Genomic DNA, 144,179 nt, shown 5'->3' with positions numbered 1-144,179 from the left:
TATGCCTGACTGCTGGCAGATTGGCTGTGATATATGAATTAATTGAGAGTTAATACTGTAAATGAGGAGATACAATACTTAGTAGTTTCTCCGTTTCCTGTGTCAGAACTGTTTGGATTATTTTGGAAGCTAAATAAGGGAAATTGTTTTATAGTCATATTTTATTGACTGATAAAACATATAATATTTACCTGCAAATACATTTGATATGGCAAAGAGAGCTTTTATGTGTGTGTATATATATATATATATATATATATATATATATATATATATTTATGCAATTTTCAGAATATAACTAATAAAGCCAAATAAATATGTGGAGGCTGCCCAATCAAAGACATTGTTATCTCAATAAGAAATTGATAAATTTCACACAATAGCATAAGCAGCGCCTTGCTGATATTTTCCATTGGAAGCTGTTCTTCTCACAAAATTAGTTTAAAGTTGTGACATACAGGCTTTGCACCTTAATCTGTCTCCACTAGCTGACATTAGTGCCTGGACTCTAGTGAGGCTAGCATTTTGCCACTATTGATCAGACTGAGGCATCGTCTCTGCTCGCTCGTCACAGACAGCTGAATACCCCCAGCTCTTAGCTGGCACACTCAGCTAGTGTTGGCAGCATTGCATTCTGGGAGTTTTGGCTTTCCCCAACAGCTGGGCTGAGTTGATCCGAGTCTGAAAATCAGACCGATAATCCTGTCATGCAGCCGGCTGATGTGAGAATCTCTCCCATCCTCCACAGTGGTCCAGTTCTGCTGTAGAGAACAGCCTTCCTGGCGGCGTCTTTTGTGGTTTCCCTCTCTCCTGAATAATTCAGAACTCATGAATGGAGCGACACTCTGATTGCACAAGCTTTCTTTTTCAGGACGAGGATCGGCGCATGGCTGGTGTACAGGCTCGAAAAGAGGAGGAGAAGAAGAGGGAGAGTCACAAGCAGACGATTCATAAGGTACCACTCTGATCGGATTTGCTCCTGCTGTCTTTGTCTGCCTGGATATAGAGTTTGAATGTAGCAAATACACGGGACGGCCTACATCTCAAAGAGTAGATGAACTAGTGTCCTCTGAACAAGTGGTGCCCTTTTTTATACATTGGGTGTTGTATGGTTAGTTATTCTTGGTAAAAAGACAATAACTACTTGGTTCAAAGTATTGGATGGAATTACATACTTTAGCATTCTAAAGCTACCACATACTGTATTGCTGATGAGATGTGATTAATAGCTGAATGTTACACTGTGTATACTGTAGTCTAAATCCGATGCCTTTTACAGTATTAGCCAGCTTCAGGCCATTATTATTTTTGGGACCATGGTTAAAGTAAGGGTTAAGTGTGTAATTGGAAAATAACAACCTCTTTGGCCTCTTATTGGTACTTTTCTACCCATCAAAACATGTTTTATAAGAAATATTTAGGTCATGCTCAGGACTTTTTTCCCTCTTATGTGACTGATAATTAATGTGTCTTTTGATTGTTGAGGCTGCTTGGCCCATAAAATACACCTTTTGGATGCTGACATGGACTTCAATCAACTTTTCAAACGTTAGGTTTAGTAGCTTGACGGTTAACTGTGAAGTAGGGGATTTGATTCGCGGGGGTATTTTGGCAACGGTAATGTTATTAATGTTGTAAGTTAGCAGTAGACTTAATTAACATGACCCATGAGATTTTTTCGCATTGCACAGCGCTGTGAAGGAATAATCTCAGAGATTACTCTATATTATGCCTCTGTTTAGAAGTGGTGAATGTAAGCTACAGCTCACAGCAACTTAATATTACAGTACAGGCCAAAAGTTTGGGCACACCTTCTCATTCAATGTTTTTCTTTATTTTCATGACTATTTACATTGTTGATTCTCACTGAAGGCATCACAACTATGAATGAACACATATGGAATTATGTACTTAACAAAAAAGTGTGAAATAACTGAAAACATGTCTTATATTTTAGATTCTTCAAAGTAGCCACCCTTTGCATTTTTGATAGCCTGCAAACCCTTGGTGTTCTTTCAATGGCCCTCATTTATCATACTTGCATAGAAACGGGCGTATATGTTGGCGTAAGATTATGCTTACACTCCTCTCACCGCCTGATTTATGAAGCTGTGCGTACCTTTGAAATCCAGGTGTACGCAATAGCTGCCCTTGATAAATGCCGCGGCTGAAAACGATCGTCATTAGAATAACACGCCCCAATATATTCTAGGTTGTGAGGCCTCGCCCATACAATTTACGACATGGCGAGACGGTGGAGATTGAAACCCTGATATCCCCGGTTCATTTGCATTAAAGTGTGTACTATTTGGCAGCCTAAAAACTGTTATTAAAGGCTATAGAAAGAATGCGGAATGGAAGGAGATCACTGATGCAGTCAACAGTGTTGCCGTAGTAAATTTAAAAATAAATTTAATTTATACATCGACACATTTTTCTATAGTCCTAATAGTAATATAAATGCTTCTATTGCAATCTCTTAGGCCTACATATGTAGGTGTACTTATATTTAAATAAACACACGGTAGCGGAGTTTATGCAGTGTCTTTTATTTCACTCTTCTTTTTTTTTTATGAGTCGGAACGAGGCAACAGCTGAGGGAGAGCGCTTGTCCTCCGCCCCCCCGTGCTGGACCCGGTCTCCTGACAGCAGAGGGGCTGGGAAAACAAGCCGAAATAACTTGGTTAATGGCAGAAATAAATCGTTCACTTGAAAGAGAAACAAAAACCTGAAGAATAAATAAAAATGTTGTGCATCGTCATGTTTCCTGTATTGAATGTCATTGCCAAACATAACACTATAGGCTACCTTTTAAAAGTGAGGAATAATATCCTGTCTCCTTCGTATAGCCCCCAGTTGGGGCTGTTCTGGACACTTCTCTCTGGGCATCGGGTCATCTGGCTCCATCGCTACATTTATGGCACCGTGTTTTCCTGCGAGATGTTGTACAGAACCCCACAGGCTAAAACAATGTTGCATACCGGCGCATAGAGGTCTTCTTTTAGTTTGTCAGTGCGTTTTGTGGTGTTAGGAATTGTTTTTCTGCGCATTTCCGCACTAACTCAAAACGTGCGTACATGTACACCACCTCCTGAGCTGGCGTAGGATTTGAGCGTGCCGTACGCCAACGTCCATATTGATAAATCTCAAAGTCACCGTGGTTTTGGGTGTACGCGAGGTGTACGCTGGAAATTTGGGGTACGCACTTTTGATAAATGAGGGCCATTGAGCTTCATGAGGTAGTCACCTGAAATGGTTTTCACTTCACAGGTGTGCTTTGTCAGGGTTAATTAGTGAAATTTATTCCCTTATTAATAAAAAAGCAAAGGGTGGCTACTTTGAAGAATCTAAAATATAAGACATGTTTTCAGTTATTTCACACTTTTGTGTTAAGTACATAATTCCATATGTGTTCATTCATAGTTTTGATGCCTTCAGTGAGAATCTACAGTGTAAATAGTCATGAAAATAAAAACGAAACGCATTGAATGAGAAGGCGTGTCCAAACTTTTGGCCTGTACTGTATATAGTGTCTGGCTTTTAATAATAGACACTGTAAAGCGTAGGGCCTTTTTTTCGCCAATCTCCACACAACAGTCGCGATGTTCCTTTCAGCTATCCGCTCGTGCTCCAGGAAAGTGAAGAAAAGTTAGATTGGTATATCCAGCAATCATGTAGCTAACATTGGAAGCAGGAAAAGAGTCAAAGGCAGCAACCCCCCCCCCGCTGTTGTAAAGCATTTTGCATGTGGCGTCTGCAGGTTACCTTCCCCCCCCAAACACGGACACACATACAGGTATGTCTCGCTTTATTAGATAGATGGGGAGGGGTACACCACAGTATCTGTAAATGGGTCTGTAAATGATACTTTATTTCTTTAAATGGTCTAAGATGTTTTGTCTTGCCCAGGCATCTGTGTGTGTGTGTGTGTGTGTGTGTGTGTGTGTGTGTGTGTGTGTGTAAGTACATATTGATGGTGCTACTGCTGCGTCTGTGCTGCAGTGGGGTCTTTTGCTGAGTGATGGTCTCTGTGCGGAACACATTGACTCTCAGTAAACTAACTCCTGTTAATCCCTGGTGTTAAGAAAATGTTAAATTGAATGTTGCAGGCAAGAGTTCGTAAGGGTGAAGGATTCACTATGAATAATACTGACTCACCCCTGCATCGGGGAGTGGCACATTCCATAACTGAGCCTATCGAAACTACAGCTTGGCCAGAAAGGAACAATTAAAAGACAGCGAAGGAGCAGAAATCTTCTCTCTTGCAGGGTGGGGATGGCACTTTAACTGCTATACTGTAACTGCAGTTAAATCAAAAAGCTGCAGTACCAAGAGCAAATAAATTAGACAAACACATGCATATGCAATTTCTGATTTAACTTTGAGGTGTAATATCTGCCAGTAAGCAGTTTTCATACTTTCTTTAGCAACATACCTAGTATATGCCCTCTGCGTTCTGCTTAAGAGAACTGACACTTGAAACCTTCTGTGTGTGTGTGTGTGTGTGTGTGTGTGTGTGTGTGTGTGTGTGTGTGTGTGTGTGTGTGTGTGTGTGTGTTCATCAAGGAAAAGCGGCGTCTGGCGATCCGTAATGCAGCGCAGCAGTGGGAGGGCGTCAGAGCCTGCCTTGAGCTGCCACCCGCAAATGGTGCTAAAGAAGAAGTCAGTCCAGAGAACAGCCCCGCCCACAGCCCCGCCCAGACCAATGGCCTCGCACAGGAACCATCTCCAGATGAACCCAGGTACACACCACATCAGCACAAGACGTTTAATGAGTGAAAATTCACACCGGATGGTGTTATGTGTGACTTGTTTGTTTCAAAGAGAAATGTAGAGGAATCAGTAAAATTTTGTATTATTATCTGACATTTTACGATCTCTTTACTGTTACATCTACTGTCCGTACTATATGTATGCGGTAAGTCAACATGGCTAACACTATGACAGTCTAATTATTTAGACTTGGTTGGACTGTAGATAATGTAGCTCAGATGGGAATCTGTAAACATAAAGAATGAATGAATGTTGGGTTTAGATTCAAAGGGTTTTGATTTGATACACAGTAGTCATGAGTCTCCTCTCCTGACAGTTGGGAGGAGAAATCTGATCTCGGGCCTTGGTACTGATGTTGGGCATGGAATACCTGTTAAAAGGAGCAGTTGGCGGACTCATCTTAGGCGCCCTGATCATTTGAAACTAGTTTCATATTTGCAAATAGCTGGACAATTATGTCAGTCAGTACTGTATGAATGGACACACAACAGACAAAGTAGGTAGGTCAACAAGGTAGGAAAAGGAAGATTATGTTTAAAATGACAACCATAAAGAAACCTCTAGATATACAGTAGGCGTTTACTTTGATTGACAGCTGAGCTGAAGGGAAGGAAATGTGTCTTTTAACATACAATTCTAAACGATAGAAGTGAGACTAGTATGTGCATTTTTTTGCATGTTCATCTTAATAATGTGTTGAGTATGATTTAATAATAATCCTCTACTATATGTTTGTAATTACAAATTTGATTTCAAAACAACCCTCTAATCTGAGCATTGCTTTACAGGCTTGCTTCTCCCTTATCTGAAAGGGTTCTGAAAAGAATTGCATGCTCTGTTGCTGAATTTGTTTGTTTGTTTTATTTTTTGTTTATCAGACGGGTAAGTCCAGGTTTAGGACCAGAGCGACCATCAGGGGGAACGGAGAGCAGACTTCGCACCAACAGCCGTCCAAACAGCCCACGAGATCCAAAGTAAGACAAAAATGCATGTGTGTGTGTACACCTACCCTGACATATGTGTCCACAGAAAGTAAAAAATAAGCAGCCGCATGGAAAATACAGTAGTCAATAGCGGTCAATAGATCAGTAGAGTTCTCTGTGTTGATCAGTAACTGTATGAGACACAAAAAGATTTCACAATCTGATATTTTCTGTTGGAATATGATGATTTTGAGACAGATGTATTGTAATATTGCATAAAGGATCAGTTCACTCGAATTGCAAAGAAACACATGTTCCCTCGTTGGATCTAGCCCTGCAGAAAGTTTTGGTTTTATTTGCCATGGTTTTTAGATATTTGCTATTGTGACACCTCTATTGTATTAATAGTATAGAAATTTGAAAATGGTGTACAGACAGACAGTCACTAATGAATACATATGTAAGGGTTGATGCCCGACGAGGTGTACATTGTCAGGAATTAATGAATGACTGGGAGGCCAGTAGCGTCCGACACGGAGCTTTGCTGGAGCTTCGCTGGAGCTTCGCTGGAGCTTCGCCGGAGCTCTGTGAGTACATACGTGTCTAAGATGTCTGAAGACAGTTTTCTTCATCCACTGTTTATAACACGATGCTGGAAGCGCTCTAAATCAACAGTCTGTGCTAAGTTTATGTCAGCGTAGGGCTCTGATACACTCTCCTGCACAGAGTGGGATCCAGGTCTGGATGAGTTATGAGGGGGAGGGCTGAGATAAAAGTGGGGGCTGTGTTAAGGACTATTATTACATGTTTAAAAGAAGGCTTTTCCTTCCTGCATAAGGATATGAAAATGGCCCCCGAAGCGCAATCCCTCAATGGCCTTTACAGGGTCCATTATAACTTCAGTCATGTGGATTAGCAGGTTATGGTGACGAGCAGGGCTCACGCAATCCAATCCACCACACTCGTTTCAGATGGGAGTTGTATCACTTTGGCTTGTATTGAATGACAAAATACCAAGGGCCTTTACAAACCCTGGCACTACCAGTAACTTGAAAGATAAGCAAGATCTGTGACTAAAAGTTCAAAGGGTAACATCTTTAAAATACCTGGGAATGTGTACAGTAGCTGGGAAATTTAAAGATAGTTTTGTTCACCAGTGTGTGAATTTATTGAAGGGTTATAATGCCTACACAGTGTAGCCCAGATTACCTCTGACAGCTGTTGAGCTACTAGATGCTGACAAAAATTACATCATCCTCCCCGATAGAGCATGTAGGGGCAAATGATCGATGAACTTGTCTCTGGTTTTTTAGGCCCGTGAATCAACACTTGTGCCTCTAATGCATGACATCGTGGAACAGGTCAGTGGGGGTGTGAATTCCCAGAAATCCCAACAGCAGGAGCTGGTTTATTCATTTGCACCTTGGCATGAGACAGTGTATGGTTTTGTTGCAGGTCATCCATAATCCTGCTACTCCAGAATCTCAACAGATTCTCGGTTTCCCGTTCAGGTCAGGGTCTGGGCCTGGCACATCTCCACTACCTCTTATGTGTGTTTTTTCCTTGAGTAACAAACTGGGGACTGCCCTCTATTTCTTTACCTCCAAGCATGCTGCTGAGGACTATCACCTCAACTAGAGACAATTTAACAGTAAAACAAAACTTTAATTGATTAAGTTTAGAAAAGTCGGAACAATGTATATCATTTGACACACTATGACTTTTTTCTTATGATAAGATCTGTTGCTATGTAAAATGATCATTCATTCAGGATTTCTAAATGGTTTTAGTCTCCACAATTTCTATATGGGCAATGTTTGCATTGTTAGATTTCTGAAAATTATGACTTTAATCAAGTTGTCCATTGTTGCCAATCCCTATGATAAAGAAAATGTGTAATGTGTCACAAAGGGTTAAAAACTGTCAAATATAAAGAAAACAACTACACTGCCGCAGAATGTCATTAAATGACAAATATGGAAAAAAAGATGATGTTATGATGTCATCTCTGGTTTGCATTAGCAGCCCCAGTTTGGTGGCAAATTAGAATGAGGTTGATGTGAATATTGACGGCACATTCAATATGATAGTGTCAGTGTTCCTATAATACTGTAAGTTATGTGACAATAACTTGTGTCACTACCAACTTGTGACAGTGTGAACAATTTAGGATTTATATGATCTCATTTCCCCTGTGAGAAGGGCTCGGGGGTGCATTGGGAGTGGAAGAGTTATTTCTCAGAAATCCAATAGTGGTGTTGATCACCGTGTGGGGAGATGGAAAGGCCTTTGTACTGTTCATTCATTCATTTTAAAAAAGAGTTGTGCTGAGACCCTGAAGAGGTGGTTTTGCAGGCACATACTGTATATGATTTATCCCTGCAATGGTGAGAATGAAGTTTAACAGGCTTCTCAAATGAAACCTTAGATCCAAAACCACCACACACTGTAGGAACAAACTTTACAGTAGTAGTCTGCAGCACTTGGCACCCAGTACATCTGCACTGCACCAGTAACTGCCACTTGAACCATTTGTTTTCACTTTTCAACTGTGAAATGATAAAATGCTCTTTTGAAATAACTGCGCAGAGAGTAATACCCAGTTTCATACCCATCACTCCCACACAGTATTTAGGCAATTGGAGACTATGTGTATGCTACAAGCCATGTCTTTGGGGGGGGATTAAGTTGTTGAGAGACGATGGATGGATGTCCTTTTTAAAAACTTTGTAGTGGATTAAGGGAGATAGCCCTAATTAAATTAGATTCAGAGTCTAATAGGCTGGAGCAGGATCCATGTAATGAAGGACTCTTTATTTGGTCTTCCCCACCTTGTTCGCTTCTTCTCTCAGCGTTAGTTGCTGGATTCATGTCACAAGGGGATTTGGGGCCACCTGGCAGCCTTTCAGCTGCCATTATGTGGGGAACAATACATGACACAGCGCTGAGTGTGTTGATGGCACACTTCCAGGCGCACAGAAGTTACGCTCATTCTTAGCGTGACTTACTGTATCTACATGTTATGCTCCATCTCCTGCACTGCTCTTCCAACTCATGCTGATTTACTGCCTTTGGCAATCTTACATCTTGGAGGCGTGGCGTATCCTGATGATTGAATTGCTTTTTAGTGTCTGGCGCCTCCCCTTCTATTGCTTTGCATAGGCATGTACCTTTGACTTTGCAATTTGAACATGTCTTCACTACTGGTTTTTAATGCTTTAAGTATTACACTTGCTCTCAGTTGATGCTCTTTCTGCTTGAATAACGTTTATCTAAATTACTTATACCTGCTTTTGTAGCTGCACTCATTGCAAGAATCCACTATTTCGAGGCCTTTTCACATCTGTCAATGCCCTTGTCAATTCTAGATGTTAGTAGTGTAACAAGGAACCACAGTAGTACTGTAATTAACCTTATGGGTTGTTAAAGGGGCCATCCAAAAGTTTTGTAATCATGATCATCAGGGGGAAAAGCTTTCTATGCCTTCAGGGGATTTCTTTAGTAGGAGTTTAATGTTTGGCCACTGGGAAACAATTACAGCAAGAATGACTCTGCAACATTATATCCATTCTCCTAAACCCCCATATTTTCCTATGATCAAGAATGGCTTTTATACGGGGTGCATGGAGGGTCACCTTAGGTATCATGTAAGAGTGTCTGGATACATATGACGATTGAGTGGGATATTCCCTGTCAGTCACTGGGTTATTGGTTCAGGCTGTATTACATGATTAATCCTGTTGTTGTATTTACTGGCAAGTGTAATTTGTGGCTTTTTTTTTTTTTTTTTTTTAAGCTGTAGCTCTCCCAAAGGGTATTCAAAACTAACTGAACTAATTAAAACTGACTGAACTCTAAGGCAGACTACAGTCTCAAAGAAGACTTTTCACACTGTATACTTATATAGACACAAGTGGACCACACAGAAAGTTTTCCCAAAAGCCTAACAGCCATGTGGGAAAACTTTGCCCTCTCCTGAGGCACCTGACCATTCACCTGTCTTTTACACAAGAAAGAATCAGTTAAAGTGACTCAAGGCCAAAGTATCACCTCCCAAGAACCTGGTGTGAATGTCGAGTCACGTTCCTCTTTTAGCATTTTACACATGTGAAGTGGACTGGGGCAATATTCCACAATGATTACTGGTTAGCGTCTTTACTTTTCAACACAATCACTTAACACTAGTACTCAATTGTTGTTTCGAAATCAAAAAAATCTTTGGGTTTTGTACTCTTGGTGGGGAAAAAAGCAATTTGGAGATTTTTTTTTTTTTTTTTTTTTTTTTTAAGACCAACAATTAACTATTAAGAAGATAAGAAAAATGATCTACAGATTAATTGATAAGGATAACAATCGCTAGTTGCAGCCCTAATCAACAGCAAATTACTATGGTGCATCAGCCAAATAATTTGTATATGATTGGGTTGACCTTTTATAAACTGTATGTAATAAACCCAAAGCTTTAACTTGATATTTTTATCTTTCAAGGCATTATGTTTAAGGCCTTGTAAAAACAAATGTATTTGCATCTAGGACAAAAAAGAAATTTAAGAGAAAATACTTACGGTCTCATATTGCAAACATCAGTATGTGCAGAGGCGGGGTTTTGTTTACAACTAAAAAGTTGATCTCTGTCTCCATCACTCCTCTCTTCTCGTCTTTACCTGGACCTCCTTATTTTTTTGACCGAGACTCCAACCTACTGTAGTATACCTCTCATTTTGATTTAGGCCTTTAATTATCCATTTTAATTGTTTGTCTGATTCTCCAAATCTTTGATCCTCTTTTTGCTGCTCAGTTATGAGAGGAAACTGTTCCTTTCCTCCGGTACAGAGAGGAGTCACCTCTGGGGGGGGGTCAGTCTTACTGAGCTGCAACAAAGGTGGCTTTTTTTTTTTTTTTTTTTTAAATGCTTCAGTTATAGTACAGCTCAATTTTGTTTCCTTATTTATGTACCCTCTCTGTCTACAGCATGTCTGCTATCCTTTTTGTTTTTCTGTCCTTGATTCTTACTCTTTTCTCTTCAACACACACGAAAAAACGAAATCTAAATCTAAAACTAAATCGGTCTCAACAAGAATCTTGGATTAGAGTTCTGTAATCAAAGGATTAGTCTTCTAACCACTATGGCTTTCTGTTGCGGCGAGATTGGGAGGGTGTGAAATACGAATAGGGGTGATTAGTTTGTTGGCGGGCTGATCAGTGTTGAGTAGCGTGCAGCCAGTAGCCATCTGATGCCCTGCTATGCTGAAAAGTCCTTTGAGTGTCAGCAGACCCAGAGGGCTGAGCACATGGGCTCGGGCAGGGAGATTATGTCTCCTTGAGACTCGCCCAGATTCTCCACTCTCACGACTCTCTTATCAGGGAAGGGCACTTCAACTGTAGTATAGCAGAATAGAAAGCAATTAAACAAGACAAATAGGACATTGACTAGCCTGCTGCGTGTTCTGTAGCGATGTTGCTTTTTCCTTCTTTTAGCACAACGTTTGCATTTTCAAACAAATGTGAGCAAAGCACTTTTGGCACAAAGATATTCTTCAAGTTTCACAAGGCAACAAATTCTGTGCATTCAGCAAATGAAGACTGGTTTACAAAGTGTGTTTTTGTGTGTATATTTTTTGCAGGCTTGTGGAGGCAGGGAGCGGCAGTATTCAGAGCTTGTCCCTCTCTGACAGTCACCTGGCGGAGCTGGATGGAGACACGCTGCGTTTATTCGGAACCGGAGCCCTGGAGGCCCTGGAGAGGGGCTGGGGAGTTCAGACTGCTGGGGCTGTCACTGTAATAACCTTCCGCTACATCAACTTTGACGCCATTGTACCAACACTGCCTCGAATAAGGATCAAGTTCCCCAATCTATCGGTGAGGAGGACACTAGACACATACCATAATGAGCCATGGCATTGTGTTGACTTAAAGAAGAAACAAAAAGAGTGTGCATTTTTCATTTTACCTTCAGATGTGGTTGTAGTACAAGCTCCAGTACAGAGTCATTTAACACCAAACTGCCATAACATGACACAAAGAGGGAGGATTTTGGAGGTGGAGCCTGCCCTCTCACAGCCCAATAGTTCTTGTTTGTCATTATCTTTGGCCTTTATTCACACAAAAAAAATTGTCCCAAACTAATGTAACATCATCTGACAATGGTTTCCACGGGACCTTGAAATCCTTTATTGTTTGTGAAAATAGACATTAATATCATTGTCATTGAAAATTCTTGACTTTTTATATTTTTTTGCAAATATGTTTAACTCAAAGTAATACTCAAAATACTGAAAAAAAGTGGGTTGGTATTGTGTCTACATGGCTCTCACGACTAAAAGCCAGTCCAAGATTTACTCTCGTCTGGCAGCCTCTTGCTCATTACTCTCTCCTTTTGTCTTCTGAGCTTCCTCTATCAACGTCCTCTTCGGTCTCTTCGCCTCTGTCATGAAGTGCGTAGAGGCTGTTGAACCCGGTTGAGTTGCGAGCTGGCCCGGCTACGGCATGACACCAGCAACGCTCTCTGCCAGCATCCCTGTAAATCACAGAGTCGAGGCAGAGCAGCCGGAGGACATCACAGGGAAAAACAGATAACATTTGTCTCCTTTTAAATATGATCCAGTTTCACCCAAATCAGTAGTAGTGCCATGAAGCGTTGCATACTTCTCCCGGGAGAGCCACAGGGCTTACACTTCTTAAGGCATGGTGCAGTTTTACATTTACATAATACTTAATTGAAAACATTGTACACATTTCCTCCACGGCAGCATTTTAGGCTCACAAATGGTATCTTGCTTGAACCCGTGGATCCAACCCGCTCGCCAAAGTTACATAGTGGGACAACAGGTGTTTGGGGCGCGCAGTGGGAATGCAAGAGGTACCATTCTTCATATTTAAAGTCAGTGTAGCATAAAAATGATGTTGAAGTGGAAAATTTAATGTAAAATAGTTAGACGATGTTGCTTTAATTGTCAGTGAGCTTCTGTAAAGCCTCCTAGTTTTCATTATAAAAATTCTCAGTCTTGTAACAGTTATTAACCATGATCGTGTCTTAAACTATACCATGTTGGGTCCTTGAATTTGAGGGAATTGGGTCTGGAAAGTCATTGAAAAGTCCTTGAATTTAAGATGGTGTGGGAACCCTGTCTGACCTTGGCAGATAACTAAAGGTGTACTTACAAACTTTCCAATCCATCGTTTTATGAGTGCATAACCTATATGTACTGGTGTAGACCTTTGGTATCATTTTGGGCATTATTAGTGGGGTCATTTACGAGATACAAACGTGGGTCCATTAGCCCCTGCGCTAAGCTATTCAGCTGCTAACGCTACTCTACGCTAACTCGCCCAATGTAAGACCCAAGTGAAAAAAGCTTCTGGGGGTGTGTTTGGCTCGAGGTCATGGTGCAAAGGACCCTAGGGTAAATTACTCCGAACCATCACTTTAAGTAACTTTTAAGTAGGCTATATTCTTTATATTAAATATTCTGAACAAAACACTTTGTTCATGTAACAAACAATATAATTAGGTGGATATTTTTATCCAAAACACCTTACAGTTTCCTGAAAGCATATTTTTTCAAATCAATTTCTCCAAGAGGAATAAAACTCGCTTACGCTGTCAATCTTTGCCATGATCAACTAAGTGAGGCTTGAACAAATATTCAGTTGCTATATAATTCTACATCTCTGAAACCAACTTGTTACTCTTTCTGCAGCACCTGATCTTCTTGGAAACCAACATCAGCCGTCTGCCCCAGCTGGCTGCCTTGACTCAGGTGAGGCGTCTGGACCAGCTGACCATCCACCCAGAGGGCAACCCAGTGGTCAGTCTGGCTCTGTGGCGCTCCTTCCTCATCTACCGCCTCCACCACTTCAACCTGCAGAAGATCAACGGCCAGGAGGTAAAGGGTTTGATGCATTCCTCCTGCCGCCGTTTTAAAACACAAACATAGTAACCAATTTGAACAAGTTTGAAGGTTAAAGAAATAGTTTGACTTTTTGCGAACTACACTTGGCTTTCTGGTGGAGAGTTAGATTGATACCACTCTCATTTCTTCCCATTAAATGTAAGGCTTCTGACTTCGAGCAGCTGGTTAGCCTAGCTTAGCTCATGGACCTAGCCTGGCTTTGTCCAGCACCTCTAAGGATCACTCATTTACACTTTATATCTTGTTTGTATCACATCTATACAAAATGTCCAACTCATCTCATCTAACTCCTTGCCAGAAAGCAAATAAGCCTATTTCTCAAAATGTCAAACTTTTCCCTTACATTTAAAGGAAGGTTGGTCAGCCTGTGGTTCTCACCACTGCTTTTCTACTCGCATCTCATACCGACACACACACACACACACACACACACACACACACACACACACACACACACACACACACACACACACACACACACACACACACACACACAGGTTAGAGCTATGCATTCACACAAAATGTAGACATCAAAATGTGTTTATTTGTACTTTAGAACGTGACCCCCCTGAAACAATCAGAAAGCAACATTTTATTCCTCTGATTCACTGCTTTGTTCGGCGCACCCTCTCTTCATTCACTCTCAAGTTCGCCTGACCATCGCTGCACTCTTGCTCTCGCTCTCGCTCTCTCTCTCTCTCTCTCTCTCTCTCTCTCTCTCTCTCTCTCTCTCTCTCTCTCTCCCTCCCTATTCCTATTGCTCTCTCTCTCTCCTGCTCTCTCTCTCTCTCTCTCTCTCGAGTTGGGAAGGAGGGGCCAACTTTAAACACTGTCTTTACAAACCGTAAGCGCTATTGACTACATACTATTATACCTTTTAAATTATGGGCCCATGTCTCCTGGATTGATCTACTGTACTTCTAAATTAGAACTCTGTAAAGACTTTGTTTGATTAATGATTTTTATTTTATATTATATCTGCTGTTTCTTTTTTCTTAACTTGTTTTCATTGTGTTAGTTTTAATGTTTCATCCCAAACAGCGTCTGTTAAACGTTCTTAGATATAACACAGTACAGAGTTGTACTTCTGTGCTGGGACTGTAACTTTTGACTCAATGGTATAACCCATGACCAAGCTGTAACTCTTATTTCTGTGTTTTCAAAGTTTACAGATACACATGAAGTTACCAATCAATCAAGTATCTACTGTTGTGTGCTTGTACGTCTACCTTAGGTCACCATGAATGATGTGATCGCTGCAGTGCGTGTGTTTGGGACACTGGGTCATATAGCAGCCACCGAAACTCCACGTTGCCGGCTCCTCCTGCTGCTAGAGGAATCCAGGTGAAAACTTGATATCAGGCAATTAACCACAACATAACAGTAGCTACAGTTAATTGACAGGTGTGTGCTGTGTCCAGGACTGTGTATGTTGTTTGTATAAATATGTCAAGAATGTATGGATTCGTACATGTGCATATGTGTAAGTTACAGCTTGTGAGCGTGCAGGCTAATGTACATGCATGTGCATGCCTGTTCTGTGTGTATTTTGCCTCTATACATTTGTGTGTGTGTGTGTGTGTGTGTGTGTGTGTGTGTGTGTGTGTGTGTGTGTGTGTGTGTGTGTGTGTGTGTGTGTGTGTGTGTGTGTGTGTGTGTGTGTGTGTGTGTGTGTGTGTGTGTGTGTGTGAGTGAGAGAGAGTGAGAGACAGCGAGACAGAGCCTGGCAAAGAGGAGCCAGGGGAATTAGACTATGTGTCTCTGGGTAAGGGTGGGTTCTTGGCACTTCGACACAAACATTCTTCTCTCTCCCCAGCCAAAAGCTCTCGAGGTCTGTCACTCGTGGTTAATGAAAAAACATCTTCGCAAAGCAAAAATCTGCTGAATTTTGTCACGCACAGGAGCATTTTTTGAATGGTTCTCATTATCTGGTTGGTTATGGGCAGCCTAAAAGGTCAAAAGCAAAGCATATAGTACCATAGTATTACTGTTCTCCCAAAGATTGAACTATTGCCTGGTCGAATCATTGACTGGTTAAGGAAACTCTATTACATGTGATCTCTCTAAATAACCTTGATTTTGATGACATGAAGGAAATTAATTTCTTTGAGTTATACAGTTAGAAGTTGAAGACAGTGACAGTAGGTTCAATGAAATATAAACAAAATGTATTGAGTAATGAGCTGCCTCAGTGTCCTCAGTTGCCCTTTCAGAGTCTAAAATGAACTATGCTAGTAAACTTTAGGACAACTGTCTCTCGGCTTCATCTCACCCCGGTGACTGTGGATACATAATATACAAGGGCTGAAGATTATATTCGCATCCGCACTGAAATCTTAATAACTCCATGCAGAGTCATTAGCCCTTAAGTCAACATATATATTTGTTTCACTAAATTAGCTATTAGATTCTGATTACAGTTTGTCTTAGACACATACTTCTGTAAAATGGACTGTTTGGCCAGGTTTTTCCAAGACAAATTGTTTGAAGGGCAAATTGTTCTCTGCTGAACAAGGCTTTTTGCAGTCATCACTAGCAAGGGTATACATTACTTGCTACCAGCATAACACATATTCTACAATTCATCACATCATAAGGTCCCTCTGTTATAGTTTGTGGTTCTTCTGCTTTCATTGGCTGTTTATTTATAATTCTGCACTGTGCACAAGTTCTAGTAAAGTGAAAGATTTTTTTTTATTAGAAAAAGTTTGTAAGGACAACGATTCCATGTATTGCTTGTCAGTGTTGTTTGATTTCAACCTCAGTTGACCCTTGAACTTTGTTGAGAACGAGCAGAGTTCACTTCTTGGAATTCACATTTCATCACTAGGGGTCCCGCTAAATGGAAAATATTAAGGAAAAACTATTTTGACATGGAAGTGAATGCATCCACTATAATACTTAAGGCTGTTGTTGCATACAAAGCCTTTTATTTTACGAAACGCAGCAATATTTCACAATACCTTTAAATAGATTTCAATGGCTGTGTTTGTAAAACTCCAATCAGCAACTAAATGATCATGTTAACTTTTAGCTCAAAAGCCAAAATGGAAAAATGAACTCTACAAGTAGTTACAATGTTTCACACAATTGACTGAGTTGATCTTTGTTACAGTCGTATCATAACAGCTGTTCTCTCAAGAGATGTTTACACTCAATTACACTCTATTAAGAAATACACACACACACACACACACACACACACACACACACACACACACACACACACACACATCGTAAATGGAATATTTGCCTCCAGCATCCACTGAAAAGACTATTTCAGCATCCTGGCACGGCCTGTGGAACATGTTGGTGCAGTTGTGTAACACATGAGATTTCATACTGATAGACAGCAACATTTGATGTAGTTTACATCACTTTTAAAGTGAGTGAAATTAAAACACTGACATTTATGGAAAGGTATTCAAATGTAAAAAATATTACCATTTTTTTTGTGTGACAGTTTGACTCTCACTGAGGTGAGACATTTTATTTGACGGACACCAGAGCACACCTTTATTACCTTGGTGTCACTCACTTTCTGCCACTGTTTCTCCCCAGGTGTCTCTTCGCTCTGTGTCTAACTCATTCTTCTCTCTTCACCCTGAAGGAAGCGTCAGCTGCAATTCCTGTTAGAGGGACGTGGCAGGCGGGCAGGACTGAGTCCGGAGGAGCTGCGAGATAATGGGAAGCTCCTGGGAGAAGGCCTGAGCAGGGCGCTGTTCAACTACCCAAGCAGAGACTGCAGTGCAGAGAGCCCTGAGGTCAGCTTTTAACATATATTTTTTTGGCCAAGTGGTCTGAGATACTGCAACAATGCTTGAATGTGACTGAAAAGTTAGTAAAAGCTAGTTTGAGTACCACATTAATCCATTTGTCTACCAACAGCCAACTGGGTTTTGGAGTCCCAAAATGTATTGAAAAATACATCAGAGTACAACTTTTAATTCAATCAATGGATTGATGTTAAAGTGCTCATATTATGCTCATTTTTAGGTTCATAATTGTGTTTAGAGGTTGTATCAGAATAGGTTTACATGGTGAGGCATCGCACATCGGTTCCATCTTTGTTGGGAGTCGCACATGCGCAGTAGCTAGGTAAGGACTACTAGCCAGTCAGAAGCAGAGTATGAGGGCGTGCCATGCTAGCAGCTAGGCGAGCATTATAACGTGTGTTACAAAGCGACGCACGTTCGTCACGAAAGTAAAGGCTGGACTACAATAGAGCTGTTTGGAGCAGTTTGTGAACAGAGTTTTCTGTTGGAGATGGTAAGTTCCTTTGGGATGGACTTTGGGCTTTTTCACTTTGTAAACCGATTAAATGCACAAAAAAGATATATATGGTAACACAATAAAGGAAAGGGAAAAAGCCAAAAAGCATAATATGAGCACTTTAAATTATAATACATCTAATGAGTGAGCTTTTTTAAAACCTAGAACCACATTTTTTTTTTTTTTTTACCTAGTATGCAAGCTTTACCCCTTCCTCTTATGGTTTTCCTGCCACTGCACCTCACCTTAATGTACTCAACAGGACTGATAATTCTCTTCTTTTCCTCACAGGAGGGCACTGTGGAGTCATCGGAACGTGCTGCCATGATAGAGCAGTACCTGCAGGAGTTGGTCCAAAGGGCGTCAGACACCAATCTGAAGGGTGAGGCACTACACAAGCTCTGGCCCTCCATGTTTGCTGAGATGGTGAGGGACTGTGTGTTGGAGATGAGGGACCGAGCAGCCTTCCGCCAAGCCAGCCTTGCGAGGCTCTCTGAGACCAAGTGAAGTCGTTCACTCTTAGACCACACACACACACACACACACACAAACACATGTGGACATAGCTTTACTTGGCGCCCACAGGGCTTCATCTCAAACTCCATTCACATCATCACTCAGTGACTTATCATCACTGACTATCAGTTATTAATGTCGTTGGAAACTAAGATCTGTGATCCCCCAGTGTGTGGGACGCTCTTTAAGATGGCTGTAGACTTTTTTAAAGAAGTTATCATGACAAATCCGCCTTGATTGAATGTAGATTTTTGCTGAAAACACACTGTTAGATTCATTAAAGCTTGGAGCTGTAACATACTTGAAGAAAGTTAAACGGACTTATTGACTCCTAGTGCATTGTGGCCCCTACGGAGCATACTCTGCACTTTTAAAGCTTTCTGAATGACCCCTCTTCACGTTTAATGTTATCAGCTGAAAATGGCCCGGTGTCTCTTTTGTCGAGACTAGAATGATTTTTTCTGTGTCTTAAATAATGTTTCACGCATCACTCTCTCACTTTCTCCTGTCTGACGTAAAAAGAAGAGGCACAAACAAGGACATGGACTTTTCTTTGTTTACCACTGATTTTCTGTATTGTAATTAGTATTAAACAATTCTGTATTAACACTCAGTTTGTGTACGTGGTTTGCATGGTTGTTCTACCTGGAAATCTGTCATGGCATCAAATGGGTTCAGATCAGCTGTTTTGCTTGGTGTAAGTGTTCCCCCCGTTCCTATCACATGAGTCTACCTCTAAAATACATCAATGCTCACGGTCATCTCTTAGACTTGACCGTCACCTTGAAGTCAGCATTATCAACACCTCATGCATGCATGTGTGTGGGTGTGTGTGCGGTAGCAGATCCAGGAATCATGAAGGGTCCTCTGGGTAGTGTGAACTCAGACTGGAATGTCCCTGAAGGCTTAGAGGCTTCACAAGTTTATCACCACCTGTTCCTGCTCCCTTCACTCAAACCATTACGCAAAGAATTTTTTAACCCTTATTTAATCAGGCATGTCGGCGGAAAACACAGCACCAGCCTGAAGGAGCAACTGCAGGGGGAGGGAGTGTCAAACAGCATCACACACAGACCAAGGAGTTGACTGGCACCGCTGTTCAATGTCATCCACTCCGGTGGACATCAAGGCCTTGCTAACGGGTTAAAAAAGAGACTTGAAGAAGAAGTCAGGTTGTACATTACACGAGTTTGTCTCCTTCCGGTGTTGGATTGTTTTCTGGTTTTAAATGGTGACGATCACTCTGAAATAGGGATCGACCGATATGGATCTTTTAGTGCCGATGCCGATAGCAATTTTATTTTTCATCAGCTTTAGCCGATGACCGATACAGGCTGCCGATTTTCTTGAGCCGATGTTTGGAGCCGATACTGCATTTGCTCCCTCAATTTACATCATAAAAATATAAACCCTGCCACACTGGATTTGTTTTCGGAATCTGCTCCGCCATTTCTTTAAAAATAATAAACAAAAACACAGATGAGTGTCACTTCTGCAATCATCTTACATTCATATCACCCAAATTATGTGTGCAATGTGCATCATATGGATGGGTGCAGCGTCTCCAGCAACACAGAGCTACCTGTGGACGCCTGTCTGTAAATAATGCCGGGAAAAAACTGTCGGCGAGCGCAGCAGCAGCATATCGGCCGATGCCGATACACGTAAAAACGCAAATATCGGCCCGATATATCGGCCGGACGATAACATCGGTCTATCACTACTCTGAAATAATCTTTTTCTATCTGTCTGTGAATGTTCTTTTCAATCATCCAGGTGGTACACAGAAAGTAGTTGGTTTTGGGGTTACCTGTCCATAAAGATCTCATATGAACATGGAAAAATAAATGCAATGTTTACTTTTCTTTAACAAGAAACCATTCGGTGCAAGTGCCAGCACAACATTGCTTTGTGCTGACACATTTAGTCATTTCATAGGACTACAGCTGTCAACATCGTGACACTTGCTCCCAAAGGACTGACAGAACAACATGACTAGTGACAGCATGCAGACACAGAGGCAGAGAGCAAGAACAATGTCTCATCGTTGGAAAGCAGTTTAGAATTCTAAACAGTGCAGTACTTCCTGAGGCCCACACAGTTAACAGCTCAACAAATTAACATGAAGTCCATGGGCCCTATTTTAACGATCTGAAACGCAAGTATGAAACGCAAAACGCAAGTATCTTTGTGGGCGGATCTCGGGCGCTGTTGCTATTATACCGGCGGGATAAATGAGTCTTCCGCCCGACGCAAATCTAAAATGGGTTGGTCTGAAGTAGCTAGGTGTGGTTTGGGCGTAACATGAAAATAACCAATCAGAGCGTCATCAAACATTCCCTTTAAGAGCAGGCGCGCTTGTTCCATGGCGGATTGATATTATGACGGCGGATTAGCCTGGCGCACGCCAGTGGGAGCTGTCCGAGATGCGGCAAAGTAATACAGTAAATGCCCGTCTTGACCGGGTGACGATGTTGCTGCGGCCTCTCGGGCGCATCTCCTCAAGTCTGGAGAGGATTGCTGCAGCCATGGAGCGTGGGCCTCCAAACGCACCACCTGCTCCTGTTGTGCCCCTTCCTCCTCCCCCCCCACTCCATTTCCGTCCACCCGCTCCACCAGGAGCACATCGCGCATTACTCCCGGACCAGATTCCGCCGGAGTGTCCAATCCCACCGTAGTTCAACATCACGTCTCCTTAAGTCCTCTGATATTTCCTCACTTATGTCATCAACACATCCATTGATTCATGGAAATGTTGTGTAAAACACAACAAGCCACAAAGAATGCTGCGACTTTTTGAGGACTGCACTGTAAAGTTCCTCCTGATCTATCCAAACACCTGAAGTGCATTTTCAGTAATATTTTCCTTTGTAATTATGTATAGTTTGCAAAAATGGGAACTGCTGCGTCCGTTTAGATGAGAGAAGTGTATGCGCGTTGTGCACACGCTACATTATGGCCAAGCATTCGCCCCTAAAATAGCATCTGAATAACGCGCTACTGACTTTAAACTAGCGCCACTGACTTTAGACCAGGTTTTTCCTGGTCAGCGGCGGAATTGTTTTCTGAAACTGCAAAATAGCACCAATAACGTTAGCGCCGGAACACGCCTCCTCTTTTCGCTGAACCGCCCCCGGGAGCGCAAATACATTCTCTATTTTACCGACGTGCGTCTGTGGAGGGAAAAGTCCGCCGTGCGTCGGGTGCAAAATAGGAATGATACATGCGTCGGTGTACAAAGGCAATTGCGCAAGTGCAAGATAGGGCCCCATATGTCTTGGTGAGTAATAACACACAATCAATCTGTTGCTCAAACTATTTGTATTTGTTCTTTATAGAGGCTTTCCATATTTGGCCGAGAGTGAGGGCAGTGCACCAGGCCTGATGACTGTCAGTGCATGACAACCATTATATATTCAACAAAATTTGTGTTGGTAGTGGTGGGGTTTAAGGGTTATCATTTTTTTGTTTTGTCCAGAGCAAGGGATTGTTATTCCTACCCTCTAATATGACCCATAGGAGCATTTGGAGGCATCTTGTCTCATACTATTAACCATTTATAATAACTGAAACTCAGTGAGGACTGAATGTCTTGTTGGCTGTTGCAGCAACTTAACTGGAAACCTCTTTGTTATAAGACTCCACTCACCACATGATTTGGCAGGAATTTAAACACCAGACAAATTATCTATTTTAATGTATAATTCATTATGTACTTTTAAAGGGAAAGTTAACTGGGGCGGCCTCTTTGCTCACCCAGTGAGAGCGTTTGTTCCATGTTGGCGGAGTCCTGCAACAGCGTTCGAATCCAACCTGCTGCCCTTTGCTGCGTGTCATCCCCCATCTCTCTCCTCCTTTCATGTATATCCACTGTCACTATAATAAAGGGAAAAGCCCCCCCCAAAAATCTTAAAAAAAAAAGGCGTTCCCAGGCCAGGTTGGAGATATAATCCCTCCACCTAGTCCTGGGTCTTCCCAGAGGCTTCCTGTAAAATATATATATATATATATATATATATATATATATATTTATTTTTTCAGTTTTCAGTTAATCAGTTAAAATGGCTTTTATCTAAGTTGTTAACTGAACTCTTGGGCTACAGATGGAAGTGACGTGATAAATCAAAGCACTGTTTTTTTCTGTCACATCTGCATCATTGTAGGCCTTGGCTCTGCCAATGCACAGTGGAGATTGGCCAAGAAGGACTCAGGTATTAAAAGTATATATATATATATATATATATATATATATATATATATATATATATATAAGTAATTTCATGTTTGCTGGTCCCACTTTCTCTCAGTCTGCCTTGTGTACCTCAAGTGTAGTTACCTACATTTCCCAGAACACTTCTTGATAACCCCCAGAGAACATGCCTGAACTTGTTTCATTCAGCTGTACGTTTTATAGCTGTACCTGTTTAAAAGAGTAATGTTGTAATCATTTTTACACATAGAGAAGGAGTGACAGCAGCTTTATTGTACTAATATATGCCCTTCTTATATATATTAGGGTAATGTGATATCTTCATAATTTGTGTTTGGGTGCAGACAAGCAATAAACCTAAGCACTGGTTTAGATGCTGCAGTGTTGATGTGCTCGGTCGTCTGATAGACTTTTGTCTAGTCTGGAGACACGGCTGCCAATTCGTTCCACCTCACAGGACCAACTATTAGTTTCTCCTGGAATGAACCAAGTGCATTGTTTATTGTTAGCCATGCACTGCAAAAAATAACCACCTGAAACTTTAATTTCAATTTATTTGGAGGTTTAAAATCACATTTTTACCTAAAGCAACAAACAATCTGATAACAGAAATGAGCAACATATTTTGCTTATTTCTAAATTAACCATTTTGTCTTTCTTATTTCTTTTTTTTTATATTGTGAATCAGATCACATTATTTTTGTTAACAGGCCAGTATTCTGGCTGGTTTGTTCAAGCTTTATTAACCAATGATTACATTAATAATTCATTTCTTTTAGCAAATAAGTCTACTTAAGTACAATATATTATTCTGTTGAAGTATCAATGATTTTGTGTCCAGTGGCAAGTCGTATTGCATATTTTTGTCCAGTGTCCGACAACAGATAGTCTCCTCTACAGATCTCGTCTGGAGAGGCCTTCGATGGGTCATCCGGAACGGTTCGTTAACAATGCTTTAATTGGAGGCCTGTTTGCCTTTGAAGGGTTTGGAAACATTGGGGTTAAAGGCAAATTCCTGAGCAGTATCAACATCTACGCACCAGTGAGGACAGTCAGTAGGGGCACCAACAGGACCAGCTCGCCTGCAGATACCTAGAGAGATGATGTGCAGTAGCACATGAATGAGCGGATGGATTCACAAACTTACATTTGTACATGCGCTCACACACTCAATTCCACTGTATTTACAGATTGAGTTTGGCTACATAATGAAGCAAATGTCAAGCCAGCATGTTTACAGAAAATGGCTCTAATGAGATGCATGCTGTATGTCACACACAAACAGTATGGTGTAAACCACTGAACCTTGCATAGCTCTGTTTTGTTCTGTCAAATTAAACAAGCTTTTTCACTTTATGAATATGAGAAAGTAAATGTCAGTGATTTTGCCCTGGAAAAAAAGTTTCACCACACTCTGTAAGCTGTAAAAATCCGTAAGTGTGCAACACTTTGGGGTGCACCCTGATAAATTAGGAGGCTTTTGTACAAACGGAGTACCATTGTTCAATGAACTTAAATGTCTTTTAGTTTATACAATTTAGTTTTTTTTGTTTTTGGACACCAAAAGTCATGGCTGGGTCCGGGTGACATGCTTGAATTAATTGTCTTGATGGTGCCCATTAGTAGATTATTAACCACTATATGTCACTCCATCTTGTTGGTCATTTTTCTACCTTTCGAGAAAACAATACAGCTGTTTTCAGTCCTCCACTGTTTTTTTCTGTGCACTCTGGTCCCGTTTTATACCACAGACTAAAGCATCAGTAACCAATCCCATCGGCCAATAGAAGCATCAACTGAAGCGTGAGAAGTGCGGCCAATGTGTCATCACCAAGACAGATTACGTTTTCGTCTGCATAGTATCTTCGTGGCAAGATACCACAGCGATAAATGGGAATATATTCAATTCTGTGATTTGGATAAACTGACCTTTTTATCCTGCTGTAATAACATTTTGTATAATGCTGTTTAGTTGTGTGAGTGCTACCCTACTTCTTTTTAACGATGTAAAATCAAAAGTAACACCATGCATATGTTAAATTAAATGCCAAACAAAAGAAATGACTTGCTTCTTTTCTGTCTTTTGTTAAACCATGACAGGGCATACTCATTTGTAAACATGGCCACAATGGATGCAGTTGACTGATTGTATATCCCTGTTGGTGAGATCATTCACCTTCACCTGTCTGTGGCTCCAGTATGCACATTTAAGTGTCAGAGAGACGCACTGGAGACTCTTTCTTCCACATGCGCGAGTGGGAAAAGTAGGAGACACACCTACATATTTAGCTTACATGGCACACACACACGCACACCGAGAGAGAGAGAGAGAGAGAGAGAGAGAGAGAGAGAGAGAGAGAGAGAGAGAAAGAGAGAGAGAGGTTGTCGCGGCAGAGGGCGCAGCAGAGGTTGTTTTCTTTCTGCCGTGTCGGTTTCCAGCTTTCTGTCATTCTGTGTCTTTGTGCGTAAAAGCAGACCCGCCGGAATCACCATGATGACCAAGGTCTGGGGTTTCTACTGCGCCAGGACTTGATTCACAACTCTGGATACGGATTTGCTGACTTAAATGGCTTAGCACAAAGTCTCTGTAGGGAAATCCTGAATTTCCACCTGGATTAAAGTTTCGAACAGTGAGGATACCTGCGCTTGGGAATGAATCTGTGAACGCTACCGTGGAGGACACACTAATTAGAAAGTACAGTGAAGTAGCAAATATTTCACCGTACCCGCATCATTGACAGGTAAGTCGACATAATGATATGTGGGCTGTTCATGTTGATTATTAATTTATTTGTGAATTAACAAGTGTGCAGTACTTTTTTTGACCATCCTGTCCGGTTCAATGAACTTAATTTAGACAACAGAGCTGAGATAATATGGTCTGGGGTGAGAAGTGAAAGTCCTTCCCTAACTGGACCTCAGACATAGGGTAGCAGTTTTTCCAGCAGGGGGGCTTCCTCATTAGGAGTAAGAGGCCAGAGAGGTCAACTCACATGGTCAAATGGGTAGAGTCGTTTATTTTTTCTCTGAGTCAGTGTCTTGAGGGACAGTTAGACAGATGGATGTAGTGGCAGTTGAAAAAGTGGCAGGATTCTGACATTCGTGGGATATACAGCACACTAAATGATATTGTGTTGATGGATAGTGATTAGACAGAGTTCCTTTTGGATTTTGACCCTCCAGTGCCTCTATGCTGGGGCGCCACAGACAGCATTAGTGTTGAAAATGTCAGTACGACTCAGGTGTGTATGCTAATGTGAACTTCTCAATTTTCACTTAAGTGTCCAACTTTAAGAATCCAGGAGCTATGCAGGCAGCCTGTGTCTGGATTGTCAGGTAATCTCAGATTCTCAGTGATTGTTTCAATCATGGATTACTCATTTAAACGCTTTTGTATTTGAATGATGATGAATGTCTTTGTTTCTATTTTGTCATTCTCTGATTACCCATTAATCTTTCAATTTAGCGATATTTTATTAGCACTACAATGCTATGTATATTCTTGATTCTAAACCAACAATGCCACTTACTGTAATTAAAACCAGTATCACCAGTATCCCTTCTGTCTGTTTCCTGTAGAGCTTCTGTCCTCCTGCTGTTGCTTTGGTCAGACCTCCTGGACTGCCAGCACACAGGTGACCACAGGAAGGTGAGCAGCAATTGTGTGGCAAGTGTCGCTACTGAAAAACTAAAAATCTGTGTTCTAGCATGTGTCATCTATTTGACACCCTCGTGCACGCGATGGTGGACCTCCCACGAATATTTCCAGGAATCAGTCTGATCGCATGGTTGGCAAATGGAACGCTCTTCTTGTGGGACATGGCATGCATGATCGTGTCTTGGCATAGCCAAATGCCGCCCTAAAGTATAGACTTTTATACCTGCTTGTTCTGTCCCAGTATGTGTAGACAGTGAGAAAATTCCCATGGGGAACTTGACCAGGGTGCTAATCTGTTAACTTGTAATGAGAGCATGAGTGAAAAGCACTGTTGATTGTAGTTAAACAGAGAGGCCTTATGTCAGCTGTCAGCAAACCACCCCATGACCTCTGGAGCCACAGGAACCTCATGGAAGAAACTAGTGGATGCACCTCTTGGATGAAGCTGACTGACAGATCAACTATCCAGTCAGGTTAGAGGGGGTCGGCGCAAGTCGGCTTCATGGGTTTCCATTGGGAATCCAGCTGTGTGACCTATGGCTGACCCGGGGGATGACAGTGGCGTTAAGTTACAAAGGCTGAAGCAGGGTAGAGGAGGTTGGGGGCGGGGGGGATGTGTCTGAGATCTCTCTGAATAGCTGCACAGGCTGATTGACAGGAGAAGAACTTCCTGCCAACTCTCTCTAGTGGTTCTGTATTCTCTTTCCATTCGCTAAAAGTCAAAGGCAGCTGAGCTTTTACTACGGCCATGTGTTTGCCCAGAGAGGTTGCTGTGAATGGAGACAAAGTGCTCCTTAAAGAGCAGGATTTCCACACTGTTCCATGGATAAAGCTGACTTGGCACAGGGCTTCTCCTGGCAGGTTCCTCAAACAGAGAGCACAGTGATCACTGCTAATACGTCCCTGGCAAAGTTGCGCAGAGGGATAGAGTCAACAGTGAGAAATGCAGGTAGCCAATATGGGATAGGCCACTAACAGACACCCACTAATCAGCCAAATCAGGGCTTTATAACCATGAACAGAGGTCTGTTTCATGGACAGTAGTAGGAGGTGGAGGGGCAGGATGGTTGGATGAGATGAGGTCACTGACTTGAGTCTTTATACAAGGCCTTGATCTGGGGAGATTAAAGTCTTGTTGATGGAGCCTTTACATAAATCCTTGGGACACACTCTCGCTTTTTTTGCACTCTGGAGTGTCACTAATTTTGGTTGTTTTATCTCCATACAGGTGACTCAGAGGGCAGAGCGCCAACAGGAGTTCAGGGCAGAGCATGGAGAAATTCAGGGCTCCTGGGGCGCCTGGGGGCCCTGGTCAACCTGCTCCCGGACCTGTGGAAGAGGGGTACAAGAGCAGAGCAGGCCTTGCCTGCCTGTTTACACTCCATCCCAATACCCCTCTAGAAGAGCTGGTGTTCACCCCCAGCAACCAGGCCACGTCATTTCAGCCCTGCGGCCAACAGTTCCTCTGCACCACAACGCAGGCAGGTCCTCAAACAGCAGCAGCCGGGGAGATCAGAAGAGGGCGAAGGAGACCCGGCTTAGTGGACGCAGGTACTGTATCATCCTGCACAGGGTGATGATGAGATTGATTTTGTGTTACAAAACCAACTGAGGTGTTGAAATCAATGTTCTTACAACTGGAATTTGTAAATGGAAGGCTGTGATTTTGTGTCTATTTAACGGAAGTGTTTAGATACAGATGACTGACAAAAGGAAACACCCGATTAAATGAATGAAGAAACATAACAACACACGGCACGAGGGGTCAATACCTGGTTTGATTGAATGTGAAAATAATGAATGATAAGAATGATATTCTACTGCCTTCACCATCACCAGATCCTAAACCAGTTGAACACCAATAACACATTGTGGAGCTGGGTTATAGATAGCGCACTCCACCATCACCATTAAATGAGGTGAAATCTTTAAAAAGAATAGTGTTAATCTTTCTAGCTCAGTTCCAGAGACTTGGAGAATATACTGTATGACAAGGCTCAATACGTAAGACATTTTATGCTGGTTTTTCTTTTAACTTGTCACCTATCAGTAGCTTCCGACACAACATGCTCTGCAAATAGCCGCAAAAGAGTAAAACTATAACTATAAAATATTACTATCTATTACCTATTTTATTGTAATTCATAATAATTTATTTAACCTGAGTGTTATTTAGGCATTCAAGAAGTACTGTGAAAAATTGACTATCATGATGGTCCATGAAGAACTTTTTTCAGTATTGCAGCTCTTGTCTTTGTCAAGATCTGCAAGTCCTTAAAGTGTCCGTACGGCTGTGCTGCATGCTGAGCAGTCTGGTCTAAAAGTGACTTTTCCGGAGCCCTCACTGTGGGCCATCTGACTGCCCTTCAGTGGAAAGCTAGTCTTTTATGGATGTAGTCAAAAGCTCGGCTTGTGCTTGGCAGCTTTGTGACCTCCTTCCTGTTGTGCTTGCATTTAAACAAATAGCACTGACAGCTGAGTAATGGGGGGTTGTTTGAGTTGGACTCTAAGGAGCCAAATAACGACAAAAGCTCCCAGAATCATGCTACTGGGACCTGGATGCTTCTCAAAACCTGTGGCAGTTTCCTCAGCAAAAGAAGAAATTTAGCTAAAAGATAAAATAAAAGGTGTGTACCCAAATGTACTGGATGGCCTGTGTTGTACAATCTCTGGTTGGTTTTAAAAGGCAGAGTAGATGACATTTTCTATAGGTTGACAAACGATATGTGATTCAATTGTGTGCTTCTGTGTTAGCGGGGACGTGTGGAGGTTTAGAGATGGCAGTGACAACTAGTACAGTTAAACTAGTAAAAAAACATTGCTTTAGTTCAATCTCCTCATGTTTGTGTCTTCAGGAGGGTCACTCAGATCATCCCGGGGAGGTATGGCTACGGGAGAGCTCCTTATGTTGCTCCTCTTCAGGCGGACACAGGCCAGGGCTCAGGGACGGCTCGCCCTCACAGACGGAGACGCTCTGCTGCAGCTGATGCCCACCACCCTACCACTAGTGGTCGCGGTGGCCAAAGGTCAAACAACCTGGACCCCTCCAACAACCTCCATCACTATGGCAGACCCTACATGCAGCCCCGGGCACAGCAGCCCAAAAATAACCAAGTCTGGGCCCCCCTCTACCAGCCTGGTTTGGCCAACCATGCTCAGGGCCAGCAGGAGCCACATTCGAGCAGCCAGACATCTGGACCACAGCAGCACCCAGAGAGACCCTACAACCCCCTGCCTAGTTCTTTCTGCACAGGGGAACATGCTCACTACAGGATCTGCAACAGTAATGTATGCAAATCTTCACCTTGTTCCTATTATTATTTTTAGCGTGTTGACTAGGTATGGCAAGGCAGCTTTATATGTAACTGTCGTACATAATTATATGTATTAATATAATAATTGTAGCACATTTCAGCAACAGGGCGATTCAAAGTGCTTTACATAAAACACTAAAGAGCAGTTGAAAACAATAGAAAATATAAAAACAAGTAATACAAGATTTTATGATGCTATTGTGGGACAATGTATAAGCCTTTGCTATGTGCGGAATCCACCCGCAATCCTTGCCGTTCCCAGAACGGCCGGTCTCACTGGACTTAATTTTTAATTCTCATTATATGCTTACATAGATTGTCATACAGTTCCAGTGTTCAACAGTGTAACTTCAGTAACAGTTAAAAATATAAAAAGAGATAAAATACGAGAATAAAAGTTACAGTGCAGTATAAGAAGTGAACAATTATTTAAAGAAAGGCAGCATTAAAAAAAAAGGTATTGGCATTTAATGGATAGATAACATGATTGATTTTGCTTATTGTTCTGGTTTTTATTTAGTTTTATTTAATGCTGTCAAACGATTAAAATATTTAATTGCAATTAATCGCATTAATGTCATAGTTAACTCGCAATTAATCGCAATTAATCGCACATTGTTATCTATTCTAAATGTCCCTTGATTTCTTTTTGTCCCATTATTTTTTCTCATTTTAATGCTCAACAAGTCAACAAGTGGTATTTCAGACTGGATGTGCTGCGATGATAGCTCAGTTCACAACGACAAAACACACAGATCACTTTGGTCTTGTCAATGGAACCATTTGGCAACTTTTTAAAAGTAAACTTTCCATTCAGAATCGTATTGGCATCCATTTTGGCGTCTCACGCTCGCCATTCACTCAAAACGTAACGTTAGCCTGCTACTCTTTGGCCGGCTCGCAAGCCCAAACAAGTGTGTGCGGCGTGCTTGTTGTTTTGTTTCCGGTCTAGCTAGATCCGGTGTGGTGTTGTAGTTTTTCTAACGTTACTAGTTGTTGCAACAGCAAGTGAAATGAAAAAAACTAAAAAGTTTGATAGTTAAAATGGGTTTGCGTTAATAACGCGTTTAACTGATAGCACTAGTTTTATTCCATAATGAGGAAAATTCTACAAAATAATAAAAAAATGCGAGAGCAAAAGATAGAAACATAACACTTGTACAGACAGACATCTCACAAGCTCAGTTTTTTCCACAGTGCAACAGTGAATTTAGCTTACTAAAAGGTATTCAAGTATTGTACTGTATGTGTGGCAACAGCCATTGAGGTTTACAGTAAAGACCCACTGCAGGTGGAGCAAGGCTGTGCTTTGCAAGGCATTGTGGGGTTCCAGGTGGTGCGGTACTGACCAGCGATGAAACAAAAGGCATGGGTGGAAAGTTTAGTTGACATTTTTTTTAATCTTTTTGCAAATGAGGGCAAAATGTGCCTGCCGGGTATGCAGTATGTTGCTGAAAAACAGTGATGAGTCAGGACATTTAGTGTTTACCTGCTGTGGAGAAGATCATTATTGTACTTTCTGGGATCCCTCTTTTCTATGTCCCCAGCCTCAAGGATTACAGTTACAAAACTAAATGAAGGGCTGCTTGGCACAACATCATGTAAATTGTGGGAGGAAGTACAGGTTGCTTCACACGCCCACCACGACGAGCAAGGCGGACGAGAACTCCATTTTTGTCCAAAAACTATACAACACAAAATATTTGTTAGAATTTAAAGCTATAAAACCGACACTAAATATTTTCCAATATTGGTAAAGCTATTGGCTTAGCAAACCTAATCAGTTGAACCCCAGCTGTAAAGTGTGTGGATGGGCTTTGCTTATCTGAGCCGAGGTTATGGAATCCATCCTGTATATTAAAATAAATTCAAACAGTGTCTGGTTCTGTATATTGTCTCTGGTGTGCGATGACACAGATATTTAAGCAAAGTAAAGCAGACCAGGGGCTTGTTTAGACAAAGGAGATATGGGGGGGGATGTCAGGGAGGTTGAGTTACACTGGCGAGCCTTTTTAAATACTGGAATCTAACCGCTTTTGGCAAAAAAGACTGAGCTACAAGCACAGAGTTAAAACTGTTAAAACAGAGTGGGTCATCTACCGCAGTCAATCAATAGCTACAGAGCGTGACAATGAGAAATGTGAGCTTGCTCCTGTTACAAAAGGATTTACCTGTTGGACTCTGTCTTTGTGGAAAATGTGTGTGTGTGTGTGTGTGTGTGTGTGTGTGTGTGTGTCATCCTCAGGCCTGTCCTCCATCCAGCAGACATATCAGGGCTGTTCAGTGTTCTTCATACAACAACCAACCTTTCATGGGCAGATTGTACGAGTGGGAACCTTTCAATGAGGGTAAGTTATATGTATACAGCATGTGCATATGTATATGTTATTATGGAATTGCAGTATTATTTTGCAGTATTACTTTACTAGCTAGTTTAGTACTTTTATTACTATAGTACTGTTTTTGTTTATCTCTGTGTACCCTGGGACGAGTAACATTAGCTGGTCAGGGATTCAAAAATTGCATTGTGATAGCATTTATGTTGAAAACTCTAAATTATGGTAAATAGTGATCTGTAATGATCATATAATTATAACACAAACGTAGTAGGCTGATGGGAGTATCATTAGTTTTGCTGGTTATGGTCATAAACTTAAGTAATGGACAAATGAATGTGTTGACCTGATGATGGTTATGTCACCAACATTATTACAATTCATCCTGAATGGGACATACAGTAAATGTGTGTAATCCAATAGACACAAACAGAGAGTTTAAAAGAGGGTAACCCCCAACCCCCGGCCCCCCCCCTCCGAACAAAATAAAAGAACAAACAAGTAAAACAGTGACAGAACATGTGTAACCACATGGGTCCTGCCTAGATGTTTGAGATAACCTAAAAATTACTTCATTTTAAGGTCGCACTCATTTCATAATTAATCACATTTTCACTGTCAGTTACATCTTCAGCTGCCTGACCTATATGAACTAAGGTGTGTAGCGATGTAAGCACTGCAGTATGTCACCTGTCTGTACGCTCCCTGATAAATGTTCACCCATACAAACTCTCTGACTTTACTCCCTTGAAGTATCCAGGCAACAGTCAAAACACCTCCTGAAATGTCATTTCTCTGAGAAGAACACTAATGGAAATAACAGTCTCCAGATTAATATCCTGTCAAACACGTGTGTATTTGAGATCTTGTCTTTGTGCTGCAGACCTTAACTCACGGGTAATGCAGATGTAAAGATTAAATAACCTCAGGTAAATGTAAGAGGTTGAGTTTGGATTATTTGACACCCATCTTGAACAATGCTTAACGTACTCTTGTACATCCGTTTAAGAAATATCTTGCTTTTGGGCTTATAGTATATCTGATTGATAATGCACCTGAACAAATTGTAAAGTACAGGGGTCAGAATCCTTTGTGGCCGCTCACTGCATTTCTTTTGTGTGTATATATATATATATGTATAATTGTAATCCTTTGAATGTGCATTCACTGTGCTCTACAAATTCATCTATTATATTTTACTTATATTTCACATAGTTGCTAAGTATTGAATTTCACCCTCTGAGGTCTAAGGGCATTTTCACATATCTTCTTAAATGTACCTTTTTTAGGGTATTTGCATATATTATTGCATATATTCATATCAAAGTGTTCAGAACAAACTCAGCTTTCCATATATTGACGCCCACAATTTTTCTAGAGCAATGTGTAAAGAGATAATTTGGCGCTAATGCTGAAACATTGATGTTGGCTTTTTCAAATTCCTCAAATCTCTTTTGAAAACAAACTTCAACTCATGATGTGTTGTACGAATTGTTTCGGTGCTTGAAATGAGTTTACAAAAGTCTTATAGGTTGTATATGTATATTTAAATTTTTTTGTAATGTCGCATTTTGAGTAGGAGTTTTTGTCAAACATCGTTTGGACGCGCCAGTGCGTCTTTTGTCCTCAGAGGTTTAATGTTACATGTAACAATGTTGTTAATGTTGACACATGATAAAATTATTGTATTTACACACTAGATGTAACTATGTAGATTGATGTAATATATATGTTGATATGTCTTGATTTGTCACAGCCTTCTAAATCTCCTTTCAGTTCCTGGGGATCAGCATTGTGAACTGAACTGCCGGGCTATAGGGTTCAGGTTCTACGTGCGACAGTCGGAGAAGGTGATCGATGGGACGCCATGTGGGCAGAATGATACTTCTCTCTGCGTGGCGGGAAAGTGTTCGGTAGGCCACTTCATAAACCCTTCTTTATTTGAGCCTTTAAAGTGCCCATATTATGAAAAAAACACTTTTTCTGGGATTTGGGGTGTTGTTGAAAATTAAACCATGTAAACCTACTCTGGTACAACCTTAAAATTACAATTATGAACCTGAAAATGAGCATAATATGGGCGCTTTAAGTCACAAGCCAGCGTCTTTACTTCCTTTACCCTGTGACTCTGTCCATTTCTACCAGGTCCATGGTGTTTTTGAAGATGTATACCAGAAATAATACATTCACGTGTTTTGCAGAAAATGCAAACATGAGCTTCCTGAAGCTTTGTTTTTATAAGTTGACAGTGTTGTTGAATCCTAGCATCCTTTACGTTTGAATATCTTTCGATCAAAGTACAATTAATAAGAGGACATGGAGGATGTATAAAGATTCTGAAAGTTTATTGTACTTATATGCACGTACTGTATATACAACGTTATATTGCATGGACATAAATGTCAAAATCGATAGGGGATCACTTATTTCATCCACATTTGCATCATGAATGAGCAGGTGGTACACATATATTGGTCAACACTTTATTTGGATATTCTGTGCTGCAATCTTGGAATATGGTTCATGTTTGCCAATGAGTTATTTGTCTATTAGATATATTATATCTCTATCTCTATTCAGTAAGTAAACCATGATCATACACTAATAATAACCCAACCTGAATGTTTAATCCTAACCCAAACATTATAAGTAAACCCAGTACATCATTTAAGTGGCACGACATAGTCAGTTGATTATAAAAGATGTAAAAGAACTGGACACTTGATCTCTAGTATGACTAACAGTATGCATGTAGCAATGGCTGTGACCAGCAGAGGGCAGCATGGCATCAGAGTGAGAGCTCTTCATATGTGATGCGGAGGAGTGAAGTGGAGGTCAGAAGGAGGTTTTTACCCCCTTGGGCCTAAGCAGGAGACCTGGGATCTCAATGTAGGACATATTTCTACTTCTGACCCCATATTTAATACACACCATGAAAACATACCTGTGAGCACAGAGTTAGAGAGACATAAATCGCTGTGTGGGCCTGCTTATGGCTGGCTGTTGAGTGTGCTGGATTCACTTTGACGTTCTTTTGATCAGGGTTTAACTAGAAGAAATATGTTGGAGAAGGAGCTCATTTTCAGTTTGGTTGTGCTGACCTCGCTCTGTTAACCCCCGTGTATTTCCCATGCGCTGTAATCCAGCAACAATCTCAACATTAAGATTTAATCAAGATAGAAAGCCCTCTGATCTCTCGTTTTGGCCTTGATAACATTTCCACTGTTAAAACACGACATGATGATCCTTTGCGTGAGAAGGATTGATTTATTTTTAATAACGGAAACTAAATTGTGATTCATGAGTCTGAATGCAAAATTTCTGCAAGTGTTAATTCTTTTTTTTCCCTGCCTCAGACCACTGGCTGATTATTTAAGGATTCAAATTCATCAGCAGTTTTTCGGGGAGATTTTTCAAAACGTTTTCTCATCACTCTCCCAGCTTTCTCAGCTGTTCCAGCCATTTGAACAGGAGACCTCCTCCATGAGGATGGAGTACAATCAAGCACAGTCTGGTATACTGTATGTGTTATTTGTGTGGTGGTTTCTAGTATTGGAAATACAGGAGGAATATTACATCATCAGTATTTTGAACGTTGCGTCTAATGCATCGTGAGTGAGCACATTTGATGAATTCTCTGGTGAGGGTGAAGCTGCATGATTGGATTTTACAACTGGGACACGTTACATACAAGATTGTATTTTACAACATTTTTTACACAATCATGACAAAAGACTGTTTATTGTTGTTTTTCTGTGTTGTAGTGTAAATCGGACTGTTTCATTCTTTTCTGACCTGATGGAGATTAATTTCTGTTTATTTGGTTGTCATAGCAATACGTCCCTTTACAGCTTTTCAAAGTCCACTTTTCACTGACTGGTCTCTTTGTCACATTTCCTACAAAAACTCTATATGTTTTTTTGCCTCAACCTATTTATGTTTGCTATTTTCCAGACCAGTAACAGTGACAAAGTTAAAACCAAAGAGATGTTAAACTAAAGTGCAATAATCTCAACACTTGTCTATTTAAGTCTTAACTAACAGAACTAAAGTAAACTAAAACACTTCTGTACTATAAAGATCAGTAGGTATCTCATACACAGCTACTGCACAAGCTGTCCCCAAGGCACTGAGAAGTGATATACTCCGAAATACCAAGGACTCTACTGTATTACCTCTGATTTAGATCAGAGCCAAACCATACTATAATGTCTTTCTAATTATTCAAACGGAGGGGATACAACGGGTCAGAACCTGTCCTTGCACAGCACAGATACTGAAGTACATATTTCTGGAAGCTCAAAATACATTGATGACATTGTCAAGAAACAACTAGTCTATATCCTTTGCGTTCTACTTCCGGGATTGCTCCATTTATGCATGTATTTTCTGCTTTCTTGGTGTTGGAATCAGGGGCATAGCACAGAATTCTGGGTCCTGTAGAAAGGCATTTTCTATGGGCCCTGTAGGAAAAAAAGCGACCGATTCTAGTCTGTGGCGCCCAAAGTCTTTTAAGAACCACCGGTCACTTCTCAAAGTTTCCCCTTTACTTATTGTGTTCGTTGAAAGGCAGACCAAGAAATGAATACTCAGGATTCGTTCAGTTAAACTATAACAATCTTTAGTAAAATGATATTGCAAACAGATTTTTCATATGCATATGGATCAGCCGCTCCTTCGAGACTTTCTCTCCCTAACCACCAACAAAGTCTCTCCGGGTCTGACACCGGACCTTCCTTTTCCCTATTCTTTTATTCATCTTCAGGTTCCTCCTTCCGCCATTGCGTGTGGGCCGCCAATTGGTTGGATATCACTCAAACTTTCTGTCTCCAAGAAGATAGAGAAGTTGCGCGCTAGAGATTGTCTGTTCCTTTAAGAGATTTTATTAGGTGCATTCTGTTCCAATTGTTTATTAAACAAATGAGGAGCACTTTTGCTCCACTAAATTTGAACCCGTCTTATCTTACACATGCCAGACAGGAGGAGACAGCGAGGCCATCCCAGGCTACAGGACATTCTTATTCTAAACCCAATATATTTCTACAGCCCCTCCCTGCATCCACAGCTGTTCATTCTAGCATCTTTTTGGGCCTGCCCTGGGTACTCAGTCCCCCCCATGTTAGTTCAACTCCTGGGCACCAAACCCCCATCTCTCCACATTTAATGCATGTCTAATGGTCCTGTGGAGCTGCTGCACCCGTGACCCGACCCCGGCTAAGCGGACAAAGATGGATGGATGGTCCTGTGTGTGTTGGTGTGTGTGTGTGTGTGTGTGTGTGTGTGTGTGTGTGTGTGTGTGTGTGTGTGTGTGTGTTAATAAAGTAAATAACAACAGAATGAAAAAAGGGGGGCAAATAAATGACTTATTATTATCATTATTATCATCATGTTTTGGTGTGTGTGTGTGTGTGTGTGTGTGTGTGTGTGTGTGTGTGCGTGTGTGTTAATAAAGTAAATAACAACTGAATGAATAAAGGGGGCAAATAAATGACTTATTATCATTATTATCACCCTTAATATAGACAGGATGTAGTATACCTAATACGATATTGAATGAATCTTAAGTTTTAAATTTAAATTGTCACTCAGTGGTAGAGCGGTTGCCTGCCAATCAGAAGGTTGGTGGTTCGATCCTTGGCCCTGCAGTCCCATGTCGAAGTGTCCTTGGGCAAGACACTGAACCCCGAGTTGCCCCCGATGCTGCGCATCGGAGTGTAAATGTGTGTGAATGATTATCTGATGAGCAGGTGGCACCTTGTACGGCAGCCTCGGCCACAGTGTATGAATGTGTGTGAATGGTGAATGGTTCCTGTACAATGTTAAAGCGCTCTGAGTAGTTGTTGAGACTAGAAAAGCACTATATAAGAACAGTCCATTTACATAGCGTCACATATTGTATATTTTAAGTCCTCATTTTTTTTTCTGTATGCACTGAGATTATATGATTTTGTGTGTGTGTGAGTGTGTGTGTGTGTGTGTCTGCAGGAGTGTGGTCATAAAACAAATGCAACTTGTATTGCATGAATAATTTCATGCAATAATAATAACTTATTATTGTATTATTTAAAAACATGATGTGACGGTGTTTCTAGACCTTTGTGTGCACACTAACACATCACACATGGGTGACACATGTGTTTTAATTAGTGACTTTTGGAAAATGAAAGGTGAATGAATTAGAGAGAAAAGGAACAATGTCATGAGCTGAGGTTGAAGCTACATTATACTCACACAGTATAGCAGCTCACTGTTTCCTTTGTGATTTTTTTTTTTTTTTACATTGCAGTAGTGTCTTGAGGTAATTTTAGTTTTGGCTTTAATATTGGTTCTCGGCTGCAGGTTGGGGCAATAATCTGATTTTTAGATTCTTAATCATGATAATGAAAAATGAATTGAAAGCATTTGGACTGTACTCTTGTTTTAGAGGGAAATGTGGCTCACTTATCTTGTTATTTTAATTTTCCATATAAACCAACCACATAGGTTATGTGCTTGTTGGGTTGACGCACTGCTGTTGGTTACAGTGGAAACATTATCTTCTACTTTACAGCCCACAGTTTGTGTGGTCCCTGATACTTCTCCCTGACACCTTTCAGACTGCATGAATAACAACCCAGCTCTGTCCATTTGACCTTTGGCTCCTGGTGCCACTTCAAATGTACATCTCAGATTTCAAAATCTGACACAGTAACACCCTCATATTGGCCTGTTAGAGAGACTCGCGTCTATCCAACTAATGAGGCAAATCAAGGTCTTTTAAGGTTTGTACCTTATAGTTTTGGACTGTAACAGTGCTACAGCTTTTGTCTGATGGAGGGAGGACTGATGTGATTTCTTCCTCATCTCACACCTGGACTGTTGCCTAGCCTGTTGACGTAGGCTTGGTGACGTGGTTGCTAGCAGTTTGACCCATAACAAAGGTTTCAGTGTGCTTGTCCATCAAAAAGGTCTGGAAAGTTTAGAAAGTGGCAGATTTCAAGGTTGTTTCCATGTTGGTGCACTGTCCAGAGTGCCCACACAGATTTCAGTAGCCTGCTACATTTTGCTTTCCTTCATGATTTGGAAAACAAACTTTTTGTCAATATTGTTTTCTAGAGGGATTGTCTCAACACCTATGACTTGAGTGTTGGGCAGATTTATTAGAGTATCTTCAAAACTTCAACCTCTTTGTGCTGGATGAAGTTAGTTCCTTGCTCACTGTCTGGGGTCTCTGTACAGTAGTTTAATGATCTTTGAGATACTAACAAAATCAAGAATCTATTGCCCTGCTAGCAGCTCTGTGAGGCTGTATTTAGGTGTAGTATTGCTTTGAGCTAAATGCAAACATACTGACAATGACAGTGCTAACATGCTGATGTTAAGCAGGTAAAATATTTTCCATGTTCACCATCTTAGTTTAGTGTGTTAGCATGCAACCTTTTCGATTAAAGCACTAAACACAAAGTGCATCTGAGGCAAATGTCGTTAGTTCTATTTCACCTGATCCTAATGATCGCCACAGAAATTACAGTTCATCATGAGGGGAACATGAATATTGGTACCAAAGTAAATTATATTGCAATCTATCCAATACTTCATAGTCAAGATGTTATACTAAAATCCAAAACATCTGATGGTGCTAGATGAAAAATTAGGGGATCACACAAATCAGTAGGATTTAAGTACTACGTAATTTTAGTTAAATTATAGGATTATGATTAACTATGATTTTTGAGAGTTATGTTGAGTATATTTGAGATATAGATATCCTTTGATCAAATTCTTTTGGATCATCATTTGTCTTTAAAAAGTGGAAACGCTGAACATTTCCTATAAATCACGTGTGTATATGAACATGTTGAACCAGCCAGCTCTTAGGCACTGAAACCCCCCTGAATGTGGTTACTCATTTCAGATGAACAGTGAAAGAAAGATCCCTTTATGGTGGGAATTCCATTCAGCTGCAAATTCTCTCTCTTTATACCAAGGAAGGGCATTTGAGAAGGGTGTGTGTATTTTTAAAGGCCGATCACTGACCCCACACTTCTCTGGTGGCGGTGGTGGGCCTAGCTGAGGGTAGAAATCGATATAGCTTGCACTTCTCTAGACCCAGTAGGTTTGCACTACTTCCTGTTGCTCTTTACAGTTAGGTGCTGGACAATGATGAAAGAACGGGAAAACAGTTTTGAAAGCTGAAGTTGAAATCTGGTTGATACATGTTGATGATAAAAGTAGCATGTTTTAATGCAGGTTCTATTAGTATTAATGCTCACTGATAAGCAGTGCAACATTTAACTACCAGATTTCGGCATGGATTTTGACATATTGTTCTTAATAAAGATGACAGATAAAATTAGGCTACGTCTGACTCAGTGCAGTGTTGAGGTCTCAGCATCAGTCATCCTCTGACTGGCATGTTTCCCAGCACCCAGAGCGAGTCTCAGGCCCAAACTCATCAAACAACATCCTAGGGCCACTCCTCACTTCTCTCCTCCGACAGCTGCATCTGTTTTATGCATTCCCCGCTGTGGTGGACGGACAGACTTGTTAAAAGGGAGATGACTGCTTTGATATACAACCTGTCTGGTAAAGACTGGTGTAGATACCTCAATCCCATCTCTGTCACGACAAGCCCCAGCTGCACGCTCACAGGGTGTTCCCCACCATTACCTACTGCAGATGGTTATCATGTCAGCAGGGCCTGTCGTCAGGTATTGGACATGTGCAATAACAGTTATGATGGGTATTTGCTAAGGAAAGATGCTGTCTTTACAATTAGTACTTTTTTTTACTTTGTAATTTTAACTCATATTGCATTCATTTCTAGCAACATTATGAGATCTCACTCACTTGCTGAGTTCAGCAAGTGTGCAAAGTGAAATTTTAAGATGGATTTAACTGTAATGGAAAGTGGAAATGGAAATAACAAAAACGAAACATAAATGAACAAAAATATAGAACTGCCTAATGTATCCCTTGAATGAAGATAGGCCTACTGTTCCTTCTAGCTCCCCTCCACAGGGAGTCAAAGGTCAGGTTCAGCGATAGAGCGGCAGCACTGGAGCTAGTAGAGATACAGTATCCGGCTTAATGACACTTGTTAGAGCACTTGTCCATGTCAAGAGGGCTTGCATATGAGTATTCCAGTTGAAAGACAGTTAAGACAAATGGTGTTTGACAAATTAAGGTGTGAGGGAGATGACAGATTGATGTCTTAGTTTGGCCTAAACCTCCTGGTTCTTAATGGGCCATTTGCCCCCCCTACTGGGTCTTACTGGCCCACGTCGGCCCTAACTGGCTCTGTGTGACCTGTGAACTCCGGTAGGCTTGAGCGCTCTGGGTTCAGTGGTCAGACACTTGTTCTGCTCCACTACAGCTCATAAAGTTTTTCTTCAGGAGACAGGGGAGTGTTTAACCTTGTGAGTGGGGCCTCCTTCAAGCTGTGAAAAACAGAGTGTCTGCATTTGATGGGATCTCCATTTGATGTGTTTCCAACACACTGCTGGTTCCTCTGTTTATATCCTGCTTTTTTTTACGTGGTCTGGTACTTTCCTCCAAGTAATGTTCTCCTCAGTCCTGCCTTAATTCCCTCTTGGTCCTGTTTGCTAATATACATTTTTTTTAACTAGTTTAATTGAACGTTTGTATGAAGGGCAGTCATTATTCTCAGGCTTGTTGGTACATTGGCTGGGTTATATTTTCATGGTACCACATGGGACTATTAGGGGACTTGAGGAAAAGTAGCAGACAGCCAGTTTTCAGCTTGGTGTTGAACTTCCATTTCCTGGTCATATTCTGGCAGTTCAGCACAACAACAGCTGGGCCAAGGCCTTCAAATATTGGTGTCAGCTGAAAAAAGAAAGCGTTTGCACAGATCAGATCCATATGCTTTTTTCTTATTTCTTAGTCTTAATGACCATCAAAAATACCTTCACTGGATTATGCGCAGATGAAGGAAGATTATGCCCAAATGGAGCAAAAACTGGAAACATTAGAAAAGTTGAACGTGGTGTGAACGATTTTTTTATATACTCAATATTTGTTCTACTATATCCACTAAACTGCTTTTCTGTGATTCCTTTCCATTTTCATTGTGTGGGACTCTTTAGCCCTGCTATGATCATTAGGCATCTCCCTCACAGTGTGCTGACTCATGATATCATGATGATGTGTGGTTCTGTGTGGAGACTAAGCAGGACAGATGATAGCTGATAAGATGGATGGATGATGGTGATTTGGGGACAGTTGATGTATAGTGAGCTACGTGGCTGACCCACAACAGGTTGAGCTCCGCAGTGGAGTGTGTTTTAAGGGCAAAAAGCCGCCAGTCCCAGTGTCCGGTCTCGGAGACTGATTTATGAGGGTGTACTATACAGATACAAGGTTGTATTTTTAGCACTCAGTGGTCACACAGGTCTTCCTCAGACAAACAGCTGTTGACAGTGATTGGTGGCTATCTGGGTGGCTGTCAATTGAGGAGACAGTTTAGCACATTGTATGCGTCATTGGTTTGTTAGGAATGTCTGAAGCACTCAATGTGTGGTCAGAGCTCACTGGGCACTTGGGATTTAGGGTCATTTGATAATAAGATAAGAAACGTAGGCGTGAGTGTGTGTCAGGTGGATGTTGCACTTCCGGTACCTGTGTGTGAGAATATTATGTTAGACACTTTGTTTGCATAATAAAAGTAATGAATTATAAATGCCTAATTGTATATTTCTATGTCAGCATGTTTTTATTTGTGTGTGTGTGTGTGTGTGTGTGTGTGTGTGCTTGTATATGTGTAAATCTGTTACTAAGAGTGTATAACAGAGAGTGTGTCTATGCTGTAGGTTCCCTGCTGCTCAGGGTCAAACCCCATTGTAAATCAGACTCTTATCTGATGGCGTCTAATAGCTTTATTAACAAAAGGCCTACAGCAGGTGTTTAAAGACATTAAACACAGAAAACAAATGAGTTAATGTGGGACTTATTTGGTCTATGTGTTCATTGTCTTGTCAGTCACAGTTTTGTGTTAGACCAAAGCTTCTTGTTGAGGTCAAGATTATTGAGTAAGAAACAGGCCTTGGAGCGTATACAGGCAACGGCCTGTGTCTGTGATTTTCACCAAAAAAACAAAACAAAGTTGTTACCAAATTTGTAAGCCTTTATCCCATTCCCATTCCTATATCCCATTATGTTGCAAATATATGTCAAGAGGAAAGACAAACTATATATTAAACTAAATATTTAATTGATTCATTGATTTCTTTTTTATTTTTTTTTGTGCATGCAGTCATTACATACATTAAAAGTCATTATCTTGATGAGGGCTTTTAAAGCCATATTTCCACTTGATAAAACCTATCTAAATGCAGCCAAGATAATTTACACTTTTCGTTACATGTCTTTAGCAGTTGTATGGAACTCTCCAACTTTAACCATAAAACCTGGTAAAATTTTATTTCAGATCCAAAAATAATTGCTTTAGTTTTTCCCAAGTGTACGGATAATCTCTTATCTTTCTAAGATCCTCTCTGAGGTTATTCTCAACCACTGTTTTTTCTTTATATGCTACCTTATTATCAGCATTTAAAAAAGATTGCATGAGGCAGCTATTTTTAAGTAATATTAATGAAAATAGTAGAGGCCCCAGAATACTACCCAGTAGCATCCCACATCCCATAATTCTTGACTCTGAAAGTGTCCCATTAATGTCAACGATTTGATTATGATTTGAAAGGTACAGTATGACTGTGAGTCACCACTGAACTGCTATTCTATGATGCTTTTCTATAATCAGAGTGTGGCAGTTGTGTGTGCTTGAAGGGTGTCACAAGTCTACCTGTATATCCACACTGTGAGCAACATGATCAACAAATCACTGAAAGTCCAATTACTTGCTATAAAGCTACAGAGCGAGACTGATTTAATGTACTTCACACACTTATGTGGCACTGCTCTTTAATTCATAATACTACCGGTAACCAAGTGCAACATTGACAAGTGGTTCATTTCAGCTGTTATTTTTAGTTCTGTGCTTGAAAGTTACATTAACTATTTCATTTTTCTTCTGGAGACTGTCATCCATCCTCAGAGCAGTGGCTTCCCTCAGCCACACCTTGCCCCTCCCAGCCCAAATCTCCTGTCAACCTGCTTTATTCATTAACCCGCCTCCCTCCACTATGCTCCTGGCTTTTTTAGTGAAATACATCGCTCAAAGGAAACAATCATGGGACCTACATGCCTTTGCTGACTAATATATTTCCCAGATGCACAAAAATCATGTGTTTTCTCTTCATACTTTTTGTTTTCTTAACTTTTGTTTTTTGTTTTTAGTTAACCAGTTAGAAAAGGTGGATGAAATGAATGGAGATGTTGGAAAATGATTGAAAAGCTATAGAGAATTGTTAGAAATTGTGAATATGGTTGCCGAAATGAGAAAGTATGTTTGCACTGCTGCAATCAACTCTGAGGGCTCTGCATGTATGATGCATGATGTAAGCTAGATTAATGACTGAGGCATGGTAGCTGCCAGGTAGAGTGTTTCCCACTGAGGCCACACCTGTTAAAAATGTTTGCAGTCATGGTTCCGCTAATGAGCTTTGGGTTTAAACGTCCTCCAAACTGCAAATGCCATAAAACGCTGGAAATGTGACAAAAAATGAGAACAGGAGCTGAATACAGCTATTATATGTATGAGCGTGTGTCTGCTGGACCCTGACAGTGTACAGTCATTTTCAGCCCACCTGCTGTAGAGCATGACTCTGACGTGTGTGGGTTGGAGACTAGAGGAATCAGGCGCCGGGAGCCAAAGTTGATTCAGGGCTAACCCAGTTGTTGAAGGAAACAAAGACCCCAGGGTGTACTGGAGAGTCAGTCTGGCCCCGCCCGACCTCTGGGCGCTATGCCTCCATAATGAGTTCTGTCCAGATCAGGGGAGCAGGAGACGATGTATGTTGTTGTTGTATGTATGTTGGTTCATCACGACGGACGGGCTGCCGTTCCCATCCAACAGCTTACTGTGCATACTGTACACTCTGGGTTGGAGGATGAGGGGTTAACTATGAAAACAAAGCTGATTGAGTGAGCCATTCACAATTTCAGTCTACTACTATTTTGTTTGAAGAAAGTTGCATGCTACTGGCAGAATGAAGTCGGACAGATTTGTGTGTGTGTGTCTTGCAGGTGTGGAGATTTTTGTTTCTTGCTACACTTCCATGCACTCAGTGCCTCTACTTGCTCAGTGAAACAGCTTTACAGAATATTAGGAAAGGTGGCAGAGTGTGATTTATTATTAAGTATAGTGCTAATCTATAATTTAGTATATTGTATAGTATATACGGTACAAGTATAGTCATATAGTGATTTGCTATCAAATGTATTCCACTGTTAATTTTTTCCATAAATTGTCTCATCAAGTGTCTCTTGGCTTGCTCTGATATGATGTGCAGGATAGGGTAAAGATAAGCAAATTATCTTTACCCTACCTTACGAATACCTTCCAAACCTGAAGTGATTGTGTGTTCTGGTAGAGAAACAGTCATTTTAAGAAACGTAAATAGCGACATTATATTCACAAGGGTGAATGACCAAGAGCAAGTGTTCTTTTATAACGTGAATGACAGTAAATGTAATGAAGTAAGGTATACAGTCCCTCCCGAAAAAGATTCAATATGTCACCAGTAAAGTATTTAATTGGTTTGTTTTCTTCTTTGTACAGTACAGGCCAAAAGTTTGGACACACTTTCTCATTCAATGTGTTTCCTTTTTATTTTCATGACTATTTACATTATAGATTCTCACTGAAGGCATCAAAACTATGAATGAACACATATGGAATTATGTACTTAACAAAAAAGTGTGAAATAACTGAAAACATCTTATATTTTAGATTCTTTAAAGTAGCCACCCTTTGCTTTTTTATTAATAAGGGAACAAATTCCACTAATTAACCCTGACAAAGCACACCTGTGAAGTGAAAACCATTTCAGGTGACTACCTCGTGATGCTCATTGAGAGAACACCAAGGGTTTGCAGAGTTATCAAAAAAAGCAAAGGGTGGCTACTTTGAAGAATCTAAAATATAACACATGTTTTCAGTTATTTCACACTTTTTTGTTAAGTACATAATTCCATATGTGTTCATTCATAGTTGTGATGCCTTCAGTGAGAATGTAAATAGTCATGAAAATAAAGAAACACATTGAATGAGAAGGTGTGTCCAAACTTTTGGCCTGTACTGTATTTTTTATATTGTAATATCTTGTCAGTCCATCTGTCCGTCTGCCTGCCTCCCTCTCCTCTCCTTGTATTCCCACCATTTGTGGCCTGGTGCTCGGCCATCTGAGACACAGCCTTTCAGTGCATACAATAGACTTTGCAGCAGCCTGTTGTGGTCTCTGTGTGCCACTTCAAAACAGGAAAGTTTTCAATTTTCTCATTCTTACTCCAGAAGGCTCTTTGTATAGAAATAGATCCAGCCACAGTGTCCCTGATGCGCTAGGTCTGCCTATATAATTTTATAACAAAAACAACAACTATCGGATGAAGAATGTACTCCTTACCTCAGTATGTCTTGGTCAATTAGGGTTTAATGTCGTGGAAACAATGGTAGTGCAATAGGAAAACCATATGATGAGTCAGGTTTTTTTTTGGCTGCAGAAGTTGTGCTTCAAGCATTGAAACTGGTGTGTGTGTGTGTGTGTGTGTGTGTGGGGGGGGGGGGTGTCATAGAGGGCAAAGGGATCTTATTGTTTTTGAGTTATTGTTTCTGTATCTTGAGAGTGAGCAGAAACAACAAAATATGTTTTTCATGTGGGGTTATTTCCACTTCAGGGTGTTCATTAGACCTTGGAACCTTATTATTTCCCCCCTTTTTCTGGTTTGAACGAAGTTGATGTCCAACTTAAGTATTTAATTCTGTAATTCGTATTTGTTGGCATGCCCACCTGCCAATTATTTCCACACAATGTTAACCACAGTGGTTTTGCTTACACATTAATTTTAGCCCTGCAAGAATTTCCTTCCTCTCTTACTTTTTCTTGTCACATCAAAAATATTTCCCAAAGCTTCCTCTCCGTCTTCCAATTTACTGTCAGCAGTAGCTGCCACACTCTCCTCTCTGCCTCCTTTCCCTCCCGCCTCTCTCTCCTTCCTATTCATTTTCTACCTCTCCCATCTCTAAAAAAGCCCCAGTCCCCCCCTACCTCCCTGCACCTCCCCCAGCTCAGTTTACAAGGGGAGCTCGTGGAGATCAGCTCTGTAGTGAGAGTTTTTTTTTTTTTTTTTTTTGTGGCATTCTCAGAGCGGGAGCAGCCACTGGGTTCTTATAGAAGCCTGAGTGACTGGTAGAACATTTCTGTGGCCACATGAGAGAATGCTGTCAGGACTGGCTCTACTGCTGCTCGTCTGCCTCCACATGCGCGTGCAGGGGAAGCCGCGGTCACAGGTAGGACCCGCTTCACCTCTGTTGGGTCCTGGAGGAACTTGGGAGAGAGTAGGAATTCCCATTGATGCTAACACTCTGGCTTTAAGAGTTGCATTGCGCGATGCACTGCTCAGTGTAAGTCTCTTTTGGACTCTTTACAGAGAGGTTTTGGAAGTCGTTGATGTCACCAAGAGAAATTCTGTGCAAATATTGGACTTGGAGATTAAATTAGATCTGATTAAGACATCTACATTTCATGGATGTAGATATAAGTAAGCCTGGTACTCATTTTACAACCAGTTTTTAGTGTTTGTAAGCAGCTCTGGACAGTGTTACTACAGAACTTGGACGGTCATTGTGGCCCTATGATCCTATGGTCCATCTACTGAGTGGTAGTATTTATAGTATGGCTGTTTTCACTGTGGCTCTGCTTGCTCTCCGAGTGGTTTATTTTTCCACCGCACATTCACAGGCTACTTCACAGGATTAGATTTCCCTCTGAGTGGAAGACTCGGTGAGACAAGCCTGTTTTGGGACAATAAAGATGTACTTGGAACTCTATTAGGGATAGACTGCAAGCATGAATTAGCCTGTCGCTGCCTGTGGCTCAACCTCAGCTAATTTTAGCTCACCTGTGCTTGCTGATGATTAATGAGGCTGGTGTGTGAGGTGCCTGAGGTCTTTAATGCAAACTTGTAAAGTGCCGAGGTCTTGATTATGATGTTCTGTGCCAGCTTTATATGACCCTTAACTGCATAGCTATCTATTACATATAAATGTTGGAATCTGTCAATGTATAAAATGCAGGTCGAGTTACTCGTGTGATAGTTTGTGTTAGCACCTACTTAGACGTTAGAAAAAAACTGCAGATTATCAAGAGTGGTTGCATGTTTGGAGAAATAAAGTTGACAGACGTCATCATGAATGTTTGATGGAATTAGATCTAGAAGTTAATGCTAGGATCATATGTCCACACAGTGGATATTCATCCTACACTAAGAACAACATAGTAATGTCCTCATCCTACTCTGTGATGTCCAATCTTACACTTGTCTCAACGACTACAGACTGAAGACAGCTTACCTCAGCTTGAATAAGAATGACCGTGTTACATCATGTGTATTTTCTATGAAGCTGTTAGGGTTATCTTTCTTTAGAGATCTGTCAGGTATTTTTGTTAAAAATACAGAAATGAGCAAAAACCATATTTTTATGCTGTATGAGGAATGAGCTGTATTTTATGAGCTATGCATTAAGAAAAATTAGATTAATTTTATTTGCCGGAAGGTCATCCACAGACTGACTGCCACATAAGTGACTTATTTGGGGGCAAGTAGACCTGGCTGAGCAAACTGTTATAAAACTCCAATAGCAGAAATTAAATTAGAATTATTTGAGATTTGGGATGGGTAGTGCTGCATGAAAGATAAGAGCATATATTTATTTAACCATGTTTTACATCTCGGCTCTCCGAGACCCCAAACAGAAGTGATTTGTCATTTACTATAGCGGACATGCCACCAGTTAAAAAGTTTTTTGATGCAAATTCTCATAACATTAATAAAATGTAAGCTTATTATACTTAATATAATAATTAGCCCAAACTGTTTTTTTTTTACCTGTTTAAAAAGGGCCTAATGTAACCCCTAACAGAACATTGAGGTTGTATTACAGGCACAACATTTTGTCAGAACCACAGTTAGCACAGCTCATGTCAAAATAACAGTGACATAATTTGACACATTTGACACTTTGACGTTGAAAGTCCTCTTTTTATCATAATAATAATAACTTTATTTGTATAGCACCTTTCATACAATGAAATGCAGCCCAAAGTGCTGTATTCAAACAAAATACAATTATTAAAGAAAAAAACCTCATACCTGAAAATGACAACATACACGAGAGAGGTTCATAAGAGAATAAAAACAATAAAAAGGCACAGAGCTAATAGTAGAAAAGTGGCAGTAGAAAAAAAATCAAAAAACAAACCACATGAACTAAATGGCAGCCTGAATAGGTAGGTCTTTAGTTGAGTTGATCATGTCATCAATCTATGTTGTTTTGTGGTAGTTTCCAGTTAGAATCAAAGCCATTACCTTGCAGTGTTGACACCCAGCAGAGACCCTTTGCTCATTCTGTTCCCAAAACAAATCAGAGGAGTGATGTCAGGAGAAACCCAATGCGCTTTTATGACTGTAGATTCAGCATGCTCCATGCTATTTCTGAGTGTTTTACAAGCATGGGAGTCTTTAACGAAGAAGCGCTGCCCTGCTGTGAGGGCAGATTGTGGTGTGGATGAGGCCTTCTTTTTACTGTTGGGATCAAATGTCCTGCCACTCATGCCTACATTTCCATTCACCACACAACAAACAGCTGTAAATTGTAAATTTGTTGGAACCAACGCCGCCACTTGTTTTGTCTTGTCCTCCTCTCATCTTTTCCTATGTTAAATAATCCCAGCTTGTCTGGGTTCCCATTTTGGTTTGACACATGTTGATATTGGTTTCATGAAAAGCTATGTTGTGGAGAGTGGAACCCTGAGTGATTACTATCCAAAACACCAGAACCTGTGTTTCTGTTTGTGGTTACAAACCACGGTTAGTCTTCTAGTTAGTGTTCCCATTTTACCAGAGCCAGAAGTGAAATCTGAGGGAAAGGAACACATTGAATAAATCTGCAAGTTTTGAGCTATTGATGAAGTCACATCTTCCATGAAGTACATGCATGACTGGGCTAGAGTTGAAGCTTGATTCATCTTGTTTCCAGTTAACTTTCCAGAAAGTCTTGTAAAAGGGGTCTTAAATATGCACTTGATGGACACATACATGATATTGTGGTAAAAGACTCCCACCTCTGCACAGAGCCCTTTGCTGCAGGTCTTCCTCTCTCTCTCGCCTTCCCTCTTTATCAAAATAAAGCACACAATGCCTAAAATATATCTCTTATAAAAAGACTCCCACCAGAGGCTGAATGTCCCAGGGAAGAATCTGCATCCTCACAAGTTGATAAAGAAACCGTGTTGTTCTTGTAGCAGTGTAGAGGTAGGTAGTCCTGGTATTTTATTAGTATAATAAGGAAATATATAAAATCTGAATATTGTTACTCTGCTATACTCTGTTAACTTGGATACTTAGGTAACGTTGGCTGTGGTTAAATCCAATAAAGAGCAGGAAAAGCTGCTAACATTACCCTAAACTCTGATAGCAGCCAGGAGCTGCTTCCACACAGATGGGAAATACTAAAGAGTTTGTGTAAGTAGTCGTGACAGGGCATTTTTTAAACATAACCTGTAGCCCCATAAACAAATGTTAATGAGCTGCTCCTTGCTTTTGGAACTTGGAAGTAACGTTTTGTTGTAGGTAGTAAGCTTGCAATTGCAGTTTACAGTAAAGTCGATAAACTCACTGTTTAACACGTTCCTTGCTCTTGTATTTTTTGGTTTTTGGAAAGACAAAAAAACACCACCCTCTAATCTCTTTAAGTGCTTAGTATATCTCTTACTACAGCCCTGTGTTTACCACTTCAACATGCGCAGAAATCCAAAGCTTGACAGACCTGACAGTAGTTACAGTTTCTAAGCTGTGATTGGACAATCACTGTTTGTGGGAAGGGTTAAGTGAACGGTCTAATCCTTTCACATAACACAAAGAAGAAGAAATCCATACAAACAATGGATGTGCCCTGAATCCTGGAAAAGAGGAACTTTCTCTAATATTTTGTACTTAACTGTGTATATTTCACACAGGATGTAACAGTAAGTCAGTGGTTCAGTCCGTTTATTAGTGAGAATGTCACATGTGAACTTGATAACAGTGTGGCTTCCACATATGCAGATGTGTTTGAAGTGCTGACTGAAGTAAAAGCAGTGTCTCCTTCAATCGCTCATTAAAACCAGTTAAAGATCCACAGCATCCCAGCATGTGGGAGGCAGATGTTGGTAGCCGTGACAACCACAATGTGCACTTCATATGAAAGAGAAATAAAAATGTATTTAATCATGATACAATCATGATACTTACTTTTATGAGATGTCTGTGAAATCTCAGTAATGTAATTTCCAGACTCCGCATCGTGTCCAGAGGTCACTTCCACTATAAATTCTTTGTCGTTGGGATGATGTTGCCTCTGTATTCTCAACCTGGAAGCTAAGTTAGGGCTATATTGCATTTCCAGATGAGCTGGGGTGTCACAGCTGACCAATTCATGATAACTTCATTGGCAGTTTGCCAAATAAAATTATAACATTTCTACGTGTGAAGAGCTGAAGAAATCCCTGTGGTCACCAAACAGCCCCTTTATAACCCCACACTCATAAAAATGCTTTAAAATACTGCACTACCTCCATACCGGGATGCATTTTTACAGTAGGATTACAGATCATACTGTAGCATGCCTTTATTCCTAGAGGTTTACCATGAGGAGCTGTGCTAATATCTCACTAGCTTTGCCAGGCAGGAAGTACACATCCCACATTGCTCTCAGTAGGAAAGCTGAGAGGGAAACCACTAAGACACAGGTTAGAAGGTTCTGGTGGGATCTGAGCCTCAGCCAGCATGGATGCATGTGGATTCAGACTTGGGCGGGGGGGACTTAACCGCTGCACTATCTCCAGACTAAGAAAACATACTTTTATTCATGACGTCCTCCATTTCATTGCAGAATTATGACCAGCAGAATGTAGCCATGTGAGTTTTTCTCTAGGTGGAAATATCCAGGTGATGCTTCAGTGCTTGACACAGACTCTTTACTTGTTGATGTTAATCTCCTATCATGTCTAGTGTAGCCCTGGTACCGTACAATTGTGGACTAACATATTGTGGGAATCTCTTTACCTGGCATGCTGCCCTGGACATGGGAAAGAGGCAGCAAGTCACATAAAGTTTGTATTTGAGTTGTGCTGTGCCTCTTAAAGCCCCTATAAACATGACATTGTATGTTGACAAACTGCATCACTACTGCTGATTTACAATATGATTTGGTTATAAGCCACTTTATTTACTATGAATTATTGTCTTGGGACTGTTAACAATTATATTTAGAAGATGTAAGAAGCTAATGTCTGAAATGTTTGTTGGACTTATTTACTGTATAAATACGACAGACCTAGGGCTGTGCAATTAATCAAAATTTTAATCGCGATTACGATTTTGGCTCCTAATAATCATAAAAACTGAAGAAACGAGAAAAACGATTATTTTGCAGATTATGTTTTGCAACTAAACTCTTATTTTTTCTTGTGTTCTGAATTAAAAAAAAAGTTCAAATGGAAAAGGCATTAAGGGGAAATTTCACAGTTCAAGGTGTTTTCACTGTTGATTTGTTTAACTCATTCATTGTTTTTAAGGTTCAATAATTGCAACATCTTTCCAAAAGACAATATGTAATCGTGTTAAATAATATTGAGTATGATTTTTTTACATAATCGAGCAGCCCTAGTTGAACGTAGGGCTGGGCAATATATCGATAATATATCGATATATGAGGCTAGATATTGTCTTAAATGTTGGATAATGCCACAAGCGTTGTCTTTTCCTGGTTTCAAAGGCTGCATTGCAGTAAAGGGATGTAATATTCTGAATTTACCAAACTGTTCTAGCTTCTAGCAAAATATTTAATTTTCTCCATCTCGCCCATCTAGTTGATGCTGAGCCTTGTGCAATATTTTATTCACCTGGGTATAGTTTGGGGCAAAATGTGGATACTGCTGGTGCAGTGGATGTACTGCAGCTCTGTGGCCCAGTGTCAATCTGTTAGCCTTGGGCTTGATGTGTCTTTCAATCGCACACTTTTCTGTCTGAGCACCCTAAACACTGGCTGACAACATTCATCTGTTAGACGCAGAAAGAGGTGCCTTCACTTTCCAAACTCTATTACATGCTTTGTGATTTTAAAATACATTTTGTATCTCATCCCGTAACTAAGGTCTCAGATACAGTCTCTTTAGCAGCCATGTTTCGGGACAACACCAGACCACTTATAAGTCTGTTACCCAGGAGCACTAATGTTATTTGAGCAGACATAATGATGTTAATCTCGGTCACAGAATAATCTGCGTAAAATATCTTGACTGATGCTTCAGGCCAGTGTGACAAAGAGCTGTGATGACTGATGATATCCCACTTCACCCAGTAAATAACCATGTCTGACAAAACCTCACAAAAGATTTGAACTGCTGCAAAACAACAGAGTTCATCTTAGGTACACAAACACACTCTTCTGCTCGACATTCCAGCACCAAGTAGAGCCTGTTTTCCTCCACATCTCAAACTTAATTTACCTCAGGAGTTAAAAGCCTGCGTGATATGATATAATTCTTAGCATTCACATTGTATTCAGATTTGCATTCCTAGTTTGAAACCACAAATCAGGCCTCCTGCATGGATAAAAGCACTATTATTGTAAGGCAACTGTAACATTATGCCAGAGCTGCCGGGAAGTGATTTAGTGCCTGTGCAACTTTATATCTTGACTTTGTGCATGTTTACTGTTAAGGAATGATACAAATGTCTGATATTTGCCCCAATTCTCTGATAGTGGTTTATTTGCTCCCTCTAAATCTTTATTTCAGGAAAGAGATTCCTTCTGCACACATGCAAGTGAAACAGCAAACTGGGAATCATTTGTACAATTATGTTCTAATAGACAGATCAAGGGGGCCAGTGCAAATCATCACTCATTTATGGGATACAATATAAAGCTCTGTATTAGGTGCTTGGCCTCAGATCTAGTTGCTAGAAATTGTTAGAGGTATCAGAACTTGTATTCAGTCCAGTGTGTGATTTGCTTTATACGCATTAATGCTTTTGTTGCATATTGTCTGTAATTATTGTCATGCACATTTATTGTGCTTGTCAGTTTGCCCCCTTTAAAGCTGCACTAGGCTCACATTGCCAGATTTAACTTCACAGCACTGTGAAGTTAGGTCTGCCTACTCCACACATACAGTCATGTCAAAAAATTAGGACGCCCATGCTAAAGTTGACTATAAAGAGGAATAAAAAAAATCATCTTTTGGAAATTAATCTTAATGCCTTAATTAAAAAGAAATCCAATCTTTAAGGACACCAAATTTCTTTGCGAATGAATACTGTATCGTAAATAAATAAATGTTCTTTATTTATATTTTTTACTTCCTTAAGTAAGTACACCACTATGTTAAATTCCCATAGAGGCAGGCAGATTTTTATTTTTAAAGGCCAGTTATTTCATGGATCCAGGATACTATGCATCCTGATAAAGTTCCCTTGGCTTTTGGAATTAAATTGGCCCACATAATCACATGCCCTTCACCATATCTAGAGATTGGCATAGTTTTATTTCAGTTAGCCTAATAGCTGGTTTGGTTTGCATTGAGAGATGATTTTATGGAAAGTACCCCATGCCAATCTCTAGGTAGGAAAGTTGTTGCTCATTGGCATGAACAGAGTAGACAGAGAATTATCCCCAACTCTGCACTTCTCTACAGTGCGTTTTCGAGTCATTTGGCTCATAGTTTGGGTTTAACAGCCCGAAACCTTAATGTTTTGGTTCGCTTTTATCACTCATCTCATCAACCTCGTTTCCAGCAGCAGCAGGGAGCTGTTTTCAGCTCTAATAAACCCAAATCTGACAAGAACGACATGGTAAACTGGCAAAGTTAGCAACGTAACAACGTAGTGGAGCAAAAGAGACAGATATTTCCTTCAGGAGTTGGTGGAGACAAAAACAGAGCTAAAAGGAGAGCAAGCATTGCATTTAAATTTGTCAGGTTGCCTGAAACAAGACTCCATATGAATGTTGCTCAGTGTCTTTTGAATGTGTGAATAGGCAGTTGTCCGCAAATGTGCTGAAATGTTGTGCTTATAGCTTCTTTTAAAGTGGCCGCAAATAATTTAATACTGCTTTCAAAGACTACTTTTATGAAAAGAAATCGTGAGTAGCCTAACCTGTCCTAAAAATAACATTTCCTGACACATAGGGGCCATAATCCTTGAAATACAAAAAGTGAAAGAGTGCCTTGGGTTTAAGAGATTTAGCGAAATACAAGCAAAAGCCCCTTCCTTCTATTTGTAAGGTCCCAAAATTCACATGACCCCAGAAATGAGTTAAAATCACTTTCTTATTTATTTTAGGACCCAGCACACTCAATGTATGTGTTAACATTTATCCTATAACTCACAGTTTACTCGGCAGGCTGTGACCCCAAGGTTTACAGCCTCTACCAGAGTTTATTTTCAATATTCAAACATTATTTGGGTATATGGGTTATTATTCGGTTTGATGTAGATAAAAGGAAAAGAAGTAGATAGATGGAAAAGAAAGAAATGTGGGTATGTATGTGTGTATGCATGTGTATATGTGCTTGTAGGTAGGTAGATATACTGTACATGTATGTGTATGACTTTGTTTTTATTGGTTTTATTGCCTGTGCTGAAATGTACATGTTCTTATATAATCTTTTTTTTTTTTTACATGTTCAAAATAAACTAAACTGAATACTTAAAGCTGCAAAGTGAGTGGAAGTGCTGCCATCATGGGCCTATGTTTCAATAGGGCCCGTGGGGAAAAACAATAGTGCAACAAGATAGTGACCAAAACTCACCTCTCAGGACCTCTGTGTCTCATTCTAAATGTCTTGTGTTTTCTGGGAGAACAAGAAATCTTCAGTGACATGTGCCTTTGGCTGTGTGTGAGTTCAGTTTGTTACAAAAATGCTGCAATATGATGAGTTTATCCCAGCTGCATCGCGTGGGACAATACCATCAGGATTTACTTTAAGATGATGTGGTTTTGTAGTGTTCGCGAGTTGACTGGGAGTTGACTCTGCCGTCCTGACACATGTAACCATTTCCAGATGAAGGTGGGCTTTAGTGTCGTTTAAAAAAAATCCTGTTATAATTCCACTGAAAACATGGCGATTTCCCTCACCAGATGGCAAAAGCCACCCACAGAGAGAAGGTGGAAGAAAGCATTAACGGTGGTCTCCGAGTGAAGAAACTCCAAAGCTGCCTCCTCATTCATCAACCAACAGGAGATTTCTGTTTGGGTGCTTCTAGAAAGAGCTGGCGAGGCTTTCGCCAAGCCATGCCTGCATTCATTTGTCCTGACACCAGCGACACCTCATGTTGATGGGTTCACGGTTAAGGTCACATTAGTCAGAGACAGCCTGGGGGATTATTTAGGGACAGATTAGGATGTTAGTGTTGTGTGCAGAGTTTGTCTTGACACTTGGTGTTTTAATGGTGCAAATGTCCAAATCACTAGATATCAAGGAGTGTCCCTTTACTCTCTAATGCTTCCTGCAGTGTAGAAGTAAAACCTCTTGGCTCTTCCCATATAAGAGGAACAAAAACCCTGTGTGTTTTTTTACATCCACAGTCATACGGTACATTTCACTGCTCATTCTTGTTTTGATACAGCCATTTTCCCATCCAAATGGCCACAGATAACCTCTCACTGTGTCAGCATCTGTTTTATGAGAGGGACATTTTTCCCTTTTTCAGGCAAAGGCTGCCTAACTATAATTGTGTTGTTTTAGTTTGAAGGGATTTATGGTGAAAATGGAGACGCAGAGAAGATCTTCATTGGTAGCCATGTCACTAACAGTCCTCCTTGACTGCATTTTTATTTGTTTTCCACGGTAGATTCATTGTAGCTTGTCAAAATGTCCCAAAATAAGTTTCACCATGCATTATGAATTCCTTTATTGCTGGCCTGGTAGTATTCTGAGTTGCTTTATATTCACTGATCTGTAAAGTTCGATCATGAAACGCAGCAGTTTTTCTCTGAATGTTATCGTGTTATGTTTAGTGATTTTTATCCCGGCTTTATTCAGCCCCATGCTGTACTGCAACATTCCACACTAACCACAGAAGCGTTTGGCAGTTTTATTTCCTTTTTTTCCGTCTCTCTTAGTTCGCTGTTTTTTTCTCTCATCACTTATTTCCTGTGTGGAAGGAGGCAATTCATGTTTGTTTTGGCCCAGGTGTTGTTTTGGCCCAGAACACAGTGAGCTGCTACGGGTAGGGAAATGCCAGAACTCCTCTTGAGTTAAAACTGCCACAGTCCACCCCTGGCCACCATTTCTTCCTCCATCTCTCCTGCTATACCTCCATCTATTCCGCTTTTAATCCCTTTACTTTACCTTTCTCCACCTCTTTGTCCTCTCCTTGCTCTCTGTCCTTTCCCTCTGCCAGCTTACGGCTGCTCAAGTACAGCTTAACCCATGAAGATGACCACAATGTTTATGACTTATTATACACTTCCTGTAAATTAGTTTGTCATTCATCTTTAAAGTTATAAGTTTTGGTACCTCATGACTAGGGCAGGGTATCATTCAAAAATGTTCGATACCAGTTCCTAAACAATCCTTTTTTTTGATACCAATTTTATAAAACAAAAATAAATTACAACATTACATGTTACGGAACAAATCTTTTTATTTATTTTTCAGCTCCTACTAAGTGAGCCCCGTGCGTAACGTGTAATGCTAAACAGCCAATAACAAGCATTATTAGAACATGGTAGAAGCATGCTGCATGCTCATTGGCTCACTGACGCTAATGAGATTTACTGCTAAGGTATTAAAAGTGGGTATTGAATGACGAGGCATTTTTCGATACTCGATACTTGCAATTCGGTCGGTGCCTAAAAAGTATTGATCGACTGGTCTATGTTGTTAAGGAAGTTGACATATTTTAACATGTTTTTGAGCTATGAATGTTGGGTCCCAATCATCTGAGGGAAATATGCTTGCATGGCATGACAAGACAGAGCAAGAGGAATATGCCAGCTTCAAACAGGGAATACACATGGAAGCCATGTAAGGTCTGCAAACTGACTAGAAGGCCGGGAGTTTGGCTGCTGTCCAATCCCAGAAAGCCTTTGTATGATTATGTCCTCCCCACGATGCCCACTCTCTTGGTTTCCTTATTGCCGACTGTGGTCTGTTTGGGACTTACCCTGGCACTGCTATAACCACAGCCCAGTGTGTTTTTGTGTACGGTAGCTCACTCGGACCGGTTTTGGTTGCTCCACCTCGCTGTTTGCACAGCGAGTTGCTTTTACTGCTGGTTTGAGGGAATTTATGGACTGCTGATGTTAACTGTTCTGCTTTTACTGTACCCAGGTTTCCTGTAATTTATTACTACCAATGTGACACAGAAAACTCCCACCCTAGAGATTCAGGAAGGAAATTCTGGGATCAGTTTAAAGTCACGCCAAAATGATGCCTTCTGAAAAAAAATTTTGTAGGAACAAATTGGCTCAGCTTTGTAAATACAATCGTTAATACCTAATTAGCTCATTATTCTTAAACAACTATATTATTGAATACTTTTTATGCAAAATTGTAATAATACCTCAGCTGTGAGCTGTTTCACTTTGTAATGCTCGTCAGTCCACACTTCTTCATTAAAATTATTCCTCCTCTGTCTCACAGGATCTAGGCTGCGATGAGTACCTCGGATCAGGGAAGGCGATGGACAAATGTGGAGTGTGTGGAGGCGACAACACAACCTGCAGGCTGGTCTCTGGAGTGTTTAAACACAGTTTAACCAAGATTGGCTACCACAAGATAGTGGAGATCCCAGAGGGAGCCACCAAGATCAACGTCACAGAAATGGTGAAGAGCAGAAACTATCTAGGTGGGGAAAAAACACACTCATGACATTGATACAGCAACATATATCCCACACACCTTTTTCATTATATTGGTGCACTTAAGATGTCAGTGCTCTGCTCACTCTGCCACATCACTCACCTGAAAGCCATGTCATTACTTACTGCTGCTGTTCAGCAACCCCATGTAGGCTTTGAGGATTTTGAGAATACCTTCCCACAGGGGAAAGCAATCATTGTCTCTCCCGACTCCCTGCTGTGCTGAGCTTGGTGTTTTCTTCTGGGGAGGGATGAGGTCAGAGCCTAGACGCCAAATATCAATGCTCTACATATTTTGCATTCACACAATAATCCATTCCATGCGAGTTGGCTGAGTGAACTACATTGGCGGAAAAATCCAACAGAGATTTTTTCAGTTTCTTTGCAGCATGTTAGTGTGTTAAAACCATAATACTGTTTGCATTATTAGTTTGCCTAAAAACAGGGTTTTTAGCCTTTGTTGCTAAATGGTCCGAGCAGTTAGTAATGCGTGAAAATGGAAGGAGAGTCCTAATCACTGAGGCATTGGTATTGACTGATATCCACTTCTTCTAGTCCACAAACCAATGGGTGACGTCACTGCTGCTTTTTCTACAGTCCGTGGTTTCCATCTGGGTTTACAGTTTCATCAGTTGCAGAGCTCTGCATTTATTCCAGTTCAAATTAAAAGTATGATACAATTGGAAAAAAAAAGTTAATGTAAGGTCATGGTAGGAATAATTAAATGATAAATGCATGTGATGAGTTGACATTTGACAATTTCTGACGATTTATGTGATTTAAAGGCAGATCAACCAAGGGGCGGTGTCACTTTTTCAGGATTTCTCTGGCATGCAGCCTATATTACCACCCACCAATGTGGTGCAGCCTTTCATTGAAACCTCTGAGTGAAACGCACTACGCAGATAATTGGCATCTTTATAGAGGTGTAACACTAGGACACACAAGTGGGTTATTTTCAGAAGTGACTGTTGGAATGTCAGACATTGTTTAATGAGAGCCATGGCCCAACTCAGCAGGAGGTTTGGAGATGGCTCCTTTCACTTTCAGAATGTTAGACACAGTGAAACGTCCTTGTGGGTAAAATAAACCGGAGTCATCTTAGAAGTCAGCTTTTTTTAAACTTGATGAAGATGGTACAAAATTCCAGCATTTTTTAAAATGCAAACAAGAATATGAGACAAGGGAAGGAATCTAGCAGGAGCCACTGTATCCTCTCCACGTCCCTGATTTCCCCTCAATAGGCCTCTGTTCTACACTGTGCATCTCTAATGTGCTTTTAGTTGTCTAAACACTCTTTTACAAGCCTGTCTAATGTTACACCTCTAATGCTTTTCTAATGGCCTCTTGTACCATTCCATGTACCAATCCATGAAATCAGTGGAAAACATTTTAGGAGATTTTGTTACAGGATTTGCATGAAAGATTTGCCAGCACAAACATATTGTCACGTTTCTAAAGAATTTTTCTTTAAACGTGCACGAGAGCATTTATTCAGTAAGCTATAATTACTTTTTTTGGGTGGAGAAAGTCGGTGTCAGAGATTGTTTTTGTTTTTTTTGTTCTCATTATCTCATCAAACAATAATTATGTGGAAGTGGTTATGGCAGTATATTTTCCTTTTTGTTTAAGCTCAGGGCTGTCAGTGGTGATTGTGTGGTTATTCTCTCTGTCTCTTCCAGCTCTCCGAAGCCGATCGGGGCGATCCATCATTAATGGAAACTGGGCTATTGACCGACCAGGGAAGTATGAGGGAGGGGGGACTATGTTCACCTACCGCCGACCCAACGAAATCAGAAGCACAGCTGGGGAGTCCTTTCTTGCTGAAGGACCCACCAATGAGATCCTGGATGTTTATGTAAGAAACAAATCAACTCTGACCTACCAGAAACTAAGGTCTGTCATTGTATGATCATATTTCAGAGCAGATATCATTTTAGAAGAACAACTCTTCAAATATTTGAAGGTGGAGAGTATTATTTTACAGTACGATTGTTACTGAGTCTCATCTACTTTGCCTCAGATGATCTTCCAGCAGCCAAACCCTGGTGTCCACTACGAGTACCTTCTCCCCTCTGAACAAACGGTCGTCCCTCAGCAACCAAACCACAGACCAGATGGTGAATGACACCCACTCTGTACACCCCCTTACTGTTTATTGCCATGTTGGATTGCTCAATAAATTTCATAGGCTAGACAATTGAGAAAATAACTAGCATTGGTTGTAGCTGTACACAATCAATCTTTAAACACCAACCAAAATCAACCAAGCATTTATTCATGCTCATATATCTAATAAAAAATGTCACTTTCCCCATCCATTCACCACAGTCATAACTCATGTGTCTATGCCTGAAAGCAGGGAACACTGTGAATGGACAGGGTGGATACGACCATCACAGCAACACTCACCAAAAAAACTTCAATCCAGCAGGTGGTGGGTGGGACCCTCCTCGTCTCCCAGACAACCAGGTTCCTGCCGTACAGCCACCCAGACAGGAGAGAGAGTACAACTGGAAACTGGCTGGTGCTACAGAGTGTAGTGCCTCTTGTGGTAAAGGTCAGTCAAACTATTTATATTTTAGCTTTTTAGTGAGGATGACTCCATTTCATAGAACACATTCAATTAGTTTTTTTTTTTTTACTGAATATTTTATTCTATTTCAGATATGGAAGACAGTGCTTAAATTAAATACCGGCTTTGTGTGAATTTTAGGATTCAGATACTCCATCTTTCACTGTGTCTCCCGGCTGAACCATGGCCAGGTATCAGATGCTCTTTGTGACAGCAGCAGTAGACCGACTCCGCAGGAAGAGGCCTGCAACTTGCAGCCCTGCCCAGCCTTGTGAGACACCTCATTTTTCTGTTCTCACACTTGTGCGCACTGCTAAATACTGCTAAGTTGAAAAGACTCTCCACTCAAAGAGCAAGTTTACTAAATAGCATACACACTACTGTTATGAAATGATGACTATACATATATTTTTAAATGGTTTAAAAAAAAAAGATAATAATAAAGACTGAGGACAGAGTTTGATCCAGTTAGTGTATCTGCTAGATTATGCAGTATCTATGTGGTGTGCAGTCTATGTTAACATCTGTTTTTTTCTTTATACTGTATAAACAACATGTATATAATATACATACATAAATGTACGTAATATACACTGCCTAGGATACCCTCCTAACACCAAGCTCTTATGATTTCCCCCCGAGCAGCTGGGATATTGGCGAGTGGTCAGAATGCAGTAAGACCTGCGGCCTGGGCATGCAACACCGTCAGGTCCTGTGTCGCCAGATTTACGCCAACCGCACCCTCAACGTCCACACGAGTCGCTGCCGACACTTGGAGCGGCCCGAAATTGCCACTACTTGCCAGCTGAAGATCTGCAGTGAGTGGCAGATACGCTCTGAGTGGACCACTGTGAGTGGCAGCTGTCAGCCACAATGTGACTGCACTGCATTAAACACTTTTACTTAATGTTTTACATCTCAGTGTATATATATATATATATATCTTTATTACATTATACTTCTCATTATGCATACACATTTACATCCCTACATTACATTTTATTTATTGTGCAAGTACTGTCAAATATACCACAAATATATGTTATTTTATTTGATATATATGTTATCCCTATATTTTAACTTTGGCACTATTTTATATCTAAGATTCTCATTTTTTTACTTGCGTGATTTTCTTTTTATATTGAATGAGCTTTGTTGGATAACTTGAAGCTTGAAACATGAATTGCACCTGTCTGACATGTCTCTACTACAGTTAGCGTACATCATCTTTAATGACATACAGCTTTAAAAAAAAATCAATGAGGTTCAACAGAAAGTTCTGTGCATGTTTGAGATTTTATCCCTGACATCATTATGATTTTTTTCTTTAGTTCTATTCTTTGACACTTGTATCAACTTGTACTTCAAGGAAAGTTCAACATTTTGGGAAACATGCTTACTCTCATACTGTATCAGACATTAAGAAGCTGGAGCCAGGAGACGGTTAGCTTATAGAGCGTAAGTTTCAAAATGACAAGATGTGGTTTTTTGGGGGGGGGGTTATATGCCGAACTATTTCTTGGCCCGGCGCGGTGACTTCTGGAGTCTCAGCTGGTTTCCTGGAAAGCCTCACCGTGACGACAAGACTCTACCGCAACTTGTCTTTGTTACTCTTTTGGTGTTTGCGCAGATTAAAATGGCTGTGATTTATATTTTTATGATAACAGTGTATCAAATGACCAAGGGAAAACGTTGTCGAAGTTGTCGCTCATAGTGATGAACAGAGGATTATCACCTGAATCTGCAGCTCCCCTCGGCTTTAAGGAGCTTTATCCAGCAATCCAATCTCTCCAGCAGTGCTTACCTCTACACTACAGTGTTAACCATGTGGCCTGTGTCTCCATAGTGTTCGGTGCCATGTGGGCTGGGTCAGAGATCACGGGAGGTCCGCTGTGTCAGCAACATAGGCGACTTTGTTCCTGATGAAGAGTGCAACATGAATCTGCGGCCCATCGATGTAGAGAACTGTGACATGGGATCCTGTGCCAAGAGCTGGTTCTACACTGAGTGGGGCAATAGGGTAGGTGTTGTAGTCTACTACAGGGACATGTAGTAACTTTCATTCATTCCTAATAACAGTGGTAGTCATTGTATAGATTTGTCTTCATGGATCTAGCAGCTGTTTTGATATTCAGATAATATATCGGTCATTTAATATAGATTCTAGCTACAAAGAAAGCAACTGTATATTGATATTACCTGGATAGAGGGTCAGGGTGCTTAAGAGTCAGAGCCATAGTGAATAATGTGTTGCCCTTTCTGTAGTATGATCATAAAGGAAAAGTGTGAGGAAAGGAAATTAGTATTTTTGTTTCACAGTGCTGCAGATCTGATGAGCCTCTTAACTACACCCACCCATGGGATGAAATGAAATACAATGATTTAATATAATCCACTTCAGACTCGAGGGAAATTGACCACTAAATTAGGAGGTATGAATTGTTCAAAAGCAGGCCAAATTGAATCTTAGTAATATATTTTGCCCTCACAGTATATATAGGCTACTGCCAATCAAAGTCAACTCCAAATTAGTTTTAGTTCTATTTAAATCAGGTTATCGCCCAGTATTTTAGACTTCACAAAATAAAAGCCCACAGTGATTTAAAAAAAATAAGATTATAACATTTTTATTTTTATTTTTGCCAGTCGGCGAACAGCGTGAATTGTAAAACAAGCGTTTACTCCACAGTGCTCAGCTGAATGTGGGATGGGTGTACGGACGCGGGGAATCGTCTGCCTGACCAACCACATCAGCAGCCTTCCTCTGGAGGGGTGTGGCAGCGAGCGGCCCGCAGATTCTCAGGTCTGCAACAACGGCCTCTGTGAGAATCGCATCGAGTGGTTCACAGGCCCCTGGAGCCAGGTATGAGAATGACAGAAGGTCCCACTGGGCTCAAGGGGAAGTTGTCTTGAGTAGCTAAATGTATGGGATTTTACAGTGATTTTACATTAACATAATTTATTTTCCTGTCTCAACTTTTGAACTGGGTAATTGAATCCATATGATCTCAATGCTATGGTTGTATGTGACCCAGTGCTCTGCAGAGTGTGGCGCAGGCAGCCAGCATAGGTCATTGGTGTGTCTGATAAAGTCAGATGAGGGATTCAACATCATGCCACCGTATGAGTGCTCCTCACTGGATCGGCCCCTCAGCCAGCAGAGCTGCAACCTCAAGGCCTGTGGAGCAAAGTGGTACCACACTGACTGGAGTGCTGTGAGTAAGATATGAAACCCTCTCCCTTTTTGCTTAGATGCCCTAAGGCAATGCATCGACTCCCTACTGCTTTTACTAACTGATTCATGGCCAATCACTGATGATAACCTGGCTATCTCAAAATCCTATTTAGATACATTGTAGTATACATTGAGCTTACAGACACAGAAAGTGTGTCAATCACAGTTAAGCTCATTTATACAGTAGGCCTTTGATTTGTCAGAACAGGGTATAGCAAAGAATAGTATGCTTATTTTCAGGAAGTCATTTTTGTATTGCATTTAAAATCTCAAATTGTGAATTATGTTCATATTCATCACACTCTGGTGAATAGTGCTACTATCTCAGGAAAAACGGCAAAAACTGATCCTTTAATTGCTTTGTACTAATATTTACCATGTGTTAATGACCCCCTGAAAACTTGGATTCAAACAGTATTCATAACATCACATATTCATCATTAACTTAGCAACAATCAAACGCTATTAATCAGGATTTGATCAACAGTGACCAAACAACTCACAAACTGTCATCGGATTTTGATGTCTAAACTCCGATTGTACCATCACCTTTTATCCAACTCTGCCCCCCCCCCCCTTCAAACCACTGAAAAAGGACACAAAGAAAAAAAGAAATACATCTTTTTTGAAACAAACCACATAACTTTGGTAGACAAAACTGTGTTTAAGTAGGATCCCATCACATAATAAAAAACTAATGGAGAAAATAGGTTTCCAGGCCTTAAAAAGTTCAGTTCGCAACATTAACAATGTTTGAAAAGTAGCAGCAAAACATGGCAGTAGATCAGCTTTAGGGGGAAGTTTTATTATCCTGGCACTGACTGCTGTCCCTGACCCTTGTCCTTCCAGTGTTCAAAAACATGCGAGGGAGGTTTCCGTGTGCGGGAGGTGCGTTGCCTGTCTGACGACATGCTGTCCAGTGAAGGCTGCGACCAGCAGCTGAGACCGGCAGCCAAGGAGGACTGCAACCCAGAGCCCTGCATACCTAGCATAGGTCGGTCATTATCTGCTATCTGGAATATTACTCACTTTTCCTAATGATTTTAGCATCCTTAGAAACACAAGTGGCATTATTGTTCTGTTGTTGACTGTAATGGCCAGCTGGGGAACTCCTTGCATGAAGAGTAGATGAGTAATGTTCTGTGCCAGCTCAGAATGCTTGAATTGGAAATTGCATCTTGAGCAAGGTGCTGAACCCCAAACTTTAGTCAACAGTAGAAGTCCAAGCAGCACTGGGAAGCTATCAGTGTTGGTAACTCTAGGATCTATTGTCACGTGTTCTTAGTCAGCTCCCTTGATTCAATACGTGTCATATATTATTTGCTGGAACTTAGCAATAAAAGCTCAACCGTTCTTTTTGTTTCAGATGAAAACTGCAGAGACAAATACTTCAACTGCAATGTGGTGGTCCAGGCTCGCCTTTGCGTGTACGATTACTACAAGACGACGTGCTGTGCTTCGTGTTCACGAGTAGCTCACAGACAGTTGATTCATCTGGGCCGCAGCTAGCACTCTCTACCAGGGTCCCTCAGCTCCATGTTGGGCAAGACTCAATAGCCGCTGCAGGCACTTTGCTCCTGGGCCAGCCAGGGGAGTGGACCATGCTGGACCTTGGCTTAAATGAACACTTGTTTTGACTGCCAAGGATGGAAACTGAAGAAGGAACATCTCTGTTGGTTCATTTAGAGACAGCTGTTGGGAGAAAGGAATACCTGAGAAAAGTGGAGGACAGGAATCCACTCACTGGATAAACAGAGCGCTGGAGGGGTGACAGATCAGTAGCACACCGAGGAAGCTACAAAACACTTTATGGATTTTAACTGCCACGTTTGATATAAAGAATCCATCTGTTTTTGTTTCAAGGCGAGCAGTTTGCAGCTGTCTTTTACCTATAATGGCTGTTGTGTATTACATGATATGAAGAGGAGAGCACCTGTAAACTTTTTAAGGTGGTATATATATATATACAGTATATATATATATATATATATATATATATATATATATATATATATATATATATAGAAGGTATATGTTCTAATATGGTTCTGTACACTTCAATGCTCAGATTTATGACACAATGTCATATGAAGTTGATGCAGTCTCACCTATAATCAATCTATTTACCACCCACTTTGTTGACCAAAGATATGTAACCTCCACAAACTGAAGACAGTGACGAATTAACATAAACCTTTGAAACAAATACTGTGCATCAAACCCTCCATTGTGCTGATGGTGAATCCTTTATGCAGCATGGATTCACAAGAAAATGTTAAATTCTTTGTGGCACAGATTAGGTTTTTCTGATTTCCTAAGCAGTGGCAAACCACTTCTTTTTCCCTGCCTGCACAGCTATGAGGTGTAAATGCAGCCTATGTAATATGTATGTATATATGTATGAATGTATGTATGACAGAGTGAATGATAACGGCCTTTTTTTAAGGGTTCTCTGACAGTCTTCCCAGCAACTGAAGAGAAAAAGGCCCTCTTTATTTATTCGAGTGGCTCTCCAGGGAGGTTACTGGTTTATCGGCCACCGGTGGCCCCTTTCTGGCTGTGGGGATAAAACCTTTGCTGGCTCTCCTCCAATCACAGCCTCTGAACTGAATATAGGCATTCCACAGCCTGCTGGATGGTAGAAGCAGATGGTTGAAAATCCTAACGTATTTTTGAAGAGGTGAAACAAACTGCAAATATATTTTGTTTTTCTGTGGAAGATGATCATTACACATTTGTACAATACCTGATAAATCGCCAATTATAAATACATTGAAATATCCATGAACTATTGTTAGTCTTTGATTGTAAAGATAAATCATTGAAGTATTTTGATCTGGTATGGCATATATAAGGTTTACATTAATAGTAAATCTTTGTTTAGGAACCAGCTTTTCCTGCCAAATCACCCCTTTTTTTCAGTTTCATACACGTGCACACAGTACCTCTCAAGTGTTCAATTGTTTTTGTATTATATGTTTATCATTTCCCTCCACACACTATAAACTTACCTCTGATTCATAAGTACTGTATATGTATCAATGTTTAAGTTCAGGATGACTTCAACAACAACAACAAAATTCCTGAATTTGCCAGCGTGATTCTTGATTTTCCACAAAACAATCAAGAAGAGTGGAACTAAAATACTAACATTCTTCAGTATCTCACATATGACTGCAACTAGCAAAACATCTGTCTTTGCCTTATTTTACATTTCTAATGTTCAACAGTTGATTTTTAGTAAGGAGTGTTCTTGAGATTTTCTGAAATAAACAAAATTACTAATTATTTGTACACTTTACAGCATACTTTCCTCGTGTGATTCCTTGATTCAGTTTTAAATCGCATAGAGGATGAGATATTGATGTTTCTTGATTTAAGTCATCCATCTAGAGGACAAAGATGGTATTACAACCTGCAGATTTATAGGAGAAGTTCCACCTCTCATAATGCACTGCTTCATCTTCAGGACCAACTGTCACCAAAATCGGAGGAACAAGAATGTGTTCTCTTCTTCTGTCTAGATCAGTGATCTTCAACAGGGGGTCTGGGGCATCCTCAGAGTTACTGCAGGGGGGCCGCCAAATCATGGTACAATGTATAATAATTTACATAATGTTTTGTCAAAAATTATAATGTCCAACATATTATTAGCAAATATAAATCAGCCTATTTGTAGAGAAACCAGTGATGATAGGCGTACTGGCCTATAGGTAAGATAGTCACTAAGGTAGACACCCACAGACACCACATGTATGTTTTAACATTAAAACATGATTTACAAAAACATGCCAACAATTATTATTTTAATATCTTAGTATTCTATGTAGTGTGTAAACAGACTTTACAAGTTATTGTAGGCCCAGTTTAATATGCAAGTTAATTTTATACAATACATGTAGTAGAGGGTCCCTGCTCTGTCTCTCTCAGTTAAGGGGTCCTTGGCTTGAAAAATGTTGAAGACCCCTGGTCTAGATACTTTACTAACCATGGCTGGTTGTGATGTGGGAAATCTTCTGCTCTCTCCACAGGCTACCCTCCCTCACTGATGCCCAGCAGGTGTCCCAGGCTGTGGGGCATGAAGACGGGGACCAGGTGGACCTTGTCCTTCCATATTCCCCATTTGTTCAGCGATTAGACTATGAAGTGAAACCAAATGTATAAAAATTGTTTTGATTCAAATTAGTTTTAATCATAGCTTTTTACTCCATCAAAAGGATTCCAGGCTTTTCAGTGTTTCATCAATTTTCCTTTATTTTGCCTTTTGACTAGAAACACAGATAACGCGTGTAATGGTAAATCACTGATTTGTTGTTGTATTGCTTGTATTTCTCACAGTTTCTGTCTTAAGCACAAATGTGTCAAAGTAGAAGATCAGAACTGGAGTGATCCACTTTCTTGGTCTTAGTGAGGAGTCAAGCAGCAGTGTTCGGAATCAGCTGCAGCTGTCTGATTGATTTTTTAGGGAGACCTGTAAAGACCCCATTACAGTAGTCTGGTCTACCGAAGATAAAATCATGGACACGTTTTTCCAAATCCTGTTGAGACATATGTCCTTTAACCCTTGATATATTCTTAAGGTGATAGTAGGCTGACTTTAAAATTGTTAAACTGGCTCTCTTCCTGCCTGTTGCTTCTTAGCCTTGGAGAGAGCTAATAGGAGCTAATAATTCATCCCCTCCCATTTGCTGTCAGTCTTCAAGAGGGTTAATAATAATAATTTGTTAATTGTCTTATTCTCACCTGAACCTTCTTTGTGTTAATAATATCCACTGACCACTAATCTCCAGGCAGCATGGGTGATTTTAGACTCTTTTTAGGGGGGCTCAAGCATACCCTAAATTTCATCTCAGCCCCCCTAAAAATATAATAATAATAATATAATAATACAAATTTAAAAAAATGTGAAATCAATTTTTGAGCTTAAGCGAGAGTTTGTGAACTTGTCTGTTAGTGACAGAGGACAAACAATTACCATTAAAGAAACATTTTGGCCAATTGGAGATGGTTGTGCCAGACTCCTGCCTTTTCCTGAGGCTCTATCTAATCTGTCAGAGGGAGATCAGGAGTGCGGTTGTGAACGTCCCCAGAGAAGAAGTTGGTAATTTCATGGCGCAGATTAGAACCCAAATTGAAACGTAAGCAACTAAAATTGCTAAATGTTAGAACATTGTGTCAAATTGGTCGTTATTAATGTGACTTATAAAGTGTCAGGTTTAGTTCCATCATAGTGTTTATAGTGTCAAAAAACGTTAGCTGATGTTGTTTTTCAGTAGCTAGCTCAGAGATTATCAGATAATTAAATTATTGATTTAGCGGGGGTTAACACTTTTGCAACGCACTATATCCGTGTCACATTCTCATTAGGGGCTGAGCCCCCCTAAAGGTCTGATCTTAGAATCGCCCCTACCAGGCAGTAGATCTATTCATTAGACATGGCCTGTATTCAAAAAGGCCAAAGCATGATTTGTAACAACATCTCAAAATTCTTTATCCATGTTGCCATCTGACAGCTGAAAGCCTTACTTTCCACAGATACAAGGGTACGAGGTGTGATGCATTCCTCCCTTAGTGTGGCACTAGTGCTGGAACAAGCTGCAAAGGAAAAGCACAGCAGTGATCACACAAAACACTAATTAGTTGAGGAACTCTCACTGGCCTCTTCCTGACTCCGTGCTTTTTAATGTTTATTTTAACCTAAATGGTTGTAGATGGGGGATAAACTCTTGGCACTTCTGGACTGGAAGTGTACTCAATAAAAACTTGGTAATCATACAATGCAGTGAAATAGTAAAGTGAAATTGCAAGTTAAAAAGTCAAACAGAGTTGATTGTGCTATTCATCTTTTGATTTAGAATAATGTATAACTGCAGATGTAGAAAAGAAAAAGAAGACAAGGCTGAGGGCTGGATGATGTCTGCATAACTGTAGGCTAAATTATAACATTTAAAATTATTGTTTTTATCTTATTAACATCTAACTCTGAAGATTCAAAAATGGATAATGTGGCAAAAAAACATAAACTGTAGGCCTACATTATATTGCAAAAACGTATTGCATGCGGCTTCTGTATTATTCTCTGCACTTGTTTGTGTGTCTACTTGCTGCTCCCTATTGTATTGTATTGTATTGTATTGTATTGTATAGCCTATTGAGGATGCAAAAATACCACCAGTTTTATACCATTGGCAACTACAGGAGGCTACTTTACTTACAACAAGGAAGTGACATTTAGGGACTGAAGAATGTACACCAGTATTTTCAGACAGTGTGTGAGTCTAATGATGGAAAGCCAAAAAAGAAAAGGGAAAGGTGGCGCTGAGATGGTCAGACTCAAAAGGAAAAAAAGGGATCATGTTGTGCTGTGTGTTGTTCATTCATCCCCCCGACCCCCCAACACCAGATGTTTGGAAGTTCAGTTTCGTAAGGATGTAACGTTAGTGAACTTTCAATTCAACACATATACACATATACATATACATAGGCCTAGATTACCCTGCTGGGTATTTGGCTTGTAGCGAAGTATATGCTTGTGTCTACCTCCTTTATACTCAGCCAGCAGTGAATGATACAGAAATCCTTGAGAATACAATGAGGTTAGGGTTTAACCTTTGGTACAGTCCAGGCTGAATCAGATATGTAATGTTGGTTATCTTAGCAACAAAGCCATGGCCAGAGATCAAGATTAATGACCAAAGACCTATTGGTTACAAGGATGTCTATTTGTCTATATCTATAGCTTAACTCTTTCTGAAGACAGGCTGCACTCTTCAGGCTGAAATGTACTGACCAAATCCTGAGGATTACCTCCAGAGAGAACTGAAAACATAAACGGGTCTCCTCTCTTTGCTCAGTAAATAAATGATTTTTCTGAATTTGCTCACAGACTTTCCTATCAAAGCTTTGATTAAAAATGTTCAGAGAAAGAGAGGCAAATTATTGAAAAGAAATGCATATCAGCATTACAACATCAGAAAAAAAGTTGAGTGATGGTAGGCACAGGGTGGGAAAAAAAAGTTATTTCCGTTATATAAGGTTATATTTAGGCTTGTGCAATTTATGACCATTCTAATCTTGACCCAGAGTGCTGTTGTTGAGTCAGTCTCTCTAACCAGAACGCCATCCTATCTTCTGTCTCCCTGTCCTTTTCAGACCTGTCTACTGGCTGGGTAAAGACACCCTGAGGGTGTCTGCTGCTCTGTTTGCAGAGAACCGTCGACGGCTGTGCAATGCGCTGAAAGCCAAAGACGGAGTGGTGCCGCAGTCAGTGGTGGTGCTGCAGGGAGGAGAGCAGAAGCAGAGGTACTGCACAGACACAGACGTCCTTTTCAGACAGGTAAGTAGTCTCTAGTTGATTCTGTGCAAAACTGAGGCTGAAGAGGGGGCAAGGTATTTGAGCAAATTGAACATTTGTTTTGTTGTTGTTGTATTCAACTCTTAGCAAAGACATCTTATTTTTTGGAATTGTAATAATCTGACTGGAAGTAACCTTTAATCTCCCTCTCTAATGTTTTGGCTGATTCTTTCAATTCTGCAGGAGTCTTTCTTCCACTGGGCTTTTGGAGTAACTGAGGCTGACTGTTACGGCGCCATTGATGTGGACTCTGGGAAATCCATCCTTTTTTCCAAACTGCCTGAAAGCTATGCTACTTTGATGGGAGAGTGAGTCACACTAATCTTCAAAGAGCGGTGTAACATGGCCAACAATTGTCACCAGCGGGTCCATATGAGCTTTAACTTGAAGAAAGGGTTGACAAAGTCATGTGCTACAGTTACATCTTATACACCCAGTATAAACATGTTTTTATATGAATGTTTGTGTATATTTTTTTATTTATTGTAAATGGCACCAAGAAGCATTTAAGATGTAGACTTTTGTCATCACCCAAAACACCTCAGACATGTTAGACTATACTGATACCAAAGCCTGCTGCAGTAATTCCAGTCCACATGATACACATGTGTAGGAATTGAAGAATAAATTGCATCTATTAGTTTTTTTATATTAATTGCTCATTTAGAAAAGTATTAATCTTCTTGCAAATGGTCAAAACTACAACTTTAAAATGACTTAAACTCGCAGATGAAGACTATTTAACACAATTTGCTGCTTTCTTTGAAAACGTGACAACACACTGATTGCTGTGCTAGGCTAATTTCATGAGTAAGTAAGTAAGTAAAATGTATTTATACAGTGCTTTTCACAGACACACAAATGGTCACAAAATGCTTTACAATGTGCATAGACGATAAAAACATAGTAAAAATAGTCAGTAGACTAAAATACAAATACAACAGATACAATTATCAATAAATAAAAGACGTAGGCTACCCAAAAGCTAGCCTGAACAAGTGAGCCTTCACCTGTCCCTTAAAAAAAAAAAATAAAGTCACGTACAATGTAGTGAAATTCAATCTCTTCATTTTACCTAGTCTTGCTGGCGAGCCCACACAGCATTCCGGGATGGAAGAAAAACGTGCTCTGGTTTATTGGCATTTCCTTAAAGCAATCACAATCGTCTTGGGCGCCGCTGATCGCTGTGTGGAGCAGCGGCGCCTCTGCAAAATAGCCTCGGGAAATAACTTGTTTTGGTGGAACATGTGTACGTTTAAACGTTGATTTAGTCATGCAACAGAAAACTCTGATTGGACAGATAGTCTAGCTAGCTGTCAGGATTTACCCTGCTGAGATCTGAGAAAAGGTTAACCATAGTCCTCATAAATCGACCGCAGTTTAATATGCCAACACAAAGGAAGCCCAAGGCAACGGATATCCAGCCTAAATGAGTGAAATCTGGCAGAATTTCCAATTTAGGAGAGGTAAAATGTAGTCTATATCTAATCTAATATATAATCTATATAGACTACATTTTACCTATCCTAAGCATTACAAGCAATGGACACATAGCTGCATCTGGGGAAGAAACTTAGGGTTCAATGTTTTGCTCAGAGACACGTTGACATGTGGCTGGAGGAGGCAGGGATCGAACCACCAATCTTGTGGTTGATGGCTGACCAGCTCTACCGCTGATCGACAGACACCCAGAGAAACCACTGGACATAATGATCTGGAAATAACCCGCAGATTCTTTACCATGTCTGATCTATAAACCTCAAAGCATTTTGTCATCTGACGTGTATAAAAGAGATCCTTTACACATTTAGGATTTACATGATCAACCCTTAACACTACTGAGTTCATTAGCTTTGCTCTCTCCCTTTTTAATCTGTTGTCCTACTTCAGGCCTGCTAGTGTCTGGCAGAACATCTAACCCGTCTGTTATGTTTTTAGAGATTATCTTCTTAAAATGTCTAATGAGTGTAAATCTTTGCATTGGTTGACTGTACTTTTCTTTTGTGTCTTTTGCATCTGTTGACAGGACCTTTCCTAAAGAGCACTTTAAGGCATAGTGATGAAGTGATGTAAGTCTGTCTGTGTTGGTGCTGGTGTTTACAGAGTGCCTGTGTGTGTGTGTGTGTGTGTTTGTGTGTGTGTTTTTAACAGTTTTCAGTGAAGTAACTGAACCTTGATGTTCAGTCACCTTTCATAAAGTTACTGCAAAGGACATTATTGCCTCCGTAGACTGTTTTGAAAGGTGAAAGTTGTCTCTTATTTGAACCTCCTGGCAAAGCTATCGGTGGCGCCAGGTAGTAGGACCAATATTAATTTTGTACTAGGACCTTCTAGTAGAAAGTGTCATTGCCTATATTTTTAGTACAGAGCATGCAGTCCAAGACATCACTGGCTATTGACTGAGGAAAATGCAGACAGTAGTTGGACTCACAGAACACGTGGAGCATCACACTGATAATTAATTTGTGCACAAAGATCAACCACCAAAATTTTCTTGGGACTTTTGATATTGAATTTTAATTTAAATGTGTGACCCACATTATCCATTATCTTCATTTTAGTCTAGTTTAAACAATACGTTCCTGTTCAGACTGTCTATAATTGCCTATTTTGGGAGTTTGGGAAAACAATCATGTATACTGGTGTTGACAGCAGATTCACAGCAGAATATATTGGAGGCTTGACAGCTCCAGAGCTATTTTGGAGGTCTGCATGTTGACATATCAAAATAATATAATCAGACTATGATACAACAGCTTTCACTGGCGTTTGAGATGATCCCATTCAATTTAATATGCATTTCTATATTTACACAATAACCTTTGATGACTCATCCTGCTGATATTTCAGGAATTTTAACATTTCTGCTCCTGCCTGCAGGTGTTAGATTTCCGAGTCACAGGTTAGGATGCTAATTATCACCGCAATTAACAGCCAAGTCTTCCATGAAGCTATAGCAGCTCTCAACACTGCAGTGTATTATTAGAAAACATTAAATCATATAATAACTGCCTCTGCATTTGTTTAACTAATACTGCCATCTCCTTCCACCAAGTCTACAGTTGACAAATGATTGTCCATCTGTCATTAGAATAGATCATTGGCCCCAATATAAACCAGTTGAATGTCCTGCTGGGACATTTTAATGCACTTGGTGGTGATTTTGTTTTTGTGTTTTTCTCCACGCAGCGAGGTCAGAATACAGATAGTGGGAGCATCTGCCGTGAAGCCTCCTTTGAAGGAATTAGTCGGTATGTTTAATTGGCACCACTTTGCATTGGCATAATGATACTTTGATTGGGGAGGGTTTTGTTGTTTGTTTTGGTTTTATAACCAAGGATACAGACTGTCATGCATACACATTTTTTCAAATTAACCGAATTCTAAATATAATTGAATTTAGCAAACCATCTTGCTTTTGCTTGTTATCAATGTTACTGTTACTGTGTTCTTTTTTAACTCCATACATTACACCCTTTTTTTATTCTACACTCTGACCCTGACTTTGAAAAAGGAGTCTTGTATACTTATTTCAAAACATATATACAATAATTTCCATTAAATTGCATTCGCAAGTGTATACAAATATTTATTCAGATTTAGCTAATAAGCCTCCATCGATGAAGCACCTCCATTAGGGTTAGGTATAGGGGTAGGATGTTTGATGGAAACTTCCTGGAGGTGATGCTGGTTATGGGGAGCAGGTTGTTAGTAGGTCTGAAACAATGACATTTAAAGAAAAGCATCCTGGAAGTGATAGGCTTGAGAAACACGGTCAAAAAGATCATTGGTCCAAATATGGGGATGTCGGAATTTTTAATGCAGGGATTTTGACAGCGTGGGAAAGAGGAAGTGACGGAGAAAAAAATAGCAGACATTTACTCATGGAGGAATAAAGGCAGAACTTGAAGGAAGAGATTCTCTTTAATGAACTTTGGCCAAAGCTTCATTTATGTTCATAATGTTAGTTTCTTGTTCCTTTTTTATCAGCTTCCAAGTGAACAACACTCTTTTACACCCAGTCATTGTGGAATGGTAAGTAATTAAAATACGTTTTATAATATTATTCAGAAAGCCCACTCAAGATGAGTATTGAGGCGGTACTGTCATCTCTCCCTTAATTACCTAAACATTTCTTCAGACAGATTTTGCCACGTTTAACTCACAAACCTTCCGGTCAGGTAATTGTGTGTCCGTAATCAGAAACAGGAGCTTGTCTTTGGCTTGTTTTTTCCTCTTGCAGAGTGCGAAGCCAGTCCCCACAGATGTAATGGACTTCGTGCTTGCTTGGTTGTCCTTGGCATTAGAGTTTGCACCCTTCAGATGAATTGACATTTTCTGAAATAAGGAGGAATTCTTTTCAGGCACACCTCCTGGGGAGAAAGACTTGATTGAACCCCTCTGCTTCCTCTTCTCTGAGGAGCTCACATGGCTCTCTTTTATAATGGGCTATTTTTTAAACTTTCATTAGTGCAACCAATGGTTACCACTCCCCTGTGTTATTTATCTGGTAATAGTATTGTAGAATACTCTCCTGTATCAAGCCACCCAAAGTGCAGCTACTGCTTTCCAAAGACAAATGAATGAGAAATGGTGAGATCACTAGGCAACAAGGCTTCAGTTCTAATATAGTATTTCAGCTTAGATTTAAATCAAAGACTGTAATACGTTTTATTGTGGTTTGAGACATTTTCAGCAGCCGTGCAACAGTAGATTATGGCAGTTTCCCACTGGAATTTCAAGAAACGACAGGTCTCATTTATATACAATGTTCTTGGGAAAGATGGAGGACCATCTGCTCGACATTTGTTCTCTACATCAGTTACTGTATTAGCATTCAAGCAGTGTATATAAAAAAAGATTTCTTCCTTTAGCTCAATGTGAGAGTTGAATTCTGTATATATTTGATTAACTGGCAGCGTATCGATCAGAATGAGAAAGCTGCTCTCTCACTTCTTGTGTCTGCAGCCGTCTGATTAAGACTGATATGGAGCTGGAAGTCCTGCGCTACACCAACAGGATTTCCAGTGAAGACCATAAAATGGTAAGTAAGATACTTCTCGGATAGACAGTGCATCTGCAAGAGTGCTCAAATTGGTAAGTTTAAAGTTTTCACACAAAGGAACAGAAAGAACCGAAGGAAAAGAAATGTTGAGACCATAAAGTTAAACAGCCAAAGTATGGAAGTATCAAGCAGCTTATTGAGTTTAAAACTCGCCCAAAGGATTCAAGATGTCAGGATCCTCTAAGGCTATAAACTGTTTAAACGCTATCGATTTTAACTTCATCCAGTAGCTCAGAGGCCAGCCGTTAACAGAGATAGCCTTTGACCAATAAGCTGTAACATTAAAGCAATATTTTTCTTCTGCACAGGATTTCACTTAAACACCATGACTAACCTCTTCAGGGGTTGAGGAGCAGTTAACCTCTCAATCTTATCTGTCCTCTGAAGTCACTCACCATGAGCGTTCAATATCGTTTTCCTCCTGTTGTTTCCTCATTGTTACGAGTGTGATCAGTTGACGTTTTTAGAGGTATTTTCTTTACCCATCTGTCCCCAAAGATGGCAGATTTTCAGCTTTAAACTTCCCCTGTAGGTGTGCAGTAAAAACAGAAAATATCTCACTTTTTCTCTGTAGATCATGAAGCATGTGAAACCTGGACAGAAAGAATATGAAATGGAGAGGTAAGTGGTGCACTTTGTCAACAGATCCTCTTTGTTCATGCCAGACATGTTAGGCCCATGTCTGTCTACTCCATTATAGCTATGGTAATATCTACAGTATATGTGGGGATTAAACCAGCCCTTATTTTATTTTGCTCTGCTCCTGTCACTTTCGTTTGCATAGACAGTATGCTGATACAGTCACTCTACTCGTTAAATCAGTGTTACTGGATAAGTTAAACTCTTTATTTTGATATGTGAAATGAGATGCTGTGATGAACTCGAAAAAAAAAGCCGTGAGTATTATTTCATAACATCTGTGTCCCAACAGGTGACGGTACGTCAGCTCGGACAGCAGTGTGTCCGAGCCGCTAACAGATTTAAACATGTCGGGAATTAATGTTTAGGTTGTTACACGTAAATCATTGCAGTTTATCAGCCGTGGAGAGTAACTCTGTAGTGGAATGGCTTGACGACCAAAAACGCTTGTCCTTTACTGTGACCATTTACTGTTCAATATGTTTGTCATGAACGGTAATAATTATTACAGTTGCAGTTTTACAAACAAGAAAGTGAACAACTTAGCTTGACGGACATGTTGCATCCATAGGTTGCATATACAGTATTTGTTGCATCAACAACATGCAGTTGCATCTCAGTAAGCTAGCAAGAGTACACATCCGACAACTTCCGTGTAGGCTACTTCAAAATAAAAGCACTTCCTGTGACGGTTCGCAGTAAAACTAAATTACTGTTAAAGAAATAAGGTTGTGTACCTTTTCACATATCAGCTGTAAATCAAGTACTGTAAATAATGTAACTAGTGAGTTTTAATCACACTATAATTTACAATTTCCTTTAGACTGTTTTAAACTAAACACATGAATTTCTTATTCAAGTGCTTTAAACAAACATTTTACAACAATGCCGTACTTCAATACAACTGTAAGGTAGCCTACTTTTAATTGAGTATTTTAATTTTCTCCTACTTGCTATTTTTTATAGATTTAGTTACTTTGCATATTCATATTAATTATACAAAATATTATGAATAATCTGTGATGTATTAAAGTGGATAAAGATGAGACTTTATTGATCCAGTGGTGAAATTCACAAGCTAGCTAGTCAAACTTCCGCTGTTATTTTGGTGAAAGTAACTCAAAAGTAATGCAAAAGTAGTGTAACGCATTACAATTCAGAGACAGTAATATTGTAATATAACTAATTACTCTCAAATGACAGTAATTAGTAATCTATAATGTATTACATTTTGGAAGTAACTTGCCCAACACTGTATATATATACATATATAGTATAATATACTAATCTTATTTCGACTATGAACGGACAAACGATTGGGAGAATCACAGGATATAAATATCTTGGCATCTGGATTGATGAAAAAAGCTCTCTTTCAAGTTTCACAGTGATAATCTTGTGTGAGACTAAGGCATAAAGTTGGCTATTTCTTCAGAAATAAAAGCATCTTTCCTATGTTTTGTAGGAAAAGGGTTGTTGAAGCAGTTTTCATGTCGGCCTTGGACTACAATGATGCGATTTATAGACATGCATCATCTTCAACTCTTAAAACTCTGGACTCAGTCTATCACTCTGCCTTGAGATTCATAACCGGTCATGTCTATGGTCACATCATTGTATTATATTAGAGTGTTTGGGTGGTCTTCTCTCCAAGAGAGACGTGGTACTCACTGGTATCTCTTCATACTGTATAAAAGGTTATTGTTGGTAAACTACCATCTTACTGTACAGAACTTCTCCCGTACTCAGAGGGAGAGTACCAGACTCGCTCCGCTGACTGGTTCCACGAGCTCGCTCTGAACTTGGAAAAACTGCTTTTAACTTTAGTGCACCTGACTCCTGGAACAAATTACAGCACTTCCTTAAAATCAACTCACTTGTGCCTTTTGGACAGAAATCTGCTTTTAAACCTGCAAACTTCTACTTGTAATTGCTTTACATAATTGTACTTTCTTTTGCATCCTTGGTATACAAATTTATTTCTGAAATCATTTTTCCAATTCAGAAAGTTTGTCTTTCTATTTTTCTGATAATGATGTTGCTTCTTTTCTGTGTTTTTGTTTTTGTCTTTGAGATTTGACTTGATGTCATTGTCAATGATCTCTCAAGTATAAATAAAGGATAATCAAAACAAAACTGCTTGTGTTGAAGGTGTGAAGTGGGCCGACATGCACCACATGGCTGACCGGGTTCACCTGGAGGAGCTTGTGAAGATCGGCATCCTGAATGGCAGCATGGAGGACATGTTGAAGGTTCCGTCTTCATGTCCCACGGCCTGGGACACCTGCTGGGCATCAATGTGCACGATGTGGGAGGATACCCTGAGGTGAGAACACAAGACCTAAATTCTGATATGACCCACATCACAACCAACCGCTGGTTAGTGTTGTAACAGTCAAAGTCTCCAAACAGAAGAAGAAAACACATTCCTGTAACTCCGATGTTGATTTGTCATCATGAATAATGGAGAAACCCTCCATATAGCAGTGACAGCAGAACAAAAAGTGGTCAATCTGCAGGAACAAGTTCAGGATGAGGGCAGGAGAGAGAGGAAGGTAAAATGTTGTCTGAACTCTGGACAGATGGTTTCAGGATGTGGTGGAGGATTGTGTACAGTTATGCACTTCTGACAACTAAATACAGAAGGACAGTTAACCCACAGAAGCTCCAGTGCAAGTGCTGAGAAGGTGTCAGTGTGTGTATTACACTGTGAAGGTAGCTCAGTGAATATGAATACAGTCAGTCTGTGGACACGAGACAAACTATACTGTTGGCTGTTGGACAGTAGATGGCTCAATGCACATGACATTCATCTCTAATCACAGTGTGAACAAGTATTATTTTTCCTCCCTTCTGGGTAGAAGGTTTTGTGCAGTGGACTTAAAGACTCACAGTGCTAAAACAGTCAAATTAAATTAGTTTTATAGTAATCTGCAGAATCTGAGAAATTGATTCACAAAAAAATAACACTTGAAAAATGTTTCCTGTAGCAGTGTCTGTGCTCAAGGAGCAACCTCCGTTAAGTCTAAGCTGCAGATATCCTGCAGCAGGGCTGTCAAACTCAACTTCACTAAGGGCCACACTGGAAAATGACAATCACATTTAGGGCCAACATGTATAGTTTATTGATATACTTTTATTTAATCAAAAGTCAAACATTTTGACTGTATTATTGCATGTCTCATACAGCTTTCTCACTTACAGTTTGGTCAACATAGCGCCCTAAATAGTCAGCAAAAAAGTTCCTTTCTTCCTTAGCCATCACAGTTTAGCAAAACAATGATTACATATTTTACAACAACCTGTTTCACAGCCTGAATATAAAAACTCTCTGGTTCAGGGGGAATTTCTGAGTCTCAAAGCCAGCAAATCTGCCAAATTCTTCTTTGAGTGTCGCGTAATAACAGTTTGTTGACAGTTTCCCGTCTTTTTGGTTAGGCGCACATCTAGGCGTCCCAACATTTATTGTGAACCTCAATTGATGTGCATTGCCGGATCAAAACTTACAAGGGGCCGGATTTGGCCCGTGGGCTTTGAGTTTGACACGTGTCCTACAATATTTTTCATCCAAAATAAAAAAAATACTAGCTCAATGCTATCATCAATTTTCTTTTTTTAATTACAGTTATGTTAATTGTGTAGCTGTGGTTTTAATGAATTGTACTGTTGTCCAGGGGGTGGACCGGGTTGATGAGCCTAGACTGAAGAGTCTTCGGATGGGCCGCCTGGTGCAGGAGAGGATGGTCCTCACTGTGGAGCCCGGCATATACTTCATCAACCACCTGCTGGACCAGGCCCTGGCCAACCCTGCCCAGAGCTGCTTCATCAACAACCAAGTTTATACAGCTAACTATTCACATATTTGTGTTTACACAGTTATTGTTTACATGTTTCATTATTTACATCAGCAGTAATGATAATCTCCAAAATGTACTTCTGTAGTTTTCCCTCCAATTTACCTCAGTCTAAGTCCTGCTAGGTTAGTTCAGCTACATGCAGGGTTCAAAATTAACTTCATCGTCCACCAGCCAAATGGCAAGTTATTGTTGAAATTTTACCAGCCACTCAATAGATTACAATTGTTTTGTTTTTTTGGGCTGATGAGTGAAGCAAATCTACCAGCCGCTTGCATATTTGACCAACATTTGGCTGGTGGATGGTGCTTATTTTGAACCATGGCTACATGTGAGTGAGAAATCAGGAAATGTTGTTGTGGAGCTGTTGTGGAGCTGATGAAGTTTGGAGAACATCAAAGGGCTGCTTAAGAAAGTTATCCGTCTCCATCCGTTTCTTCTCATTAAGAGTGAGAGTGATCCAACCACCACATATCAAACCCTCACGTTACAAATGTTAGAAGTCACTTTAAGTGACAATGTTAATACATTAAAAGTGTTCATATCTGTGCCTCCTGGATTTTTTTTTTATTATTCTTATATGTTCCTTTTTGTAAAATGTGATTCACAAATAAATGCTGTGAAATGTATGTCGACAAACATTTGAATTTGCAACTGTGTGCAGAAGAGTTTTGTTTATTTAGTTGGTATTGTGTACAAGTATTCTTTCAATATAGAAATAAGATACATATTTTATACAAATTAGTACATTGGACCACAAACTTTCTGTGAACCAGAGGAACCATCTTGTCTCATCTTAAATCAACATGTCATATCTTGTTTTTTAGATTATTTTTATTTTTGGGGGGCTTTTCCCTTTATTTTTGAAAGTGGATGGACATGAAAGGGAGAGAGAGATGTGGGATGACACGCAGCAAAGGGCAGCAGGTCGGAGGGTAGAGGCCGCCCCCATATCTGTGTATTCAGATTGGACATGGCTGTTGAACCGCATAAAATAGTTGCAAACAGCAACCATGTCTGTAGAATGCAGTCGATCATCATGTTTCATTGAAGGATGACAGTGGCCCCTGGTGGCCAAGAATTGCAAGTGTGTATTTTACCATAAGCCCATCTGCCCTGCCTTAACATTTTTACTGTAGTATGTTATATTTTAACATCCATCTTTCTATTGCATCCTTATTATCCTAATTTATTTATCAAATAATTTCTCCAATTCAGAAAGTTTGCGTCTTTCTATTTTTCTTATGATGGTCTTCTTTTCTGGGTTGTTTTGCTGTCTTTGTAATTTGTCCCGCTGTCATTGTAAATGAGGGATGCCCCTCAATGATTTCTCAAGTATAAAGCAAGGTTGAATGAATAAATGTTTTGTAACAACTTCAGACAACTGTTAATTTTAACAATGCAGACATAGTTATATAAACCACCATGCTTGCCTGTTCAGCTTTTGACAATATTGTACCATGTAATTATTAAATTGGTACTAAAAAAACTAAACCACGTATAAAAAAATATGTGGTTTAGTTTATTTCAAAGCTCCATCATAACCCAATTTGTTACCTACTTCCTAACCTTTGGCCCTTGTACGTACATATTTTTCCTGGTAAAGGGACCCACCTCTCAAATATTCTTGTATTGTGTTATGTATTTTCCTCCCAGGCACTATAAACGTACCTCTGATCCACGAGTACACAGTGTATCATTGTACAGTATGACTTGATTGTGCAATTGATTCGATCTGAGTGGAATAACTATTCTGAATGTGCCAATGATAGCCTGACTGAACATTCAAGAATATAAAGAAGTAAAAAAAATACCAGAATCGACCACTTTGAGAATACATTTTGAAATTACAAGTGTTCAAACAAAATACAACACACTCACTTTGTTACCATTTGTTTACTTTGCAGAATACTTTTCTTGATGGATTCTTGAATTGATACCTTCATTGTTATCATTGTTTTACATCACACACACACACACACACACACACACACACACACACACACACACACACACACACACACACACACACACACACACACACACACACACACACACACACACACACACACACACACACACACAGGACTTAGACTTCCATCTAGAGAACAATGGCAGACTGACAACAAAAATATTTGAGATGTTCCACTTTTTCTAATAATATACATGTTGATTTAAGACGAGACAAGATGAAGTTTGTGGTTCAATGTACTAATTTGTACCAAAGAAGTGTCTTCCTGTACTGAAAGAATACTTACAAAATACCAACTAAATAAACAAACAAAACTCTTCTGCACACAGTTGAAAATTAAAATGTTTATTTAAATTAATTTCTCAGCATTTATTTGTGAATCAATGTTTACAAAAAGGAACATATAAGAATAAGAATTATTTAAAAATTAAATGTCTTTTTCCCAGAGGCACAAAATGAACACTTTTAATGTATTAATGTTGAAGTGACTACTTACATTTATCACAATGTTTTTTAAAAACATTATGTAAGCTTTATAAAATGTTCTGTATGAAACTTTTCATGTTTTTTGGTTATCATGTGTTAATTCAACTGCTTAATAAAAATCTTGATTGTGTATCTTTTTTATAAATGAGAAATGAGAGCGAGAGTAATAACTTCAGTTACACCGAAGCATTTTCATTGTTGTTCATCTGCAGTAATCAATGCATTCGCAGCGTTGAGCTCTTCATCGTGGGAAACCGATCACAATTTGTCAGTGCTGGCGACGGGGCTGAAGGGTTTTGCAGAGTCGGCCATGAACGCTTCGATCTCCTCCACAGTGCGAGGGACGCAGGTCAGCAGCTCTATACCGTCAGCTGTCACGGCAATGTCATCTTCAATGCGAACCTGCACACAGTAATCAAACACGGTAGAATTAAAAGGAGGAGACGTTCAAAGAGGCAAACTCGGTCAATGCAAAAATGCAAACGCACATGAGAATTTATATTTCGAATCTGTCACTGAAAAATCTGTATTCACATAGTTTGTGGCCTTGAATACCATTTAGTTAAGTGTGAACGTATCACAGCCCTCATTTATGATAATTTGACAACTTAGTGGCTAAGATCAGACACAGTAAGTCCAACAGGGCAAGAGCGGTTAGACAAAGACACAGATTGTAGATGAATCCACAGTTTTGCCATTTTATCTAAACTACTTATTTAGAAGTGAACATTAAAGTTATGACCTAAAGATCTAACAATTCTGTTAGGGAAACTGTGCGAGCAGACTGACCCCTCCAAAGCCGCGAAAGCGAGCCAGCACTTGGTTGTTGATGAAGCAGCTCTGGGCAGGGTTGGCCAGGGCCTTGTCCAGCAGGTGGTTGATGAAGTATATGCCGGGCTCCACGGTGAGGACCATCCTCTCCTGCACCAGGCGGCCCATCCGAAGACTCTTCAGTCCAGGCTCATCAACACGGTCCACCCCCTGGACAACAGTACATACATACATTTGTGAATCAGTTCTTTAAACTGTTTCTCTGGCAGATTACCATAAAAATAATTTCATTTGAGTGTTTTAGCGTCTGAGTTTTTAAGTCCACTGCCATATTCAGTGAGCCCTGCTTCACAGTGTACTACACACACTGACACCATCTCAGCACTTGCACTGGAGCTTCTGTGGGTTAACTGTCCTTCTGTATTTAGTTGTCAGAAGTGCATAACTGTACACAATCCTCCACCGCATCCTGAAACCATCTGTTCAGAGTTCAGACAACATTTTACCTTCCTCTCTCTCCTGCCCTCATCCTGAACTTGTTCCTGCAGATTGGCCTCTTTTTGTTCCGCTCTCACTTCTGTATCGAGGGTTTCTCCATTATTCATGACACATCAATATCGGAGTTACAGGAATGTGTTTTCTTCTTCTGTTTGGAGACTTTGACTGTTACAACACTTACCAACGGTTGGTTGTGATGTGGGTCATATCAGAATTTAAAACTTTTTTTTTTAAACATATTTTCCTATGTGTCTAAGTGGAAACAACAATCTTTTGACATTGGTTCGGTATTAAGCAAGATCGCAACAAGCCACAATGTAAGTTATTGGGAAATTGCGCACCTTTAATTTACGTCCACAAAATTGCTTTTTTTTTTACCACGGACGTGCTCAGATTGTTATTCCAAGTGTCTGACAACATCATGGAAAGGATTCCTACGGACGTCTGTGTTAGATCCTTTTTTTAAAACATTCCTGAAATTGCTATGTGGCATTGTGGTCCCTATGCTGTAGGGACCACAATGGAAATAAGTCTTTGGGCTTTATTGTGTCATCCCTGACTATTTATGTATTTTTAATGTATGACGCAGAGTGCTGTTTCATATATGTTTTTATATTTAAGTGGTTAAATAAAATCAATCAATCAATCAATCAATCAATCAATCAATCGCTAAACCCACCAGACTCTCTGTAAATAAACAGTAATTTTAGCATCGTAAAATACACTATATTCAAAATCAATTTTCCACTTTTACAACAATCATCACTCTAGGTTTGGTTGAAATTAGTCTATATCGATGACATTTCATTTATAGTTCAGGTGCTGCTGGACGTTCCTGCAGGATTTCACTCATTTAGGCCGGATATCCGTAGCCTTGGGCTTTCTTTGTGCTGGCATTTTAAACTCCGGTTGATTTATGAGGACTATGGTTAACTGCTCCTCAGATCTCTGCAGGGTAAATCCAGACAGCTAGCTAGACTTATCTGTCCACCAAAACAAGTTCCTCCCCGAGGCTATTTTGCTGAGGCACCGTTGCTGCGTCTGGCGCGCCCAAGACCATTTGTAAAATAGGATTTAAAAAAAAAAGGTCTCTCTCTGTAGGGATATTCCATAATGTTTTCAGACACATATAATAACAATATGAGCCTCAGTCAGCGGCAAAAACAGCACTTTTAGTGGACAAAATTGACAATGCACATTTGCCCTATAGGATTACATTGCAGAAGTTACCCTTTAGGTCTTGTGTTCTCACCTCAGGGTATCCTCCCACATCGTGCACATCGATGCCCAGCAGGTGTCCCAGGCCGTGGGGCATGAAGACGGAGCCCATGTGGACCTTCAACATGTCCTCCACGCTGCCATTTAGGATGCCGATCTTCACAAGCTCCTCCAGGTGAACCCGGTCAGCCATGCGGTGCATGTCGGTCCACTTCACACCTTCAACACAAGCAGTTTTGTTAATGAAGAACAGAAGTTTCTTTGACCCAAACTTTAAATTTAAGTATGGATGTTGATATTTTTTGAAGTGTACTCAATAGTTAAACTGACTAAAAGATGATAACCTGGTTTGATGGCAGCCATGACTGTGCGAGAGGATTTGAGGACGGCCTCATAGATGTCCCTCTGGTCTGGAGTAAACTTGCCGTTGGCTGGGAAGGAGCAGGTGATGTCTGAGGAGTAGCAGTAGTACTCTCCACCCATGTCGAACAGACTGCAGGCGACAAAACATCAGAACGATTTCAGTCAAATGTTTTTCCAAAGTGCTTTGGGTTTGTGTCCTAAGTGAGTTTGAGTTGTTCACAGTACACAGATAGCAAAAACACTAAAGAACACAACAGAAAAAGAATAGCAACAATCAGTGTTGGGAAATTCAGAATTTTGAACTAAGTTCACAGTTCCAAAAATGAACTAGTTCAGTTCTTTTTTTTTTATGTTGCTGCACGCTATTATTTTTCAAAATTAGTGGCACAGCCCATAAAGAACCACAGACAGCAATTATTTTATCAGTTTTAACACTGAAACTATGCGTCAGATTTCATCTTCATATCCAATCAGTTCAATGTGCCGTTTCAGGTTTGCTGTGGATGTGACTGAAGTGCGGATTTTCTTTTTGAAAGCCGGCGGGCAAAGTTTGCACAGAAATGTAAGATTTTTCCATCCTCACCGACCTTGTCATAAAACTCGTTTAAATGATCATACGACGCTTCCATGCTGCTGTCGCCTCCACGCTGCTTTTTGTTTTGATGACGCATGCGGCGGTGCAACACTGGTGGCTGGTGTTGCCAGATTGGGTGTTTTTTCCGCTACATATTAAGGCCTGTTTACGGTGTGTTTTTGCCGGGTTTTTGCCTGGAAGGCTCTACAGAATTCTGGCACCCTATCAAACGAAGTTAAACTGAGAGAGCGTGCCGTTCACAGACACCAGAATGAACTAGTTCACAGTAACGTTCATCAGGCAGTAATACAGTACGTTCAGTTCACGTTCGCCCAAAATATTAACGAGTTCACGAATTATCGTTCAATGAACGCGTTCAGGCACAACACTGGTAACAATGCCTATGCTTAGTGGCACTTCAACAAACAGGAGAATATGTAGAGTTTGTGAGGGAGTTACCTGCCAGTTCCAGGAGGTGCTTGCATCTAAAAACAGCCGGAAGTTAAAAACTGCTGAAAGCTACTCACCACATGTCTCCACCCGTAATTGTCTTGTTGTTTGGTGCACCAGCATGTCCGTAGTGGAGAATGGAGGAATTATTGCCCCTGTTAAACAATAACACAATATGTAAATTGAAAACACATAAATAGTTTAACTATGAATAAATACTCAGTACAAGGTGGTAATTCCATTATATGTGACTTATATAAAGCTACCATGAAAGCAAATTTGAATTAAATACTGCACTGCAATACAACATCAAAGAAACTCCAATCTCTTAAATAGAAAACTCAGACACAGTATCTCTTTAAAGAATCACTGTGACGATCAGGTCCTCATTTTTCAAGCTCTTAATTTGAACAGGAAATAGCTTGTATCCATTTACCACTAATCTGCAGGAAGTACTCATTCCACATGGCCTTTAATACAAAAGGCCACAGCATGATTAGCAGCAGTGTCTCAAAATGATTTAACCATAATGGTGCTGCCAGCTGACAGTAACCCTGCAACAAAGAGGAAGTTGATGTTGCGCTCTCTTTGCAGACATGGCTTGGTTTGGCCAATAAGATTCCTTGGATACTGCAGGGTTCCTAAACTCTGCTTTGTTTACATGACGTTTACATGTGTCTTTGGAGAAGCATCATTTCAGATTTTCAGATAAAAACGATGCCTTACGTTCCACAGATACAGGTGTACGAGGTGTGACGCATCCCTCCCTCAGTGTAGCAGTAGTGCTGGAACAGGCTGCAAAGAAGAAGAAAAAAGAAGCAGTCCTTCAGAGCAAAACCCCAGTGAGAAAAAGGAAACTAAATAGTTTCAGCAGAGATCACAGGAAACCGTAATTTGCTGAAAGACCTTCACTGCCCTCTTTCTGACTCCATGCTTTTTTTAAATGTATTCAGCACTCTGTCTTTAATCATCTCACGTTCACCCACATCAAACACTTCTATGGATCTGGACAGCATCGCAAAGCTGTGTATGATGAGTACAGAGAAGTACATGTTTCCTGGTGCACACAGCAAGGCCAAATTATAGCTGCTGCACAGCTTGACTGCAAGGGCTTACATGAGCAGAGAATTCAAAATATTGCCAAATTTTACCACACTACTTTTACCATGAGATCAAAATTTTGTCATTAATTTAATGAACAATGCACAGTTAATGCGTAACTTTTTGATATTAATGAACAAACCGTTACGTTCAAGCCATTGCCAAATGAGTCGATACAAAGCTAATTAAGACCATCTGCTCCACACAACTCTCTCTACTTCTATTTCTCTGTATGGCTATGTTCAGAAGATTGTGGCGTTCGGTGACTTTCCCCCACAGAAGCTCAAGTGAAGATAATTAATACATTTTCTGAAGAGTCCATCATGTTTCTTTAATCCTCCGTGGCTACTAGTAACTGCGTGGAGGAGGGGTGGAGGCGCGTGTGCGAAGGCTTGTATCATGTGGACGCGCCGACAGTGTTGTTGTCATTACTAAAGCCCCTGACACACCAACCCGACAGCTGACACCCGAGGTCCAAAAAGTGCCTTGGAACACACCGAAGCGACGCCGTCTTGAGCGTACGTTCCGCGCGTGCGCAAGACAAGATACAAAAAATGAAAACCGGAAATGACAACGCATCACGTGGATCTGGCTTCTCCAGCTGATAGTAATGGCGGCTTGTTCGAAATACAATCTCATATTTCACGAAAATAGTTCACTGAAACGTGCGAGAAATAGGCCATACAGTTGCTGGGTTTTCGATTTCAATTTCCGTCAAGATTTTGAGAGGCGTTCGTCACTCATCCCGCTCGTTATTTCCGGGTTAGCACTAAGCACCAATCAGATTGGTGGAGTGAGTCCGACTGTCCGCCCTCTGACCCAGCAAGTCAGGTCGGCCAAAATGAAGGCTGACAGCTCCTCTGACAGACGACAGCACGGAACACACCGAACAGACTCGAGTCACCGACCTCGCGAGACTGTCCGACGGCTGATTATCGTGTTGGTGTGTCAGGGCCTTTAGAATTCCTCATGGGGGCAAGAGAAACTATGCACTATAGCTTTAAGTGAGAATTTGCAGTAGTTTTTTGCAGTAGTTTTTTACAGTACTGTTTACAGTAAAACATTTTGACAATTCAAAAAATCTGGCTTGATCGTTTGTGGAGGACAGTCTGAAGATGGAGTGGAGCAGTTTTGGTGTCAATTGAGCAAAAACTTTGGGGAGGACTGGGGTTTACTTCATTTGACAGTTTTTGAGTAAAATGATGGACCTCATAATTCCTGCAAGCTTGAAGCACATGAACATTTCTGCTCAACTGGGCCTTTATTTTGGTAAAAGTTGCAAATTGGTGTGTTAGAATGTGTGTGAATTTTCTAAGTTTTAAACTTTAGACAGGTGCTGTAGAGCCACCTTGTACTCATTGAGCACATAAAGCCAGTTGAGGAAGTTTAGCATAGGACTGGACCTACAGTATGTGCAAAGTTTGCTGATTTTTCATGCATGGGAAGAAGAGGAAAAACATCCGCAAATACAATGAGCGTGACTGACGGCTGCTCTGGTGCCACAGGATTTTAAAATACAAAACCGCTAAATATCTTACTAAAATATACAAACTAACTAAATTACCATTCTAATCACACAGTTTGTGTTTTGCTCCCAGCTTGACTTTAAAAAGCTACAAGCAGCCAATTATGGGTTAGTTGTGTTTCTCAGTTGAAATGTGCTTTTAGTGAATCAGAAATTATCGCTCATTTCACTGTGACATGTCCAATACGACAAAACTAAGTTCTGAATCTAGATTGGATTTCCATTTGATTAAATCCCTGCTCCTGTAATAATCTGTCTAGTATTTAATTTTATATTTCATAGGCTTTACTTAGGGTGTTATACTCATAAGTATACAGTAAAGGGCCATGTACACCTGTCTACCAGTGACATAATGGGCCCTATCTTGCACTCAGCACAATTGCCTTTGTACACCGAAGCATGCATCATTCCTATTTTGCACCCGACGCACAGCGGACTTTTCCCTCCACAGACGCACGTTGGTAAAATAGGGAATGTATTTGCGCTCCCGGGGGCGGTTCAGCGAAAAGAGGAGGCATGTTCCGGCGCAAACGTTACTTGGTATTTTGCAGTTTCAGAAAACAATTCCGCCACTGACCGGGAAAAACCTGGTCTAAAGTTAGTGGCGCTAGTCTAAAGTCAGTAGCGCGTTATTCAGATGCTATTTTAGGGGCGCATGCTTGGCCATAATGTAGCGTGGGCACAACGCGCATACACTTCTCTCGTCTAAACGGACATAAACAAAGAGGATCTATTGACAAAGTGCACGACTTACCTCTCCATTTCATATTCTTTCTGTCCAGGTTTCACATGCTTCATGATCTACAGAGAAAAAGTGAGATTGTATGTGATTCAGATAAAACTGTTGCTTACTCTTTTTAAATGAATCAATGTTTACGTTAAGCACAAAGCAATTATAGTTTGTGTGTTGCTGATTGGTGGCTCAAAACGCTTGACCCTCTGTACATGGCACACCCAAAATTACTACCGGATATGCCATATAACAATTATTAATGTAGATTAATTATTTGCTGATTTACGCAAAGTAGTCATAAAGAGTTCAACAGTCAGTGAGAGTGTGCCCTTAAGCACTTGCTGATTAAGGAAGACATTTTCTTTTTACTGCACACCTACAGGGAAAGTTATAGCTGAAAATCTGCCATCTTTGGGGACAGATGGGTAAAGCAAATTCCTCTAAAAACGTCAACTGATCACACTCTTAACAATGAGGAAACAACAGGAGGAAAACGATATTGAACGCTCATGGTGAGTGACTTCAGAGGACAGATACAGTAAGATTGAGAGGTTAACTGCTCCTCAACCCCTGAAGAGGTTAGTCATGGTGTTTAAGTGAAATCCTGTGCAGAAGTAAAATATTGCTTTAATGTTACAGCTTATTGGTCAAAGGCTATCTCTGTTAACGGCTGGCCTCTGAGCTACTGGATGAAGTTAAAATCGATAGCGTTTAAACAGTTTATAGCCTTAGAGGATCCTGACATCTTGAATCCTTTGGGCGAGTTTTAAACTCAATAAGCTGCTTGATACTTCCATACTTTGGCCGTTTAACTTTATGCTCTTAACATTTCTTTTCCTTCGGTTCCATTTTATTGTGTGAAAACTTAAAACAATTTGAGCACCCTTGCAGATGCACTGTCTATCCGAGAAGTATCTTACCATTTTATGGGCTTCACTGGAAATCCTGTTGGTGTAGCGCAGGACTTCCAGCTCCATATCAGTCTTAATCAGACGGCTGCAGACACAAGAAGTGAGAGAGCAGCTTTCTCATTCTGATCGATACGCTGCCAGTTTATCAAATGTACAGCCAACAAATATATACAGAATTCAACTCTCACATTGAGCTAAAGGAAGAAATCCATCTTTTTTTATATACACTGTTAATACAGTAACTGATGTAGAGAACAAATGTCGAGCAGATGGTCCTCCATCTTTCCCAAGAACATTGTATATAAATGAGACCTGTCGTTTCTTGAAATTCCAGTGGGAAACTGCCATAATCTACTGTTGCACGGCTGCTGAAAATGTCTCAAACCACAATAAAACATATTACAGTCTTTGATTTAAATCTAAGCTGAAATACTATATTAGAACTGAAGCCTTGTTGCCTAGTGATCTCACCATTTCTCATTCATTTGTGTTTGGAAAGCAGTAGCTGCACTTTGGGTGGCTTGATACAGGAGAGTATTCTACAATACTATTACCAGATAAATAACACAGGGGAGTGGTAACCATTGGTTGCACTAATGAAAGTTTAAAAAATAGCCCATTATAAAAGAGAGCCATGTGAGCTCCTCAGAGAAGAGGAAGCAGAGGGGTTCAATCAAGTCTTTCTCCCCAGGAGGTGTGCCTGAAAAGAATTCCTCCTTATTTCAGAAAATGTCAATTCATCTGAAGGGTGCAAACTCTAATGCCAAGGACAACCAAACAAGCACGAAGTCCATTACATCTGTGGGGACTGGCTTCGCACTCTGCAAGAGGAAAAAACAAGCCAAAGACAAGCTCCTGTTTCTGATTACGGACACACAATTACCTGACCGGAAGGTTTGTGAGTTAAACGTGGCAAAATCTGTCTGAAGAAATGTTTAGGTAATTAAGGGAGAGATGACAGTACCGCCTCAATACTCATCTTGAGTGGGCTTTCTGAATAATATTATAAAACGTATTTTAATTACTTACCATTCCACAACGACTGGGTGTAAAAGAGTGTTGTTCACTTGGAAGCTGATAAAAAAGGAACAAGAAACTAACATTATGAACATAAATGAAGCTTTGGCCAAAGTTCATTAAAGAGAATCTCTTCCTTCAAGTTCTGCCTTTATTCCTCCATGAGTAAATGTCTGCTATTTTTTCTCCGTCACTTCCTCTTTCCCACGCTGTCAAAATCCCTGCTTTAAAAATTCCGACATCCCCATATTTGGACCAATGATCTTTTTTTTTTTTTTTGTTTCTCAAGCCTATCACTTCCAGGATGCTTTTCTTTAAATGTCATTGTTTCAGACCTACTAACCACCTGCTCCCCATAACCAGCATCACCTCCAGGAAGTTTCCATCAAACATCCTACCCCTATACCTAACCCTAATGGAGGTGCTTCATCGATGGAGGCTTATTAGCTAAATCTGAATAAATATTTGTATACACTTGCAAAACAAATGCAATTTAATGGAAATTATAATAGCTTTGAAATAAGTATACAAGACTCCTTTTTCAAAGCAATCAGGGTCAGAGTGTAGAATAAAAAAAGGGTGTAATGTATGGAGTTAAAAATGAACACAGTAACAGTAACATAGATAACAAGCAAAAGCAAGATGGTTTGCTGAATTCAATTATATTTAGAATTTGGTTAATTAGCAAAAATGTGTATGCATGACAGTCTGTATCCTTGGTTATAAAACCAAAACAAACAACAAAACCCTCCCCAATCAAAGTATCATTATGCCAATGCAAAGTGGTGCCAATTAAACATACCGACTAATTCCTTCAAAGGAGGCTTCACGGCAGATGCTCCCACTATCTGTATTCTGACCTCGCTGCGTGGAGAAAAACACAAAAACAAATAAAATCACCACCAAGTGCATTAAAATGTCCCAGCAGGACATTCAACTGGTTTATATCGGGGCAAATGATCTATTCTAATGACAGATGGTCAATCATTTGTCAGCTGTAGACTTGGTGGAAGGAGTTTAGCTTTATTTCTTCCACTGCACTTTTTTAAGCAATTGATCAATTTAAGGTTTTTAAAGGGTTTTTAAAAGTTGACAATGTTGAAAATCCAGATTCCTAACAGCAGATATTATGTCAACATTTAACAGCTTACACACAGACAAAATAGAAAAGGACTGCGTTTTTATGTTTGATATGACGAGTGAGGTGGCAGCTAGCATCGGGAAGGGTGAGGCAGATCTGCCGGGACCTTTTACAGAATACCATGCTTTAAGGTGGTTCAGTAAAATACTCCCACATGACGCTTGAAGAATTGGTCCTGTGGTCAGCCATCTGATATTATATTAAATGTATATATCAGGTAATCAGGTAGGAATGAGTGATGCACTGTTGTAACTATACTCTACGATACGGAACAACCAACAGCATACCAGTGTTAGGAGCGCTGCTGGTGTCAGGTTGGAGAGGACATCAACAATCTGCAAGGAAGCAGACATGGATTCATTAGAAGACTGAGACACACACAGCAGAGCAGCAGAGACAACAAGCACCAGTTTCCTTCTGCTCTCAGTCTGCAGAATAAAGGTCACTCCGGCTGACGCCGCCATGGCTACGTGGTCTCTCTGGTACTCAGCAGCACACTGAATGACAAACCTCAAGCGGCTTTATTACTCCTCTGCCAACAGCCTAAATGTCAGATAACAGTTCCCTGTTTCAGTGCTCAGAGACACTGGTGATATTTAGCATTGTTAGTATTATTAATACCACTAAAATTGACTTCCTAAAACTTTCACTGCAGAAAAAGCCCTCCCCAACACCTAAAATCTAAATACAGCTTAATTATGAGATGTTGGAAAAATTGCTCTCATGCTTAAAAGTTGTATATGCTGTTGAGAGGCTATCATTGTTAGTTAAACAGTGATTCAATGAGTCAATAATTAGCTGCAATAATGAATTCAACCAGTAAAAACAAGATGTTGCCTCAACCATTTTATCAGTAACAAATCTGACTTTTTATTTCCATTTTTGACAGAAAATATCTCACTAAAAGACATTTGAGCTCTAAAGGAATTTAATGCATGAATAAAATGTCTGTGTGCAGTAGTTGTAAGCCCCTTGAGTAAAACACATTTGTCAGTCAAGTTAAGTCAGACAGAAGAACTCAGAAGAACGGATTGAAAAAGCAATGAGGACTTTCCTGAAATATAACAAAAACCAATGTGTTTTTTTTTGTTTTTGTTTTTTAAAGAGCTCACTTGCACCCAAACAAAATAGGCTTGAGAAGGCAAATGTGACTCATTGCAAAAACAGAATTTTCTTAAAACATCATCACAGATCCAAAAAATATAGATATCAAGAAACTCTGCCAACAATAAAAAAATGAAAGTAAACAGCAGCCAGATACTTAAAAAAGATGAAAAACACATTATTCATTCACATTATGTTCACCCCAAACTGCTTCATTCAACAACCTAAGGAGAGCTGTTTGGATGTTAGTCAAGGCAGCTCTGATAAAAGAGTGTGTGTGCAACAACACCTTCCATGGGTAAGTGTTTAAAAAATATAAAAACTATTAATATAAAAAATGTAAAATTATTAATGGATTGCTGAACACCGGCAACTGATGGGTTTGTCTGAGGAGATGACAGTATTAGTTACACAAATGCAGAGGCAGTTATTATATGATTTAATGTTTTCTAATAATACACTGCAGTGTTGAGAGCTGCTATAGCTTCATGGAAGACTTGGCTGTTAATTGCGGTGATAATTAGCATCCTAACCTGTGACTCGGAAATCTAACACCTGCAGGCAGGAGCAGAAATGTTAAAATACCTGAAATATCAGCAAGATGAGTCATTAAAGGTTACTGTGTAAATATAGAAATTCATATTAAAGTGTATGGGATCATCTCAAACGCCAGTGAAAGCTGTTGTATTATAGTCTGATTATATTATTTTGATATGTCAACATGCAGACCTCCAAAATAGCTCTGGAGCTGTCAAGCCTCCAATATATTCTGCTGTGAATCTGCTGTCAACACCAGTATACATGATTGTTTTCCCAAACTCCCAAAATAGGCAATTATAGACAGTCTGAACAGGAACGTATTGTTTAAACTATAGACTAAAATAAAAATAATGGAGAGGGGGATTAAAAATAAAATTCAATAACAAAAGTCCCCCAAATTAATTATCAATATGTTAATAACCAATGATGTTACGGACTGCATTCTCTGTACTAAAAATATAGGCAATGACACTTTCTACTAGAAGGTCCTAGTACAAAATTAATATTGGTCCTACTTAGGGCTGGGCGATATGGAGAAAATCAAATATCACAATATTTTTGACCAAATACCTCGATATTGATACCGCAGCGATATTGTAGTGTTGACTATTGGTGCTTTCACAAAATCTTTACACAATGAGATTTTTGATAAATAATCATCCGTAATGTGGATATAATGACTGAGAAATAATAGAACAGTTATAACGGTCTGGTACGTTCAGAAAATGACAACTTTACTGTAATGCAGCCTTTAATACCAGGAAAAGACACCACTTATGCCATATTACGATATCCAAAATCTAAGACGATATCTAGTCTCATATCACGATGTCCATATAATATTGATATATTGCCCAGCTCTAGTCCTACTACCTGGCGCCACCGATAACTTTGCCAGGAGGTTCAAATAAAAGGACGACTTTCACCTTTCAAAACAGTCTACGGAGGCAATAATGTCCTTTGCAGTAACTTTATGAAAGGTGACTGAACATCAAGGTTCAGTTACTGCACAGAAAACTGCTTACACACACGTAAACACCAGCAGCAACACAGACAGACTCACATCACAGGCGTATTGCACCTCATCGACAGCATACTTCGCCTTGAAGTGCTCTTTAGGAAAGATCCTGTCAACAGATGCAAAAGACACAAAAGAAAAGTACAGTCAACCAATGCAAAGACTTACACTCATTAGACATTTTAAGAAGATAATCTCTAAAAACATAACAGACGGGTTATGTTAGAGTTCTGGCAGACACTAGCAGGACTGAAGTATTCAGGACAACAGATTAAAAAGGGAGAGAGAAAAGCTAATGAACCCAGTAGGCTAGTGTTAAGTGCTAATCATATAACTCCTAAATGTGTAAAGGATCTCTTTTATACACGTCAGATGACAAAAAGATGCTTTGAGGTTTATAGATCAGGGAAGAGCAAACATGACATGGTCAAGAGTCAGGAACAGGTTATTTCCAGATCATTATGTCTCCCATGGTTTCTCTGGTTTATTACCTTACACATAAGCACTAGGGAGCCTGCAACACTGTATGCAACATTTCTTATAATCCACACCCTGTCCTCATGGAATTAGCCTAGCACAGCAATCAGCTTGTTGTCAAGTTTTCAAAGACAGCAACAAAATGTGTTAAATAGTCTTCATCTGCGAGTTTAGGTAATTTTAAAGTTGTAGTTTTGACCATTTGCAAGAGGATTAATACTTTTCAAAATGAGCAATTAATAAAAAATCTAATAGATGCAACTTATTTGTGCAATTTACTCTTCAGTTCTTATACATGTGTAGCGTGTGGACTGGAATTACTGCAGCAGGCTTTGGTATCAGTATAGTCTAACATGTCTGAGGTGTTTTCGGTGATGACAAAAGTCTACATCTTAAATGCTTCTTGGCACCATTTATAATAAATAAAAAAATATATACAAACATTCATATAAAAACATGTTTATACTGGGTGTATAAAATGTAACTGTAGCACATGACTTTATCAACCCTTTCTTCAAGTTACAGCTCATAGCTATGGACCCGCTGGTGACGATTGTTGGCCATGTTACACCGCTCTTTGAAGATTAGTGTGACTCACTCTCCCATCCAAGTAGCATAGCTTTCAGGCAGTTTGGGAACAAAAAGGATGGATTTCCCAGAGTCCACATCAATGGCGCCGTAACAGTCAGCCTCAGTTACTCCAAAAGCCCAGTGGAAGAAAGACTCCTGCAGAATTGAAAGAATCAGCCAAAACATTAGAGAGGGAGATTATAACGGTCAGCTAGAAGAGATGGTTACATCCAGTCAGATAATTACATTACAAAAAATAAGATGTCTTTGCTAAGAGCAGTTCACAGAGGTGAATACAACAACAACAAAACAAACGTTCAATGTGCTCTTTCATTTTTGTCAAAATCCAATTATAGTCACAAGCTTAGATGGGAGTGTTGAAAAAAATGTGATAATGAACACAAGGGATTTCTCTGCAGAGTGGCTGGCCTACATATTTTTGACAGAGCGAGAAGATGAACATTGCCAGAGATGCTAAGAACTGCACTTCACTTTGCAAGAAGCCAGGTGAGGTTTTTGTGGCGCTCTGATAGAATATCTTTCAGGATTGTGCACAACTGAGAGGAGATTGACACAGGACATGCCGGAGGGACTTAAACTCACTGCTGGCTTGGGGATCATGGATGGATGGATAAATAAATGCAATACCTTGCCCCCTCTTCAGCCTCAGTTTTGCACAGAGTCAACTAGAGACTACTTACCTGTCTGAAAAGGACGTCTGTGTCTGTGCAGTACCTCTGCTTCTGCTCTCCTCCCTGCAGCACCACCACTGACTGCGGCACCACTCCGTCTTTGGCTTTCAGCGCATTGCACAGCCGTCGACGGTTCTCTGCAAACAGAGCAGCAGACACCCTCAGGGTGTCTTTACCCAGCCAGTAGACAGGTCTGAAAAGGACAGGGAGACAGAAGATAGGATGGCGTTCTGGTTAGAGAGACTGACTCAACAACAGCACTCTGGGTCAAGATTAGAATGGTCATAAATTGCCTAAAAAAAGCCTAAATATAACCTTATATAATGGAAATAACTTTTTTTCCCCACCATCACTCAACTCTTTTTCTGATGTCGTAATGCGGATATGCATTTCTTTTCAATAATTTGCCTCTCTTTCTCTGAACATTTTTAATCAAAGATTTGATAGGAAAATCTGTGAGCAAATTCAGAAATTTTTTTTATTTACTGAGCAAAGAGAGGAGACCAAAAATGTTTTCAGTTCTCTCTGGAGGTAATCCTCAGGATTTGGTCAGTACATTTCAGCCTGAAGAGATGGGTGAACCGCAGTGCAACCTGTCTTCAGAAAGAGTTAAGATATAGATATAGATATAGACAGATAGACATCCTTGAAACCAAAAGGTCTTGGTTATAAATCTCGGTCTCTGGTCATGGCTTTGGTGATAAGATAACCAACATTACATATCTGATTCAGCCTGGGCTGTACCAAAGGTTAAACCTCATTGCATTTTATGGCTCAACAATTTCTGTATCATTCACTGCTGGCTGAGTATACAGGTGTAACTGTGTATCTGTGAGGAGAGATCAGCCTCATTGAGGTGGTAAATTATGTTTTCATTAAAAGGAGGTAGACACAATCACGTACTACACCACAAGCCAACTACCCTGTTGGATAATTGCCCAGGGATACACACATACACACACCTTGTGAATTATTTACACTTTCTTTGTGTCAGTGAGGTACTCTGGTAAACTATGTTCATTTTTGAGGAAAGAGTTTTTGGTGTTGCAATGGATTACATTATGTCACAAGGTGTGCCTGATTAGTTCCAACCTCTGGCAGAGATCACCTTATTACTGCTGATTGCCGACAACTTTATGATTACCACAGCACATTCTCGCACGGTTTTATCTAATGATCACAAGGTGTCGTGGGTTGTGTCATGATCACAAGAAGATGAAGTTTGTTCATCACTAGATCATTAGTTTAATTTTTCAATTCGATTACATTTTATTTATAGTATCAAATCATCAGTTTAGGATTGCAGCATAATTCAACAACAGCTATTCTATGATCATGAGAAAACAAAACACATAAATATATGGCTTTTCATACTCGCATACATTACCATTTAAAATGCTTTCAATTTGGTCTGTTAAGAAAATGTGTTCTTTTTTTTAATATACTGTTACTGATGTAAAATATCTCCTCCAATATCAATAGTGTACAGCTACATCCTTACGAAACTGAACTTCAAAACATGTTGGTGTTAGTTACGCAGGGACAGACGGTGAATGGCACATCTGCTGACAACAGCTTTTTTTAATATCAGACGAGCTCGCGAGTTTAGCGAAGTAACATATTTACGTTTAGTAACAGCTTTATGTTTAGTAACATGTTTTTGTTCAATGACATCTTTGATAGTAAAAGCTAACAGACTTCTAAAAGAACTAAATGTTCTAGTCAGAAAGCTCACTTACTGTGGTCGTGCCGCATCCATGTTGACGTGCTGCTCCAGACTGTCACGTGCTGACAGCAGTCACGTGACTTGTGTACGGCTCGGGCGCTAATCAGCTGACGTGTATTGTGCTGCGTTCAAGTCTTGAGGAAATACCAACTTCAAAAGTGAACATATATTTAGAGGCTTTTGTGGTGCTATTTTATCAACTTCGACTGTCACTTACAAAGTGTTGTAGTCAATAAGAGAAAACAACATCAAATACATTAAGAAACCTATCTTTGTATCTATCTATCTATCTATCTATCTATCTATCTATCTATCTATCTATCTATCTATCTATCTATCTATCTATCTATCTATCTATCTGATATTGACAGTTATGCAGACACCATCCAGCTCTCAGCTCCCTGTCTGTTTCTTCATCATTTAAGCTACATCTGCAGTTATACGTTAGATTTTTATTTTTATTGAAAAGAGGAATAGCACAATTACTGTAACACACGTGACCTTGCAGAGTCAAACAGGAGATCTGCCTACTGTTCTTTTTTTTTTGTCGTGCTGAGGAAGTGAAATTATTCATGGTCATGAATATAAATAAGCCCCCACTAAGACAATTAAAACAAGTTCTATAATCTACAGGGAACACACAATGTGTGTAGTTTCACATGCATAGATGCCAGACGCTATTATTTATGTATTCATAAATTGTTTCTTGCGCTTTGTCAGTTTTTTAAGGAAGAAGACTTGCTTTGTAATCAGTGTACCAGATTTAATTGTCTACAAGTTAGAACTGGAATGAGAAATACGTCATTTTTGATTGATTCTTTATTTTAATTATGATACAACATACAGTAATTTGTCTTTTCCAGACAGTAGAACATCTTCTGTATAACCTTTGGCCATTACATGTCCTTAAAACTGTAAATACTATACATTTCAATTCCAGCCGGTAGCCTACAGGAGATAAACTTCTACACAGAATATCTTGTCCATATTAAAACTAAAAAGTATTCTGAAAACAAAGTGAGTAAGACCTTCAGAGGCACACATACAAGTGTTACAGTGTACAGAATACAGTCTCTTTTGATTTGATTTGGCAATGGTGCTTTTACAGTGAATGCAGTAGGGGGAGATGCAACTCTCTTTTGTCAAAATGCAAGGAGAGTTTGAGAAATAATTAATTATTATGAGTGACTGCAGATACATGTTGCAGGTAACTTTAAACAATGTGTCATAAAAGACAGCATCCAGGCGACAGACTGTCAAGAGGTTTGGTATATGAAACATGAGCAGCTTTTACTGTGAAGACAGGTAGGTGTAGGCTATGTGGTAAGAAGACATTTTGACACAAGCTGTTTTTCTTCAGAAATAAAGTTTTTATGGTTTCATACAACTACAATCTACTAATCCAAGTAGATGAAAGTTATCTTTATTGTTTATTTTAACCTCAATGGAAGTGGAAGTGGAATTACAACAATTACAAGAATGATATTTATGTAAGCAAATAGGAAATAATAAATATGCTGCATATAAACTCCACTGCCTTTTACAGTTGCGGTGTTGATGCGTAGTGGAGGAAGTGAAGGTGGGTGTTTATGGAAGTCCATGACCATCTCCACCGTCTTGTTGACATTGAGCTGTAGGTTGTTGTCTTTACACCATGCTGCCAGTTGTGACACAGTGTCCCTGGGGGACTCATTATTGTCCTTGATGAGGCCTAGAACTGTGGTGTCATCAGCAAACATTGGCTCAGCTTGATGGAAGTGTAGCTGGAGGTGCAGTCATTGGTTTACAGGGAGAACAGATGTGGGGAGAAGTGCAGAGTATAATTATTAGTATAAGAGAATAAAGTATTTGCAAATGTGATTTGTCCTTGCCTATACTTTTGTGTGTGTGCGCACTTGTTATTTGCACTTGATATTTTGCTGAAAAATTAACACTGAAAACTTATTTAGATTTCCAGATATTATTAATAAGACTCTTAACCTTTCCATCACCCTTCCTGCCAGTGTGGTCTCAGTTAAATGAGGCCATTGCTCTCAGTAAGTTTTACCAAATTTGAACTAGAAGAAGTTTACCCCAGTACTTTATGTGCATATATTGGCTACGTTTGAAAAGGCCAAAGTACAATCCAATTATAGTCATCCTTGTTGTTTTTTTTGCAAAATACAATAAACGTACAGAAAAGTCAAATTAGTTCCCAGACAAATCAATGGCTTGATTCACACTCATTCCTGACATGCCACAAGAACATATCCTAACGTTACACACTCATAACTTTGTTGTTCCTCCTCAGTGGCCCCCTGGCAAAGACGAAGTGTTTGTGCTGGTTCAAAGAAAGACTCTGGGACACCAGGCGTCAAGCCACGACTGTCACTGTACACTGAGTGCCAATTCCCCTGCATCCTACATTTTTATCTCTAGTGCCAGCTGTAAGTTGTTCCGATACAGTTGTACTGCTCGGCTTTGAACTCTTCACTTTTCTCCTTGCGGGCGTTAGACATTTGCAATGGAAGGAGGAGCATCCTCAAAGACATTCAGACTTTCAGGACAAAAGAGGGCCAAAATAACTACATGTACTGTACGTGTAGGCCAGCAAGAAAGTTAAAGATACACTAGCATCCGTTCTACTAGTGAAAGACACTAAAAAAAGTAGACTATGGAAAATAAGTTAAGCCAACCTGATCTCACAGAATTCCATGAAATGAACACGGCCCCTTAACTCAAAATCTGTCATAGCCTCTTAAAAGTCTGTGAGGGCCCACGGAATAATTCCGTGAAATGAACACGGCCCCTTAAGTTAAGGAAAAGGTTGTGGGTGGGCGGGACAACAGCGGGTTGCGTTTAGGAAAAGAAGAACGGGACGGCCGTATACAGCGGACAGGTTGGGTTTAGGAAAAGAATAACGGGTTGGATTTATGAAAAGAATAACGGGTTGGGTTTATGAAAAGAATAATAGGTTGGGTTTAGGAAAAGAACAACGGGTTGGGTTTAGGAAAAGAACAACAGGACGGTTAGGGTTAGGAATCGTGACCCATCCACCACTACAAACCACTGCGGATTTTCGTGCTTTCATAGTACTCGCTAGCGTTGTCACTCTCAATGCTACGTCATCTTCTCATTGACTTTACTTTGGATTGTTTTCAGTGTTGGCCACTTGGAATTTTCACACATTCTGTGCCACCACCACGTAATGCAGTGTTAACAGTTCGTGATAATTTCACGGAATTCTGTGACTGGAAAGTTGCTGGTGTGTCTGCTCAAACTGGCACCAGAAGCAACCTGGGCTTAACCCTTAACAAGCAAGACTGAGATTGTTGAGGGCAGCTCCCAGATATTAACTTGTGTATATATTCCTTGCTGCCTACGTGTATCTAAAGAATACACTTAGTGAACATGCCTCATTTAATAAAGCCTGAAAAAAATATTTGCAGCTAGCATTTTTTCCATAGAGTAATGAAGAAAGTTACTAAATAGTCCCGCACAAAGGTAAAATATTGGTAATGCTTTCCTGTTGCCCACTGGAAGGAGAGTCATATTGGAGGAGGTACAGGATTTTTCACCACTTGTGTAAAGACGTGTATTTGGTTCTATTTTGGTGAAATATGACTATCAGTGTATAATCATATTTGTGCGTGTGGGCTATCGTGCAGGAGTGATTTGACAAGGTTCTTTGAACATTTCGATACTTTTTGATCCATTTCAATGCCTTCTCACTGTTACGTGAGAATTCTATATTTGGTGGTTGGAGAAGAAACAGCCGGATGGAGACGTATAACTTTCTTTAGCAGCTCTTACGTTTCTCCACTTCATCAACTTCACAACAACAACACTTCCTGGTTTCTCACTCACATGTAGCTGAACTGACCAATCAGACGCTAGCAGAACTTTGGCTGAGGTAAACGTGAGGAAAAACACAGAGGTAGATTCTGGATGTAAATATGTGTAAATCATAACTGTGTAAACACAAATATGTAAATAGTTAACTGTTTGAACATTGCAAATATATTTTTTTGTAAATTAACTCAAATATATGAACTCACTTGTAAACCTTACATCACTATACTGGAATCCATTAGAATGAGCAAGCTACCGACCAAACGAATGTGGGATGAGACTGTTATGTTCTAAAGATAGATTCAATGACTTTAAGATTCCTCCAGGAACTAACCCAAACCCTCTCCTACAAAAATGCTTCAGTCAATTAACCAGATAGTGGAGTGTGGCAAGAAGCACTATTTACTCTCTTCAGATGACCAGAAAAGGTTTAATTAAAACACAAAAAGCGTACACATGTATGTTCCACCAAAACAAGTTCCTTCCTGAGGCTATTTTGCAAAGGCACTATTGCTCTGTTTGGAGCTTAGCGCCGCCCATGACGATTGTGATTGGTTTATAGAAATGCCAATAAACCAGAGCACATTTTTCTCCCATCATGGAATTCTGTGTGGACTAGCCCGACCCTCCGCCGCAGCGCTGTGGAGGAAGGTCTGGCAAAGTGAGACTACTGGCATTACTAATATTATGCCAATAGTAAAACAATTTCTAGAATAGAACATGGGTGGGAATGGTTCATAACAAAGCTATGCATCTTTCTTAAGACTCAGTCTCTCATTTGTTTAACCAACGTGCCTTGAGCATGTTTCATTTATACAGTATTTATTCATAAATTTAGTCATACTCCCAATCTCTCAATTTTAGTTAGTGCATGGCCATCAGCCAATCGGAAATATAAATTCCTAGGCCGAAAGCACATTTTCCCAAGCTGCTGGATGACAGTAGTCATGTTTCTATCTAATTGTCAAGCAAATTGTAAACAAACTTTTAAAAGGTTGCAAAAAAAGAAAAAAAAGAAAATGTGAATTAGAAGCGTTTCCATCAACTGGTTTAGAGCGAATAAACTAGACTACGCAAAACGTAGTTTCATCACAAGTTGACGTTACGCATGGTTGTAGATTGCAAACCGGTTTGCTAAATCAAAGAGTTTAGAAGCTAAGTTCTTTGGCTAAATGGAGAGAGGTAGCATTGTACAAGTTGGCCACCTATACAGAATACAGGGTTGTGGCAGAGACATTTGGTGTCAGTAAGACAACCGTTCACCGCTGTGTATACACGGTGTGCAGGGCCATATGATTCAAGCTGTTTAACCAATTCGTCAATTTACCCAACGTGGCTGAGGCATAAGCTATAGTGCACCGCAACTCCACTACGCACCTTGTACCATAAGTGTACACCGAACTGGATGGGACCCATTTCCCGATCCTTCCCCCATGCGAAGGATACTGGCACTATAGTCATGGGAGTTACATGTTCTCTACGTAGGGTGACCAGATTTCCCAGAACTAAAAACATGAACGTGAATGTGAACATGTGCCAGTCTAGGTCAGACATAGACACAGACAGATAAGACACAATTTTGCCTAGGCCTACTGCTCACAACATAATGGGGTATCTCAGTTAATAATCATGAATTTTCTTGGTATGTACCCTACATATCTAAGAAATAATATAAAAAACATTGAGTGAGTTTTGTGTGGGACCAACTTTATTTTTCAGAATTAAAGCACTCTTTTGGAAAATGCACCCACTAAACTTGTGAAAAGGTAGTTTTCATTGCATGGCACTAAACAAATTATTTGCAACTGCTGCCAGAGGCTTGAACTAAAGTTATGGTAACACTTTACAGTAAGGGTACATGAATTATGAATTCATGCATGAATTATTTCATGATTTGTGCATTATTTCATTCCTTTATATCTTATGAATCATCAGGAATTGACATGAGTTCATAGCCTTTCATTCATGACCTCATGCATGAACAACACATCAACTAAAGCATTAGGTGAGGTGGGTACATCATTATGCACAAGTTCAAAAATCAGTATTTGCGCAGTGATGACATTTTTTTGCAGAAAAATAATCATGATCATGCTTAATAAATCATAATTCATAATGATGTGCCCACGTACCTAATGCTTTAGTTGTGTTGTCCATGTATGAGGTCACGAATGACAGACTATGAACACGTCAATTCCTGACAATTTCATAGTGGTTGGTGTAAACCGGGACATTTTAGCGTCCCGACAGGCTTTTGACGGGACTCGGGACTGTGCCGGTCAAACCGGGACGTCTGGTCACCCTATCGCTAAGTCACAACTTATTCGGCAAAGCTGTTTCCATCTCCCATTTTGCGCATTAACTCTTTTTTTCGAAAAAGGGAAAAACCACCTCAAGCGAGCGTAAAAACCTTTTTGCGAATTTTAGGACGTTTTTCCGAATTTTCTAATGCAAAACACGTTGATGGAAACATGACTAGTGTAAAGGTGTGCTTGGACCAGAGAGCTCAGGTGTGAAGGCAAGAAGGACATGAATTTGAATAAGGAGAGTGCTAAAAAGGAAACTCTAAATACTTGAAATCAAAAATAGTGTGGGCATAACTACACCACTCTACTGTTAAATAAATATAAACAACAGATTTTTTTTTAAATAAATGAAGCTATAACTTTGTTAGATGCAAAAGCATGACATTTCCTTCAGCCTATAGGAGGTAAACTTCATGAACAGAAGATAAAGACTATTTGAGACTATGAAATGTGGTCTAAGGTGAGAAACAGGTCACACTTGATGATGACAGCAGTCAAAGATCACAGAAAATGCTAATCACTTCAGAGCCTGTCTTCATTATCTGAAGCACTTTCTTCCTTCCTTACCCCTTGTTTCCTGGTCTGCAGCTTTACTACAGTATGTTACAAAATGTTCTCTAATCATCACACAAGCAGCCACATCAAAAGTAACAGTATGTCTTCTACAAGATGTGAATGAATGGGTGATGCAGCAGATATAAATGTGGGTTTACAACATAGCAGCATAGCGGGTTATAGGACAAGGCTAATTATTGAGATTAATTATTCTGATAAGTCTGTTTATACAGCGCTAACAGTTTCATTGTTCGCTGATTTCGGAACAAGAATCGGTCCCACACAGGAGGAACAAGAGCACTGTTGATTGAATATTGTGCTGTATAATACATACATTAGAACTCTACCTGCATGGAATCTACTGATCACTATCTGAACAACCACAAAGGGCTGTTAACAGAAGAATGGAAATTGTAACTTAAGCTCCCTCAGTAGGGGGTCTGTTTGAGGTAGAGTTACGCTGATTAGTAGCTCTTGAAGCAGAGGCTAATTACTACAACACCCTCCACTCCAGTAAGAAAGAAAACCAAAGTTGCTTTGACAAACTCAAATGAGAACAGCGCAGGATAAAATCACACTTTTCCAGTGAAGACAGTGTAGCTTAGTGGTACATTTGGTATGGTGCATATTTCATGTTTCCGGATCTGTCTTGCTGTTACTTTTTGTGGGCTGTATTTTAACTCTGTGGCCCACACCATCCTTTACGACCATCTTGAGCCCTCTTTTGGTCTCAACTGTATGGTTTCCCTGTCTCACTGTATGTGGTGTCCCACTTTAGTTTTGTTAACCTACAGTATGGTCTCTTGGTCAGAAAATATGGCATAATTCTGCTCTGTTATACTGATAACAGTGACGATCTACCACCTTCCTCCCAACTTTTTGATTTGAATTTATTGATTTGGATTATTTATTGATGAGTCACATTTGCTTTGATTTCAGCCTTTAGAAGCCCAAGCAATAATCCAGACATTGCACACTGTCTGTAGAATGGGAAACATTATTTGTGGCCACATGGGTGACAGTCCCAATCAATCTGGCTTTGGCAGGTGGGATTGATCTATTGAGGCCACACGTACACTGCTCCAAGGTCAGTGTACTTTCATCGTCATGCACATGCACAGACTATTCACTTGTGTGGTACATCCAGATTGCATGATAAAACCCTTAAGGAAATCATCTGATTGATTTCCTTGCATTTCATGATAAATTGGGTTTATATGTTTTTATAAGCCTATGGGATACCATTTTTCCCAACACACAGAAGACCATTTAGTTAGACAGACACATTTATAACTATTCATGAGGTGTCCTGGGGGATTGGCAGTTGTAATACAACACACACACACAGACAAAAACATAAATATACCAACAGTAACTTTACTGTATAACTTATATCCTTCAAAGTTTGACAGCCTCTAAGTTTGCATTATAGGTGCAATGCTTTTGGCACAGGTATGATGTGCCAATTCCTTTCCTTCTGCCGAGATGCCAGAGCAAGAGATGAATGGTATAGTAGAGTTAGCTGTGCTTGTCTCCATCTTGTTAACATACCTCCGAGAGGCCTGCTGTTGTCAGGAGACTCGCTAGACGTTGATCTCCAGAGAGCTGAACAAGATAAACACTGCTATAGGAGGCAGTGGAGACCTTCAGAGCTGCATAAATAACCCTGTACAGAGTAGAGGACAAGGTGTTCTGCTCTGCTCTTTTTGCACAGATGGAACTGTTAAAGCTGCATTAAGCTGCAAGTCAACAAGGAGTCTAATATGAGCCAATCAAGTTCTAATGGCTAAACTGTTAGCAAACACTTGCCAGCTTAAGGATCCATCAGAGCAGTCCTCTCGCTGACCAATAGTTGAATATCCTTTTCCATTTAAGCCCTGGTTTAGTTACCCTGGCCACTTTATGCTTGATATGTAGCTAATAATTGGCTTATGTTAAGTTGTGGGTAAAAGAGCAACTGCCCCCAATTTCCTTTGAACCAGCATTTGTGGTTTATCGGGCAAAGCAAATGAGCGGAAAGTGTCTGAAAGCTGCACAGAGGTGCATACTAGATTTGTGCTTCTCACTTGGATCAGCAGTCAGCAGCCTCACATTAAGAATCATTTTGTTCAATATTAATAATTATATTGCTCAATACAGCTTTAAATTATATTGATTTAAGATGCAGAATGTACTCTATATTATGTGTTGGAAAATGAATTGAATTTGGAGGCAGGTTTCACACCTTGCCAGTACCAAAGCCTTGTGTAGCCAAATCAAATTATCACAATCACAAGTCTGTAATATAATTTCTTACATTCTGCTCTTCAAACCTGCTTCTTGTGGCAGCTATTAGACTCCACATCAGTATTAGACCACTCTTAAGTAAAGCAATGTTGACTAATGTCCTCATTGAGTTTTAGAAGTCTGGATGAAATCTGGGTAAGACAAGAAGGGAAAGCATTTTTTTTTTCTTAACATAGCCTTAACCTGTACAATTTAATGCATTGATGACATAACAAAAAACAATTTATCAGGTTATAATTGAATTCATCCTTATATCAATCCCAATACTGATAAATTAGCATTGTGTTATTTATTTTCTTTGATTACGTGCAAATAAATGGACTCATGCAATCTGCCCATTAGTATGAATAACATATGAATAACATTCTTGTTGTCTGTCGTTCACCTAAATAACACTTTTTCATCAGTAGTAGCAGAAATATTACTCAATATTACTCAAGTTATGTATGAGCATGTCCACTTGCAGTGGAGACCATCTTGCTCACAGCCTAAGATGTGTCTGATTCTTCTTTCTCTATAACATAAAGAGATTGTTGTCTTAAAGTGTGTTCAAACAGATCTAAATAAATTAAGGGAGTCACCATGATAATTATTAAAGTTGAGTAAACATTATAAACATGATATTACCGCAGTCCGAACAATTCCTATTGGATATTCTTATACAATCTAAAGGAATACAACAGCCCTACTCCTTTAAATAAAATTGTCCAATTTAGGTTGAGATGACTAATTTGGTTGACTTAACTTCATGATATTGAAATGTAATTTTTTGCACTTTAAAAGTTAAAGTTGTGGGGTTTTTTTCCACCCATATTTTTACTATTGTCATATTTTCCCTAGTTGGTATCCTCTTGTAGATAATAACTTGTTGACTGGAATGCTAACAATGTTGTCAGTGCTGCAGCCCATCTTATTAAGCTAGGATATCAAAACTGTTAACCCATGTTATTAAGAATTGGTTCACATCATTTTCAGTAGTCAGTTTCTTCACACCTGTCAACTGCCTTGTACCATCACAAGGAGGCCTTTCTGAAGTTACAATGAAGCAGTTTAGTAGTTCAATTAAGCTGTTTAAGGAGGAATTGTAGTTTTTTTCAATGTAGTTAATTGGACTGATGTAAATAACATCAATAGTTTAGTTAAGAATTAAAAAAAATGATGAAGTTACACATTACTGTAATATAAAGTATTATTCTTGTTAATTTATTTACCGTATCTAGCCACTGGTTACAGTTAATAAACCTGGAAGTGGAAAACTACCACACCTGAATACAGCATCTAATATTAATGAGCACTGTCAAAAATGAGACAATATGGGAACACAAAAGCTAATCCTTTGGGGAAATTGCATAGTTCCAGTGAGAAGCTTTTAGTTTAATAGTATAATCTGAATGTAAAAGAGTTGAAACTGAAAACAGAATGCATTATGAAACATTTGTTGCTGTCTGAGAAGGGAATGAATACAGCAGGATAATGCTCATATTCTTATGTCCTCTGCATATAAATTCACACCATGAGGGTCTTCAGGGTATACACTGAGACCCTCATGGTGTAAATTCCAGCCTTGACCTTCACACATGTAAATGCAGTCTCATGCCAAAATAATTAGCTCAAACAGCAAAACTATTTTCCCTACAGGCTGGAGAAATTGGCATATATTCTGTAACTCGCTTAAGAAAGGTGATGATGACTGTGGCTGCATTCAGCAGCACCCAGATGCCAATGGCAGTGAGCAAACATACAGTAACAAGTAGGACTCGTGTGTTTGCATGCATGCACAGTGTGCTTGAAGGTCCCATGGCATGAAAATTTCACTTTATGAGTTTTTTTAACATTAATATGCATTCCCCCAGCCTGCCTATGGTCCCCCAGTGGCTAGAAATGGCAATAAGTGTAAACCGAGCCCTGGGTATCCTGCTCTGCCTTTGAGAAAATGAAAGCTCAGATGGGCCGATCTTCTCCTTATGAGGTCATAAGGAGCAAGATTACCTCCCCTTTCTCTGCTTTGTCCACCCAGAGAATTTGGCCCACCCATGAGAGAGAGACATCATGGCTTTCAAACGAGCAAAGTGGTAGTTGGTCAAGGCCACACCCCCACCTTCCACCTTGCCCCCCCTCTCTCCTCCTCAATATCTACAGACACAGAAATGGCACATACTAAGGAAAGCTCATTGTGGGACTGGCTCTGGTGGCTGTAATTCTGCACCAAGGCTGGAAAGAGAATTCAGATACAATATTAGCGGACCACTAAGGTCTATATGAAAGCATCCAAAGAGCACCATGTCATGGGACCTTTAAAGCAACGATTAAAAAACAAGTGAAGGCTCATAAAAGGAATTCAACTTCTGTTTGATGCTGTTTAGCTTTCCAAAACAAGAGTAATAAAAGTATGACAGATGGTGGGGAAAAGGGATGAGGTTAGTGGGGGCAGAGCCAAATCCAGATCAAAGGCCGCTCTCTCGGCAGGTTAAGCAACAGTTACATCCATAACCCAGGACAGCTGTTTATGATTGAAGAGGATTAAGGGCAGTACACACATTTCATCAGGATTTGCCCTAAAACTAGATCGCTCTAAAGCCTCTCACTTTAGCTGCTAAATAATTTCAATTATTATTCAACTTCTTTCCAGTGGAGGTCAGCTGTGCCAGTGTCACAGGCATTTGGCAGATCAGTCATTATTACCCTCACATGTCCTTCAGGTTTAACAGCACAGGAGTAGAAAGAATGGAAACCATCTGTTTTCATTTCTAAATGACACAGATGCTTCTCTTAGACACACAGTCAATCACAATACAAGGACAAGGAGCTGTTGAAAAACTGTGAAGAGTCTGAGTCTGTTGTGGACTAGCTACAGTGTAAGGACTCTGTCATTGTCGACAGCTGTCTGAGTTTTCTGTGAGGGACATTTCATTAGGCTGAGAGGGACAACCAGGGGGATGAGGTTGAGGTTATTTTTACCATCCAATTACATCACGGCACGCTGAATAATGGCGATCACTTAAGCCAAAATGAAAATATATACTATTCTACAAGTGTTAATTAAGTCAAAATCAATTATTAAAGTGAAAAATAAAACAATAAAAATTGTTTAGAATTAAACGCCACATGTCATCGAGAATTGCATTTTGCAAACCAAAAATATACAGCTGTCTTTTTTCATTTTCTACGTATGCCATTTATAAAAGCACAAAACAGAAATGGGTGTGCTGCAGAGGCACCTTACAGAAATGGTATGTCTTGGCACAACATAATGTGTTTCTCACTCTCAACTTAACCCCAAACTCAATGCACGCGTAACAGAATGTAGATAGATAGATAGATAGATAGATAGATAGATAAATAGATAGATAGATAGATAGATAGATAGATAGATAGATAGATGGATAGATAGATAGACAGATAGATAGATAGACAGATAGATAGATAGATGGACGGACGGACGGACAGACATACAGACAGACAGTTGGCATTTTGTTTCCGACCAACAGTCATCATTGGTATCTTTTAAGGCAGTGGTTCCCAAACGCTTTCACACCAAGGACCCCTAAACTGACACAAATTAGATCACAGACCCCAATTTAATAAGATTTTGTCCCAGGGGCCCCCATCTGATAGGATTTTGATTTTTTTTTTTGTTTGCATGTAATCCATGACCAAAAAAGTCATACAGTCTGTCTAGGGATGGGTTTCAAGACCCGGGACCCGGTTCCAAATTTCTCAAAACCCGAAAATCAATAAGGTCCGAGCTTATCGATACTGCTATCGACACTAATTCATTTTATAATGCTATGTCGAGAGAGAGAGACAGGGAGAGAGAGAGAGAGAGAGAGAGAGAGAGAGAGAGAGAGAGAGAGAGAGAGAGAGAGTTCTAAGAACTTGTTGGGTTTTGGTGCTGTTGTTTGGTGACACAGTTGGTCACATTTAAATCTGACTACTCTCATGATTTGAACACAATCCAGCCACAACATGCACGCTGTACAATATATATATAGCTATATTTGGAACAAGTGGCCATACAGAATTATGTTCTTGTTTTATTTGACCTTAAAAAGACTGCAGCAGATCAACTGCAGCTTGGTTTCACCAGGCTGGAAAGGCCAGGTGTTCTGTCTGAATGAACTACATGGGCGAACAGCTCCTTGAGTCCTTGAGCAGCACATGAGCAAACACATGCACCCACAGAGAGTCTTTCTGTCTCTCTCCTCCTTCCCCTTTCTCTCCCTGTGAATTTTAAAATAAAGAAACTGGAGGCCATCCAGGACTTTAATCTGCACTTCTCCTTCTACATAGTATACACGCAAAAATTTAACCAGTCTGAAGGTCAGTTATGTTTCCATGGACTAAAAAAAAAAAAAAGGGGGAATATTACATTAAAAGAGGCAGTGTTGTTAATCTCTGCTAACGTAACATCCTTGTTGGTTTGGTTGAGAAGGTGAACAGCTGTTCGAGTATAAGATCAATTTTGGATGTGTTACTCTGCAGAGAAAACTATACTAATTTAGATCAATTAACTCTATGTAGTGAACACGGAGTGTCAAAAGCAAAAAAAGGAAAATGAAAAACCTAGACAAGAAACTCTCCTTGTTGCCTTGTTCATTACATGGAAAAGTGATTTGCAGACTAATAAAGAAGGTGAGAGATGGCTAGGTGAGGAAAAGCTATAAATGAATTGTGATAGGCTGATACATCATCGTTTTGGACCCCCGTTGTGTGGTGAGTTACAACGTGATGAGAAGTACCTATTGAGATTTTGCATTGGCTTTGAATTAAGAATATACTGTTAAAGAATTGTAGTCTATCAATCTGTCAGTCTAGTCTGTAAATGTGCCGTTTTGCCACTCAGATACTTTTATTTCTGTATTATTTGAAACATCAGCATCCTGGAAAATGCCCCAAGTATAAAGTGTTATACATGTGTAGTTTCTTATATCACAGCAGATAGTCCGAGGTCATAAATACTCATTAGGTGAAGATAGTGAGAGTTGGGGGAGACTGGCAGATTAATGAGAATAAAGGACTTGGTGTGTGTGCCAGTGTAATGAGTTTATAATACGCCTAACCCCGCAGAACAAGCTCAACTGATAGAAACTGTGGAACATAAATGTTATTTAGGCTTTGAGGGGAATGGAGGGTAGAAGTTAATTGCGGATATATTGGGCTTTATATTCACACAGCAATGGCCCCTGTCCTCAGCGGTGTGCTGTGACATCTGTTTATTCATTTAGCTGTGACACTCCATCACCACAAACTAATTGTGTCTCCCGCCAGAGATAATATGAGATTAAAATATTAATATAATTTAGCAAGATAATGCATGCAAACCCTTTTTTTATCATGATGAAGGGTCTATGGAAATATAATTTTAGCTGTGCAACCTGCAGCCAAACCTAGAGCTACCCCCCACCACCATGGAAAATCAATGAAAGAAGTTGGTTTGAACTTTAGGTAAATTCATTATGTCTGTCGGTTGGACACCACAAATGAATTGGAATCTTCTGCCAATTGATTTACACTCAGTGGCAGAGTGTCAAAATGTGAACAGCTCAAAGTGTAGCCTTGGAGACTAGTAGAAGCTGAATGCGGAAAGCTTTTATTGAAATATTGTGCATTAAAAGGTTTAACTGATCAAAAATCAAAAGCCTGGTATGTAAACATGCACTGTAATCAACATTCATCAGTCATGTTTAACGGACTGGAATGTCCAGCAGACATTTTAAGGTAAAGCTTGCTGAACTCATACAATGGAGAGAAGAATATGAAATGCATTTCATTCTCAGACTCAAACAACTCACAATACAGATGCCACTTCCGTCCTCCTCTGGGACTGAATGAAGACCTTCCACAGCTAAACACAGGATCCCAGAAAGCACAAATGTGCTTTGAATGGTAAATGTGCTCAATAACACAGTGTGTTAGACATGTAATGTTGTGTACGTGAAAATAGGCTCCTATTTTGCCTAGGGAAATCTGTCCTAAATCATGTCAATGTCCAGCACTTTGGTCAACCTGGTTGTTTTAACCCAACTTTTGTATTCATGAAAACAGCTAAATTTCAAAGTGGCTTGTGTGGTGCATACTTTTCCGTGTAGATCTCAGTATTGGCCCCCCATCGCTAGCAGATGGGTCTGACCCAACAAAAATCGCAACATCAAGTCAAGTCAAGTCAAGTCAGCTTTATTACATACCGCACAAATGAAATTTTAGTCCTCTCTGACCCCCAGTGCAAAATGCAATAAAAATAAATACGTTTTTATGAATAGAAAAGACGTAGAATAAACAATCAACAATTTAACATGACATAAAAAAACAATCAACAATTTAACATGATATAAAAATAAAGAATCTAAAAGACATAAAATAAGAAATCAACAATTTAACAGGACATAAAAATAACCAATCAACTATCAACAAGACATACAATAAACAATCAACAATCAGACTCACAATCAAGGCACTTGAGTATTTTTGAGAAAAATAAATAGGATAAATAAAAAGTATTTAAAATATTTAAACAGGTGAGGTAGAGCGGTGTAGTGCAATAATTAAACAGGGGAAGTGAAATGTGCGGTCCCTGAGTTCAGAGTGTATGAGAGTGTAGGGGGCAGGGGGCAGGGTGGACAGAGGAGGAAGTGAGGAGGGAGGGAGTGACGGTAGAGCAGGGAGGGAGTTGAGTTTCCTGACAGCCTGGTGGAAAAAACCTTTTTGTCTTTGAGCCTGCTGAATTTGGCCTGGAGACTGCGCAGTCTCCTCCCTGATGGCAGCAGGCTGAAGAGGCTGTGATATGGGTGGGTGGGGTCACCTGCAATCCTGGTTGCTTTGCTGGTGAGGCGGGTGTTATAGATGTCCGAAAGGGGGTGGGGGGGAGAGACACCAATGATCTTCTCAGCTGCTCTCACAATGCGCTGCAGAGTCTTGCGGCAGGACCGTACCACACGGTAATGCAGCTTGTCGAGATGCTCTCAATGGTGCCTCTGTAGAAGGTGTGCATGATGGGGGATGGTGCTCCTACTCTTCTCAGTTTGCGCAGAAAGTACAGGTGCTGTTTTTGGCCAGTGATGCTGTGTTGTGGCTCCAGGACAGGTCTTCAGAGATCAGTAAACACGAGTTTGGAGTTGCTTTCTTTGAGAAGCCAACCCTATAGCTAACTGCACCACCTGTTGCCAAAGTATCATCACTGACATGAAGATGGAATATAATGATGCCGATTAGCTCAAAAGGTTTCACATTGCCTCGAGCTCGAGCAACCACGGAAAATACTGAGCATCCACATGTGCCAGACTGCCAGTAGGCTACATTCATTTAAAATTCAACATTGCCGTTGGCGCTAAGTGGAGCGTGTGAGCGCTGATCAGAAATCAGAAATCTGTACGTTTTTTACACATACAAGGAATTTGTTTTGGTGTTGTAGGTGCATGTCACACATTCTCTAAGAAGGTTAAGAAAATCAGATATTAGAATATAAATAACATAAGTATAAATATATATACACAGTATGTATTAAAAATAAAACTAGAAAGAGCAGTACAGCAGAGTAAGTACAGTGGCATATAGAGTCAGACGTGGGGTGTGGAGAGTGTCAGGGTGGGTTCCGGGCCTCGTTGATAAGGTTAGTGGTGTATGGGAAAGTCCTAATGGACCTCAGCCTCCTGCCAGAGGGGAGTGACTCAGAGAGTTTGTGGCCGGGGTGGGAGGGATCAGCCACAAGCTTTCCAGCACGCTTCAGATCCTGGAGCGGCGGCAGATTGCAGCCAATCACCTTCTCTGCAGACCGAATGACACGCTGCAGTCTGCCTTTGTCCTTGGCAGCGATAGCAGCGTACCAGATGGTGATGGAGGATGGGAGGACGGACTCGATGATGGCTGTGTAGAAGTGCACCACCATTGTCTTTGGGCAGGTTGAATTTCTTCAGCTGCCAAAGGAAGTACACCCTCTGTTGTGCTTTCTTGATGTGAGGGAGTTGATGTTCAGCTCCCACTTGAGGACCTGGGAGATGATAGTTCCCAGGAAGCGGAGAGACTCCATAGTGTCAATTGTGGAGTCACAGAGGGTGATGGGGGCAGGTGGTGCTGAGTTCTTCCTTAAGTCCACAACCATCTCCACTGTCTTTAGAGCGTTGAGCTCTAGGTTGTTTTGATTGCACCAGGTCACCAGATGGTCAGCTTCCCACCTGTAATCGGACTCGTCACTATCAGAGATGAGTCCGATGAGGGAGGTGTCGTCCGCGAACTTCAGAAGCTTGATGGACTGGTGACTGGAGGTGCAGCTGCTAGTGTACAGGGGAGAAGAGCAGAGGAGAAAGAACGAAGCCCTGGGGGGATCCGGTGCTGATGGTCTGTGAGTCGGAGACGTGTTTCCCCAGCTTCACATGCTGCTTCCTGTCAGACAGGAAGTCAGGGATCCACCTGCAGGTGGAGTCAGGCATACATACCTAGCTGGGAGAGCTTCTCCTGGAGCAGAGCCGGGATGATGGTGTTAAAGGCAGAGCTGAAATCCACAAACAGGCTCCTTGTGTAGGGTCCTGCGGAGTCCAGGTGCTGGAGGATGTAGTGGAGGGCCCAGTTTGCAGTTTTTTTTTTTTTTTATTATCGAGTTAATTGGCGTGTGTGTTCGTGTCGGCCACTGTCCATTTCCTAAGGTTCTGAAATGCAAACATTTTTGACTAGGCTACTTTTTTTTTTAAAGGGCGTGTGCTTGTGAGCACCCACGGAGGAAAACATAAATCGACACCTATGATAGAGGAAGACTGACAGATCTAATATACATGTTATAATTTATTTACAAGACAAAGTCAAAGGGAGACGGGTATCTTTCTGCCCTGTCAGACACTGCTCTCCCTCTCCTCTGCCTGCTCCGTGTGTGTGAGTGACAGCCTGGTCAGCAAGCTTGTTACGCCCGCAATCTCTTGTGGAGCATTATAACCTCAAAAAACCACAGGTTCCAGTTAATCTTATAATGGATATGTGTGTTGAGTTATTTAAACAAACGATCGGGCAAATGTGTCCTGTGTCCTGGTGATTTGAAATTGTGCAAACAACATCCTTTTCAAGGCATTTGAGAAGGAAGGAGGGGTAGCATGCAAGCTCCCAAATTGACGCTCGTCTGAGAAATGGAGTTTTGGATCATGTTCAGCTTCGGCAGCTTTACCTATATGCTAAAATATACAATGACTGAGGAAGCCTAGTGACGAGTCGATAGCAACCAGTTCATGTGTTGAATTTGTTATTACCCAGTGTGCTTTGTTGGTCTTAAAGTTTTATTGTTTTATTTCATGTGAATACTAGTTTACTAGAGGAGTAACTTAGTATTTGAAGTAATGCAGGAAGTGTGCATTTAGTTTCCATGTTTATTGTGTTTCCACAACAATAATTGTTAGTGAGTAAATCTACTGAAATGGCCACCATAATAGTGGAGTGTGATGTGTAAGATGAGAAAGCACAGGTAAAGTCATGTATGTCATGGTTGTACAAAAACAGTGGCTATCTGTACATCTTTGCCAAGTGCCAACCAGTATAGAAGGCATCAATAAATTGTTGGGGAGCGTCATGCCTTTTTTTTCCAATCATTTTGGAGGGTCATAGAAACATTGGTGATGGAACAATCAGTTCATCAACACTAAGACAAATGTATTGCTGGCTAAGGGAGGGTCAAGTCTATTTTGACTAAAGATCCCAAAACTGCTCCGGTAGCCCCTTTAATAAAAAACTAACAGCCCCTTAGTGCTTGTAAATCGTCTTAATCATCTTAATTCAATTCATAATCTGATGTCCTTTTTCACATTGACTGCAGCAGGGGGGAAAAAACTTTTGTCAGTTTACTAATCAGACAGAAGAACGTAGCCTGCACACAAAAAACATCAATGAAGTGCTGTTAATGAATGCATCTTGCATCATGCATCTACTTTCTCTGGGATAAAGCATTGGTTGTTTAATGTTACCACAGCTGAGAACTAGGTGGTGTGCATTATCCTCAAAGGGGGCTTGAATCTCAAAAAGAGTCCGTAAGACTTAAGGTTTGAAGTAACAAAAGAAAAAGAAAGTCTACCTCAACTTTTCATTCTTTGAACTTAATCATGTTGGATGGAGCATAATTCCATGTTTGAAGATGTAGAATCTTTTTTCAACAGTCTTTTTATTGCCTTTAACATAAAAAAAAAGAAAAGAAAGTGGTCTTTCTTTGGTGACAGGGACACCATGGGGGACCTCTGGCAAAGATAATGGTCGCGTTACTTATACTATCTTGAACACCATGAAACAGAGACGTAATCTCCTGTCATTTGCTTTTTTGTTCCTAATTTTGAAATCCAGAACACACATTTGTAATCAGATCTAGAGATTTATAATGTGGGGAAAAAGATGCCCGATCGCTTAAATCCTTCCCCAAAAATGCTTAAAGGTCAGTTAGTGTACAGTATACAGTATATACCCTATGAAAGATCTTATTTAACAGTGTAAAAGAGGGAATTATGAAACAGCTAAATGCAATTTGAGGACATAAAAGCGAAGAAAAGTATCTTATCAGCGGGATGAAGTCAGAGGAATATACTGTAGTTAATATAAAAAGAATGTGTGGGTGGAAAACCCTTCAGCGATGGAGCTGAGGACATTATCTTCTTCATTAATCCTCACAGACCAGAACACAACACCATGTACTGTGTGATTAACATTGCACTTAACCAATACTTACTTACCTTACGAGAAAACTTTCTAGGGCATAGCCTGACAACTGTCATTAATATTCATTCATACATTGCAAATTTAATTGAACTTTTCCTGAGGAACAACAGTGTATTTTTTCTTAGGTCTGCAGCAGTCAAAGAGAGTTGAAAACGACTTTGACACACATGTTCCTCCTCTAAGCCTTTTGGGTTGATCAAAAAGCTCCTCCAGAGTTTGTTTCTGGAAGGCAGCGCTTGCTAAAGTAGATGATAGGGAGTGATCCTGGTACTTACTGAGTGGGAATCAGCAGAGAGAGGAAATTCACGCATCCCATCTTATCTTGCCTCCCACTCGCATCATTACTGGGCTCTATTGCTCATGATACTCATTGCCCAGTAGCGCAATGCCACACTGATCAACCCTTTGCATGCCCTTGCTGGCTGCAAACCTAAATACTAAGTGCCCTGTCATGCCAGAAATCAAAAGAAAGCCATGACTTGTTATCTCGTTTCAGCTTTTCCCTAGCCTTTGCAGAGAGCCATATCTCCAGCTTTGAAGTCAGAGCCACTGGCAATGTCTCAAGCGCTGCTGCCATCAAGTGAGCGCCTCTTCATTAAATCCTTGAGCTGCTTCTAATTACGGACTATATCAGGAGGCCCTCAGTGCTGGGCACTGGGGCAGGGAACAATGTGCATGACATAAATGCCAAAAATCACATGGGATGCTGGGGACACAAGCCCCAGCAGACAGGAGAAACTATCCATATCTCACTGCTACTCTATTTCGAGACTTTTAAACTGCAGTGTCACAGAAGCCATTAACACAGCTTCTGTCAGATATCAGTCAACCAAGCAGCAACGGGGAATAAAAACAGATGATGATTAATTTCCAGGTGATCTTATATTCATACTTCAATTGATGCAACACAGGTTTCTTTCTGTCTGCGGATGTTTCTTGAAGTCTGTCTGCGTTGATGTTTCCCTGTAAGTTAGGAGATCTGCAGCAAGGGATTGTGGGGTGGATTTCATCTGCGTCTTTCATCCTGAAACTCTCAGTTCCCTTGTCACCTACACTCCTAGCTGCTCTATTTATAACTTGTAACCATAACAACTGGTCTTTTCCTGTCACTAGGTGTCTTTGTGCTTCAGATAAAACGAAATCATATAGTACACCAAAACTTTTATCAGTGTTGTCAAGGGCAATGTTACTCTCTAAACATGTTAATGCCCATAACTTTGCAGCTATAAGAGGGATTTACGTTATTATCTTATAGAGAGAGCATCCCAGTGAAAATCATTGCCTTTTGAATCCCAGGAACAAATCTGGAGCACTGTGTTCCTGCGTGATGAATAAATTGGCAGTATTGAAGGGTGACTGGCAGAGATGAATGAGACTTTGAAGAACAGCATAGGCAAAGTTTCATCTACTTTGCATCAGTTTTTAAGAGCTGGCAGATAGTTTTCAAGCTCCGATCAGATGCGTCTCCTTTCGTTAGGATGGAGAGCAAAAAGAAAGCAAGTCTGTTGCATGTTTGAGAATTTGACTAACAGGCACGTTGTGGTTTATGGGTGAATGGATTTTAACTAGGGCTGTCAATCAATACAAATATTTGACGATGATGATGGTCCATTAGTTAAAGTGATGGTTCGGAGTAATTTCACCCTAGGGTCCTTTGCACCATGACCTCGAGCCAAACAACCCCCCAGAAGCTTTTTTCACCTGGGTCTAACATTGGAAGAGTTAGCGTTATCAGCTGAATAGCTTAGTGCAGGCGCTAATGGATCCACATTTGTATCTCGTAAATGACCCCACTAATAATGCCCAAAATTATACAAAACTTTTACACTAGTATAAATAGGTTATGCACTCATAAAACAATGGATTGGAAAGTTTGTAAGTACACCAGAGCTTCTGCTCTCTGCTGCTGCTGCTACTGCTGCTTTGGCGAAGGGGAGCAAGGTTCTCTTCATCCGCCGTATGCTTGGCCTGCATGTGATATTTAAGACTCGACATACTCCGGTGGTAACTCAGTTCACATCAACAGTACATGCAAATAACTTTAGTCTTGTCGAGAGAACCGTTGGGAAGGGTTATGAAACTGAACTTGCCATTCAAAAGACCCTTTTCTTTATCCATTTCTGATCGAGGAGTTTTGTTTCTGCTAGTTTTCCACAACGTTACTGCTGCATCGCTTCCTGATTTCCCAAACTATAGTGCGGCCTGATTATCGCGTTCATTTTGACAGCCATAATTTTAACACAATGGTTTTATCACTTTAAGCAACTCAGTCACATGTATGCACACGCACACACACACACACACACACACACACACACACACACACACACACACACACACACACACACACACACACACACACAGGTTATGTTAAACGGAGTCTGAAACCATTCTGAGTCACAGTGTATGCAGCTGGGGAGTAGTCACGCAGAAACACAACACGCTTGCAGTTCACCCTCTCAGGAACCGAGGGTAACAGGCGTTTAGCTGACGAGGGGTGAAGACGTTGTTTGACATCCCGCTGCTCCCACCATCCCAGATCCTTTAGCGAGAACTAATTGCTCCCGGAGGGACCAATCCCATGGTCACACCTAAATGAACCTGACCCAAGTGCATTGTGGGATAGTAGGGGTGAGATAGTCTCCACTGTCTAATGTTGCAATCTCGCATGCACACAGATCCGAGATCAACTCAACAACACAGGCTGCGGGTGGCGGGGAGAGGGTGAAGCTTTAATCATCGTACTGAGAGTGGAAACCCAAACAGTTTATTTGCAACAGCACTGATGGAAAATAAATAAACAACGCAATTTGTCTTGTGGTGTAACAGTGGGATGGGGAGGGGGATTAAAAATGATTATCAAAATCTTATTATTTCTGAATGTGCTCTGACCTTGTGTGTAATGTAATTTGGAGCGCCTTAAAAGATTATGAAGAGATGAGTCACATTCTAGTTCTCAAATTAAGGAACAGAGTGGTCTGCATAGGGGCCAGAGTGAATGTCGTGCTAAAAATAATGATTCAATCCATTCCAATGCCAGTACAAGGTTGAACAGTTAAAGGCCCAATTGGTCATTCCAAACTTAATAAGACATCAGAAATATTTAGATACTGAAATCCAACCAGTTATTTGAGATGATGCAATGTTGCAACATTTTAAAAAGAAACAAATAACTGGTAACCAAACTCTTTTCTACAGTTTATGAGATTCATTGGTGGAAGAAGTCCTCAGATCTTTCACTTGAGTAAAGGTAGCAATACCACAGTGCAAAATACTCTGTTACAAGTTAAATATTACTTAGGTAAAAAGACAAAAGTACAAAACGTAAAAGTACTCATTATGCAGAATGGCACATTTCAGAATAATGTTGATTATAATATTGGGTAATGAATAATGTTGTATTATGCATGGATAAATGTACGTACAGTAGTTAGCCTGTATCAAGTGAGAAACAAAGTCTGCAGAGGGAGGACTTTAATAGTTTCACAGCATTGTTACCTACCACAGGTACACACACACACACACACACACACACACACACACACACACAACACACACACACACACACACACACACACACACACACACACACACACACACAATCAGCTACCTCAATCACATCATCACCTCCACAGAAAGGTGATAATGTGACTATTCTCCTGCTGCTTTTAAGAAAAAAAAACGAAATGAGGGCAGATCTCTCCATTCTTCTTGTTTGACGTCATTGATTTGCAAATAATCTGTTGGTAGAGCGCAATGAAAACTCCATTGTTTGCATTTGTAGGGTTAAAAAAAAGACAGGTGGCATTAAAAACGACATGTTTTTAGCAGGGTTCGTGGAATTTGATAATAATGCATTCTGCATTCAAATTTTGCTTTTATGTTTTTCAGGTGAAGGTGGACAGTGGGAGTGTGGCTGAGGCATCTGTTTTCTCCTGCTATCTAAGAGCTCTTTGTTTACTTGCTGCAGGTAAATAATATCCTCTTTATATTGTATCAGCTTAAAATGGACCAGCTTCCAAAAGTCTCCCTTTTCCTTTTCATTTCATCCCTCTCAATGCTTTAAGAATCACTACAGCAATAAGCACAGGAGGATATCACAAACAGGATTACTTAGTGTGGGCATGCTGGAAATCAATTCAATACTGTTTCAGTTGCAGAAGCCAGTAAACATGATTTATTTTCTCTGAGAGCCATGCATACCGTACGTAAGCCTCCAAAAAACATTCAGCCAATTGTAAAGCTGAAACATCCCTCCATGTATCTTATGGTAAGCACATGTAAGCCACAATGTGTGTGTCTACTTTCATAAAGCATGTGAAGTGGGTGCATACTGGTGATCAATGTTATAATATTTTACAAACATGAGCCTCTTTCTATACTTTCTGGTTCTGTATGCAATAAAAAACATCCTCAAAAACCAACAATCAGTTCACAGTTATTCCACATTTCTCTGAACTATTTGGCAAACGTAAAATCAATGGGCCTCATTCACCAATATGTTCCTAAGTTTTCTCTTAAATATGTTCTTAAGAAAGTCCCTAAGAAAATGTTCTTAAACAGCAGAATTGCTCGCACCTGTGTTCTTAGGATTGATGAATCCCACGTCTTTGTAATTGAAAGTGTGTGCCAGTTGTTCCTAATTAGCATAAGAAAACGCCCCGCAAATTCCCATATAAGGACATGACACTTCCTGTGCACCTCCTTGGAAGGTGGAGGTGGTTGTCGGAGTCGCAGATGACTTGTACGTTGCAGTGGTGTACTGAATCTCAGTACTTAAGTAAAAGTACAAATAACCAGAGACATATTTACTTTAGTAAAAGTAGAATTACCACAATGACAACCCTACTTAAGTAAAAGTAAAAATTACCTGGTTTTAAATGTACTTTAAGTGTTAAAAGTAAAAGTATAAGGCAAATACAAATAAGGCCTGGCTTTTAAAAAAAGTTCCTATCCTAACCAGCATAAAACGGAAATATGTTCTTAGAATCGGAATGCGGTTGGTTTTATTCATGGATTGATTTTAAGACGGTTTTATTTTCTACAACCATGGAAGCGTGAGCCAATAAAGTGTGTTAAGCAGCGGGAATGGGGAGGCGATGTGTAGAGGTCCAGCCAAATAAATAAGATATGAATGCGTCTTACGCAGCCTGGCAGAGAAGTAAATGACGCTGTGGAGAGAAATAGATGGCAACTATGATTTAAAATAATAAAAATATATTTTTTTTAAACGCGCCCGGGCTGTGCAGCACAGGAGCCGACTTGGAAGCCAATGAAGGCTCGGCGGTGCCCATGCATCTATGGCAACCAAACTCCACTGAGACAAACTTCTGACGGTCAGGAAGAAGTTTTGGCAGGGGGAAAAACTGATCAGAAAATGTAACGGAACGTTGTATAAATGTAGTGGAAAGTATAGATAATTGCAGCAAAATGTAACAAAGTAAAAGTCAAAAGTATGCACTATTGATTCTACTTAAGTAAAGTACATCAGATACATGAAAAATGTACGTAAGTACAGTAACGAAGTATTTGTACTTCATTACATTCCACCACTGCCCCTACAAATATCAATCACAATCAATCACCAAATAACGCAGGATTTAATCAGTTTAATTGCTGATGTAAATTTCAGTGTTTGTGTTTCTTTGCATACTATGATTTTTTTTCAACAAATGATCAGAAATACATTACAGTAAATACTGTCATTGTAAACGACTGTAGAATTAAATAAAATGCAGCAAACTGTCATCACTCAAATGTGCGTAAGAGTGCTCTTCAGTGTTTTTGTTAATTGTAGATTTTGTTCTTAGCTAAGAACAAATCCAAGAAAAGAAAACATTAGTGAATGTCAGAATCCTAAGGATTTTAAGGTCATGGACATTGGGTATAATTGGAAATTCTAATTCTAAAATTTGGCATATATATATATATATATATATAAATATATGTATATATATATATATATATATATATATAAATATATGTATATATATATAATATATATATATATATATATATATATATATATATATATATATATATATATATATATATATATATATATATATATATATATATATATATATATATATATATATATTGGGATATTCTGCCCATAAATTGGTGCATGTCAACTGTGTACACTGTGTGGGAAAAGCTCATATCCCTTCTATTAGAAATCCTAATAAGACACCTGGGATATGGTAATACTAGCTGAGTTACTGAGGCATATACCACCTTATGCCAGGGGCTTTGCAAACTTTGGAAAGTGCCGTTTCCATAGTAATGCCCTGACTGAACCGATGCCATTCATTCAGAGCATTGTGTGGTGTTTCGTGTGGTTATGTTTACCATGTCCGCAAGAGTCATAACCCGCTGTTGTGTCTACAGTGCCACAGCCTGATCTGTTAGACTCCAGCACTATATTGTAGGGTTAAAGGAATGCTGATGTTACATTGCATTGCTTTTCATTACATTACATTCACTTAGCTGCCGCTTTTACCCAAAGTGACGTACAATAAGTGGATTCAACTGGGTAGGTACAAACAAAGTGCAACCATCATACAAGTACATCAACTTCATCAACTATGCTGGTCTACTTCAAGTGATATCCATCAGCGTCATGGTCAGTACAAACAAGGAAGGGCATACACACTTTAACTTGTGATAATAACCACTATTCAATTGCACAAATACTGAATTATAGGTGACTCTAAAAGCTAATTTGATTCAGACTAATGAATGTATCTCCAAGCACAGTAGGGAAATAGATGTTACTCTTTAATATGATTGAATTTCTACTGAATTTTAACTAAGTTTAAATCTAAGGAAGCAACATGAGCCATAACCGTAGTTCATTTTGTTTTCAAGCTCATTTTGTGTCCATAGCCCATAAAATAAAATATATGGCAGCGATGACGACACATTCTTTGACCTTTGATAGTGATCAGATGTATAATTTTTACACAAATAGCCAAAAAGTAATTTTTAAATTTTGTCTAGTTTTGAAAAAAAGCTGTTTTAGTGTAGATTTTCCGCTTCAGCCACAAAAGACTATTGGCCAATGGCTGTCGGCATTTACAGCGAGACTCATATGGCGTTTTTCCATGACATGGTACTTGCTCGACTCGCCTCGACTCTACTCGCCTTTTTTGGTTTTTCCATTATGAAAAAACTTACTTGGTACTAGCTAACAGGTTCTTTTTTTAGCATCACCTCCGTGGAGGTTCCAAGCGAGCTGAGGCGATACCAAAAGGTGACGTGAAAACCTGCAGACTACTGATTGGTCGGAGAGAATCGTCACTAATCACTGCGTCATCATTGCTAGTGACAGACGGGGGTGTCTTGAACAAACCCGCCATTTCTAAATAGTTTAGCCAGCGGTGGTTTTTTTTGCTGCCTCCAGCTTCTTTTGAAACAAAATTAGTCTTCTGGCTGCGGTAACAGCCACATGCCGAGAATCAAAAACAACACACTTTCGACATTCTGTGTGTGTCGCGTTAGGTCAGTTTCCTGCGGCGTTGCTATGACGACGCCCCACGTATGAGGCGGTACTAGAACTGCAATGGAAAATGGAGGACGGGGCACCGCGGTCAAGCCGAGCTGAGCAGAGATGGTACTAGCAGTGGGTAAGTGCCATTAGACACTTTATCTTGCAGGTGAACTTATTATACAAATGGGTAACTGGAACATTTTACCTTGAATATGCTGTCTAATGGCTGATGAGTGCTTTATCATTTTACTTTATTGTTGATAGAACATCTTAGAGTTGAAAGGGGAGAGAGAGGGGGAGTGACATGGAGCAATGGGCCGTAGGTTGGAATTGAAGGCCTGAGCCCCAGCACATGGGCGCACCAGGTGAGCTGCCCAGGCACCCCAAGTGCTTTATCTTTTAGACTAAGATTTTGGTTGATTTGCATCATGCCCCTGAAGAGCTACACAATAAATATAATACATTGCAATATACTTATTTAGTGTTAACAGTTATATCATGCTCATGTATTTTCTGTGTCAGCTGTGATCTTCCCAAAACAGAATAGATTACTTATTAGTTACATTTTTCCTACTCATTATTTTGAAGCGACAGAGTTCTCTTACAAAAGCTGGGCTCACACACTGTTTCAATGGAATAGCAGCAACAATAGCAAGTTGCAGTAGTGGTTTCAATACTTTAATTTACTGTAATTTCAATTTAACATTATGTGAGGTTTCCATTGTTCTATTATCTCTGTGAATAACTCAGCTATTTACATAATTCAATTTCTACTTAATACACTTCGAATTAAGCAATACAGTAAGAGAGTGATACTGTAGATATATCTTTGCTGTGGGCAAGTGTATGCTTTTGTGAGTCTGAATTCATTTCTGAGACGATGTGGAGCGAGAGTGTGCGACCTAGGATCACCCTCCAAAAGTGTGGGTGTGAGTGTCTAGCCTTCGTCATCCGACCTGAAGCGGCGGCAGCCTTGCTTAGGAACAGATAGGCTCTCACCAAACTTACACACTACCTGCGTAGCATAACACAAGACACACTGTTTACACATCAGGAAAGAAACAATGTGACTTACCTTTAAAGGAGAATTGTGAAATTAGACTGGATTTGTAGAAGACTGAGATGTGGACGACATAAGCCAAATCATGTATTGCGGCCCGGCTGATGAGGGAGCAAGAGGCAGGTGTGCAGATGGGTGTAGATCAGGTGACTGGACATGGAGGGAAAAACTGAGGGCAGCTACAGAGCATGGCAACCGAGCAACAAATTGGCAGTTTCTTGAGAAATGTTACATTTTCTCGTTAATTATTAATCTCATCATTCACTATACAGCTAAAACAGTATACAGTCCTTAATAATATACTAACGGTGATCGAATATAGTCTAACCATCTCAGTATTAAAACATGAAAACAAGAAACTAATAGATCTTTACAACAGCATTTCATTAATTTTGACTGCAAAGTATTAGCTAAGGCCAGAAAAATATTTAGTTAGCACATCAAACAACATAAAATAAAGCAAGCACCCACTACGGAACCCCTCCAGGATCTTGCAAAAGTTTATTATCAGTGCAGGCTGAATGCCGGAATCAACATTGCTGCATTTATCCCATTAGGAATGATCTAAGCAATAGCAAATAGCTGATACACTTAACCAGGATCAACATCTGAAGGAAAAAAACAACACAATGGGAATGAGTATGGAATCACGACAACAGGATACAGAAGAAATAAAAGCCTCATAGATTACTGCAAAATAACCGTTGTAGACTGATATACCAAGCGCAATTCATTAGACGGAACAAATTCATGCCATGATGCCAAAAAGACTCCTTGGAGCACAGTCTGAGGCTTCAGTCCATGCACTCCACATGCCCAGCCGGATAATCCTACATGAACACACCAGCAATAGAGATACACAGGGAAGGAGAAAAGCAGGATTTTGGCACTGAAAGGCAAGGATTTTTGGTGCTCAATGCTTGATGTTTATCAGACACCAATCCAACTCAACAAGTACAGTAGTATGATGCAGGGTAAAAAGGAAAGCCAAACTGCTGTGTGATGCTTTACAGAACCTTTCTTGCTTCAATACACTTTAAGTACACTCTAAGTCAGGGATCTTCAACAGGGGGTCCGGGACCCCCAGGGGGTCCTCAGAGTCCCTCCAGGGGGGCCTCCAAATTATTGTTAATTTTTGAAAGTTTTTTAAAAATTAAAAAGTCTTAACATGATTTCAACATATTATTAGCAAATATAAATCCCCACTGACGGTAGGCTTACTGGCCAATAGGTAATGTAGTCTACAAGGTTGCCATCCACAGATACAGTTCATCCTAAGGATTCACTGTGCCACATTTGTTTCACATTTGTTCAACAATTGTTAGGCTATTTAAATAGCTTAGTATTCTAGGCAAAACAGGTATTTTTAAATGCTTTAGGCTGCCCTAAGGTTATTGTAGGACCAGATTAATATGCAACTTCATTTTATACAATATATGTAGTAGGGGGTCCCTGATCTGTCTCTCTCTAAGTTAAGGGGTCCTTAATGGTCCTCCTACCATTGGTTTAAAATATTTTCATTTTTAACATATAGATCCTGTCAAGTGTTTTAATATTAGCCTATACACACTTACGTATTCATAACAAATACATATTGCCAGTGTCAGTGTCTTTCAACAATTATCATTCATAAAATTCAAAGTCCAACTGCAATTCAAAGTATTATTTTTCTAAGAAATCAGCATATATGTATATCCTTGGTGTTTGTTTTGACTTGAAAGTAAGTAATTACTTTTTTTCCATGATAGCGCCCCATACATTAGTGGTCTCCACATACATTTTTGTTACCAAATGACGATAATTGTGCTGTAATTTGATTGGTCCAATATGTATGTGTGTGGCAGTTCATAATGTCACTACAGTTTCAACTGCCACCAGGGGCGGATCTACAGGGGGGCAAGGGGGGGCAGCTGACCCCCCACTGTAGGGCCTTGCCCCCCCAGCTGCCCCCCTAACTTTGGTGTTCAAAAAACTTTGCTTGTAAAAGCAAACTGCCACTATGTGCACAGGCTTCTTAAAACATTGAAACAAACAATTAATTTATATTAATTCATAATAAATAATAATTGTAGATGTAATCTTAGCCCCCTGCCCCTCAAATACTTAGCTATGTCCCTGCATCAAACGTGCAGAGTGGCGTTCGCACATTCTGGCTCGCACACACACACAGCGAGTCTGCTGCGGTGTGCTGGCCCTGCATCCCGGCAAAGAGCCGGGCCTCGGAAAGTCAAGTCAGTTTCCCCAGGTGAAGTTAAAACACACGTTTCATCTAAAGTTAAATTTGTAATAAATGTAATGTCTGCTAGAGGCGAGTCAGCATCAACAACACTCCTGGACCATATGGTTGGTTTATATTCTCCTTACATATAAATTGCAGTACAGTAACATAACATGTCGTGACATAACCTTTTTTTTGTTGTTTTTGGCTATTTCCATTCTGTTGTATATGTTATAGGGTTAGATATGTAAATATTTACATGTACAACAACAGTTCACTCTTCTCAAGACACTTTACAGATAGAGTAGGTCTAGACCACACTCTTTAAGTTAAAAAGACCCAACAATTCTCCCAAGAGCAAGCATTTGGTGCAACAGTGGCGAGGAAAAACTTCCTTTTGGGCAGAAACATCAGACAGAACCAGGGTCTTGGTGGCCGCTGCCGGTTAGATACAGATGGATACAGATATACAGATATAGAGAATTATGATTCATAATAATGGTTATTATAGTAACAAAAAAGATAATGGAACTATGACTAGAAATAATAGTTTAGGGTGTAGCAGGGCGTAGTAGGGCATAGCAGTTTACGTATGGGGGTTTCCATGTACCGTCTTCCCCTGCCACCCTACCAAGATCTCTCGCTACCCCTTTGCCCCCCCATGTAAAATTTTCTATATCCGCCACTGACTGCCACACAGGAAGTTGGTAGTGCACCACGATAATGAGCTTGTCTCCAAAGAAAACGCTCCCCCAGAGTCCTGCAGCTTAGACGTTGTTTTCACAAATATGTCCAAAAACATGTTTAACCTATTTTAAGGAAAAAAGGTAAATTGTGCACAATTGCTGCAGTATCATTTAAGATCATACTTCCTTTCTAATGCCTAGTCCACACGGACACGGGTATTTTTATAACCGTGACTTTTTTTACGCGGTTCGGCCTTCCGTCCACACGAAAACGCAGTTTCAGGGCCCTGTAACCGAACATTTTTGAAAACTCCGGCCAGGGTGAGCATTTTCAGGAACGCCGGTTACAGTGTTGACGTGTGGACAGTATAACCGGGTTTTTTGCCTTGCGACGTCAGAGTGTGCGCCGTTATCCGCTGAGTTTGACGTCATATTGTGCGCCGCTAAATGCTTTGTTGATGATTCTTTGCAATGGCTTGACAGCGTGTTTTTACATTTTCATGTGGACGGAGATTTATTTTAAACTGAGCATGTGTGGACGGGTTTTTTTTTTTTAAACGGAGGAGAAAAAACTCTGGTTATAAAAATACCCGTGTCCGTGTGGACTAGGCCTAAGTCCTTTCACAAAAAAGTGTGGAGAAATATAATTGTGACTATAATTTGCAAGAATGTCCAAGAAGTCCTTTCAAACCTTCAAATAGAAACAACTGTCTGCTGTTTGCTTGGTGAGCCACACTAAACTGCACTTTTGCTCCAGTCCCAAGAGGAATTTCTGTGCAATGTGTGCTTCTCTCTCAGCAGGAAGCAAAAAAAAAAACTGTCTGATCAAAAACACATGCCAGTTACAAAACTTAACTTCAAAAACTTACCAAAAAAAACATAAGCTGTACTTGCTGTGCTAATGCAGAATAAATACTGGATAACTGTGGGCTTGTCAGTCCTTCTAGCATCAGCAGACACTACTGTCAAAACTCAAGGAAAGGGCATCAACCAAAAGCAGGCAACCACCATGTTTCCAAAGCGTTCCTTCAAGGAAAGCTCGGCTAAATAATTAGTTTTAGAGTAATTACATTTCCCACAATTGTTTACTGTGGAGAACCTCTGACTGTAATTACTCAATGCAACAAAACTCATTAATGAAATCACCAAACGCTTTCTAGTCTTGACGGATTGAATCCACATGGTTAATAAATATCCCACCCCTGTCCTTTCCCCATTTTCACAACAGAATCAAACAACATCTTGTACAGCTCAGTAGGTGCACTTCCAGATTTATTGATTTAATAACCACTGAGCCCATTAGGGCTTGAAATGCATGTAATCAACTGTAATGCAAATTTTTTCATTTGTTTATATTTGAAGCTACATATTCTGTTAATTCAAAAAAGATTCCATATTTATCAGCCTGAATAAAAAAAGAGAGAGTACATAATGCCTCCCATCCCCATCCAACTGGGAGCCTGTGGTGTCACTCTATTTGCTTCATCTGTACTGCATGAGAAGGCTGTGTAGAGTTTACTTTGATCACATTATGCTGGGTAATGAAGTTTAAAAAATTCTAAAAAGTTGCTTCTCACTGCAATCTAGGGAATTGGTCATGCTGGCAAAAAAAAAGAAAATCCATGTGCAGCTTTAAGAAATGTTTTTTATTTATTTATTTTTTTAAATGAAGCCGGTCATTCTGTTTGCTATTTGCTGAGACGAAAGCAGGTCAGAAAGCAGGTGTGTCATATGAAAGGTATGCCAAGCAGAGCGTGGTGTGTCAGGACGCTCCCAGAATGTTGGGTCACTGGCTCTGTCCTCGTGTCATATACTATCCTTCACAGTGGGCACACAACTGCCTCACATGACCTTTTCACAAAGCCCTGCAGTCCCTCTGTGTCCACAGTGCTTCTCCTTCACCTATACCTGCTCTGCCACATCATGTCTGCATTCTAATTAGCACACAGTCATCTGACCTCTCATATGCCCGGTACAATATCTCAGCGCCCCGAATGGAACTAATAGGAGATTAAGAAACCCCGGCCGGCAATATGCCTATTTTTTTTATAATCATCAGGTCAAGTGCTGCATCCGCACAGTAACATGTGCACAATAAGAGAAACAGATAGGATCACAGGTACAATCCCATTTCATCATGCTCCAATACACAAACAGGACACGCTGAGCACATACTGGAGTGTCTGACAATGATATCAGAGGAAATCAGTCCAATGATGAGATGGGACATACAGCACAGTGCCATCTCTGTGGTCAGTACTTGTAGTTTTAACACAGCAGATGGCTCCAGATACAACACTGCTATTGATCGGCTAAAGCAATTACCCAAGCATCCCTGTAGCATTTGTTTGGAATCATCCATTCAGTGGAGACAGAATCCAGCACAAAATCTTATCTTGGCTTGGTTTAAAGAGCAAAAATGAATTCTGGGTAGCTGTAAGAGAGGTACTGTCTTATCTGTGTCAGGATAAATATACTACAGAACAAATGCTGACATTGATAAGGAACATTATGTTCCGTCAATGGAGAAAGAGTAGTACGTACCTAACTAGAACTACCTAACACTCACTCACCTTTCTATTTTTAATGCTTTATGTTATTGGTCATGGAAAAATTCACCTCTTGAATCAACTACATGCTTTTCAGACAAAAAATAAAAGGCAAACCACAGTTTGGTATTAATTATTTTGAATATCTAAGTATTAATTCTGCTAAAACATTATTGCCTATGTAACAAACACTGTTTTATATGGACAACATGATGGCTAAATCAATTTTGCAATGGCTTACTCAATATAAACACATTATTCAAGTCCTGACAATAGATGCAATGAATGCTCTTGTATTTCTACTAAAGCCATGCATAACGTGACATAAAGAACAAAGGCAAAGATGAAAAGGTAAGACAGTCCTTTCACTGTTTTAAAAAAAAAAGAGACAACTCAGCCAGAGAACAAACCCTTTTAAAACATGAAGACTTTTTGGCTCTTGAAGCTGTATTTGTGAAATGTGAAAAAAAAAATGCTCTTAGTATATCCCTCAACTGTCCTCTGTGTGTACAGGTGACTGACAGTTGGAAGTGAAGCTCTCATGCTACTCAACTGGTTAGATACTCAGGAAATGTACTTTGCTATGTTGCAGAGATTGTAAAACATTTTTAGCAATTGGTCTTAACCTAGAACAGTTTTGATAAAATGAAATAAAAGCCAATTTATTTCACCCACGTCCACCAGTTTCAAATCACAATGTTCACTTCAATTCACTGCCGGCTTGTGAAGGTGACTGTAAGTAAGTAGGTCTGAGTAACATTCAAGGGTTGAAAATAAGAGACATAGAGTTGCCACAAATTGCTGGGTTCCGACACTGTGTCCATCAAATGCCACGTCTTCTGCTCAAATGTCCTTTAAAAAAGTTATAACGGTACCAGCTAATTGTTTAAAATGGAAAATTCTACTTTTTTTCTCCTCTGGTCGAGGTCAACATGTCTGACAGTACTGTTGCAAAGAACCAAAGACAACACGCAGGAAGCGCTGTGTTTTCACATCTAATCAATTTACTCAATCGACTGATTGATATGTGTACACTGTTGTCCAGGGAATTGTCAACAACTGTTATAGGCTTGCTGGTCAAAAGCAAATGCAGGTTTAAAGGATGATGATAATGCATTTCCAATGGAAAACTCTTTAACAGTACAATAAACGCAATGCTGTTTAGAGGAATAGCTATTTTGGGAAATACACTTATTAGTTGTTTTTTTTTTGCAAAGAGTAAAGGCAGTTACACACCAACCAGACAGGCAACCGTCGGCAGAAAAGCCAGTTGGACTGATCAGTCTCCTGGAGTTGGTCCAAAAAGTTCCTCAAAACACACCGAAGCGACGAGACTTAATACGTCTCCATAACAGCGGGCGGCGCTATTCTGTATTGTTGCCCACAAATGAAAACCGGCAGCTGATTGGACGAACACGTCACGTGGGTTTGTTTTCTCCGGAAATTCAAAGCCAAACTGTCATGGCGGCTCGTTCAGAATACAATCTCATATTGTACTAAAATAGTTCACTGAAACATGTTTCTGAAAACATTTTAAGCGAGAAATAGGCTATGCAGTTGGTGAATCTATCTTCCTTTCAGCTCAACAAAGGTCAGTTTAAAAGATTTTCGTCACATTTTGAGAGACTCTAGTCACGCTCATTCCGCTCGCCATTTCCAGGTGAGTCCCGACTGCCCTGCCTCCGACTGAACACGTCAGGTCGGCCAAAATGAAGGCCGACAGCCCCTCAGACGGACGATGGCACGGAACACATGGAACAGACAAGAGTCACCCGACTTCGCCAGACTGTCCAACGGCCGATTAACGGGTTAGTGTGTCAGCGCCTTTAGATGAGAAGATTGATAACATTCATTTATCTGTATAATAAGCATAAAGCCGGGAAAAAGTTCCCGAAACAGTAGAGACAACTGGCTTTTCTCAGCAAGACATCCACTGGTTGCCTGGCAATAATTAACCGTTTCAACACTTTTTGAACGGATAAACCAGAGGAAATAAAATGTGCTAATTACTGATCTTAAGGGGTGTGCTACAGTACATACAGCAATGTATGTGTGGCGTGACTTTGAGCAACATGGCATACTGTACACATTGGTGGCAGCCACCAAAGGGAGTGTTATTAATGGCTCGTATTACAGTATATACTTTCCAGCGTACCATTAGGAAAGTTACACTCAGCAGAAGTTTAAAAACAAAATTGTGAGTTGTGGAGAATTAGAGCACTTAACTAATTTCTTAAAAAATAAATAAAAAAGCCACCAACTGTGTAAATAGAACATCTACTTTAAAGCACAACTATGCCCTGTTTAAAGTGTTTAATAGCTATTAGTTTAATTCAAATGAATTCCAGACAGTAGTCCTGACCTTGACCATTTAAACAAATTTTATTTTTTTTGTAGAACAGTCTACTTCATCATCATGACTTTTTTATTGCAGCTGTTCTTAAGCGGCACAATCTAGGCCAAGCACGGTAATGATTCCAAAAGGTCTGCTCAGCTGGCCATCCAACAGAGCCTCATCTCCATACATGGCTGAATAAAAAAAGCGACCAGTCTTGGGGAAAGCATTTTAAAAATTGAGCCAGGGCATGGAAAGAGGACATTATAGCTCAGGGAGATAGACAGGAACGTGATCGGATGCCTAAAAGAGGTTCAGGTGCTGGAAACAGAAATTTAATGATGTCCCCAGAGAAGACAAAGCCAAAGCAGGCTGACCCTGTCAAGTCAAAGCCAAGGTTAGTTGGACACAGGACATGTAAATGGACTTGTCCCTCTTCACGCTTTGACATTTCAATGAGCCAAAATAATCTACCTCATTAAAGTTTAGTGGCGTGTGCGACTGCTGCGCACGGTTGTTTGGTGTCAGACCTGTAGAAAATGTAGGGTCAATAAGAGTAGATATCTTCGTCAGCATCCCACTGTAATGAAATTGAATTTCATGCTGACATGCAACAGTGTTTCTGTCATTTAGCTGTACAAGCTTTTTTTCTACTGTGACAGATGGTGTGGGCAGCTTGAAAACCATGGTAAAGGACACAACACCCAAAGAACCTCCCTGCCTCCATCTATATTGACTTAGTGTGAGCACTAGTGAGACAACCTCACATTGGGCACGTCTTATACACACTACATCAACTTTATACAGTGTGTGTGTGTGTGTGTGTGTGTGTGTGTGTGTGTGAGTTTCTCTATTCCCCAGACCTAACCCTGCACAGCACCCTCTCGTCAAGCAGGTCCAAGGGTCAAATGGCTACGCAGTCCGCCTCTTGCCAGATTTACAACACACAAGAGGCCTTGAGACACATTCTTACATTTTCTCAACACAGTACATGACATGAGTATCGTCTCTCTTAGGAGTTGCAATCTCCACCTTCCCCACTGGCCTTGAGGATGCTCCTTGCTTCACTGTGTCAATTAAACGCAGCCAAAATTATGTCGACCTCAAATTATGTACAGCTCACCCTACAGTCACCTTTAACTGTGACTGTTCAGGCTAATCGGCAATGCAGAAGGGCTGTGCAATTAATCGCAATTATGATTTCGGCTCGTAATGATCACAAAAACAAAAACTATTATTTTGCCCATTAATTTTAGCAAGTAAACTCTTATTTTGGTGGTTATTTGGAGGTGTTTTCACTGTTGATTTGTTTAACTGTTTTACTGTGTTTTAAGTTCAATAATTGCAACATCTTTCCAAAAGACAATGAGTAATCATGTTAAAGAATCATGATTTCAATATTGCCCAAAATAATTTTAATTGAATTAATTTAATAATTTAATTTTCCATAGTCAAACAGCCCTACATGCAGTATTTTTAAATGCGACACCCTTCAACATTAGTTGTGGAGGTGAAATGTAGCACACGTTGACTGATCAAATCAAATGCTTTTTCTGTATTGATGTCAACTGACTCAAGGGTTAAGGTTCAAGGTTGGCTTTAATATCTCCTCTGTGAAATTATGTTGGTCATAAACAAGAAATACAATCTCACAGATAACACAATAATAAGTGATACAAAACTCACACTCACAAATGTCCCTGTAAATTACAGTAAAGAGCTGGCAGCTACATTTACCTGCTCCTTATGGTAATTTTACAGTGTACCTACTGTAATTTATAACGGCAATTTATTACTGTAAAAATGTTCACGGTACTGTGCTGTATAAATAAGCTTTACAGTAAAATACTGGCAGCTAGATGTACCTGCTCCTTACTGTAATTCTACAGTGTACCTACTGTAAGTTATTACATATAAAGTCAACCTCTGTGCTGGCCCGGGAGAGTCACTCACAATCAGGGCAAAATTTCTTTAGTTTCTCTCTTCTTAATTATTTTTTGTACTTCTTTGTATTAAATCTCTGGTGTAATATTATATTTTTCCGATTACTCTCTTAATGAAGTGGTGGGGACTTGATGCCACATGATTTTAAAAGAGTTGTGAGCGGACTCAGCCTGGCTACTGAAAAGAAAAAAATACTTTACTATACTGTAAAATTGTACAGCAGCTTGCTGTTAATATTCCGTTCCTCAAATGCATCAACATTCACAATATTCCACTGTATTTAGGGAGAATGGTCCCGGATTTTTACGGTAATTTGTTACAGTGCAGGTTTCCGGTATCACTCACTTTCAATTGGGTTAGATCACCATGGTAAACTGGACGTGCAAGTATTGGCTTTACAATACAGTGACAAGTAATGAAGAGCAATACATAAAAACAATATATTTATTTCTTGTCAGTAGAATCATTTTGCTATTCCAGGTTTTCCATTTCCACTCTGGTCTTCAAACAGAGCTTCTAACATAGAGAGGGATAGTTTACCACCCTAAATATATAATCAATGACAATAATAGCTGCATTTTAATTATGAAAAGTTACTTTTATTCAAAAAGGAGTCTTGACAGTGTCAATGCTTTTACGCTTACTGCAGCTCAGAATAACACAACGTGACATTTTGATGATAATTGGGAATGAAAAAAGATTCCTTATGTTGTCTTTAATTAGAACAATAATCCACACACCGTTAATTAGCCCCCATAATAATGAATGGGTCTGTGTATGATTCAATCATTTAATTATTTGATTCAATTTGGAAAACAGGTCAGATTTCAGTTTTTATTGTTTTATTGCTACTGTTTTATAGGTCATCCAATAAACAAGAACCCCCCACATTATTTTTGTTTTGTTTTTATTTTTGCTGCTTCTGCGATGTGCACATTCAGTCTGATCTGCAGCGTGCACTTAGACTTGCATGTAGGCCTTAATAACATTTCCTGCATTAAACCGATAAAATCAATGTTTTAAACACGAGAGTTTATACAGTGATCCTATGATGAGAGGAGACAATACGCTACCATCTTGTTGCCCTTATTGACTCTTTGATTTGACATGCTTACGTTGTACAGCCGAATCTAGTTGCCACGGTTGTCACAGCAGCTTCATTTGCAATTTTTTAATTTAATGCACCACACCGCAAGCCAAATCAAACGCACTAACGATGTTGCCAGACCTTCCTCCACAACACTGCGAAAGAGGGTTTGGCTAGTCCACAGCATTCCAGAATGGGAGAAAAACATGCTCTGGTTCATTGGCATTTCTTTAAATCAATTACAATTGTCTTGGGCGGCGTTAAACGCCGAACAGAGCCACGGTGCCGCTGCAAAATAGCCTCGGGAAGGAACTTGTTTTGGTGGAACATGTGGACATTCAAAAGTTGTTTTAGTCGTGCAACAGAAAACTCAGATTGGACAGATAGTCTAGCTAGCTGTCTGGATTTACCCTGCAGAGATCTGAGGAGCAGTTAACCATAGTGAACTTCTGCGTTCACTCAGGAGCCTCTATTTTCATTGAGGTGTGTGAGGCCTTTCTGCTGTTTGTGTCAGAAAAACTGCAGAGCCTCTTTTTACGACGGCATATTAGGGCCATTATAGGTAAAACAAATAAATAAAAAATTTACAGAGACTGGGGACAGGGTTAATATTCTGTTAAAAAAACCGTAACCAAATTTACGAGAGAGGTTATTTTTTAATTCACAGGCAACTTTTTTCAGTAAGCAATGGCTTTTTAGAAGCACTAATTGATTTTGATATGATGCTCACTAGTGTCAGCAATATAACAAGACATAAAAGCAATTGAACCTCTTACCTTGGGAGAAACCATTGCATTGAATGGACTGAATGAGTCAAGAATGTACCTTTTGGCATCTGTTTAATTTATAAGCTACTTAATACCAAAAATCTGTTTTGTAATAAGGATTCTCTGATTTGATGACATCAGGAACAATTACCCAACTTAACATAGAGATACTGTATTTTCAATAGACAATAAAAAAACACGTCTGAAACTATTACCAATATAATGTATTGTATGGAACTACACACATACACCAAAAGAAAGTTTTCTGGAGAAACGTATGGAAAATGGCACCTTGAATACAAATATTGTTTTGATTTCCCCAGTATCACATTAACTGAAGGGGATTGCAGTGTAACTACTTCAGCATCCATTAACTTCTGTATAACACAGATGAATCAATTTTAGAACTGTTTTTACAGTAAAGTCATATAGCTCTGCAATTCACAGGATGCTGAGTTCAATATCAGCCATGTTCAATTTAACAGACATGCCAAGTTTTAATGTGAAAATGTGAGAAAGAAAATGTTAATAGCATTATCATATGACTGTGAAATTGTTTTTATTCCATCCCACTGACATGCTATATTTAATAACATATCTGCTTCTTCAGTCTACTCAGACCTCTACTGGATGCTATTTTACTTCCCTAGGGGACCTTCCTATCAGATAAACATGCACATGCCTGCCCGTATGCACTCGCCTTGACCCCATACACTTTCGAAAACAGCATAGGCCATTTTTATTCCACATGTGGAATCTATTGGTTTTCACTCCAGAGCCCTGTACGTCTCAGAGTATCCCTGCAGCGATAAAAAAGAAAGCCACAGCTGGTGAAAGGAGTGCACGTATTATTCTTCATCAGACCACTGAGACAATGACACTTATGAAGACCTATGTCATTTAATATACATCACTAGCTTTATCGCTGAAAACGGAGCAGAGAGCACGAGGCTGCGCCTCAGGCAGCTCAAGGCTGGGCTAACCAGGAGGCAAGTGGAGAAATTAGCCTTGTCTTTCAAGGCCATCTCTGTAGTAGAAATGTGTTTTTCTGGTCCAAAAGCAGCAATTTATGAAAGATACTCCACCCTATTCAGTTTTCTCAATAGATAAATGGCGACAAAGCGACGCCGTAGACTTCCACGGAGACCAGTGAAGTCAATTAGAAGCACTTTTCCGGTGATGGCTGAGCATTGCTGCGCAGCCTCAAACTGAGCTTGATGACATAAATGTGACGTGAGTGAGCAACCTGTCTGAAAGTTTTAAGTCTTCTGGTAACTGTGCCAAGAGAAATCTCAATCATTCAATCTTGCAGAGACAGCGAGCGTGAGTAGGAGCTGTCCATGAGCGTAGGAGCAGGAGGATTTTTGGTAAGTTTTCTGATAATTTTTTTTGTCATTTTAACTGTATGCCTCCACGTCCCCCCGATTGCCTGCCAGCTTCTCCTGACTATACGGTAATTTATCTGTTGTGCAACAGAAAGTCGCATGGTTATGACACAATCGTTAGCCTATTTTTATAAAAACGGCTGCTACGGGGCCATAACGTGAGGTACAAGGTAATGGAGCCTTTTATACATTGTCGTGTTTCTTTAGAAATAAACAATGGACAAATAGAGTCTTTAAACGCTTCAGATGTAAAGTTATTCACTGTCAAAGTGATGCCAAAATGAATGGCTGTCAATGGAATGCTAGCAGAAGGTGATGGTTTGTTAGCATATGAACCTCCCCATAGGAGGTATGCTTTTCGGATGCTCGCTTACCCCCCTTTTCTGACCCTTTAACACATTACATGTTTGCTGGTTAAAAATAAAATAAAAAAATTGTTTAATCAGCACTAGAATGAAACAATTATTTACATTCCTTCATTTACTTTGCAACGTTTGCCTTTGTACTTAGTTATATAAGTGGATATTGAGTTAACTTCTATATAGCAAGAGTGATGAGCAAGGTTGCAGTGTAGATGACTTTGTTTGATGTGTGTTACTGAAAAGGAGAAGACTGCTGTGTCTTTACAGTGTCCAACATATCTTTCTTACCCCACTGGCCAGTAGATTAGAGTTTTACTGGCCCCTTTTATATTTTTACTGGCCTTTTCCAAACTATTACATTTAATGATTAATCCAAACAACAAACAAAAAGCCTACAAATCTACAAATATGAGTTTAGTCAATTTAGTTGGATTTGCACTCTTATAATTCCCAGTTATTATACAGTAGGCTAATCCTTGTTTTGATTTAAGTGAGTGAGGCTATATTTGCAGTGTTAAGCGGGATTTATGCTTCTGCGGAGGCTCCACGCAGAGCTCCTGTAGGCTACGTAAGTGGCCGGAAGTGCATACTTGTGCACTGGTGTGTGCGTCGATCTCTTTAAGAAAATAGCATGGCCGGCATGGGTGTGCGCGTGGTAGTGCGAGTGACCGTGATTAGCTTCGGAGCGAGTAGCAACTCTAGAAGCATAGTGAGAGAAACAAAGTATCTCCCCTGTGCTTTCTGATCACAGTTGGAAATCCACAGCAGGAAAAAGTTCACCCTTTCCTTGATTCCATGTTGTTTATGGAGAAGGAGAACCCAGAAATAAGTAGGGGAAAATGTACGCTACCAAGCCACAGCCAAGCGGACCAATCACAGTTGTTGCAGTCTGCGTCGCTGCAACGTGTAGTTACATTTTTAGAGAGGTGCACGTTAGGCTATGGCGTAGGGTCCGAATCTCCACGTACATAATGACTTACCCACGACGTTGATTTAACGCAAAAACATGAATGCTGTCTTCACTCACTCTTTGTAAACTCCCAATGTTGATGATTGTCATGAATCCATATTGTGTATTTTGATTAACAAAGAGCAATAATAGGTTTTGTGATATGGTGTTGGTTTATATGTTTTAGTTCTTAAATCATGCATAGCTAATTTGCCTGATGTTATGAGGAAAAGACATGCTGATCAGGCAAATATCAGATATTTAAAGAAAAAGTGTTCATACTGTAGTAATCTAAATATTTCCCAGCCAAGTTTACTAGGCATTTTAAGCATGTTGCACCGAACTGACTGTCCAATTAACTTGCCCGACATATTTTTTTAGAATACAAATTTGAAGTGTCCTTATCACACCTACGCTCACCTAAACATTTCCTGGATATGTAGAGGTTGATGATACACATAAACACACTTTAGCCATACTGTTTGACACACACAGTTTAAAAAAGACATTTCATAGTTGTCAACCAAGTTTGTATCGCTGCAGGCTTCGCGTCCTCTTTTCTGCATTTGCAGCACCACATCTCTAACAGCCTGAGCACAGTGGCGCAAAGGATGCCGACCTCCCATCTCCAAAATGCTAAGATCATGGGTTTTTGAAAAATGTGATGAGTTTGAATAAGGAGCTGTTCTCCCCTGTGGCAGGTCTGTCCAGTCTTGCAAGGTTTTTTTTTTACAATTTAGCAGGCATGACTGGAAATCCTGTTAGTGTAGTGCAGGACCTCCAGCTGCTTATCTGTCTTAATCAGAGGCTGCGAAAACAGGCAGCAACAAGCAAGTGTGAGATCCGCTCTCTCTGATCATTACATCAGGTACGTACCCTGCAAGCTAAATATTTATCAAATATCAGTTTTACCATGTAAGAATACAGCCAAGGAACACTGTAACTGGATTAAAACTTTTCAGTTACCTAACCTTTTAAACACTTACTTCACTGGTGCTAATTAATAACAGCAGGAAACAGCAGGAAACTAATTAAAATGTCAGGCAGAGTTAAAATTGTTCAATTAGTGACCAAACTATTCATAATTCCCTTGTTTGTTTCTTGTGAGAGTACTTGCTACAGTATGTTTGACTGACATTAA

At 40.0% G+C, this 144,179-nt stretch overlaps 3 protein-coding genes and 1 pseudogene across 8 annotated transcripts in view; 3 read left to right on the top strand and 1 right to left on the bottom strand.

Annotated features, from left to right (window-relative positions):
- lrrc49 (leucine rich repeat containing 49) overlaps positions 1–19,010 on the top strand; it is a 41,742-nt gene extending 22,732 nt beyond the window's left edge. For 3 of the 4 annotated variants that reach the window (XM_028581874.1, XM_028581860.1, XM_028581852.1), the window contains 8 exons: positions 872–955; positions 4,567–4,742; positions 5,652–5,747; positions 11,321–11,555; positions 13,397–13,582; positions 14,844–14,953; positions 17,220–17,373; positions 18,173–19,010. In XM_028581874.1, the coding sequence (XP_028437675.1) occupies positions 872–955; positions 4,567–4,742; positions 5,652–5,747; positions 11,321–11,555; positions 13,397–13,582; positions 14,844–14,953; positions 17,220–17,373; positions 18,173–18,388 (1,257 nt within the window). In that variant the 3' untranslated portion in view covers positions 18,389–19,010. Of the gene's footprint in view, positions 1–871; positions 956–4,566; positions 4,743–5,651; positions 5,748–11,320; positions 11,556–13,396; positions 13,583–14,843; positions 15,014–17,219; positions 17,374–18,172 lie in introns of those variants that run through there. The other variant, XR_003692917.1, reaches the window with a different exon arrangement.
- A 6,083-nt stretch (positions 19,011–25,093) lies between these two features.
- On the top strand, positions 25,094–66,677 carry thsd4 (thrombospondin type 1 domain containing 4). 3 transcript variants are annotated; one of them, XM_028581969.1, is made up of 18 exons: positions 25,094–25,348; positions 25,889–25,943; positions 26,187–26,256; positions 27,494–27,816; positions 29,121–29,553; positions 31,825–31,927; positions 33,692–33,828; positions 58,726–58,930; positions 60,626–60,801; positions 60,967–61,063; positions 61,375–61,503; positions 61,660–61,789; positions 62,164–62,368; positions 63,365–63,538; positions 64,208–64,381; positions 64,554–64,733; positions 65,603–65,747; positions 66,120–66,677. In XM_028581969.1, the coding sequence occupies exons 2-18, from the start codon at positions 25,915–25,917 to the stop codon at positions 66,260–66,262; spliced, it is 2,853 nt and encodes a 950-aa protein (XP_028437770.1). In that variant the 5' UTR covers positions 25,094–25,348; positions 25,889–25,914; the 3' UTR covers positions 66,263–66,677. The 3 variants fall into 3 exon arrangements, with proteins under 3 accessions (XP_028437770.1, XP_028437765.1, XP_028437761.1); XM_028581964.1 differs by having other exon boundaries at positions 61,306–61,503; XM_028581960.1 differs by having other exon boundaries at positions 61,303–61,503.
- A 5,065-nt stretch (positions 66,678–71,742) lies between these two features.
- Positions 71,743–81,856, top strand: LOC114554297 (xaa-Pro dipeptidase-like; annotated as a pseudogene).
- A 2,105-nt stretch (positions 81,857–83,961) lies between these two features.
- Positions 83,962–100,646, bottom strand: pepd (peptidase D). Its single transcript, XM_028585575.1, has 15 exons — positions 100,566–100,646; positions 98,836–99,019; positions 98,163–98,290; positions 97,133–97,196; positions 94,713–94,760; positions 94,087–94,148; positions 93,297–93,341; positions 92,277–92,352; positions 91,378–91,424; positions 88,724–88,792; positions 88,075–88,152; positions 86,955–87,103; positions 86,645–86,829; positions 84,913–85,104; positions 83,962–84,525 (listed from the first exon to the last, which is right to left on the bottom strand). Exons 1-15 carry the CDS (start codon positions 100,583–100,585, stop codon positions 84,382–84,384), a joined length of 1,491 nt encoding a protein of 496 aa, XP_028441376.1. The 5' UTR covers positions 100,586–100,646; the 3' UTR covers positions 83,962–84,381.
- Positions 100,647–144,179: the final 43,533 nt, after the last annotated feature.

Source organism: Perca flavescens, chromosome 1 (genome assembly GCF_004354835.1).
Source record: "Perca flavescens isolate YP-PL-M2 chromosome 1, PFLA_1.0, whole genome shotgun sequence".
Lineage (NCBI taxonomy): Eukaryota > Metazoa > Chordata > Actinopteri > Perciformes > Percidae > Perca > Perca flavescens.
This window is presented reverse-complemented; position numbering and strand designations above follow the sequence as displayed.

Excerpts from the sequence above, each read along its gene's own strand:
- thsd4 (XM_028581960.1), top strand. The coding sequence starts at position 25,915 with ATGCAGGCAGCCTGTGTCTGGATTGTCAG. Across the intron at positions 61,504-61,659 it reads TAGTGCCTCTTGTGGTAAAG|GATTCAGATACTCCATCTTT; the intron begins GTCAGTCAAACT and ends TGTGAATTTTAG. Across the intron at positions 64,734-65,602 it reads ACCACACTGACTGGAGTGCT|TGTTCAAAAACATGCGAGGG; the intron begins GTGAGTAAGATA and ends TTGTCCTTCCAG.
- pepd (XM_028585575.1), bottom strand. The coding sequence starts at position 100,585 with ATGGATGCGGCACGACCACA. Across the intron at positions 94,761-97,132 it reads AGGTGCAATACGCCTGTGAT|ATTGTTGATGTCCTCTCCAA; the intron begins GTGAGTCTGTCT and ends GCTTCCTTGCAG. Across the intron at positions 88,153-88,723 it reads TACACCTGTATCTGTGGAAC|GGGCAATAATTCCTCCATTC; the intron begins GTAAGGCATCGT and ends ATTGTTTAACAG.